This window comes from Zootoca vivipara, chromosome Z2 (genome assembly GCF_965207765.1).
Source record: "Zootoca vivipara chromosome Z2, rZooViv2.hap1.1, whole genome shotgun sequence".
NCBI classification, from domain to species: Eukaryota; Metazoa; Chordata; class Lepidosauria; order Squamata; family Lacertidae; genus Zootoca; species Zootoca vivipara.
In genome coordinates, this window is record NC_142585.1 from 28,130,330 (window position 1) to 28,247,082 (window position 116,753).

Consider the following 116,753-nt stretch of genomic DNA (forward strand, 5'->3'; position numbering starts at 1 on the left):
TGTCACGTTGTCTATATTTCTCTTTCTCTCTCCCCCCTCACCCCCAACAATCAGCTCTTTAAAGGTCTCACTCAGCTCTAAATTACCTCTCAACAGCCAGCTTATCGCCAGCAACAATGGATCACCAGAATTACAAACCCAGAAATTCAACAATCCTATGTGCTAATTCTGGCCTCACAGGAATCTGGGCAACATGACCCAGGACTAAACTTCCGCCATACAATGTGATATAAACAGTGGCGGAGCTTCATGCTCCGCCACCAGGGACAGAGAGCAGGCGCGCTGCCCCCAGGGATATGGCGTGCATTCTGGGGGCGGGGTGCGCTGTGCGCAGGGGTGGGGCATGCGTTTTGGGACGGGGCGCACCGTGCGCAGGGGCAGGACACGCATTTTGGGGGTGGGGCGGACAGCCAAGATGGCGCCCCTGGGATCGTGCTGCCCAGGGTGCCCCGCCCCCACCCGCCCCTATCTTCCTATGCCCCTGGATATAAATTTTGCAAATGCACATGCCACATCTTCTCAAAGTGGTCATTGTCTGCCTATTTGTATAGGATAGACTTCCCCAAGCATTGAGGATGACTGGAGTTATCATCCAAAACATTTGAAGGAGAGGTTTGGCGTAGGTCAGCTTCAGAAATGGGTCAACTCCTAGTTGCAGTATTTGATGAGACTTCCCTATCCAGAGGAAGACCCCAGCATGTGATCCAGCATGAACCAGGACTGGATGGAGATAAATCACCAAGAGTGAACACCAGAAACCAGGCTCAAGAATTTGCTTCAACTGGACACATTCCCAGCTTGGGACACTCTTCCATCATCACAGGAGACTAAAGAACATGGACTACAAGGAGACTGAACCAATGTGTAGACTTGTTTGGAAACATGAAGCATGCCCTATCAGATTCCTACCTGACAGGGGGAACCATGTCCAGTCAGGATGAGAACCTCATTAATAAATCAGGATGAGTGAGTCAACCAAGCTGACTACATAAACCAGGGAATGGGGAACCCAAGGCCCTCTGTATGTCATTGGACTACAGCTCCCATCATCCCTGACTGGCTGGAGAGAAACTGTAGTCTAACAACATGAAGTGGACTGCAGCTTCCTCAACCCTAACGTAAACCCTCACTTACTGCTTGGAGACTTCTGGTGCCACGGCCTCCATAGATCTACTCAATAGATTTATTCTAGGCTACACACTGAAGCCACAGGAAGGCATATTCATTTATTTCAATTTTTTTTACACCACTTGTAAATACAAAAACCTCAAAGTGGTTTACAAAAAAGGCACAGTAGTAAGATGAATTAGCAACAATAATGTAAGACTTTCCAACAGTTAAAATGGCAATAAACTAAAAACAGCTTAACACTTGTACAGTACCAACTTTCTTAACACCTGTGTAAGCTTGCCTAAACAAAAAATGTTCTTAGGAGGTGCTGAAAAGTGTACTGTACAGTGAAAGTCCTGTCTTATATCAATGAGGCCTTGCTGAAGCTAAGCAGGTCTGGATCTGTTCTATGCCTCGATGGGTGACTGCTTGGGAACCATATGAGTGCTAGATTGGGTTCCATGGCATGGAAGAATGGTGGGAAAGAAATGTAAGGATATAGTATAATATACTGTGTGTGTGTGTGTGTGTAAACACCTTCTGGATAACCTTTCCCTTTCTGGATAACCTTTCCCTTTCTAGGCCTTTCTGGATAACCTTTCCCTTTCTAGGCCTTCTGACTGCTGATGTTGTAAGACACCTTCCTCACTTGATCTATTTTGTGCACTTGGCTGGACTGTTCCCCTAAGAGGGACCATGGAGGGCCTTTTAGCCTGTGTGATTTTCACTCTTAGCTGTACCAAATCCAGTCTCTGCTTAGCAAAAAACTGCCAGTTGTTTCTGACTGTGCCAGACTGTGATGCCTAAATGTGTCGGAATGAGAGATGTGTCAGAAAGAGAGAGCCTCACTTGAGGAGGCAGATGGTTAAAGTGACATATTTCTGCAAGAGTTGCTTAATATAAACATGTTCTTGGTAATCCTTTGAATCTATTCCAGTGAGTTTGGACTGAAAACTGCACACTGCTGCTCAGGGGTGGGGAGATTCACATCTAGTAACTAATTAGCTGATATTATTTCTCTTCTGCATTCTTAAAATATTTAGTACACAGTGCTGATTAATATACACCCCAGTGTATCAGATGCAAATATAGGAATTGCAGCCTTGCAGTGTTTCTTAACCATTCTAATATGCTCAAGAGAGAGCTGTACCATACAATCTAAATTAAATTCACACACAATAAAAGGAAAATAGCTGTGTTGACCTATAATTTTTTCCCAAAATCCATGTTAAGGCAATACTTTTATTTGATCAACCCAAATGCTATAAAAAATAGCACACAAGATTTTGAGTTCTGCAGAACTCTGCCTCTTTTGTTTACCATCTAGCTCTAGTAATATGGATTTTGAAATCCACACAGATTCCCACTGCATCATTTTCTTACATGTGAAACTGTGAGCAAAGTATCTTCCCAAATCTTTGGTAGGAACCTGCAAGCAGTTCAAATTAAACAACTTAGCAGGCTATCCATGTGGGACATTATTGCAGTCAAACCAACAAATCATGTTTTGCCATATGGGCACATGAAGGGGCTGAAGCTCACAGAGCTTTCCTATAAAACTTGCTAGAGAGAACTCTGAAATCATTCTTCTGCCTTGGCAGGAGGCTGTAACACTACATACTTCCTTCCAGCTTGGGCACCCCTTTCTTTTTCTTAATCATGCTTCCAAGCTGACCACCTGAACATGTCTGAAGTCTGCAGCTCAGACACTATTTTTGAACTTACATTTTGTACTTTTGAAACTTTGTTGTTGTTTAGTCGTTTAGTTGTGTCCAACTCTTCGTGACCCCATGGACCATAGCACGTCAGGCACCCCTGTCTTCCACTGCCTCCCACAGTTTGGTCAAACTCATGTTGGTAGCTTCGAGAAAGTTTTGTAACTTAGTAGTTATAAACTTGCTTTTATTTTGCTACTGTAACTCCTTCTTTAAGACCTAGATCATGCAAGTAAATAGTACCTTTATTTTTTCACAAAACAATGTGTGTGATTGATGTTCTTAAGAGGGGGGAAAGGGGTGATACCAGGGGAAATCCTGACTGCTTCAGAGCACCTTGGATTGTTTTTTCTAGAATGTTGAGTCAACCTTGTCTTAGCTTCTGAGTTTAAGCTGCAAAGGATGGTACCGGTACTCTGCTGATCTTACTCACATGAGCTAGGAAGGATAATAACTAAACAATATTTGTCGTAATTAAAAAAATCCATAATGCTTCCTCAAAGGCAGCATTTTCATACATGCTTTGTTATTTAAATGCATCTATCTATTTTTCTTTCTTTCTTTCTTTCTTTCTTTCTTTCTTTCTTTCATCTATCATCTATCATCTATCTATCTATCATCTATCTATCGTCTCACACAATGTACAAGTGATACTTCCAGATAAGAAGCAGAATAAAGCTGCCAATGGCTACTAGCCATAAGAGCTACGTACTACCACCTCCAGTGTCAGAGACAGGATGCCGCTAAATGCCAGTTGTTGGGAATCACAAGTGCTATGCTCATGTCCTGTTTGCAGGCTTCCCAGAGGCATCTGGTTGGCCACTGTGAGAGCTGAACTAGATGGGCCTTTGATTTAGGGGTCTCAAGTGGCTTAACTTGAAAGAATGTGCATTAACAATAGCTTCGAGGCCCTGGGGCACTGCAGCCCTGGAGAACATCTTGAACTTCCTATTGGGTTGGCCCAACTTTGTGTTCCCCACTTAAAAAGAATAACAATCCTAGTCATCTCAAATACAAGGGCGTACCCACCATGCGGCAAGTTAGGGCAGCTGCCCTACTCTAGAAGCAGGGCTGGTGGGCAGAGGCGGAGCACAGCCCGGCGGAGCGCGAGTTCGCCATTCCCGCCGCGCCGCGCCGCACCCTCCCTCCAGCTCCCCGGCGCGCCCTCAGGCAAGGCCAAGCGCGGCGGGGAACCAGGGAGCGCGGCGCGGTGGGCGGGAATGCCGAACGCGCGCTCCGCTGGGCTGGGCTCCGCCTCCGCCCACCAGCCCTGCTGCTAGGGAGGGGCACAGCCCGGAGCGCGAGTTCGCCATTCCCGCCCACTTTGTGGCCCCTCCCCTTGCGTGCCTTGGCCCCTCCCCTTGCCCCCCCCCTAGTTTTGATCCTGGGTACGCCCATGCTCAAATATCTGAAGGGCTGTCACATGAAAGATGGAGCAAGCTTGCTTTCTCCTGTTCTGAAGGGTAGAATCCGAACCAATGGATTCAAGTTACAATAAAGGAGATTCCTTCCTAAACATCAGGAAGAACTTTCTGAGGGTAAGAGCTGTTTGACAGTGGAACAGTCTCCCTCGGAAGGTGCTGGACTCTCCTTCCTTGGAGGTTTTTAAGCAAAGGTTGGGTGGACAACTGTCATGGATGCTTTAGTTGAGATTCCAGCATTGCAGGGGGTTGGACTAAATGACCATTAGGATCTCCTCCAGCTCTATAATTCTATTACTGTACATCTGAAGGCAGCCCTGTTTAAGGAGGCTTTTAATCGCTAATCAATTATTTTATTCTTCTGTTGGAAGCCACCTAGAGTGGCTGGGGAAACCCAGCCAGATGGAGTATAAATAAGAAATTATTATTATTATTATTATTATTATTATTATTATTATTATGTGTTAGCAAAATCAACAAAGTGTATTGTGGAACTTTAAAGACTAGCATGTTTACCATGGCATAAATGTTTGTGGGCTACAGCCCACTCAATCAGATGAATAGTGTTATCTTGAGTTGCAGATACATATATACATAATTTGTGGAGGGTGGGGTGAAGTCGTAGCTCAGTGGTGGAGTATCTGCCTTGCAAACAGGACACCCCAGGTCCAATCTTCATGGGGATCTCCAGGCAGGGTTGGCATCAGGGCCAGCTCTGGATGTTTTACCAATCAAGGCAAAAATAATAATAATATGGTGCCCTCCTCATCCACTCCCACATTTGCTGGCAAGCAGCATGATCCTGTGGGACCTGGATCTGCTGCCCCTTCCAGCTGTCCCCGGCCTGCTGCCAAAGGTAATTGCCTCACTGAGCTTCATGGTTGGGAGAGACCCCTGCCTGAAATCCTAGAAAGCCACTGTCAGTCATTGTAGGCAATATTGAACTAGGTGTGTGTGATAACCAGCCTCATATAACCAACATGCTTAATTAGGTCCGTATAGTGAAACCTATGGTTTTCCCAGTAGTGATGTATGGAAGTGAGAGCTGGACCATAAAGAAGGCTGATCGCCGAAGAATTGATGCTTTTGAATTTTGGTGCTGGAGGAGACTCTTGAGAGTCCTATGGACTGCAAGAAGATCAAACCTATCCATTCTGAAGGAAATCAGCCCCGAGTGCTCACTGGAAGGACAGATTCTGAAGCTGAGGCTCCAATACTTTGGACACCTCATGAGAAGAGAAGACTCCCTGGAAATGACCCTGATGTTGGGAAAGATGAAGGGCACAAGGAGAAGGGGACGACAGAGGATGAGATGGCTGGACAGTGTTCTTGAAGGTACAAACATGAGTTTGACCAAACTGCGGGAGGCAGTGGAAGACAGGAGTGCCTGGTGCGCTATGGTCCATGGGGTCACAAAGAGTCGGACACGACTAAACGATTAAACAACAACAACAATCCATGAAGGGGTCCATACTGTAAAGTAAGCTGTCCTGCCAGGCTTAGCTCACCATGGGAGGGACTACCATGTAATCAAATCTTTCTTCAACTCCAGTCTACCTGAGAAGTTTAACATGTGAGGAGGTCTGAGCTGGTCTGAGGAGGTCTGAGAAGAGTTTGTAAGTAAACCAGTTTTATCTTACTAAACATGTGACCTTTCTTTTCCTGTGCTGGAGGAAGAGGGGACTATTTTGGAACTCACTCAGAAAGACATACAGTATATTAAACGTTTAACAGCCTATATTTCCATGCTTTACTTTGCTGCATATTTTGGTGGGGTTTTTTTTTGGGGGGGGGGTTCCTCTCACCAAAGAGTACTTCCCCCAAACCTGGCTCTTGGCATACAGGGAATTATTCTTTTGTACCATTCTTTGCCTTGCCACAAATATAGTGGATCAGTGGTCTGACTTAGTAAAAGGCAGTTTCCTATGTTCCTGTCTCTCTGTGTGTGTGAGCGAGCGCATGCACACATGTGCACATGCATGCAAAGAGTGAAGTGAAAGTGAAATGAGATGCAAACAAGTACAGACATATTTGCATAGTTAGCTGTGGTAATAATAATAATAATAATTTATTTATGCCACGCCCATCTGGCTGGGCTTCCCCTGCCACTCTGGGTGGCTTCCAACAAACATACATAGCAAGCAGTTGTGCCAGTAACACAAACATCCTGGCATGGTAAGCCAATTAACACATGCAGCGTGATTTTAAAAATCCACAATGTTTGTTCAATTACCTAATTATCTGTACTTTTCTACATCTCATTTTCCTCTGACCTTAGTGTTTATAATGCCCCCAGCATGTATTTGTTTATATACTTGCAACTCAGTATAACACTTCATGCATCGGAGGTCCTTGTGCCATAACACATATTCTAGTCTTTAAATTGCCACAAGACTGTTGCTATTGTTTAAGCAGTGCTTAACGCCCTTGGGTTGCTCTTCTCATCCCCATCAGTATCAAAAGGGTCCCTGCAGCTCGATCTAATTACACAACATCCATCCAGGTGCAGTTGAGCCCAGAAGTCACCACCAGCTCGCATCCATCCTCCAGTAAAAATAATGATGATGATGATGATGATGATGATGATGATGATGATGATGATGATGATGATACAACATTCTTTTTCATGCTCATATTGTGTCGTTCTGTATTTCATACCGGAGAGATCTTGCAGGCTTCTCTTCCCGCAAAGCGAAGATGTGAAGCACCTGACCTTGGGAAAAGGAGGCGGGTCTCGGCAGCCTTATGAATGAAATTCCAGAGGACGTGTGTGTATGCGCGCGCACGCGCGAGTGTGTTTATCTCCTCGTCTGTGCGCGTATCTTAGAGAAAAGGAGGGGAGAGGCTGAGCTAGTGTGAGAGAGCGCCTCGTTGTTATTCTGATCACAGGCTCCTCTGATTCACAGACTTGGAGCCGATCGTGAATATAAGAGAAGACTTTTGACGTCAGAGTAGAGATATATCAGCAGACCCAAAGGGGGAAAGAATATTAAGAGCAATTCGGTTGGCAGAGACCTGCCAGCGTTATTAGCCATGTTAACCAGAGAGGGAAGCCTTAACTCCGAGGACTGAGAAGGATTTAGCAGGGAGGACAACTGACCAAAGAATTGGAAACCAAGGTACAGTACCAACAACAACTGGGGAGGTGGGGAACTGCATGCCTGTTTCTTCTGAATGTCTGGGGTCTGCCTGATTCCTTCCCCACCCGCACATTATTCCACCCCGCAGTGGTCTTGGAAAGCGGGAGGCGGAGGGTGTTCGCGTTGCATGGAACGAGGAAACTAGCCCAACGGCTTGGCTGCTGTTTTCTAAATGTTCTTTGGTGGGCTCTGCTAAGTTGCATTTTGCATTATGGGAGCAGCCACGAGAATCAAAAGCAACGGCGGCAGCAGCATAGACCAAACGCCCAAAGGGTGACCTTTGAATGGCTCTCGGGTTCTTTGTTCACAGCGCTGAAACCAGACACTAGAGAGAAATGTGCGCGGTGGTTGTGGAAGGAAGGGGTGATGGGTGGGAATACGTTGGAGTCTCACAGATTGGGAAGGTTGCGCGCGGGTAACTGTGATTGTGTCTGTGCGCGCGCGCTTGGTTTTTTTTTTTTTTCCTTTTTCGCAGCAGCTGAGCTTCTGCGGTTGTTCGCAGGCGGCTTGTGTCATTCCCCAAAAAAGGAGGGATCGGGGCGGGAACTGCAAATTAAACTGGCTTCGCTTCGGTGCGGCAATCTTACTGTTTTAACCGTAACTGGATGTGTTATGGACGAAATTTGAGTGAGAAGGTGCTTTGGATTCATGCAAATAGATATCAGGAGAGGACTAGACTACAAATTTTATCTGTCTCTATATATAGCTAATTAGAGAGCGAGAATTCTTTCCTATCCGAGTCAAAACGTATTATCATTATCATTATCATTATCATTATTATTATTATTACTACCAGCTCTGGGAAAGACTAAGCCAAGAAATTCTAGCCCCGCTATATAACGCTATGTAAGTCTTCTCCTGTGCCCCATTTTCCTTCCTTCCCCACCGCGTAGCCGCACCACCCAACATACAACTGATGATGCAAGCGCTTCTGCATCCTAACAGTGTGAAGGGTGTGTGTGTGTGTGTGTGTGTGTGTGTGTGTGTGGAGGGGGGTAGGAAACATTTTGGATGCACAACATGGCACTCTGTTTTTGCTCATTTTGGTGAGGGGCATGAGCAGCGGGGGAATGGAGTCTGGAGATAATTTACAGTAAATTAAAAATACCAACTACCCCGAAAATCAGCAGTCCTCCTCCTATGAAGGATTCTTCACCTGGGGTTTTGGGAGAGGAAGTAACCAGGCAGGTTACACTCAGCTAAGTCTGCGCGCACAGACATACGCCCAGAATACTGGCCACTGCTTGTAGGGAAGCGACTGGTTTTTGCTTTTCCAAAGGTGCCCTTTTCAAAGCTGCTGTTGTGTTCCCGCGAGTGCCTCTGGCGTCTGGCTCCGGAGTTTTTAGGGTAACAGCTTTTAATACAGGCTGAGGAGCGCGTCGTCTTCCGTGCCTCCACCTTCGCGGCTCGGGAGCCGATGTGTACTTCCTGAGGCAGAGAAGGGCCTTAACCAGGGAGCACCCACGCTGATTATAAGATGCCTTCTCAGCCGCAGGGTCAAAGGCTGATGGTTCCTTTCTTTGGCAAAGAGATGGGGAGGCTGGTTTGGTGTCAAATCCAGGTGGAATTGACATTCCCTACCCCGCCTCCCCATCCCCAGAAATGGGACTGGGATATATTGGGTCATTAGGAACAAAAGCATCTGCTTTGCACTGGGTCAGACCATTGGCGGTGGATCTCCAGCGTTTCCGGCCTTTCCTAGCCCTTCCTGGAGATGAGGGAGATTGAACCTGGAACTTCTGCGTGCAAAGCAGATGCTCTATCACTGAGCTAAGTCACTTCCCCATGCATACGGAGCTGCCTTTACGTAGAGTCAGGTGGTCCATCTAGCTTGGTATCGCCCATACTGTCTGGAAACATCTCTGCGGGATTCCGGAAAGGGTTATCTCCCAGCTATACCTGGAGATGCTAGGGATTGAAGCTGGGCCATTCTCCAGGCAATTCAAGGTGCTCTGTCGCATAGCATCCTTTCCGTTCGGTTTGAATGCAGCCTAGTCACTGAAACCCAAACCAGAGCTCTGTGGATGCAAACACTTCTAATTGCCCTTCCCTCCTCCCTTCCACGTGCGGACCTGGGGGTGGGCAGGTGGCCATCATACTCGGCACACGCACCCCAAACCCTGCCAGCTCGTCCTTGACCTTCTCCCAGGGACCGCCCGCCCCCCCCCTGCTCCCTCCCGCCCTGCCTTCTCCTCTTTAACTGTCTCCCGTTGCCTTTTTCTTCCACTCTCCAGTGATGCTCCGTCACCCTACAGCAGCTGCAGCAGCAATGGAAGAGCACTTGCTGCTGCAGCAGCAACGTCTGCAACAGCAGCAGCAGCAACTCTTAGTGCTCCTCAATGCCTCCTCCCGGCCCTTCGCCAGCCTCTGGCCGCCGTCTGGCACCTCTGCCGCCGCGGGGAGCCCTTTGGATCTGTCTCCGGCGTCAGGAGCGGGAGAGGAGGCGAGCGGAGCCGCGGGCAGCGGAGAACCCACAGTCGCCGGGGATGTGGCCGCGGCGGTCAACCCGTGGGACATCGCGCTGTGCGCCACGGGCACGGCGATGGCCTGCGAGAATGCCTTGGTGCTGGCGGTGCTCTTCTACACGCCCAGTCTGCGCGCACCCACGTTCCTGCTCATCGGCAGCCTGGCCCTAGCGGACCTGCTGGCCGGCCTGGGGCTCATCGTCAACTTCAGCGTGCAGTACCTGCTGTCCTCGCCAAGCGAGACTGCCCTGCTGAGCGCCGCCGGCCTGCTGCTGGCTGCCTTCTCCGCCTCGGTGTGCAGCCTGGTAGCTATCACCGTCGATCGGTACCTGTCGCTCTACAACGCGCTGACTTACCACTCGGAGCGTACGCTGACCTTCACGGCCGCTATGCTGCTGCTTGTCTGGCTGCTCTGCCTGGGCGTCGGACTCCTGCCCCTGCTAGGCTGGAACTGCCTGCGGGAACCCGGCACCTGCAGTGTCCTCCGACCCGTTACCAAGGATAACGCCGCGGTGCTGGCCGTCGCTTTCCTGCTCCTCTTCGCGCTGATGCTGCAGCTCTACCTGCAGATCTGCAAGATTGCCTTCCGGCACGCCCAGCAGATCGCCGTCCAGCATCAGTTCATCGCTACCGCTCAGGCCACCTCCACCCGCAAGGGGCTCTCCACGCTCTCGGTCATCTTGGGCACCTTCGCCCTCTGCTGGATCCCGTTCGCCATCTATTCCCTGGTGGCGGACTCCAGCTACCCGGCAGTCTACACATATTCTTTGGCCCTGCCGGCAGCGTGCAACTCGCTCATCAACCCCATCATTTATGCCTTCAGAAATCCGGACATCCAGAAATCCCTCTGGGTGGCCTGCTGCGGGTGCATCACCTCCGGCTTCTCCTCTCGGCCCAGGACATCCAGCGACGTATGACAAGGGTCTATGGTTGCCTTTATGGTTTTGGAATCTCTCTCTCTCTCTCACTTTCTCTCTCACTCTTACTCTTTCTCCTCCTTTCCCCTTCCTCGCCTTTGTATGATCCCCCAGCACCAGCAGCTGCAGCAGGGGGGGGGGAGAGAAAACATAACGGGGGAGGCGAGGAACCCCTACCCAACCTTCTTAGGAAAAGAAAGCAGGGTGTCAGTGTCAAGGCTCTCCAGATGGTTATTTTCTTATGCCTGGTTTTATTTGGATAAACCATACACAAGTAAGATGTGCCTGACACGCTCCCCCCTCCCTCTCCCCGCAAGCGACCGGGCGATATTTTAATTTTATTGTTTCTTTGTGTTTAGGGAGGGAGGCGTGGCGAAAGACTCGGACATTTGCCAAAATCTGTGGCCAATGTGGAATTCATCCAAGCGTAAACTGCAAGATAATGTTTCGAAACACAACAAATCTTGTTCTGCTTTCTTGATTCACTTTTTTGCCTCTAAAATTTCTTCTCCTTTGATTGAAAGCAGGATTCTCAGGAAAGGCGTTTGCGGGGAGCAGGCGAGGATATCTTCTGCTTTTCTTTTCTTTTTTTAAAAAAAGTTGCCTGATTTTATTCTGCGGGTACAAGTTTTTTAAAAAATGGGTCATGTGAATTCAGCCTTTGAGTTTCTTGTAGTTAGTCGTGGAAACTGGAGCGTAAGAGGAGGTTTTGCCTCGACTCCGAGGTCTAGGGCAGCTCAGGGCTCTTCTCTGAACGAAGCACACATTTTCGAAACAGGGCGTGAGGGTAAGCGCGGGAGCAGGAAGTCAGACGCAAACAGTTAAATGTTTGCTTCCCTTTATTAATGTCAAATATAAAATAGCAAAAGCGGGAGGGGAAGAGCCAAACCAAAATGATAAACAGATAGTTTGCAGGAATATTTCCAGAGAAAAACGTGGGCTGCTCCGTTTGGAGTTTCCATTTTTATCCTAATCAAGTTTTGATCCTCTATGCAATATCAACAGTCGTTTAAAAACAAAGAAACCGAGACATCGTGGGACGAGTGGAATCTGCCAGATTCCTTCTCATCCCAAAGACGTGTCAGCACCATCAGGACTGGACAGCTCCGCGGAAGTCGCAACCAAACAATTAAACGCTACTCGTGTAGAGAGAGACTTATTTAAAAAGCACACGGGCTTCTGTTTTGAAAAAAAAAAGACAGCGTGTAGTGTGGATTTATTAGCCCCGGGCAAAGGAGATGGACCGGTTGAGTCAGATAAAAGTAACTGCCATTCCTCGTCATTGCCTCCCCACCTTCCCTCCAGCCCTCATAAAGATTGCACAACTCAACAACTCATGAGTTGACTGAGAAGGTTGAATGGCTGTTCCATTATTCTACTGTGGAGCTAGTACTCTAAGGGGAATGAACACACTTTAAATTCGTGTATCACCTGTAATACACCGTGTAATACCGTGTAATAGTTATAGAGTAACTATTTATTTCCTCCAAATTTATTTATTTATTTGGACTTAAAAGTGACCCGAGATAATTGGGGCTACATAGACTGACCTAAAATGGAAAGGAAAGAGCAGATATGGGAGAATAGGGTTGATATGATTAGGAAGCCCAGTTAGTTAACTTTAAGTTTTAAGGAAGATGAGAGGTACTACTCTGCAAAAATACCAACCCTATTTAGTAGGAGGGAAGAAGATGAGAGACTGGGGCCTTCAGCTTCACCAGTCTTATTGTTCTGCATACCTGAAGCTACTAAAGTAACATGTTTGAATAGGCACTCTTTGCTAAACTCATTTTCCTCTATGTATGATGTCATTTGTGATGTAAAATCAGGCAGGGGGACATGAAGTGACATTTATAATGGGTTGTAGCGTGACCAAGAAAGGGAATGCAGTTCGGTCATTTAAGAAAGAGGATTAAAAGTCCCGTGGAAGAATCAATTAGATTAAGCCAGAAAACAACTGTGGTGATAGAGACTGCAATGCACCCAATGGCTTGCATGACTTACTTGTGACAAATGCAATCCTGCACCATTAAAGTTAAAAGGAACTTTGCTATTGATGACAATAGGACCAGGATTGTTCCTAAGTGTGTTGCTCTTCTGTGTATGTTTGTGTGTGTGTGTGTGTGTTTAGGTCAGCCAGCAATTTGAGGCTTAGATGTAGTAGAAAAGATATAGCCACAGAACATTATTTTCTTCTATTTTCTGCTATGCTGTATCTTCACCTTATGCATGCACACAAGTGCAAAAATGCAGATGTGTCTCTTATGTTTGAATAATTCCTTTTGTAGCATCCACAAGCAAATTCCCCAATGATACTTATGTCAAAATTTTGATGCCTTTAACAGACTAGGTTTCAGCTGCATATATGCAGATTTCTTTTGCTTTCCCAGATGTTTTTCTTGCACCCAAATTCTGTGCAGACCTGCAACATTGCACCCCTGTGATGTATGCATTGGTCAGACACATGCAAAAACAAAACCCAACCTAAGCTGAGTCAAGAAGATATTGCATCACTGTGGGAATCTCTGTTTACTTTTTCATGTTTATTTGTTTTGTTCATAAAACTTATCCCAAAAATTACTTTGTGCAAACCAAGAGATTTGCTGGGTTACAACCTAGAAACAGCTCAGTCTGTGCACTGGTGTTTCCTTACTAGTCCACACAAAAATTGCTAAGGGAAACCTACGCAGATGTGGTTTGCGTTAGTAGGCATCCCTTTGTGAATGTAGTTACCCACCCCCAAAAGAAAGATGCACAATTTTCAGATGGTTTTAAAAACAAGGTTACATTTATTACATTTATTAATTCCTGTTTGATTAGCAACTCCTGAACATAAATGCACAAATTATTTCCACCACACCATTCCCTCCACCCCAACACCTTTATCTCCCTGCAGGAATGTTGCTTTACACACTTCATTCTTCGTTTTCTAAGTTGTATAAAAATAAAACTGTTGTGAAACTTGTGCATCTACCTACTTGGAGGTATTAGAAAGAAAAACACATTTGACTTGAATGACTGTTGTAGAAGAGCTTAGTTGTGTACGCACACTGGAAATAGGTGTGATGTGGAAATTGGGTGCTGTTGTATACATATTTCCCCTTATGGTATAGGTGGGAACTTCAGGCCTGGCCCTCAAATCTCTCCCTAGGTTACACTTCTCACTAGCCCTGCTGCACACCCTGAATGTTTTTCTCTGGCTGGAATGTGTCCTAGAATCATAGAACTGTAGAGTTGGAAGGGACACCAAACGTCATCTAATCCAACCCCATGAAGTCCAAGAATCTTAGCTAAAGAATCCCTGGCAGGTGGCCATCCAATCTTTATTTTAAAAACCTCCAATGAAGGAGAGTCCACCACTTGCCAAGGTAAGCTGTTCCACTGTCAAATAAATTCATACCGTCAGAATGTTTAGTTAAGACTCTCCTTTATTGTAATTTGTATTATTGAACTCTGATCATGCCTCTTGCTTGTCTTGACAGGATAGAGAGGGGTGTCTGAGTCTCTGTGTAGAAACAAGCAGAATGTAGAAAGGTAAAATTTGCATTTGTTCCTCCACTCACTCTTGCCTCAGGTCCCTCCAACAACCAGCATGGTCTCACTGTTTCCCTGGGGGCCACTGAAAAGACAAAACAGTGTGGGGAAGCCATTCTTTGGCGCAAGAAGTGCTACTTGTTGAATGGAATGTCCACATGTTTACCCTCCAAAGAGATATAAATGTACAGAAACCATTCCATTTGGTGAAACCAAGTCCCTGCAATGCACTTTATGGATGAGTGGGAAAAACAAGAAACCAATGCTATTATTGCACTGTATCTCTACGGTATATAATACTGATACATTCATCTGTTAAGAGTAATTTATTTTTATTACTGTACATAAAATGTTGAAGTGATTTGTCAAAACGATACTTAAAATTATTTTTAAAAAGATTAAAGAGAGATGTTGACTTCTGGGGCATTGTCTCTGATATGTGCCAATATACTTGTGTCTTTTGCTTTTTTAGATTTGTCTTAATAAATGTCAGTAATGATCTTGTGCTTAGAGCTGTTTCCTATATTATAAGGCTGCATAGTGTGTGACCCACAGCATCCAGTGTGGTCTATCAGTCATATAGAGTTACCTGCCAGGTGATTGGCAACCTACACCACTTCTGCAGGTCCATGCAGGCAAAAAACAGGAAGTTTATTCTGCTCCCAGTAGGATATGTTCAGTTTTATGAGACACAAACTCTGTAGACCACAGAGTTTCCAGCCTGAGATGGAAATGTGACAGACTGAACTTGGGGCCTTTCATTTGCAATCATATGCTCAACTATTGGTGAATTACAACCCTTCTGCCATCTCTTCCAGGGAGAGCCCTATCTGTAGAGACAGCCCACTCTATGTTGAAGGCAGACAGCAGATTTTAACACACACATACGGGTCAAATGCAGTGCCTTATTTTCTCCAGAGGAGAGAAATGACAGTCATTCTCTTGTATGGATTAGGTAGGTAGCCTTCAGCCCCTGCCGATCCCAGGGCATTTTTGGTGGGCAGAATATTTTTCATGGCCCCAGGGCTTTTTAGTCATTTTAGGCCATGGGCTTTGTGACAAGTGAGACTCAAACCCTAGGCCCCAGGGCTTGGCCACAACAGAGCACATGGCAAAAAGACAGGACACAGGAACAGCAGTAATTTATGAATTTAAAGTCAGTAGCATTTGATGTGGGGTGGGAGCAGAAGGGTGGTAATCCCAGACCAATGATAGATTAGCAATTTCACTTATGAATGAAAAACTGTCAGGTGCATGACATCTGGGCCCACTGATTTGTTAGTTTTCAATCTGTTGATTTGCCAATGAGCCCTATAGGTTAAGAACACAAGAGCAGCTTGCTGGATCATGCCAATGGCCCATCTAGCTTTGTAGGTATAAGGATGTGGCAAGTCTCCAATTTTGTCAGAAGTGCCACAATTTGCATAGTGGGTTGACTTGCAGGCCAGTGGAGTTCCTCACAATATGAGCTGGGGTGCAATCTGTCAAAAACTTAAAAAATAATTAAGCCCTACTGATTCCAATGGGAGCATAAAAGTACTTCCTTACTCCCTTATGTTGAAATCAAGTGACTCTGTCAAAGTACTGGATCCTGGTCTGATTTTTGTGAATCTGGAATCTGCGCTTTTCTACTCATCTCAGATTTGATGTCCATTATTTCAATGGGACCACGAAAGTGTTTAAGGCCAAACTAGACATGACATTAAATGCACCTTTGCATTTTAACTGGCAGATTTAGATAAATGTAAATTGCATCAGCTTGTGTGTGTGTGTGTGTGTGTGTGTGTGTGTGTGTGTGTGAGTGGGAGAATTCAAAGGGTAGTAATATACCAGTGATTAATTGTTAGTAAGTTATCAGAGCTCTCTCATACATGAGCTCACAAAATCATCCCCGTACCAGGCTCCCTCCAGATGTTAGAATTACCACCAGTCCTGGCCAGAACTGTGTTGGCTGGATTTGATGGAAGCCACAGCCCAAAATGTATGGAGGCCACCAGGTCAAGGAAGGCTGGGCAAGGTTTTGCCCACTGTTTAAAACTAATGGAAATATCAAAAGGGGGAGCAGAGAGAAGAAAAACCAGTGGCCACACAGACAGAAATTGTCTTAAAAGCTTTATTTATTTCTATTACTAACATGCATAAAGTGTCAACAGCTTCAGATTATGTTGTACAACATTTCTTGAAAAAATAAAAAGTCCCATGAAGCATTACTAGCAGTTCCCCCCACCCATCCCACAGTATCTTGCACAGATTGTGTTTCCCCACCCCCTCTACAGGCAGGAAAATAATAAAGTTCCATTTTGCAACCATAAACTTTGGTCCTGATTTTGTCAGCACTGACACAAGCAGAACCCACAACATCGGGAACCCTTGCTTTACAAACAGCAAACTGTACGGCAGATAGATACTAGTAGCAAACATATACTGATCTACTGACTAAATGCACATGTTTAGAACACCCCATTAGACTGTGAAAAGCTTCTCATTAGTGCTGCTGCTTTGCCAGCTCTATAATAATGCACATGAATCAAATTATCAATACCTTGAAGCATGTACAAACTTCATGTTTCTCCTGAACAGAAATCAAACGTACACGTGTGTGTGTGTGTGTGTGTGTGTGTGTGTGTTTATAAACACTCATTTCCAAAAAGAAAAAAGAAATAGTATAAAGTATTATATGAGCAGAAGAGAGAGCAACAAAACTCTGAAGATCACTTGCATTGCTTGGTGGGTGTCCCTTCAGCAACCCAAGTGGAGGATAGGCCTCAACAGCAATTAGCCATGAAAGCTAGAGTGAACTTCCATTTCTAGAGGCAGTATACCTCTGGATACCAGCTGCTAGGAACAAAAGATAGGGGAAGGTTGTTGCCTATGACCACCACCCTGAGGCATCGCCAGATGGTGTGGCTGTACTGGCTAGGATGCACAGCAGAGATAACCAAAATGGCACCCTTCAGATGTTGTGGTCTACAACTACCATCATCCCTGACCAGCAGGGCTGATGGAGTCCACAGCAACTGAAGAGAACCATGTTGGTTACACACTTGATATAGAGTGTTCACATTCAGAGTGTATTACCCAGAGATCTTCTCTACTCACCTATGTTGGTGTGTTAGCATCACAACAGAAGCTTAAGAAAGCTCAGGGGGAAATGGGAGGCAAGCATGGCACTCTAAGAGCATGCAGTGAAGGAGAACAATGACTTAAGGCTTGGTGGGACTTTGAGATCTTGCTTCCTCTGAAAGCATGGCCAATCCTGCTGGGATTCAGCAATTGCACAGCTGAGCCCATAGTGCCAGTCATGCTGTTGCCATGTTTCTCAAGGCACTGATGCACTGTCAGATCCTTCTCAAGAGGAACTTAAAAACTATTTGCTGTCAGGGGCAAAGTGACACAGGTCATCCATTTCTTTCCAAAGGGCTGAAAAATATTGGCTTCCATTAGCACATACATACATACATACATACATACATACATACATACATACATACATATTGGCAGGTAGAATTGTGTGCATGGCAAGTCCCTACCATTTTAATTCCTCCAGCCCCCATTCCCAGGAACCAGAGGGATTCTGGACATCAATACACTGGCCTGAATTGCCTACACTTCTCTCTTCCAGGCAGTGGCTCAGGGAGCAAGGAACTGGCACATGGCATTAATGGCTCATGTCCTACAACAAAGCAAGGAGACAGCATCTCCCGAAAGAAGGCAACTGCCAGTAAGACTGCTCACTGAACACAATAGCTGGAAGACAGTGAATTTGGTAGCATCCCTACTTAGAGCAGAGCTGGTTGGAGCAACATCTCTCATTCCCATGAAGTCCAAAACCCAGTCTCCTATTATAGGGATACTGAGATACACCCGTTCTCCGTGACTGTAACCAACTGCATTTAAACCAAGCTGCCACGTGGACTTAAATATTTGCTTTCCTTTTAGGAACTGTGTTATAATCATGAAACTTCATCATGGGGCTGAGGGTGGAGAAGGTTTAGGGGCAGGGGTGAAGTGGGGTGGGGTGGGGAACCTGTGGTTCTCCAGATGTTGCTTGGCTACATCTTCCACCATCCCTGTTCATAGTGGCTGGGGCTGATGGGAGTTGTAGCCCAACAGCATCCAGTGGGTCATCGGCTCTTTCCAAGCCTGCTCTTGGGAATGAGAAACCTAACTACCTCTGCCCCCTCCTCAAGTCTTCCACTTGGTCTCAACTGCATCATTTTACAATTGCAAAATAAAACTCAGATACAACCTCCCCCTTTTAAGCAGTTTCTCTCACCATGTACCACCATTTCTGCCTCGAATTTAGTCCAGAAGTATTGATCATTTATTCACAGTGACAGGATAAAAAAGAAGGCGCACTCTTCCATTGCCTCCCAAAACAGACAAATGCCAACAAAAAGAAAGAAAAAGCGAGAGGGGGGAAACAGCAGTAAACAGTAAATCAGAGGACAACACCTTCTAAAGTGCAGTGCAGGTTCTGAAATCTTTGCTTCAAACTGCAAATTTCTCTAAGGACAGAGCCCTTCTCTTGCCCTTTGGGGGCTAAATTCACATGACTGGGCCAACCGGTAGCAGCTAGGCCAGCACAAGCTTATCACACACACCGACAGGGTCAGCTCTGTATTGGCTGTTGAACAGCATTTTCACACATTCAGGTCAGGCTGTATTGAATATTCTCCAATTTCAGTGTTTGTTTCGAAATAGCAGATTGGGTGTTATGATGAGCTGTACTGGTTAGTGCAAAAAAAAAGGGTTAACTTGCATTGCTGAACATTTTGCATTGCTTCGGCCCCAGTTCTCCCAGCTGCTTCCGACCCAGCAACTGCTGCTACTCGGAGGTCTCCTTATTTACTTACTTACAGGCCAAAGGAATCTTAACCTCAGTGGGATAGAAGGAATGCAGTGGAGCAGCAGAGAGAAAACAACATCCTAAGCCCTGATGCCCACAAGAGCCAGATCAGGAAGCAAGGGCAGCTTTTTTTTAACTTGCTTTCTTACTTTTTATTTGACAGATTTATATCCTAACTTTCTGCTATTTAGGTATGCAAGGCAGCTTAGAATTTTCTTTGAGTTTCACTTGTCTACACTCTCAGCGCAGGTGAGCTTCTCTGTGTAGATCTCCCCACCCATCTACTTAGCTTATGCTGATGTTTTAATTATTAGCACACATATAATAGCTGGGTTTACAAGAAAGCTTAAGCACTTAATGTACAATTAAAAAATGTAACAGTCATATAGCCCACTACGGTATAGCGAAAGAACAGTAAATGAACAGCCAATCAATCCCCTCCCTCAGCTACCCTCCAAAAAACCCCAACAACAATCAGAGCACCCTAAGGCTCTCTGAAAGATGAGTGCCTTAGTCAACTATCTAAACATCAGGAACAAGGAAGCAGAACAGAGTTCCCCAGGACATCCCACAATCTTGGTGCCAGAAGTAAAAAGCCCCTCTCCTGTGTCACCAAACACCAAATGATGGAATAATGAGGGCAAGAATTCTACCTCTGAAGGAGATCTTAAGGTATGGGTGCGTGCTGACTGGCCGAGGGAATTGCACGATTTTTTTCACATCTGCGCATGACATCGTGTCAGATGTAGCAGTATGACATCATCCTTGGGATCTTGACTGCCATCAGGCCAGCTTTCTGGGGGAGAACTGTGACAGAGGAACTCCTGGCCCTCCTGGCCTGGACACTGTCACCAGCTCTGCTTCTGGATATGATGGGGGGTGGGGAGTAGCAGGGGTGGGGAGAGAGTGTTTCAGAGATAGTGAAGCTTGATTAAGGGCAAGATAGCCAGAACTGACACTAACAAACCCAGACAATGGAAAGAGGATTTCCAGGCAATTAAAATCTGCGCAAACCAAACTACATAGCTGCCTCATAAGAACTGTAACTCCATGAACTTGTTCTTGAGCTCGAGTTCATCTTTTCTCGCGTTATCATGTCTTTTCAGACTTTGAGGGTCCATATTAATACTGTTTTGGTAATTGTGCCTAAGAGCCTTCTAAACTAATTGAGTAGGGTATGCATGCATGGAATGGAATGGACAAAGCGCTGACTGAATCACACATCACCATAATGTTAAATGCCAAATGATGGTGACTATGGCAAAAGCAAGGGACAAAATAGTACCATTGAAATCAGCCTAACATCCTACATACACAAACGTACACACAGAATACGTTACTGCAACAAACACAATACATTACTGCAACAATTCCTATATAGTGCAAAAGCCAGAAGGTGCTTTTTAGATATGAAAACAAGCAGAAAATGAAAGGAAGCCATTCTGAACCACCCTATGGCCATAAAACAGCCTGCCCATGGAGTCCCATCTGTAAGCAGCATTGCCCAGGAAGATACCATTACCTTCCCCATTGGGAAGCCACTTTATGCTTCCAAAAGCATCAGATTACATGCCATGACAGTTCACAGAAGAGTTTGCCAAGTCTGCCTCTACAATCTTCACATTTCAACTGTCAGTTCCTTTACGACTTTATAGGAAGTTTCATGTTATGTATGTCACACCACCTGCCCTGCCTACTCTAGCCCTCAGCTGCGGTGCAGGATACTATATTGTAAACACCAGTGTTGAAGCAAGATTCAACTGTGAATTCACTCAGCTTCTGAACAGGGAGTTGTGGAATAGGGAGGGGGGAGAGAGAGAGGCGCGCGCGCGCGCACACACACACACACACACACACGATCAGGTATCAAAATGTCTGGGGGGGGGTTGTAATTCAAACAGGGTTATATGCAATCCCAAAGTGAACTTTCAAATCAGTTTCACAATGTGAGGATGAAGACAAGAAGTATCTCTTGTTTGATGATGCCTGAATCTAAATAATAGTTCTTCCTACCCACCCACCTTATTTCTTTATTTCTTTAGTTATTTAATGCCTGTATAATCAGTGAGCACCTCAATCACACAGAGCTGTGTGATGGGGATGGCAGCTGCCACTCCTCTCATCCTCAGGGGCATGCAACAGAACTCCAGGGAGGGGCCAGATGAATATTAATTACTGCCATCATGAAGCTAACAGCAAAGTTACATCCTAGAAATTCCCATTCCTGATTATGAATAGGCCAGCCTATTCAGACAGGTAAGAATGTTGACACGTGTTTTAATTTGGTTTTTAGCATGTTGCTGATTTAATTATTAATTTAATTATTTCTGAATGTTTAAATAATTGTTTTAAACTAACAGTGCCATTGTTTTTATTATTCTTGAAAACCACTTTGTGGCTTGCTGTTGTTGTTTTTTTTAAAAAAAGCAAAACAACCAAGTGATGTATAAATTTTGTGAAATAAATAAATTTTTAACTTAACGAGGGACTGCCAATTGAGATGCAGCAGTTTAAATATTAAATGGGCATTATTATCTTCTTTAGGGATTTTTGAATACTGGGGGTTGCATAACCCTGCCTGGCTTAACTTTTGGCAGAGGCACCCAAACAGAATGAGAAGGAAGCCTTTTTTTACATATTGTATTCGTCAGCAGCTGCTCTAAACTGTGAAGTTTAATTCAGTAGTACCATTCCCAGTATAGTTTGCTAAATATAATGCTGCATCAATTGATGCCTAACTCAAAAAGAGACAAATAAGAGCTACACATAAATCCTGCCACAAGAAGCTTGAATTCTGTGATAGCCAGATGCCATCAATTGGTTATTTTTTCCCTCTTACCACAAAGACTTGAGTGGGGGGCAAATTACAGTCTAAAATTTCAGTATGCAACTTAACCATTGCTTCCAACCTTGCAGAGATGGATGCCTGGTCCTGTTGGGTGACAAAGGTGGAGTGAGAAAGGCTATTTAGTTTTACTTGCTTTTGTCCTCTCTATGAAGAAGTGCACAGAATCTCATGTTAGTAGCTGGAAGCTCATAAGCCAGAAGAAACATCAGTGCAGGCTGGTCCGTTAGGATGAATGGGGCCGAGCACCACCAACCTCAGTGTGCTTCCAGACTGCATCCCTGCTTACTTACGGCTTAGCAGGGAGGAAGGTGGGGACAGAAAGAGAATTAGTCATCTGGGCCTGACATGAGCTCTATCTCCACCTACTGTTGGCCTCCCTGCCTTCCATCCTACCAGTCTCGATGGGCATTGGCCACCGCTGAAATACAAGGTAAGAGGCAAGCAGAGTACATTGGTGGCAAAGGTGTTTACTTTGTCTCTCAGTGTCATCATGGCCCAGAACCTGGACTTAGAAAAAAGAATGTCAAGGGAGTTCTGCACTTGCAAGGAATCAACTGTTCAGTTTGGCAGCTTGATCCCAGAAGCTGCAGTTAGTGCAGAATACTACAGCAAGATTGTTGACAGGAGCGAGACCTTGCTAACAGAGCACCTGTGCTCAGAAACCTGCTCTGGTTGCCAATTTGCTAACGGGGCCTAGTTTAAGATGTTACTATTAGTATATAGAGCCCTGAGCAACATGGGACCAGTTTACCTGCAATATCGTTTTATATGCAAATTTAGTCCCAGTACTTTTAATATGGATTTTCCTGGACCAAGCTCAACCTTATGCTGAGAGAGAAATCTGTCCTCTCTACCTCCTGCCACCCTCAGATGTTATAATGAATGGGGGAACAAAATATTCCATGCAACCTTTCCTGTTCTTGTCTCATGTATGAACAAGTCAAGCCTTTAAATCCAGCCTTTGAATTCTGATTCAAAACTCTGCCTATCTGATCAATCTTTAAGAGGAAGCTGTTCAACACCTCTGCCCAAATCAGAGCCCCTAGGACCTAGCAACTACGTTAACTAATCAACACAAAATAAAAGCTTAACGAATACATCTCTTCACTATGTAGATATATTCTTCTTTGAAAATAAATGCTAACATATATTCTTCTAGAATAATATAGGTGAGAGGGAGAAGAAATGAACCTAACCCTTTTAATAGATGCTTCATATCAAAGCCACTATACTAATACAGTACAACGATAACCAATCACGCGGAATGCTTAGCTTATATGATGTTGTTACATAAGGTATCATCCCTAAAATGCACCCAGTTGTTCACTAGACACATAATGCACAGGGCTAACCTTAGAACACTGTAGTGGTAACTTCCCAACCCCACTGCCCCAGCCATTCTACGGAAATTGTTTTCTATTATGACCTATTTATCTCTAAAACAGCTAAACAATCCCAAGCAGCTTACAAAAACAACCAACACCATACCTGACTGGCCCACCACCTTATTTCCCCTGCATTTCCTATCCTGATGTCACAGAGGAGGGTCTGCAATTCTACCTGCCACCATCTCCATGGTGATTGCTCCACTACTCTTTGGCAAGGGTGAGAAGAGAGGCCTCAACCTCCTCTGCAGCTGAGATTTGGGGAGGGGAGAGCCCTTTGTGTGCAACCCCAAGCTGAAGGGGAAGTATTGAGATGGATGTTTGAGCAATGCTTGGAACAGAAGTTACAAGCACCAGAGCCAAGACAAGATTTCCCTCTGGTTTACGAATGGAAAGATGGAGGCACTTGGCAGTGATTCTCAACCAAGAAAAACTGACTTTGGAAAGGTGGATAAATTATGCAAAACAAGCTATTTTACCATTTTGACCTTTCATTTTTGTTTGTTTCTGTTTACCATGCCAAGGGCCAAACAGTGATGCCACACACAAACAGCACTTTGTCACAACTTTGGAGCAGTGTTTAAGAAGGAACTGGTCATAAATCAGCTTGGCCCCAATTCAACTGAAGTTACTCCTCATGTGCAGTGCTTTCTAATTTAAGTTTACCCTGAAGTAAGTCTCGCTATAATCAGTGGGTCTAGCTTTCAGAAAAGTGCAGATAGAATTGCAGCTCAAGCCCCAAGCACTAAACCATTAAAAAAGCATAACAATAAATACAGTTGGGGTGTTATTTTTTTAAAAAGGAACTGTTAAAACAATGAAATCACTGGTTGTATTCAGGGGGATGGTTGCCTAAACAGGTGTTTTAGTGGATCAGAGTTCACTTTGTTACATGCATGATATGACCACTTACATGTTCTTATCCCTTAGTACAGATAGAATAAAGTGGTTGCTGTCTAACACAGTGCACTTACTAGGTTTTGCAATGCCTTATATTTTGAAAAACTGCCTATATCATTAATACCACAATGACTCTGAATACCAGTTACTGCGAATCACAGGAGGGTAGAGTGCTATTGCCCTCAAGTCCTGCTTTTGGGCTTCCCATAAGCATCTGATTGTATCAGGATGCTGTATTAGATGGTCTGATCCAGCAGGCTCTTCTTATGTTCTTATAATGACTTATACTCAATCAATTGGCTCTGGTATTCATTGGTATTCACTCTTCACAGTGAAATACACCTACTGCTGTGTTTTAACTCTACTTTGTAACCAGCAACAACAACATGTTTTGGTTCTCTCTGTACCTTCAAAAGTGAATTACCATGCATGTGATGAAGTGACCTTAGACCCATGAAAGCTGCCATCATGATAATTTAAAGTGCCACAAAACTCTGTTGCTTTTGCTACAACAGACTAACACGGCTACTTCTCTGGAACTTGCCTCTAAAATGTTAAGCCATAGAGGAAACTTTACAAGCATGTAAAAGCACATTCCCCTAACCCATGACACCACTCTACACAGAAAGAAGGCTTCCCAACCATACCCAGGAACATAGAAAGTGCATCTGCTTAAATAAGCCTTAAAACTTTGTCTCTTGTGTTTGACTGCTCCCTCAATCTGCATGTTATCTCTGGGACCATATCTTAAGCTGTAATAGACCACACTGACAACCGAACCAGGAGTGAGTTGTGGTTGTTGTTTGTTTTAGCTTTTCTAGGACTTTCAAAGCCTCAAATGCCATTTCTCACACCTGGGGAAAAAATTGGTCAACTGCTGGTCCACCACCACCAAATGCTTTTTTCAAAAGACAAAAGTCACTAATGCACACTTGCCCACAAAGAGGCCACCTTAAAAAAATTTCAACAGTGCAACATGGCATGAAAGCAAAGCTCACTGAACATGAGCACCTGGCAGCAGCTGGAATTTACCCGCAGGGGCACCTGGTCACACACACATACACCTGACTGTGGAAAGGTGGCAAAAAGAACTTGGGGGGATCCTCTCCAAGGCAGCACTCTGCCCCTTCTCAATCTGACCATTCATTCTCGTCCAGCTCCGAGTCATCATCTGATTCACTGTACTCGACGGCGATTCTGCGGGAGAGGATTGTCGCCACGTCGTTGCCCACTGGCTCTTTCTTTGCCTCTTGCTCCCATTGCTCTTGTACCTTCCGGAGTTGAATCCCTGCATTTGCAAAGGAAGAAATACTTTGGAGGACTGGCTTCTGGGCAGATGTGTTGCTGGGACCTGACTTGACACTGAGACTCCAAGCCATGAAAGACAATCCCTGTTCCCTTCCCAAGTCCCAACTGGGGTCCCAACAGCTACACTGAGCTTAGAAACAGATCTGTAGAGCTGGAAGGCACCCAAAGGGTCAGTAAATCCAACACCCTGCAATGCAGGAATCGTTCACCTTGAGAAGCCCAGCACAGCAGCAGGGGCGATCCCCATCAACCTCTAGTTCTAAATTTGGAGCTGGGGCTTGTTTTGCTGTTAGGAAGCCTGAGTGGCCATTATCCACCCATTTTTCCTTGCTGAAGGCAGAGGAAAATCTGGGGCTTGTCTTGGCACTTGGTGCCAAAGGGCCTGATTGCCTAGACACCCATCTCTAGCTTCCATTTCCAGCTTGGAGCTACAGAGGTTGGAGTGAGATTTCCCTTGTAGTTGCACTGAACCTTCCACAGCTCAGCACAAACAATGGGCATTGCTTCCTCCCCAACTGTAGAGTGAAGTGGAGCTTCACTTCTCCTCCTCGCCATGGAAAGGTGGGGGTAGATGGAATTGTGGGACAGTGAACAATTTGCACAGGCCTGACCAAAACAAATCTCCAACCCTTCTCAATCACTTTATTTGATACTAATTAATTCTGCATTTGTTAAGGGGTAGCCAACCTTTGGGGGCTACTGGGCACCTTTGGAATTCTGAAAGTGTGGTGTGGGCACCAGCTACAAAAATGGCCACAATAGAGCATGGCATAAAAGAAAATGACTACCACAACTAAAACAGCAGAAAAAGAGGCATGACCACAAAATGGAGTGGCTTTGGATGCCTCACTGCTCCCATTAAGGGGATAAAATACATCTACCGTGTTTCTCATATTTTAAGGCATCCCTAAAAAATAAGGCATGGCAGGATTTTCCAGACCTGGCGAAATATAAGGCATACCCCGAAAATAAGACATGCTGGTATGGTATGGAAGGGCACACCGCGCCAAGTCCCGACCCAGCGGGACCCAGCAAGGGCAGCAGTGCGCGCTTTGCCGAGCCCCGACTGAGCGGGAGCTGGCAAAGGCAGCAGCCCGCCGCCGGCTTGGAGCTCGAGCCGGCAAAGGCAGCAGCCGCGCTTTGCCGAGCTCCACCGAATCGGGTGAGAATTGCGTTCGTACCCCTGCCTTGCAGCCTCCGACCCTTCACCCAGGGCGTTCACACGTGCATCCCCACCCCCGACCCGCGTCCTCGTCTACCGGTACCTGAAAGCTGCGCACGCGGCATTCCAGCACAAAGCCGCCAGCCAGCGTCGGAAGAGGAGAAGGAGGTGCCGCCGAGAAACCCAGAAAGGGGAGGCGCAGCGGGAAGGAGGAGGAGACCGGCAGGGAGGGATCCGGAAAGTTGCGAGCGACTTCCTGCTCCCCCCCCCCAACGGAGCGAAAACCAGCAAAGGCAGCAGCCCGCCGCCGGCTTGGAGCTCGGCAAAGCGCCGCTGCTGCCTTTGCCGGCTCGAGCTCCAAGCCGGCGGCGGGCTGCTGCCTTTGCCAGCTCCCGCTCAGTCGGGGCTCAGCAAAAAATAAGACACCCCCGAAAATAAGCCATAGGCTTATTTTCTTGAGTAAAAAAAAATATAAGACATGACTTACAATATGAGAAACACGGTACATCAGTCATCACCATGCTCACTCACAAAGACAAGCACTCTATAAGTATCCTGTTTAAGGAGAATGAGAGGTCAAGCCAATGCAAACAGGAACTGAGGTGGAAGAGCAGCCAGCCTCTCACAAATGGTGGATTTGGATGAGATATTTACTGAGACCTTTTGTGGGCACCATGGAACATACTATTGGAAGTACTGATGCCTGTACATGCTGTTTGGATAAGCATTGTTTAATGGCTTCCAATCACTTTATTTTTACCCTTTAGAATTTCAAAAGCAAGCAAATAAATAAATAAATAACAACATGGACTCTTTGCGGGAGGGAATATTGTTATACAGAAAAAGCTCACCTCTACGAATTGCAGCAAGCAGGTCGCTCCTGGCATCACTCATTGGTATCAGCGGGAACTGAGGCTTCCGTGGTTCAACCATCATGGCTGGGGGAGAGGCCAAGTGAGCTGGTGAGGTGGTAATCGTTGGGGGTCCAGGGGGAGGGGGCGGAGGTGCAACGGGGGGCCCCATTGGGCCAGTCTGAGGGGGAGAAGCAGAGTAGGGGCAAGGTGGGGCTGGTGGAGGGGAAGGTGCGTAAGAGGAGTGAGCAGCAGTGGCAGCTGCATTGGGCGCCATGGTGGGAGGGGCAGAGATAGGGCTGTCAAAGGCAGTTTGAGCGGAGGGTATCACCGGGGGAGGAGGAGGGGGAGCAGGTGGCACAAAGTACTCGGCCATTGGCACTTGCTGTGGGCTGAAACGAGAAAGGAAAAGAGACAATTTGAAACACACTCTGGTCCAATCAAACATGGCACACATCTACAAGATACAGGTAGGTAGCCGTGTTGGTCTGATCTGAAGAAGTGTGCATGCACACGAAAGCTCATACATATTACAAACTTAGTTGGTCTCTAAAGTGCTACTGGAAGGATTTTTTTTTGAAAGATCTACAAGTTAAATTTAATATATAAGTCGGCATCAGACAAATGCTAGATACGTGGATCGAATAAAGCGAATTACAGACACATCTTTTGGAACTGCTCTCAGATACATTTTGAAAATCTGTTTCAAAAGGCTAATGTTTCTAATATTGTTCACTGTTAGAACTGAAAATATTTCTACTTGGTTATCTGGAGGGTGTTATCTTTGGAAATGATTGGAAAATAGTGATCCACCTTATAGCTGCTAAGATTATGATAGCTAAAAATGGTGGGGGAGGTTATATCTCTTAATATATGTTAAGGGTTGGGGGGGGGGAAACCACCCTGGTCTACAGTAACAGTTGATTGAGTTAACTAATTATAAAATAATACATATACATTAACCTAATAGGTTTTGGAAGAATTTGTGTTTTTTGTAATGTTTAGGAACAGCTAGTTTACTGATACTGTTCAACCTTATGCTGCTGTAATTCTATGATTATTTCTTTATGTATATTTTGGTTTACTTTATTGCATCTATAATAAAATGGAAACAAAAACAAATGAGCAGCTCAAGTCACAGAATTAGGCTATTTTAAGTTTAGCCCTTCTTAACTGCTGCACAACTTTGGAGCTAGAGCTATGGTTAAAGGCAACTCCTCCCTCCAAGTAAGTGAGCTAGAGCAGATACAGTCCCACATACGTGGGAATTTTCAGAGTACTCAGACATGGCAGGCATCCAGATACAGAATGGCAACCAGTACTAGTGCAAGAAAGTCCAGTTGCTAATGAACTCTTGTGGTGAGCTTGCCCAACTCATGACCCACCAAGATGTGCAAAAACATTTTGTTTTCCTAGGCAAGCAGTTAAGCAGTAAAGACTGAGGGATCACAGTAAACTAGACTAAAACCTCTAATTTTTGGATAAGGGGTAAAAAGGAAGTGGTACTGTATGTTATGTATGCTGCCCGGAAGTGGCTTTCCAGGGTTTCAGGCTTTCTCTTCCAGTCCCCTCTGAAAATGCCAGGGAATGAACCAGGGACCTTCTGCATGCTAAGCAGATGCTGTGCCACTAAGCTATGGCCATTTCCCAATTAATGTAAGAATTAGGTTGCATAAAACCATTTCATGTTGGTTATCATTAACCACTATACCTTCTAACGGGAGGTATAAATAAAAAAATAATGACACACACACCAGAAAATTCCTGCTGAATCAGTCCAAAGGCCCATTTAGTCCACCATATTGATCTCACAGATTGCCTGCGGGTAGCCAGCAAGCAGGATCTGCGTGCAACAGCACTCCCCCCCACCTGTGATTCCTCACAAGTAGCATTCAGATGAGCTTCCCAGATGTACTCACTACTCTGTGTGCACAAATCTCATGTTCAAATTGCATACATGTTTAATACTAACTGTATCTGTTTGGACAAACTAACTGTATACTAACTGTATACTAACTGTATCTGTTTGCATGGTGAAAAACTGACTGGCGAGTTCAATAAAATCCCTTTCCAGACAAAAATCTCATAGGAAAAGTACGGTAACTGCTCTCTTGCTGTCTGCTGTCCATAGTCCTGAAAAAGGAAGAGCTCTGAAAAAGTGAGACCTCCTCCACACTTTCCAGGCACAGACTGCACTTTAAAACTCCATATCTGAGCACTCTCCGCTCCCCCCTCCCAGAGATTTCCCTGCAAAACCCCACTCTTTACCAGTGAATCAGAGCAAATAGCAATCCATGGTAAACCTGAATTGTTGTGCTTCAGCTTTAAAGAACAGGTTTTTGCAGGGGAAAGTCCTGAGAGGAAAATGACACTTGGGCATGGAGCTTTGAGGCAAGGACCTGTTGCTGTAAAGTGCAGGGCAAAAGGTAAGTATGGATAAGCCCTTTGTCTAGAAGTGCTATTTCACATTTTACAGATCCTCCAACTATAGGTGTCAGCCTATTGCATTTCTATATTTTCTATGCAGCCCCCTTGGTCTTTTTTCAAGCCTGGCTTTTGAAGCCCTTAGCCATTGATCCTACAAGGACTTGCAGATGGTTTAATTTTTCCACTGGGAATGCCTCTTCTTCCAAAGGAGGGAAAAAGATAAGTAAATTGGCATGTAAATTCTTGCAAATTAACAATGAGGGAGTAAATTCTGCCCATGGGCCTCCATGCAAAAGGGGGTCAAGAGCAGCATGGGAATGGCAGAATTTGGGTCTTAAGCTCAGTTTTCAGCATTCATTTACTGAGTAATGACAAAGGCTAGGAACAACTGGGACAGAACTTAATCAAGGGGAAAGGAGCTAGGTGAGTAAAGGATGCAGGGAAATGATTGGGGATTCTTGCTGAGCCTAACGGAGTGAAGTCAGCCTGCCCTTGTGGCCACCAGAGAAGGCTAGCAGCATTCAGTGCTGTTTCAGATGCCAGCACTTTCCCAGGTTGGGCGACATGGATGCTGGCTGGCGTTTACATGAAGGGATGAACAGTGATGAATATACAATCAAGTTCTCTCTTGGGAGTCCTGGCAGGATTTAGATTGTCGCTCACATTACTGTACCAATGAGCAGCCTCTGTGCAACCATATTATTGCCAGCTGGTTTTATAGAATGCAAGCCTGCCCTACTATGGGGAAAACTCATATGACCTTCCAACAAATGTAGAAAAAGAGGAATATTTATATTTTCCTCATATTTCTCAGGATTTACAAATACAGCTCTATTCCTTGTAATCAGCTGATCTCTGGACCAGCTGTTTTCCAATGTGGAAACCAAAGGGTGGAAACTTGAGCTTGGTCATACCAAAATAGGAATAATAATAATAATAAATCAATGGCAAAGAAAGGGGTTGGGGTGAAGTTTCCCAGCTCCTTGCATATCCATGGATCTGACTGCATTCTGCTTCTTAACACCTTTCCTACACAAGTTTCCTACACTATCAATACCCTGGTAGCTTTAGACAGTGCCAAACTCTCTTTCTGAAAGCAGAAAGCCACACCTAACGGGGGAAGGAAAGCAGGCAGGAATCCATACCCATAATCCTTGACTATCTGAGGCCTCGGTCCATTTAGCATAGTCTCTGACGGCTGCGGTACATGGGGCTGTTGGACCCGGTTGAGACTGTTCTGCCGGCTTCCTGCTGCTGAGGGCCTGTAGACATGTTCCTGGGCCTGGTTAGCCACCAGGATGACCTCTTTGTTGTCTGCTGACAGGTGTGAGGCTGGAGCTAATATCTGCTGGGCAGGATGGTTAGGGCTGGCCGGGTATGAATGATCAGCTGCATCTGACGCATAAGATCTGTCACACACAAAAACACCAAAAGGTTGTACTCCTGAATGGGGTGGGTGGATGGAAGGAACCAAACTGAAGGGAAGATTAAGATGACATCTATCAGCTGCTGGGATCAAGGCATGGTGTGTGTGTGTGTGTGTGTGTGTGTGTGTGTGTGTGCGCGCGCACACACACACACACACATTTACACGCACACGCACACACACTTAAAGGAACACGCACATGCAGCAAGGATGGAGCAGGCATGGATTAGGAAGTTAGCACCACAGTTTAAGAGATTAGCCTTCTATAGGGGTTTAAGTACTCCTAACTTGTGCTCCAAACAGCACACTGACTTCTCATCTCAGCATCATGTAAATGCAGCAGCAAAGCCCATGCAAAGATTCAGCAGCCCCAGAGCAACAAACATTGTAGTTTTTTTTAATTTGGGGCGGGAGGAGAGTTTGTCAAAAGGCCTAATTTCCCTGAACCTCCAACTAGTAAGATCAGAACCCTTGCTGTTGTGAGCAATAAAAGCATCCAGAAAAATAATAATAATAAGTCAAACAATAATCAAGCCCAAAAAACAGCAAAAGAAATAAAAAAGATCGAGCAAAGCGTGTAATACATAAAACCTGCCTATTATCTGGGGACAGTGATCCTTCCGATGAGGCCATGTGATATGGGGATGGTGAGAACCTGTTATCGGGCCGGAATTCCTTATCGTATGCCATCATGTTCCATTCCAGCCGCCGGTTGCGAGCCTTTCGCACTTTCTTCACTTCCCTGGTGGAGTCCTCAACCAGCCGCTGCTCCTACAGAGAAACAGAGTAAAGTATCTGCTGTGTCAACCACCTTTCTGCTACCGATGTGAATTGTAAGGCTTGGCTGGCCTCCACAATGGAAGAGAATCCACAAGGGGTTAAAATACCTTCAGGCTGCAGAGTCTGAGGGTTTCTTTTGTAATGTGCGTGTGTGCGCGCATTTGAGTTTCCCATATGTAAATAATTCCTTACAAGAAAAAAAAAACACAAACCAGCACAACAAAAGGTGAGAATGCTTTCAGCTCAACACAGTTGTTATTTACAGAGAGCTGTGCTTTGTTTTTTCATAATGTAAGTGATTCAAAAATGAATTCATGCGTCTATATTCTGAGGTTGTCTAGGTTATTCTATAACAGTGGGGTCACTGCCCCCTTGATTCTGTACACTCATCCCTAGTGCCCCCTACCCTACCCCACATAAAGCATTATTCAGAATAGCTGCTTGCACCATCCACTAAGAAAGAATAAAATTCAAAGCAGTAACAATGAATTAAAACTATTTGGTTTTACCTGATGCAGTGACACTCACTTTTCAAACACTTCCTGGGCCACCCCCTGGAAATCCCCCACAGGGTGTAGTACTGCCCACTTTGGAAACCTCAGTTCTACAACCTCATGATGACTCTACAGCAGGGTTTTGATGGACCTTGCCCCAGGTCCATGTTTCCACATTTGCCAAGGTAATTGGCCAACGTAAGGGCAAAAACAGCAAACAGCATGACTTTTATACCTTTGCATTTTAAACACGTAAAAGTGAGAGCTTTTTACACCCACCCACAACTTTCCAGCTTCCAGGTATTATCACAGTTAAAGGACACATTCTGACCATGCAGAAGCACTTGAAGAGGGTGAAGAACAAGGTTGGCGGCATCGGGTGTTCAGGGCCACCTCTTCCTACCAGCCCCCACCTGCACACTGTTTGCAATCAACAATTTATTTAGCATTTAATCTCTGGTGGGGTGTGAGAATTATCTCCTCTTTCAATCATCTCTAGAGAGGCAGATTATCTGCTTAGGTGCTCTATAGAGAGACTACCTGAATCCCAACTCCTATATATTCCCCCTTCACAAAAATGTACCTTCTGCCTGCGTTTCTCTTTCCTCTTGTCCTCTGTTGCCTGCAGCATCTTCTCTTTCCACAAGTTGAAGAAATATGAAGGGTCCGTGTAAAACTTCAAACCGTCTTTCTTGTCATCTCTAGAATGAACAAGTGGGGCGGGGGGGGGGGGTTGAGGGAGAGAGAGAGAGAACTATTTTAATTTTTATTTCATAAAATTTATATACCACTTGATTGTAAAAAAACAAAACAAAACCCACAACCCTCAAAGAGAATAAATCATCAGTAAGGAAAACATTCACAGGTAGAATAGAAGAGGGAAACTTGTGGCTTTCCCACTGTTATTGTTACAGGTTAGGGGGGTCAGTCTGAATGACACCCAGGAGTCCCTTCCAAACCTATGATCCTTTGTAGATGAGGCTAGCATCTATAAGGAGAAATCTGCTGAAACAGTCAAGGCTGCTCAGCTAAGAATCCGTAATCCACATCTTAAAGAGTGGCTCTGTTGCCATAAAGACAAACTAGTGAGCCTTTTCTCATCTCATCTCCCAAGATAACACAGTGGTTGGGGAACAACAGGCTGTGTGTGTGTGTGTGTGTGTGTGTGTGTGTGTGTGTGTGTGTGTGTGTTGGCTCATACTGGAAGCTGCAGCACAGAGGTATTGCTTGCTCCATACTGGACTCAAATCTTAGCTTGTGACTTCCCTGGAAGCCCTATGGGGAAGAAAGATCTTCGGGGGTGTTAATGCTATGAGCCCCTCCATCCTATGCTCTGGCTGTATATATGTGCAAATAAAACAACATAATCTAAATACACCACAGTCTCCATTGACTCTCATTGCAAGGAAATTAAACCTAAGGTAAGTGTTGGAACCCCTGCAACATTAATGAATAGCTCTCATTAGCCCCAACAAGCACTGCAAATGATCAGTAGATAAAAAAAAAAAGCACCACAACTCCTCTGTTTATATTATCATTCTATTTCTAGGGTTTCCAAATCTTGTGAAATTTGCATCATTAGATTGGAGTAAGCAGCATTCACTTCAGCTGCTGACTAGCACAGGAAGGCTCTCAAGAAAATTGAGTGTGGCAGCTACTCTCAATTCAAAGTGGCCTCAGAGATCACCCCAAGCTTTTTGCTGACCAGCCAGAGGTATGTGTGTGTTTGTGTACATTAAAATAAACAAATAAATGCATTTAGGAATTGGGGGGAGGAGTGCCCCTCCTTGGTCCTTGCCCTTACAGGACACCTATGCCCTTTGCTATAAAAGGAACACATAAATTGCATAAGCTAACCATTATGGGACAATTTCTTTAAAACTCATTAGACTCCCCAAATGGGCACAGACTTAGTAACAGCGGCTCTTTTGCCAAATGCCCTACCTGTAAGGAGTAAGGATGTTGAGTGGCGGGGGCTTATCGCACCGCTGGTACATCTCCATCACAGGGTTTGGGATGGAATTGCGAGACACCACCTGTTGGTTCTGAATGGTGGAGCTCTTGAAGGCTTTCCGCATGTTGATATCCTGCAGCGAGACTGGAAATCCAAGGCAGAAATGTGAAAAGGATGAAACTCAACACTGTGCACCCGCAATCCCAACACACAATGTGGGTTTTGTTTCCTACAAGTCACGCACTGGTTCTTTGATGCGATGATTCCCATGCTTACCCTACCATCTCAAGGCAGGTAACACTTTACACTATACTGCAATTCTTTATAACCAATATTTTAAATATTGTAATATGGGGGGGGGGGAGCAAGATTAAAGATCCTAAGCAGAATCCCATCACCTACCGAAACCTAAAACTCCTGCCTGCCAGATTATAATCTCCCTCATCTCTCAAGAGCTAGGTTTGACATATAACACAAACACTTTAAAAAATAAAAATAAAAATGCTGTAATTCACTATGACAAATATTTTTTGTAATATAAATACAGAGGGAAAAACAGTTTAAATACAGAAAAAGCAAGTTAAATATTTAATACAATTAAAAGTAATTAACAATGGGTAATCAATATAACCAGTTAATGAACTAACAATCCTATGCAATTTACTCAAAAGGAAGTCTCACTGAGTTCAGTCAGAGACTTACTTCCAGGTAAGTGTGCATACAACTGAGGCTTAATTATCATAACCCTAAGATTTAGACAGCTGTTATATCACATTTGCTTACTTACAAGCGGCATCCAGAGTGGAACCATGAAAACTGCATTGACAATCTCTGCTTTGAGAATTATTGCAGATTTTAAAATGCGCAATAAGTATGGACATACTTTCTACAAAGACCCTGTTACTTCAGGGGTGGGGATCCTTGTGGCCCTCCAGGTGTAGCTGGACTTTCTCCTCTGACCATTGGCCACATTGCCTGGGGCAACGGGAATTGGGAGTCCAAAAACACCTGGAGGGCCAGAGGTTCCCCACCCCTGATTTACCTCACAGGATAAATGAGCCCGATGCGATAAACAAAAAGCTCAGCACCCTCTTGCTGGCTCGGAGAGCAGACCAGGGCAGGGGCTGGAATGGTGCAAACCAGCCCACGCCGTCTTCTGTAGGTCTGCTCCCAAGGCGGAAAGTGCGGCAGTGCTTGCTTTTATAGCAAAGCAGGACCTTGGCCAACACCCACACACACCCCCCAGCTGTATCCACTCAGCCAAAGTACCGCTGTAAGATGTACCTGCCCTGGGACCTTGGGTAAAAGGGCAGGTGATAAATTGCTATAGCAACAACAACACCCCCTATGATATTCTATGCCTTCTGCATCACCTACGCTTTCCATGAAGCAGCAGTTATCCAGCTCCACTACTGAGGGGTGGTGGAACACAAGCAATTACTTCATCAGATTTCTGAAAAAGATTAAGGTTGCTAGGAAAGCAGGGGGTCAGTATGATTTGTGGGGGGATGGCAATTTTCTGATTAACGGAAATGGCAGATGGGAAGATTAGACAGCTGTTCATGTGGCTAAACTGAAGGTTCCTGGTTTCAATTTTTTTAACAAGATTGATTAAAAAAAAAAAACCTGACAAGAACTTTCCAGGTCTATCATCAAAGTACAAGGAAGGAGCAGACCTACAGAGGAAGAAGCAGGGAGAGGATGGATTGCATTGCACGATCCTTGCCTCTGCCTGATCTTCTCTCCCAGCCAGCAAGAGTGTGCCGATGTTTTCTGCCTGCCTCATTCTGCTTGTCCTGTGAGATATCTGCTAGTAGGTAATAGAGTGTTGTGCTGATTATGGGTTGGGGCATTGGAGTCTGATTGATCAACCAGGGACAGATTGAAGGCGGGAGTTGTGTGTGTCAGGCAGCTAGCATAGAAAAGGACCGTGTTAAAGCAAATACTAGAACTATTATCTGATTGTTGAAGAAGTGAAACAGCATTATACTCAAGAAATGCTGGGAAACCCAGCCAGATGGGTGGGTACAAATAAATTATTATTATTATTATTATTATTATTATTATTATTATTATTATTCTAACACCTGCCTTTATTGGTGTATCTGAGATCACACCCCTTACACTCTTCTGAAAAGGTTAAGTGTGGGTGGCAAATATGGATCTAAAACAGGGAGCAGAGAGGCTGTGTCCCTCCTTATGTTGTTGGACTATGGCTCCCATCATCCCTCCAGCCAGCATGGCCAGGTATCAGGGAGGATGGGAGATGGAATCCAACCACATCTGGTGGATTACATGTTAGCCACATCAAATCTGGGCTGTACCATTTCAGACTTCAAGTGAGGGCTCCAACAGTGGAATATTCCTGCATACATATATTCCTGCTCACATACATATAGCCCACTGTATCCTCCTAGAGAGGCTATCTGAGTTGTGGGTGGGCAGCATTGCTTTGCAGTGGTTCCATTCCTACTTGGGGGGTCGTTTTCAGTGGGTGATGCTTGGGGACTGTTTTTGGGTTTGTTTTTAGCACCATGGGGCCTTCAATATGGTGTCCCTCAGGGCTCAATTCAATGGCCCATGTTGTTTAATATCTATATGGAACCACTGAATGGAATCATCTGGAGTTTTGGCATGCACTGTTGGCAGTATGCTAATGACAGACAACTCTATTTCTCCTTTACATCTGCAGGTGAGGCAGTGGATGTGCAGGACCACTGTCTTTCCTCGGTAATGGACTGGATGAGAGGCAACAAACTGAAGCTCAATCCAGGTAAGACTGAAGCACTGTTAGTGAGTGGTTCCCTAGAACAGTTAGGTGGGAGATTACCTGCTCTTGAGAGGGTTACAGTCCCTCTTATGCAGCAGGTACATGGCTTGGAGGTGCTCCTGGATCCATTCTGTCGCTTAAGGCCCAGGTGGCCTCAGTGGTGTGGAATACCTTATGTCAGATTTGGCTGGTGGCCCAGCTGCTCCCCTATCTGGACAGGGATAGCCTGATTTCTGTGGTCTCCTCTCTGGTAACCTCTAGGTTGGATTGCTGCACTGTGATGTACGTGGGGCTGCCTCTGATGACAGTTCAGAAACTTCAGCTGGTGCAAAATGCAGTGGCCAGATTGCTCACCAGAACATGATGGTTTGAGCATATATCACCAATCCTGGCACAACTGCACTGGCTGCCAATTAGTTTCCAGGCCCAATTCAAAGTGCTGGTGTTGACCTATAACACAGCTCAGGAGCTCAATACTATAAGGCTCACCTCTCCCCAAACAAATCGACCCGACCCTGTGCTAGTCATCTAAGGCCCTTCTCTATATCCCCCATTCGAGAGAAGTTCAGAGGGTGGCAATAAGAGAACGGGTCCTTTCTGTAGTGGCTCCCTGATTGTGGAAAGCTCTCCCCAGAGAGACTTGCCTGATGTCATCATTATATGTCTTTAGGTGCCAGGCAAAAACATCCCTCTTTACCCAGGCCTATGGCTATTAAATAATCTATGGCAGGCATTCCCAAACTTCGGCCCTCCAGATGTTTTGGACTACAATTCCCATCTTCCCCGACCACTGGTCCTGTTAGCTAGGGATCATGGGAGTTGTAGGCCAAAACATCTGGAGGGCCGCAGTTTGGGGATGCCTGATCTATGGCTTGTGAAAGTGTGAGGGCTAGGACTGCTATTACGATGACTATTTTATTCTTAGGCTGTCTGTCAGTATGCTTTTTATTAAGTTTTTGATTATGTTTTTATCATTTATGTTCTATAATGTGTTTTTAATGTTGTACACTGCCCTGGGATCTTTTGACAAAGGGCAGTATATAAATGGAATTAATAATGATCAATTGCACATTTATTCAAAATCCAGTTAAAAGTATTTCAATTAATTCAACAAAACTGAACTTGATCTATTGATACCAGCTTTTCAAAACCTGATAGTCACGTACAGTTCCAGCGGCCCTCACACAGGTTACCCCCCCCCAAAGTACTGCCTACTTTGAGAGCCACTGAATTCTAGTATCAGAGAAGAAGGGTAGGGTATAACTCTGCTCTCACCAACCAACCATGGTATTTGGGGGGGCATGGGGGTTGTGTAGGGACCCAGGTGGCACTGTGGGTTAAATCACTGAGCCTAGGGCTTGCTGATCAGAAGGTCGGTGGTTCGAATCCCTGTGACGGGGTGAGCTCCCGTTGCTTGGTCCCAGCTCCTGCCAACCTAGCAGTTCGAAAGCACGTCAAACTGCAAGTAGATAAATAGGTACCACTCCAGCGGGAAGGTAAACAGCGTTTCCATGTGCTGCTCTGGTTTGCCAGAAGCAGATTTGTCATGCTGGCCACATGACCTGGAAGCTGTACGTCGGCTCCCTCGGCCAATAATGCGAGATGAGCGCGCAACCCCAGAGTCAGTCACGACTGGACCTAATGGTCAGGGGTCCCTTTACCTTTACCTTTATGGGGTTTGTGTACCTTAGGAGCATTCACTGATGGGAGTCACCACCTGCAGCTTGAAGTAGCACAACCCAAAATTCAGTGAGAAAAACACCAAAGGTTAAGGTTGTTTTGAGGAAAGTTTTCCAGCTGCTGATGGAAAAACAAGTGGGCTTGTCCTGTCCTTCAGAGCTTGTATTTCACTCCCCCAGTGGATTAGCAGAGAAAACTAAGTGCTAAAGCTAATCCTGCAAGAGCAAGAATTCCCCCTCACCACCTGTTGAGAACACAAAGAGGTTAAAAAAAAAATCATGGCCAGCGGAAATGAACAAAACTAAACGGTAAGGGCCACCACCTGATCTGTAGGTGGTCAGGTGGTCTGATTTGGTTCAGTGACAAAAGTTTTTGGGTGGGGGGACACTGCCCCAAACCCTAGAAATTATTAAATGGTAGGATTTTGATTATTTGGAGTATTGAAGTGAAGATTGGAAGCCAGTGGAAAAGTACAGGCTAAGCTTCCTTCCAAGTCAGGGCCTCACCTGACATTAGCATGACAAAAAGTGTTGATGGCCCATCAAAGAGGAATCCTTGGCCCTAGGCAGACAGAGGTTGCCACATGATGGGGTATGTGTGTGAGGTGACAGGAAAATAGTCTTTTTAGCAAAGTGTGCTAGGAAGAAGGGAGAAAAAAGAGAGCTATTTCTTGGGCAGGCAGGCTGAAGGCTGGCTGGAAGAGATGCCTTGGACTCCAGTGCTGCACTGATGTCGGGGACAAATCCCTCTTGAAATGACCATGCTGCAAGATCTGGAATCCCTCCATGCAGACTGAGGGTGTAAGTGTGTGTATAATTCACATTTCTTAAAGTTATGACAGTCTCAACTGCGTCTTGTGGGGGTGGCACCCAAGTTACTTTTGTAACAATAATGTATTTCTCCCACATGCCTTGCTTCTATTATCCATGTCCTGCTAATTTCTATGTTTGTTCACTGTGCAGTGATAACTAGAGTTACAAATGCCTCAGGTTACAAACTCCGCTAACCTGAAAGAGTTACCTCGAGTTGAGAACTTTGCCCCAGGATGAGAATGGAAATCGTTTGCCGGTGGCGTAGCGACAGCAAGAGGCCCCATTAGTGAAAGCACGCTTCTAGTTAAGAACAGTTTCAGGTAAAGAACGGACCTCCGGAACAAATTAAGTTCGTAACTAGAGGTACCACTGTAGTGTGTTAAATATAGGGCTGCCTCTGAAACTGCAGTTAGTGCAAACTTCTGTTGCAAGACTGCTAACTAGGACTGTGCACAAAGAAAATATATTGATAGTGCTGAGATATCTGCACTGGCTCTCAGTCCATCTCTGGGACACGGGTGGTGCTGTGGTCTATTCACTGAGCCTCTTGGGCTTGGTGATCGGAAGGTCGGCGATTCAAATCCCCGTGATGCGGTGAGCTCACGTTGCTCTGTCCCAGCTCCTGCCAACCTAGCAGTTCGAAAGCACGCCAGTGCAAGTAGATAAATAGGTACTGCTGCGGTGGGAAGGCAAACGGCATTTCCGTGCGCTCTGGCACTCGTCCCGGTCCTCTGTGCACCAGTAGCGGTTTAGTCATGCTGGCCACATTACCCGGAAAACTGTTTTCGGACAAATGCCTTGGCTCCCTTGGCCTGAAGGCTGCAGCTGCGGAGGAGGAAAGTGCAGCCCAAAAGCTGTTGTATCCTCTTCTGCAGCTGCCACCGCCAGGTTTGAGGCAGAATATTTTTTTCTTATTTTCCACCTTAAAAAAAAAAGATGGGTCTTATGGTCTTATGGACTGAGAAATACAGCTTAGCTTCTCAACAAATAAGCAATTATCTTCAGAGACTGAAAATTCAGAGTGAAACCATAGGCCTGTTCTTTTCATCATGAGATAATTGAAGGACTGACATTTCCCAAGGTCCAGGTTTGTGACTTTGTTAACCCAAACTGCTTGCATTCAACAGGACCATATATTGTGCTTTAGATAAAAGGTGCCCACTGCAAAATAAAGGAGGGAAAGGGGGAGTGCTAGAATCCATAAATCAAGGATGGATAACCTGAGATTGAAGGCCTAAATCAGGCACCCCCAAACTGCGGCCCTCCAGATGTTTTGGCCTACAACTCCCATGATCCCTTGCTAGCAGAACCAGTGGTCGGGGAAGATGGGAATTGTCGTACAAAACATCTGGAGGGCCAAAGTTTGGGTATGCCTGGCCTAAATGTTGCCTTTTGCCTAAATTGAAATCTGTGACAAAGGGGTTAGTTTAATCTCTGGTTTGCTAGTAAAACTGAATTACTGTGTCATGAAATTATGCATGTCTAAAATGTGTGCCACCAATATGAAAAGTTTGGAAAGCTCTGGGATAGGGGTTTGCTAGGCAGGACAAACCAGTTTAATTTCCTTAGGGAAATGAAGAGATCCTAGAAAAAGGCTACAGGCATTTTACAGTCAGGGTAAAACAGATATCCATTCTAGGAGGAATTAGGTTTATTAAAAAAAACAGTGTTAGAGAGGAAAGTTAAAAGAAAATTATAAGTAACATTCTTAATTACATCTTTAAAAGAAGTTTTTACTGAAACAAAGTACTGTGCCTTTACTAGTGAAACCACTAAGCTTTATCCCACAGAGTGCTTGTTACTAAAATCAAATTTTGCTTCCACCATGCCTCATCTTTAATATATTCCCAGCGCAAGAAATAAGGGGCCACAGGATCCCTACAATTATAGTAAATGCTACCATATACATAGAATCTCTGAATTAATAGTTGTTTTTGACAGAGTCTCTAAGTTTAAATCACCCAGACCCAGTCATGTTACCTTGCTACCATTTTTACTGGTGGAGTTTGCCACACCACCCACGTTTGGCTCTAACCCTATCCACCTTGGCATGCAAGCCCTGACAAATTACTCTCCCAAATTACTCTCCAACCATAAATCATCCTCTTCATAATGTATGGGTCAAAACCCCCTAATATTCTAGGAAAACAGATTGTTTCCTAGAATTTCCTTTTCCTGGGAGTGTTTTGCCTGTTCTACGGCAGGGTTTTGTTCTACTGAGTCACAAAGGGAAGCTTGAAAATGGCAACACTTCATTAGTGCTTAAGGAAGCAAACATCTAAATGCAATTCTGTCCTCCTTGACCAGATAAACAAAACCAAAGGTTAATGTGACCCAAGTGGCTGCTACTGATGCTGCTTACCTTCTTCCACAGTGGAGTCCAGTTGGGTGACCTTGATCACCAGAAGATCCACTCGCTCCTGCAGGGAATTCATCCGCATGTAGAAACTATTGGCTTCATTAAAAAGCTCCCCAAATATGTCTTCAGCATGTCTGCCTGAAAGACCATGAAACAAAAGAGGTGACCTGTTCCAGGCAAAATAGATTGAGGTGCCTTTCAGGTAGTCAGAGGAAAGGGGAGCAAATTTGTTTATGAACTAGAGGGCAGAAGTAATAGCAACAAAACAAGTGCAGGAGTTTTTTCCGCAACACGGCATACTGTTCTTTTTATTTCCTGGAAATGCTTTTATTCTATTTTCCAGTTTAACAGCACAAGAAGCCCCCATACAATAAACACAACCCCTTTCCCATCATGAGAATATGGTACAGAGGATAGTCTGCCATAACTGGACACGTGTTGCCAGAGGCTGTGTGTCAGAATCAGCTTCTAATACATACATTATAAAGGAATACCGTATTTCTACAAAATCATTTTCCATTGCATATCAGCAAATAGTTCAGAGATGGTAGCACAGCCTTCTCCAACCTGGAGTCTTCCAAAAGTTTGGCTGCAACTCCCATCAGCCCCAGCCAACTGATGGTAGTCCAAAACATGTGGAGGGCACCAGGTTGGCAAAGTGTGCGGCAACATATAGTAATTATTTCGAATAACCATTAATAGATTTATTCTCCAAAATACATTTGACTAATCCTCTTTCTACAGCTGTCTATGTTGGTGGGCACTATCGTATCTTCTGACTGCAAATTCTAAAAATATTAAAGATAAAGGGACCCCTGACCATTAGGTCCAGTCGTGACCAACTCTGGGGTTGTGGCACTCATCTCACATTATTGGCCAAGGGAGCCGGCATACAGCTTCCAGGTCATGTGGCCAGCATGACAAAGGCGCTTCTGGAGAACCAGAGCAGCACACAGAAAAGCCGTTAATGCATGATAGACTGTTGCTCTTCCTGTTCAGTTCTTGTTTGCAGTGGCTCAGCTTTTTCTACATTGAATATGCTGCATTAGAAGTGCTCACATTTCATTACAGTGGTACCTCTGGTTGCAGACACGATCCATTCCGGGGTGCCGTTTGCACCCCGAAAAGTCCGCAACCAGAGCGGTGCTTCTGCGCATGTGCGAACCACACAAAATGCTTCTGTGTGTGCAGCAAAACCCAGAAGTAAACATTTCCAGGTTTGCCACGTTCTTAACCTGAAAAACCGCAACATGAAGCATTCACAAGAAGAGGTATGACTGTAGATACAAAGATTGGACACCCATCCTCTAATCCAGTGTTTCCCAACCTTGTGCCTCCAGATGTTTTGGGACTACAACTCCCATCATCCCTAGCTAGCAAGACCAGTGGTCAGGAATGATGGGAATTGTAGTCTGAAAACAGCTGGAGGCACAAGGTTGGGAAACACTGCTCTAATCTGTTATGAACAAACAAGAGTGCAAAAGAGATCCTTCTTGTTAGCAAGCGCAACAGTGGCTCCTGCATGTGCCCTTTCTTCCATGGAGTGGGGTGAGGCGGCTGAAGCAGGGCGTGTCCACACCATTTAATGGTCCTGCCCAGTGCTTTTTTTTCTAAAAAAAGTTTAGGGGTACTCTCATTTTCCTACTCATATTGAAATACTGCCCCTCAATGAGCCCAAATTTAGATTCACAAAATGTTTAGGGGTGTGCGTCTCCCCAGAAAAAAAACACTGGTCCTGTCTTTTTTCTTTTCTTTTAGATGTAGCAACCATTTTGTATCATGCCACAGACCCTACAGCAGCCATTTTGTGATTGGGCCAGTGGCACTCACCCAGAATTCTAAATGTGCCCACAAGCCCCAAAAGGTTGCTACATGCCATGCATAACATTAATAATCCTCAGTTATGCTTCTTTTGCATATCTTTTGAAAATAAACTACCCCCCAACAATATATTATAACTTTCACTTGCTCCAGCCCCCTTTTCTGTACCTTCTACAGCTTGACAAAATCTAATGCAAGAGAAATCTGAAATGAGAGACCAAATGCATTCTTCGACTGGAATTACAGATTACGTTAAACAAGGGTTTGCAAAAGGAAACAGCAATGGTAAGTTTCATTCCCCCATAACATCTTGGATCACTTATGAAAAGACCTTGGAAAAGACCCTGATGTTGGGAAAGATTGAGGGCACTAGGAGAAGGGGACGACAGAGGACGAGATGGTTGGACAGTGTTCTCGAAGCTACGAACATGAGTTTGACCAAACTGCGGGAGGCAGTGCAAGTCAGGAGTGCCTGGCGTGCTATGGTCCATGGGGTCACAAAGAGTCGGACACGACTAAACGACTAAACAACAAGTTTCATTCCCCCATAACATCTTGGATCACTTATAGTGCTTTGACCAGGCCAGTGCAGATAGGGTTGCCAGACTCAATAGAGCAATGGTCCTCAACCTTGGGCCTCCAGATGTTTTTGGCCTACAACTCCCATGATCCCTAGATAGTAGGACCAGTGGTCAGGGATGATGGGAATTGTAGTCTCAAAACATCTGGAGGCCCAAGGTTGAGGACCACTGCAATAGAGCACAGGACTTCTGTGCCTTTAATTGCCCTGCTCTCTTTTGAGTCTGGAAACCTTAAAGAGAAACCAGCAGACCTTTTGTTTAATTTCCAAGCAAAGGGTCAGAGCTTGTCTGAGGCCCAGGGTGGGAGGTTTGTCCATAAGACGGACCACTGCAGTGCAACCGCCTCATCTGATCTGATGCTACACACTAATTTGCATCAACACAGGTCCAGATTTTACTATTGAAGTCTTGCAGTGCAGATGGACAGGCATGGCCGTTTCGCCCATCAAGTCCCAGGTCGGCTGGGAAGGATGGGGCATTTTTGGCATGACAGTGTAAGTCTGGCAGGCCCCTCTGGCCAACGTAGCCCTCCAAGGCCTGGATCAAGTGTACCCAGCTCCCCTTTCCTCTGCATTGGCCTGGCCTTGACATTATGGAATCCTGTATTTCTGTTCCTAACGTCACCGGCTGTTATCGCTTGCTGTTTTTCAGCCTTGGATTCTGAATATGCACCTGGATATTTTATCTCTTTTGTTTGCTTCCTGTGTTTGGTGCATCCCCCCACCTTTTTTTCAAGGCTGCAATTATTATATTGAGGGGATTTTTTCAGCCGGAACTCACTGGAGCTCAGTTCCGGCAGTTCTCAGGTGGGCGCCATTGCCATTATAAGAGAACAAGGGAGGCATTCATAGTGAATTCCAGCACCTGTTTTTCTAGAAAAAAATAGCAATGATTATAGTACAGTACATGAAGCTCATTTGTGCAGGGGTTGTGTTCTGGGTCATTGCATTTGCCAGCAGTCACACATAAGCCTGTCCCACCCCAGTTCTAGGACTGAGAGCCATGCATGTGTTGGCAGTCGCACGTCAATAGGACGCGTGCAAAATGGTCGCCACCTGTACAAACTTTGTGCTGCAATGGGGGCAAGGAAAGCAACACACTGGCATGTCTCTCCATATGCATGCATTTACAAACATGTGACAAAACCACTCTTATTCCCCTTGGTGGTGTCTTCTCAGAGCTTGTGATTTTATAGCGCTGCATTGCGAAGGGTGTATAATTGTATTATTTTATATATATATTTCCTTGATAAATGTGGGATAACTAGCCTCATATAACCAACATTCTTAAGTCTAATTAATGCATGAAGGGGTTCAGACCATAGAAAAAGCTGTCCTGCAAGGCTCAGGCAGGGGTCCCCAAACTAAGGCCCAGGGGCCGAATGCGGCCCAATCGCCTTTTCAATCCGGCCCGCGGACGGTCTGGGAATCAGCATGTTTTTACATGAGTAGAATGTGTCCTTTTATTTAAAATGCACCTCTGGGTTATTTGTGGGGCATAGGAATTCGTTCAATTTTCCCCCAAAAAATATAGTCTGGCCCCCCACAAGGTCTGAGGGACAGTGGACCGGCCCCGTACTGAAAAAGTTTGGTGACCCCTAGCCGCTCAGGTTTTCTTTATCTTTTTTTGCAGCGAGAAGCTGGGATTTGGGAAAGAAGTATGAGGACTCTTGATAGGGTCCTAGAGTAAGGTTACCATATCTTTTTCAGTGAATCTAGTGACACTTTTCAACTTCCTACTAAATAGATGGATTTTGTCAGGGGACTGATTTGTAAATCCGGGGACTGTCCCTGGGAAGCAGGGACGTCTGATAACCTTATCCTAGAGTTCTTCCTCCTCCTTCCCAAAGCCTAGTTAGTGCTTTCCCAGCTCTGGGAAGGAGGTGGCAGGGCTCTAGGACACTGCCAGATCCTCACACCTCCTTCCCAAAGCCCAGTGCATTCCTAAACCTCAGCCACTTGGGAAAAGCAGCATGAGGGCTAGGTAGAAGGGTGTCAGATTTTGGCCTTGCTTCCTCATGTGAAAAGGAAGTGTGCAGTCCACAGATTCCATGTCAAAGTACTATTGTAGCCCTCTTGTATGAAGGTTGGACTACATAATCAAGACTTTATTCCCCTCCAGTCTACTTGAGAAGCTCAAGGTGTGAAGAGGCTACACTCTAACAAGCTTCTATTGATTTCCTATACCAATAATTTAGCAACATTCACCACTTTGCAACTAAGCCAAGTTTTACTGCCTGTGCAACTTTTCTGACTAATGCATGGAAAAATGAACCTCTGAAATGACCTCTGAAAAGTTTGTAAGTACAAATTTTAACTTACCTAATGTTCGGTCTTCTCCTATGCTAGGGGAAGAAGGAAGTCTTGGAACTCACAAGGGCATATTTTAAAGGTATGCAGCTTAAAATTTGACATTACTTTGCTGCATATTTTGTGACTTTAAATCTCTGCTGGGGTTCTCTCACCAAAGAGAACTTCCCCAAACCTGAATCTAGGCATCCAATAAATTTTCCTTTATATATATATATATATATATATATATATATATATATATATATATATTCTACCTTCCCTCCCTTGCCATTAACAATACAGTACTGAAAAGGTGTTGGGAACCTAACAATTAGTGCAACTCTTTTTGTTGATTTTATTGTTTACAAAGGCCTACCTACATCAGAGTTATGTGACTTGTGCAAGGCTTGCCAACCTTTTTAGGCCTCTAGGCACATCTGTATTTCTGAGTAAGTGCTATGAGCTCTGGGTACAAGTTGGACAGAGTAAAATTAATCTGGGTTTTGAAAAGCATTTAGATAATTGCTGGAGATGGGGCTCAGCTAAAGCAAATTTTATACATATCTTTTGGAACTGCCACCAGGTAATATAATAATAATAATAATAATAATAATAATAATAATAATAATAATTCTATGTGATTTCCAAATATCAGATACATTAGGATGCCGTATACCTTTAGAACATGAAGTACCTGGCAATTTGGAAAGTATATTGGAGATTATCTTGGAAAATGATCTAGAAGTAGTAACTAATCCTAAAAAATTCCTACAGAATTTGAATGGATTGAAAACATCTGATTCCTTGCAACTTTGATCAAGTTACAGGTAGGTAGCTATGTTGGTCTGACGTAGTCGAAACAAAGATATCTGAAGAAGTGTGCATGCACACGGAAGCTCATACCAAAATAAAAAACTTAGTTGATCTTTAAGGTGCTGCTGGAAGGATTTTTTTTATTTTGTTTCAACTTTGATCAAGTTCACCTACTTTATGTGCAAATTTTGTGTAAAATAGCTCAGTAAGTTTTTGGGGAAATGGGTGGTTTAAAAAATATTTTGGAATAATAAGTTTAATGATAATGTTCCATCATATGCTGTCTTTTATTTATTTCAATGTTTTTAGTTTCCATTATTTTATTTATTTTTATTTTACTTGCATGTCATTAGGTAGAATTCTTGTCTTTGTATTAATCCCTTAGTAAAGAATTTATAATTTAAAAAGAGAGAGAAAGAAAGAAAGAAAGAAAGAAAGAAAGAAAGAAAGAAAAGCACATAGAGCTATAAAAGGAAATGGGAAATAGATTCACTCTTCCAACTTCCTTCAGCTCTGTGGAGCTACCTAGCCTAGGCCTGGCAGGACAGTTTACTCTATGGTCTGAACCCCTTCATGCATTAATTACACTATTAAAAGTTGGTTATATGAGACTGGTTACCCCACTTTTCCAAAGGGGCAGAGGTAACCACCCTCACCACCATGGCTGCAAGTGGAGCAGCCTAGAGGCTTTGAGGGCACCAGGGGAAGACCTCAAGGCATAGCTGTCAACTTCCGGATTGGAAAATAAGGGATCAGCAGCCTCACCCAGCGGCGCAGCACTGGAAATCGGTTCTGCACATGTCCAGACATGCGCAGAAGTTACTTCCGGTGCTGGCTCTGCCCATGTCCACATGTCTGGTCACTGGAAATAGCTTCTGCGCATGTCTGGACATGCGCAGAAGGAATTTCTAGTGCCCAGACATGGGCAAAGCTGCACTGGAAATTGGTTCTGTGCATGCCCGGGCATGGGCAGAGGCGATTTCCAGCAGCACTCGGCAAGTGAGTGAGCAGCCAGCCGCTGAGAGAGGCATTTTACCGGGCGGCAGCTGGCTGCTCGCTCGGGGGGGGGGGGTGCCGAGTGGAGCCTTCGTGGCCAGCAGGGAAGTAGAGGAGCTGCTTCCTTTGAAATCCAGGAAAATTACGGGATATCTAACAATCCAGGATAGCAGTGGGAAACGGATTGAAATAAGGGAGTTTTCAGCAAAAAACGGGAGGGTTGACAGTTATGCCTCAAGGGCACCATTACAATATAAAAGTAATTGTTCGCATGACTGCCACATTGGTGATGCTTGCTTTTGCAAGTCCTTTTTTGTCTACTAACATTTACTCAAGCCTTTAGAGAACCATGTGAATCAGCATACAACATACTGAGAAACAAAATCAAATAGCCAAAAATATGACTAGAAAAAGTGACAAATCCAGTGTAAATACCCTCTGAGCCAACTCCACCATCACAAACTGCTACATGCAGTCTCACTTTGATTTAGTTTTGCTTCAGATCCTTTTGATGGGCCAAACAGAGGGTTTTTCAGAGAGAGATGTCTCTCCAGCAAATTACAATGCTAGTCTTGTTCCCCGAAGAGAGCAACACAGGGGTATGCTTTGTCAGTCACATGTGCTCGCCTGAGGAAGAGACTCCAAAATAACACACAGTATTGAAAAAAGAATAAAAGAAGCTGCAAAACAGGAGGTAATCGTCACCCTTTGTGGATCTACTCTGGCTAGCAGTTTGGGGAGGCATTATGTAGGCCTGTTATTGGATGCTCACTCAAGGCATAAGAAAATGGTCTTCCTTGTAGTTTACAAGCCTTGTGGAGTAGCCATGCTTTTTTTTATTCAGACTTGCACTAGGTCAAAACAATCAACAGTTTTGCACAAACATTTTCAGCACTGCCAGAAAATCTCTCTTACTTTATTAAAATTTTATTTTCAGTACACCTTGTGAAAAGGTTAGGAACAGAAGAAGAGCTGGCTGTTAAATCAGTCCAAAGGCCTACCTAGGCCACATTCACACCATACATTAAAGAACTATGATACCACTTTACATTAATGGCTTCCTCCAAAGAATCCTGGGAGCTGTAGTTTGTTGAGGATGCTGAGAATTGTTGTTGTTGTTGTTTAGTCGTTTAGTCGTGTCCGACTCTTCGTGACCCCATGGACCATAGCACGCCAGGCACTCCTGTCTTCCACTGCCTCCCGCAGTTTGGTCAGACTCATGTTCGTAGCTTCGAGAACACTGTCCAACCATCTCGTCCTCTGTCGCCCCCTTCTCCTAGTGCCATCAATTGTTCCCAACATCAGGGTCTTTCCCCAGGATTCTTCTCTTCTCATGAGGTGACCAAAGTATTGGAGCCTCAGCTTCAGGATCCGTCCTTCCAGTGAGCACTCAGGGCTGATTTCCTTCAGAATGGATAGGTTTGATCTTCTTGCAGTCCATGGGACTCTCAAGAGTCTCCTCTAGCACCATAATTCAAAAGCATCAATTCTTCGATGATCAGCCTTCTTTATGGTCCAGCTCTCACTTCCATACATCACTACTGGGAAAACCATAGCTTTAACTATACGGACCTTTGTAGGCAAGGTGATGTCTCTGCTTTTTAAGATGCTGTCTAGGTTTGTCATTGCTTTTCTCCCAAGAAGCAGGCGTCTTTTAATTTCGTGACTGCTGTCACCATCTGCAGTGATCAAGGAGCCCAAGAAAGTAAAATCTCTCACTGCCTCCATTTCTTCCCCTTCTATTTGCCAGGAGGTGATGGGACCAGTGGCCATGATCTTGGTTTTTTTGATGTTGAGCTTCAGACCATATTTTGCGCTCTCCTCTTTCACCCTCATTAAAAGGTTCTTTAATTCCTCCTCGCTTTCTGCCATCAAGGTTGTGTCATCTGCATATCTGAGGTTGTTGATATTTCTTCCGGCAATCTTAATTCCGGCTTGGGATTCATCTAGTCCAGCCTTTCGCATGATGAATTCTGCATATAAGTTAAATAAGCAGGGAGACAATATACAACCTTGTCGTACTCCTTTCCCAATTTTGAACCAATCAGTTGTTCCATATCCAGTTCTAACTGTAGCTTCTTGTCCCACATAGAGATTTCTCAGGAGACAGATGAGGTGATCAGGCACTCCCATTTCTTTAAGAACTTGCCATAGTTTGCTGTGGTCGACACAGTCAAAGGCTTTTGCATAGTCAATGAAGCAGAAGTAGACGTTTTTCTGGAACTCTCTAGCTTTCTCCATAATCCAGCGCTGAGAATTGTTAGGAGGCCCCTATTCCAATCATAAACCTACAATTCTCAGAGTTCCCAAGGTGGATTGTTAAACCACTCTGCAAATTATAGTTCTGAGGGAATAAAGACCTCCTAGACAGCCTCAGCACCCTTTACAGCTCTCAGAATTATTTTGGAGAAGCCATGACTGTTTAAAGTAGTATCAAAGTGTTTTAAATACATATATGGTGTGCATGTGGCCTTACTCTAGCATTGTCTCTTCCACAGTGGCCAAAGATATGTCTTTTGGGTAGCCCACAAGTTGACCTCCTCACCTGAGGACATGGACATGATGTTGCTGCAGTTTGGCTCACAACATGCTCTATCAACCATTGCTCATCATGGCTTGCTCATGCTTGCTATGTATGTATGTGTGTATATATACAGTATGTGGCTAATGCATCTTTGCAAAAGGAGTTGATACCCAATGTATTGAAGAAAGTGGCAGTGTGGCAGCTCCTAAAAAGCCCTTTCCAGATTGTGAGGGACTTGACAACTATGGCCTTGGAGGTAAGATGCATGAGAAAGATGCATGAGAGGGTGGTGGTGGATGGCTTTTGCTGGGAGAGGAATGGGAGAGTGAAAGTAAGCCTGTTGCTCTTGGCCTTAGCAACTTTAGATTCCTTTGCCATTGTATCCTCCTGGACCACACCATGAGTTGGAGTTGGTGGCACAGTCTTGCAGCGGTTCCACTGCTACTTATGGGATTTAGCTCAGAGAATTGTGTTGGGGAATTGTTTGTCCAAACCACTGAGCCTCTTGGGCTCTGAATCCGCACAACAGGGTGAGCTCCTGTTGCTCTTTCCCAGCTTCTTCCAACCTAGCAGTTCGAAAGCATGCCAGAGCAAGTAGATAAATAGTTACTGCTGCAGCAGGAAGGTAAACGGTGTTTTTATGCGCTCTGGCTTCTGTCATGGTGTTCTGATGCATCAGAAGCGGTTTAGTCATGCTGGCCACATGACCTGGAAAGCTGTCTGTGGACAAATGCTGGCTCCCTTGGCCTGAAAGCGAGATGAGCGCCGCAACCCCATATTCGCCTTTGACTGGACTTAACCTTCCAAGGGTCCCTTACCTTTTACCTTTATCCATTGCTGCTTATGGGATTGAGCTCAGAGAATTGTCTTGGGGAATTGTGTGTCTACTCCCTGGCAGTGGTGCTGTGGCATGCTGCAAATGGCTATTTTGTCCCGTTCCCACACTGCACACCCAAACCAGTGCTGTTTAATATCTACATGAAGCCGCTAAGAACAATCACTAGAGGATTTAGGACATGGGCTACATTCACACTATATATTTGAAGCACTATGAAATCACTTTGAACTGTCATGGTTTCTCACCAATAATTCTCGGAGCTATAGTTTTTTAGGAACCACGCCCTCCCCCCAATATTCCCCTCCCACAGCCTGTGGAACTGATTGTAAAACTACTCTGGCACTTGTAGCTCTGGGAAGAGAATATAGAGTCTCCTAACAACTCCCAGCACCCTACAACCCCTAAGATTATTTGAGGAAAAGCCATGACTGTTTAAAGTGGTATCATGGTGTTTTAAATGTATGGTGTGAATGTGGTCATGATGCCATCAGTATACAGTACTGTGAAACAGAGTTCTATTTCACTGTTACATCTGAATCAGGAGACACTGTGACTGTTTTGAACCAGTGGAGGGTGAACAGACTGAATCCTGATAAGATGGAGATTGTGGGTGAGTGGTTCCCAGGTCTGGATGTTGGGAAGTTTATCAATTCTGGTAAGCAGGTATGTGTTTTGGGGTGATGCCGTTCCTCTTCCTTCTCACTGTTACCACCTGCTTGCTTTCCAGGCAGAAAACAGGTGAGCAATCAAATCGACAGCTGTCTGGGCCACAGCAAGAAGTAGGAAAACAAGCTAGCAAGTTGCCATAGTGAATAGAAGGAGCAGCTTCAGGGGCTCCTACTAGTGGTCCTCTTTTTATGGTCAAGCAGTTGCCTTGATCATGTGGACCTTTGACACTAGCCCTGCCTCTCTCACTGTTATTTCTCATGATTGGTAATTAAGCTAGTGTGTCCTAGTGGTTAGGGTGTTGGACAAGGGTCTGGGAGTTCAAATCCACAGCTCAACCATGAAGATCACTGGGTGACTGTGGGCCACTAGTTGCCTTTCAGACTAACCTACCTTACAGAGGTGTTGTAAGGATAAAATGGGGAGAGGGAGGACCATATACATCGTCTTGAACTCCTTGGAGGAAAGGTGGGATAGAAATTTAATGATGTATAAAATAATTTAGAGGCATATACTGTACTGCCTCTGAGGCTGAAGTTTCTACGCGGCCTTTGTGCCTAGCAGCCATTGGCAGGCTAATCTTCCATGAATCTGTCTAGCCCCCTTTTAAAAGTCCATGTTTACTTATTGATGTGCATTGCCTTTCCTTGCTATCAATTTCAGCTAACTTCACTTGCCCTCAGCACTTGCCCATAGTCAGATTGACTGCCCTACATTGTGCCTGTCACCCCATCCACTGTGTGACACCCAAGTGAACACCAAATAATTCATGTGTGGTTTTTCTTGTGCCTCTTTTTATTTTTGTTTTAGACTAAGTTCACAGTTTTATGTTTTTAGTTATGTTCTTATATTTCTATGGATAAGAACAATTTTTAAAAGATGACGTGTAAAAGAACAACAACAACAAAACCTACCAGCAGAGGCAGCTAAAAACAGAGAAAGCTAAAAACAGAGGAGAGAGGTCACCTGTTGAAAAGCCTAAAATGCCTGAGCAAGCAGGTAGATCATTTGGCACTGAAATTATAACAGTGCTGGTGCCTGTCAGGCAGGGGTGAGAACATGTGATTCCATTGTTAAAACATCTACACTGGCTGCCCATCTACTACTGAGCCAAGTTCAAGGTCCTTGCATTAACTGACAAAGCCCAGAACAACTTGGGTCCTGACTCAGGGAGCGCCTGAACCCTTTTGCCTCAGCTCTGTCACTGAGATCATCTGCATTGGTGTCCTTGGTCATTCCCCAGGTTGGTGAGGCTCATCTGACAACAGCAAGAAACTAAGCCTTGAGTGTCTTTGGCCCAGTCCTGTCGAATACTCAGCCACTGGAGATTCACCAGGCACCTCCTGTGCCAACCTTTAAATGCCTGCTGAAAGCTCTTCTATTCCGTCAGGCTTATGCAGGCAATAAAACGAATAAAGCTTTTTCATCCCAATGACCACATTCCCCTATGTGCAAGCTTCTGGAGGTCACAGAGGCGAAGGTGGGCAGAGAAAGAGGTGAGAGGCTACATTCTCAGATACTTCTAAGCATCCATGCATGCACGTGCACGCACACACACCCTCCATCCAGACAAGCAAGAAGCATCATTATCACAGTTCAAGAAGACACAAAAAAGCAGATCTGGTGAGAGGTGCAGCCTCAGAAATATACATGGCCTGGGCAGAGTCCCAGGGGCCAGTAAGACAGCTGGAGGGTGAAACAAGATTATCCACCCCTCCTATCATTCCAGAAACAGGATGCTACCACAGAGATGGTTCTATTCAGCACCACTGAACGAGCCTGTCCTGGCAGTTCCACTCACAGAAGAATATACCAAGTCGGAACATTGGTCCATCTAGCTCGGTATTGTCAACACTAACTGGCAGCATCTCTCCAGGGTGATAACTGTTCAGCTGGCATAAACCCAATATAAGTTTGTCATGCGGATACATCAACAAATTTTTAAAATGGGAAAACTATAATGTACATAACCTGTCCTAGGGATGCAGAACTGGACTGCAACTCCCATGATCCCTGATCAGTGGCCATGCTGGCTGGGGCTGATGGGACTGGAGTCCAACAACATCTAGAGGGCTGCAATTTTCTCATTCCCAAGTTAAAGTAATATGCGCGTTTTATTTCTGTCCCACTGTTGTCTTCGGCAAAAATATTTTTGCAGAACCCCAAGATCCACTAACCAGATTGGTGCAAAAGACTCAAAATTAAAGGATTATCACACCAGCGTTTGTAATGAGTATCGGAACAAAATGAGGCTCACAGTCCTTCCATGCAAAACACCACTCCTGATACCTCAATCTTCTTTCATTTCAGCAATTTTATTTAGGGCAGGAAGGGAGTCATTTTGTTATTAAATCAACTGAGAGTCAGAAATCCTTGACAATCTACTGCAAATCATCCCTACAGTGCAGGCAATGATTTCTCCCTCTTATTGCTTTCAGAATTCATATCTGGCTGCAGCCTCAAGCATGATGCAGGACACACAATTTTTTAGTTAAAAGAATGCTTGCTTGGAGCTCACCATTAGTTAAAAGGTATTCAGAATGACACTTTGTATAAAATAAGGAAGCTTATGCTTATTAAAGGAAGCCTATTTTTTATAGGAAAGAGTTCTGTAGACCTAACTAGTTGGGGAAACAAAGAAGTCATGCTTGCCCCTTTGTTCTCAGGGGGTAGATCCAAGATGGCCTCGTGCCTCGAGATCCAGAGTAAGTGTGCTGAGGAGGATGAAACTGTAAACAGAATGCAACCTAAGACATATCAGTCTAAACCTCAAAGGATAGAGAGAAGCCAGCATAGAGGTTAAAGATACAGGGATAGTCTGGGAAACTGGAGTCCCCTTAAACCCCATGCAAACCCTTTTCTGCCAGCTGAACGGCATTCAAACTTATCTAAGATGCAAAACTCATCAGCAACTTACTGAGGCTCCCCAGCTGCTTAATGATGGCGGCTAAAGTGCTGTTGGTCACACATTCCAGCTCACTGGTAACCCCACCTGGAAGGGCTCCACGGCAGAGGTGACGAGGTTCTATGTTTCTCTTCACCAACGGCATCTTGGAAGGGAATCAGCAGGGCTTCGCCCTGGATAAAGGGTAGAAGAGATTACAGAGACCAGTTCAGATTTCTTGTAAGAATTTTTGTGTCAAAGGACATTACACTTCACAAAGTTTTCATAAGCAAAACAACAACAACCAGGGTCTCTCCCAGAGGAGGTGACATCCTGAAACTGGTGTTGAGGAGAACAGAAGGAAAGAAAGCCGAGGCAAAGCAAACAAGGGACAAGAACAGAGAAGCACAGGAAGCTGGCTTACACCAAATTCCATGATTCCATGACTGAATAAAGTTTGCACTCTTGGGGGCCTTAGATAGCAACTTGCCCCTCTCCAATGATAACCCACAGTAAAAACTTGTAAAATATACAAATGAAGAGGGAGTTTTATTTTATCTATATTATTTATTAAATTTCCACACCATCCTTCACCCGAAGATCACAGGGTAGTTTACAATATAAAAACACAAAAGGTTATAGCATAATAACAAACAAAAACAATACCCCCAAAAGCACTAACATCAGCATTCCACTCTCTGTGACAACATTTATTTAGCCACAAACAGTACAGTATGAGGGGGATTTTTTTGGGGGGGGGGGACTGCCTGGATGATGTTCCAAAAACTGCCACAAAGTTTCCTGCACGCCTTGTATGCAGGAATCCACTTCTGCTTTCTTCCTAGGCGCATTTCTGCGTCGCCACAGAAGAAATACTTATATTACTGAGGAAGACGTAAGCTGAGCATAAGCATCACATTCTGTGTATACACACAAAATAATGAATATATGTTATTAATTTAGAAAGCAGGTGGGTATAACTTACCTAACAGAACCACCTGGGATATTCAGAACATACAGTTATGGGGAAAGGTGAATGACTTGAGCTCTTCAGAGTTGCCATGGCACACATTTATTGAGGTGGCAGAATTTAGCTTTTCTTGGCTAGGAACTCAAGAGTGCCTGGATTCAGAATTCTGTTTTATTTTTAGCACACACCACCCTATTAGACTAGACTCACAACAAGAATTCAATGTGTGCTGTTCCCATTTGAGTGGACACAGCTGCATTTTGCTGGATTTGCCTTGATATGCTCATTGTGGCTTTCCCTAGGTACAAAGGAATTGATGCACACTTTTCATTTTGTGAACCATGCTTCAAAAGCTTAGTACATTTGGTGTGCATTCCTTCATCCGGAATGTGTGCTGAATCCCAAAATCTTTGCCACTTTTTTGCTCATTTTGAAGTGAACTATTGTACATCACTGAACAAGAACCCAGCTGCTTAAACGGATGATGAGTGGCATATAAATTGCACTGTCAATTCTGCAATAGCCTGTGGGCAATGAATGCACTGCATTAGCCGCTATCATCATTACACACATTGGCAAGGAATCTGAGGAGCTGCTGAAGAATCAAGTGACATTTAATTTCCTGATGGGCTCAATACACACTAGGGACCCTTGTGTTAAACAAGTTTTAATGAACTTATTTCCCAGGCCTCCCCCTGCCTTTATTTTTTTTACCCATAATTCCGTTCCATTTCTCTTTTAATCTTTAAAACAAAACAAAACAAAACAAAACAAAAACCCCTCAAAATACTGTTAAACACTATACTCAGGGGTTCCAGGCACTTACCCAGATTCTGTTTCCTTGCAATGAAGGTCAGCAGAGACTCTTTAGATTATATGGTGGTTTTTTTTATTTACACCTATATACAACCTGACCATAGGATGGAAGGGCTCACAGCATTAACACCCCCAACAGATCCTGCTTCTCTGTTAGTTAAAGCTTTGGGTCCAGCACAGAGCAAGCAGGTCCCTGTGTTTCCAGCCTGTTTCCAGCTGAGCTCACTTGCACTACTTTGGCTATTGCTCTCCTACCTAGCAGGTAGGTGAGTGGGGTGGAGGGAAAGTCCACCCGTTAGCCTGGAGGGCACCATCACCCAGTTGTAGCTCTTGCAACCTAGTTCATCATTTTGAGATGCTGATGAGGACCCTTAAGTGGCCTGCAAAGGCCACTGTCTTACAAAGAAAATTTAGTAGTCCAGCAACCCCCCTCTTTTAAATTCTAAACCCCACGGGATACATGACCCCAATAATTGGAAGTGACTCAGGACATGATGCAGGCTGACATTCCAAATCCACAATACCGGTACCTATTAAAATGTGTGTTCTCTCCCCAAATATGTATGTAAATCTGTATTCCCCCCCCCAAATAAAATAAAATAAAATAAAATAAAAAGGAATGTTGGAAGCTGCCTTAGCTTCCAAGTCAGAGCACTAGTCCATCTAGCTCAGTATTCTATACACTGGCTGTCAGTGGCTCCACATGCTCACAGGCAGGAGTCATTCCTATTAGCCCAATATGGCAGATGGGCTAACCTCAACCCATCCAATCAAAGTAAGGCCAGGAACGCCTCCATCCAACAGGAAATCTCCTGTTGCTGTGGCTGCTATGGTGGTGGGCAGGCCCTATCCTGCAAAGCCACCCACTGCTTAAGGTAAGTGGTATTTCCAGGCCTGCCTGAGAATTGAACCTGAGACCTTCTACATGCAAAGTAAATGCTTGACTATGGAGCTATGGCACAATGCATCTGTCAGGAACTTAAAAAGTTGTCTTGTTCTGTGTTAGACCAGTGGTCCATCCAGCTCAGTACTGCCTACACCAGCGCTTTCCAAACTTTTCAAGTTGGTGACACACTTTTTAGACATGCATCATTTCACGACACAGTAATTCAGTTTTACTAGCAAACCAGAGCTTAAACTAACCCCCTTCCAGCTCCGGGAGGAGTGTGGGGAGTGTTTTTGTGTGACGCACCTACACGCTGCAGCTGACACACTAACACAGTGGCACCCTGGGGTGCCTTGAATGATGGTCAAGGGCGCCACAAGCAACACTGGCCTCTGTCCCTCTTTCCTTCCCTCCCTTCCTGTGATGCCCTCTCTCGTGAGCCTCTGTCTCCCAAAGGCTTGCACAGCTGTTTGTTGCAGCAACCCTGGCTACAAGCTCCCCAAGCAAATTATGCCACTGGTGCTGGCTAGGGGGTGAATCCCAGGTCCGTGGGGCAATGTGAGGAGGCACTTCTCTTTGGGGCAAGGGAGGCAGCTCAGAAATCAGGGACAGCAGGTGCAGCTGCCCAGAGGGCTCCCAAGAAGAGGAGAGGAAGATGAGGGAACACTCCACAAGGGAGGGTGTTTGAAAAGGGGTGAGGGGCTGCCACCTCTGCAGGCAAGGGAGCCCCACAGGGTGCCGCAGAAAAAAATGTAGTTGGTCAAGGGAGCTGTGGACTCAAAAAGGTTGAGGACCTCTGCACTAACTCTGGCCTACACTGATTAGCAGTGGCTCTTCAGAGTTTCAGGCAGGCGTCTTTCGTCATTCTACTTTGAGATGATGGCAACTGAGTGATCAGGGGCTATATACCAAATCATACCTAAGCTTTCTTATTAGAGATCAAGCATGTCTAATTACTGGAGGACAAACTTTTCTAGATCTCTTATCAAGCCTATTTCCATGACCTGCACCCATTCCTGCACCCATTTATTTTCAATTTCTGATGGGATGCTGCTCAGACAGTATGGAAGGGATAGGGAGGGTAAGGGAGAGCCCGAGAAAGCATTTCACAAGCTACTTGAATTAGTGGCATGATTAAGGGACCTGGAACAGAAGAGCTACTGACTCCACCTACCAATTAAATGCCAGCATTCTGTTATGAAATGAACTTGCAAACACTGGTCTAGAAAAGAATGAATGCAAGGAAGGAATTTGGTTGAGCAAAACGATGGGCAAGAGGAAAAGGCAGCACTGGGTCTTCATACCCAGTGAACTTGGAAGAGTACAAGTGCTTTGGGACAAGGCCACTGGGGAAGAACGGAGTTGTTGCAGCAGTTCCTCTTCAGTGCGCCACCTCCCCATTAACCATCTCAAGCAATAATATTGAAAGATCATCACGGCTGAAGGCAGAGCTAACCAGGTCCCATTCATCCACTTGCTCATAATTTAACAGCTTTGCCAAAAAAATATGGTGGGGGTCTCCCACTGTAAATTAGGGCAATTTAGAACTGGGTTGGGGAAATTTCACATAGTTTTGCAATTCTAGTCCAGTCTATTTATCTTCCCATCACTTGAACTTTCTTTTAATGTAAATTGATATTTATTTATTTTATTTTTTGTTATGAAAACATTTTTAAAACACAATAGTACATATATTTCTTATACATCCTACATTGTGAAGTTTTGTCAATGTATTTTTAAAACTTTTTTTTAAAAAAAGGATTATTTTTTTAATAATAATTTTTATTAGTTTTCAAATACAATCCAATAATAGCCTCATTATAGCAATACCAATTTATAATACAATTATTAACACCAATCATTCAAATAAATTATATAATTTAGATAAAGTTGCCCCCTGCATGCTCGATTTGATGGCTTGATTATTTGCTTTATTTCTGCATTCCAAAATCATATTAATTTCCATTACATTCCAGTCATAATAATAATCCTTTATACAACAACTGCAATAATAATAACTTCTATTTGTGTTGACACTTTAGTGATTTACAAAACTACAAGTGAGGAACTCAAACTATATCCTTGTTCTTCCTACCTGTAACTTGTTCTTCCTGTGAGTGGCAATTATTCTGACCGTGGTGTTTCTTCCTGTCCTTGTAAGATGTTATGTCTTTCTTTCTCCTTGTTGTTGATGTTATCCATCATGCTTTGGGCGGCGCTATCCCATTGTTGTTCTAGAAATTTCTCCATCGCTCTGTCCCGCTTTGATATTTTGCAACTTTAACAACAGCTGCAAAGGTCACTCTGTCCCAATAAATAACCGATTTTCACCATTTTCCCTCTCAGCCTGGGAAGAAGAGCTGTCTGTCGAACTGCAGATGACTCAATAAAGAATCTTCTCAGTTCCTTGGCAGTTCACAGACTCCTTTCATTCTTCCTTCCAACTGGAGATATATGAGCAATTATACTTCCAATTAAATTAAATCCTCTTAGTGTTATTCAGTTCACTCCATAAATAATAAAGGGTGGGAAGAGTCAGCTCTAAGTTTCAATTGTATACCTTTTCCAAAATAGAGCTACCCTCCCCTTTTTCTTTTTTTACACACACAGTTCTGTTTGATGTTATATTCCATATTTATAATCCAATTTCTTCCATCCTTGCTTGTACAAATATAATTTGAACATTCAGATGAGGGTTGCTGAATCATAAATGTAGAGAAGAAAACTTTAAATAAAGGAACTGTAGGCTCCCCCCACTATTTTTTGCACCGAATGAAGTCTTATCTCAAGTTCAAACCTTAAAGTCCTTGCAGTTGGTTTTGTTTCGCAGTTTGTGATCTCATCTCTTCTAGCATGTGTCTATACTTTAGTGCAATTAAACTCTAATTACCAGGAGAACCTCTGCTTCTTAATGGCAGTGTTGGAGGGTTTTTGGCAGGCAAAGTGCTTTTGCACTCAGCACCTCCCTGCCCCCCACATTCCATGCCAGAGCAAGAACCAGGTACCAAGATGAACTGCAAGTGAAGCCCGTTCTCCCTATCCCTGGGGGAAACTTGCAAGGATAATTACCCTCAATCATCCTTGTTTTTCCTACACCAACGATCTCCCACTGTCATGGGGGCTACCTCCATTAAGGCAGAGCAGAACTGGAAGCCAAATATAAGTATTATTCTAAGAATCATCACATGTACATTCTAGGGGGGGGGGAGTAGCCCATACCTAGCAAAACCAACAAAATTTCCCTAGAGGGTGCTCCAAAGACATATTTTGAAAAGCTATCAGTATATAAAGCCCTTAACATCTTGGGGTCAGTTTACCTACCATATGAGATTGCCTGACCCTATATATGCCCAATCAACTGCTTTGATTGCTGGAACTGGCACTGTTATGGGTGCCACAAAATACCTGTTACACATTTGTAAGAAATTGCTTTCTTAGTGTTGCAGCACCTACACTTTGGAACTTCCTGCCTACTGACAACTGGCAAGGCACCTTTACTGTACTCTTTTAGGTACCTGCCCAAGACATTCTTGTTTCGACAAGCCTACCTAGCTGTTTAGAAAGTTGATGCAAGTTTTTATGTTATAGAATCTATTGTTACATTTAACTCTTTGAAAGGCTTAAATTATTGTTAATTTTTCTTATTGATATTTTTTGTTTCATCTTTTTTGTTAACTGCTTTGAGGGTGGTTGTTTGTTTTTTACAATCAAGTGAAGTATCAATTTTATGAAATAAATTAAATAAATAAATATTCCTGTACATACAGTACAATGTATAACTGTATACAGCTGTAAACCTAACCCTCCATCCCTCCCCTCCTCCCTCCCTTCCTTCCTTTTTGCAGCTCTCCTCATGCAGAGTATTTTTTTATACTCTGGGATGATAGGTAAAAGTAAATGTAAAGGGACCCTGACCATTAGGTCCAGTCGTGACCGACTCTGGGGTTGCGGTGCTCATCTCGCTTTATTGGCCGAGGGAGCCAGCGTACAGCTTCCAGCATGTGGCCAGCATGACAAAGCCGCTTCTGGTGAACCAGAGCAGCACACGGAAACGCCGTTTACCTTCCCGCTGTAGCGGTTCCTATTTATCTACTTGCACTTTGACGTGCTTTCAAATTGCTAGGCTGGCAGGAGTTGGGACCAAGCAACGGGAGCTCACCCCATCATGGGGATTCGAACCACTGACCTTCTGATTGGCAAGCCCTAGGCTCAGTGGTTTAACCCACAGCGCCACCTGCGTCCGTCAATCGGATGACAGAGAAACAGTTAAGAAGCAAAGAGTCAGTATGACAGGATGAAATGAACATGACTACAGCTAGGACACATTGTGATTATTAAGGTTTCATTAGCCTCTGCATCACCTAAAACCACTAAATATTTTAACAACTGAATCACTGTTAAATCTTTTAATAAGAGAAGGGCTACCAATTTTCTTCTACTCTCTGCTTTACCAAGGACCTGCGAGTGCTGGGTAGTAGTAGGAACAGAATCAGAGTAACTGCTGAATTTATATTCTTTCAAGGGAGAACAGTTCCTGGCTCTTGGTCTCAATATACTTTACTGCCACAGTCATCAGCATGGTGGCTTCCAGATGCTCTGAACTACATCCCCCATCAGTCCCAGCCAGCACAGCCAATGGTGAGGGATTATGGGAGTTGTAGGCTAAAATATCTGGCAGGCACCAGGTTGGTGAATGCTGCCTTACTGAAACAAAAGATATTTGCACCCCAGGCAGAGTCTCTTCTATCTTGTTCCAAACTGCAGATTAACCAGAGTTTACACCATTCTCCATGTCTTTCTCCCCGCAGAGATCTATTTTGGGGAGTGTGACTGGTTTGCTTGCACTGGGCACTGAGCCCCGAGGATGCCACAAGGGATGCAGCAACAATGATGAACACAGGCCTGTCCTAGCCATAGAGGCTAGTGGCGTGGAGAACCATGGCGCCGGGTGCTGGAGGTCGCTGGAAGGGCGCCAAGTGAGCGCAGGGTTCCGGCGATCTGGCCAGGACTGCGCTCCTTCTCCGAGAACTCCGCGCTGCGCCTCCTTCTCGTTTCCCCAGCGCTGGGTTCTGCTCAGTCAAGCTTCGCCACCAGCGCACGCACAGCGCCCAAACAGCTCTTGCTGGTCCCGCGGTGCGTGCACTGGTGGTGAAGCTTGACTGAGCGGAACCCAGCGCTGGGGAAACAAGAAGGAGGCACAGCGCGGAGTCCTCAGAGGTGGCCTTCCGCTGCTGCCGCGGTCCGCTTGGCACTCCTGGGCCCTTGGAGAGGTGCTGGAGGGGGGCGCTGGAGGGACCTAGCGCCAGGGCGCTGAGTGGGCTTAAGACGGCCCTGGATGAACACAGTCTCTCATCCTAACCTCCATCACAGGGTTATTGTTTGTTTGTTTGTTTGTGTGTGTATCCATTATTTTAAAAAGGTAAGGTAAAGGACCCCTGGATTGTTAAGTCCAGTCAAAGATGACTATGGGGTTGCGGCGCTCATCTTGCTTCAGGCCAAGGGAGCCAGTGTTTGTCCACAGACAGCTTTCCAGGTCATGTGGCTAGCATGACTAAACTGCTCGCCCCATTGCGGGGATTCGAACTGCTGACCTTCTGATTGGCAAACCCAGGAGGCTCAGTGATTTAGATCACAGCACCACCCACACCCACATTTACCTTTATGCAACAACCAATACAAAAAGAAAATTAAACAAACAAAAATCCAGCTTACCCCACTCCCCACTCTAGGATAAATCAATCTATTTAAGTTTGCCAAAGTCTAGTCTGTGGTTTCAGTGGTTGCTATTCCACACAGTTATCAGTAAATTACTTTATAAAAGGATACCATATTTCCACACAACCTTCTATTTCATTTGTATTATTCAATGCTTGTCATCTCTTTGTTATTTTTTCTGATACTGTACAGCAATAAACCATGCATTCTGTTTCCAGCAAGCAATACACAGATGTTCCATCCAATCCTTTCCAATTCTATGCCAGGCATGCTGCTACTAAAATAAAAGCAATTAGTTCTTTATAACAAAGGTAAAAAGTGCCCTTCTTTAAAAATGGTTAACAATCCCAAACTTAAAAAGGGTTTAATATGCTCACACGTCCACCACATGTGATATGTTGTACCTCTACTATTGCACCCTCTTCAGCCCAATGGTGAGATTGTTTTATTAATATAGCTATAGTGTAATGGTGTCAAATGCCATCGGTGTGATAATTTAAATGTATTTTCTCGTATATGAGTTGATACTGATATTAGTGGTTTTTTAGCCCACAAATTATTCCAATCTACCTCGGCAATCTCTATCTCTAAATCAAATTCCCATTGCTGTTTCACAGAATTACATCCTCCAATTGTTAACTCATTTATTATTTAATAGAGTATGGATTTTTTTTTTAAAAAAAATATTCATTTGCATGTAAAATCAAATGCATGCAAATGATGTTAAAGGTCATGTGGCTTGCGTTTTAACTTCAGAATTGGATATAAAATACACTATTTGATTAGCATAAAGCCAATTTACACTCTGCATTCCAAATTATCTCATTATTTGTTCAGGTGATATAGGTGAACCATTTTCAAATAAATCAGTTGGCCTATAAAGATTTCTCTCTCAGTTTCTGAATAACATGCTATTTTCCTGTCATATAAAAAGTAGATGCAGTACAGAAGGTGACAATGGCGAGATTGAAGGAGCTAATTTAGGTGTCTACATGTTCCCTACTGTACTTTCAGATCTGCCTGTGCAAGTGGATTTACTATGGAATCAAAACTGTTTTTCTTATGTATTAAATATTGTAAACTTGGTGCTCTATATATCTCTTTCAAAAACCGTTTGCAGCCATGTTTTATCATTTGTGTTAACACATTATTCCAATCCATTTTGAATATGAGTAGCATCATCATTACTTTGTAAATAAAGTAAAGCAACACACACATCCTCTGAGACTGCTGGTAAGGTAAAGGGACCCCTGACCATTAGGTCCAGTCGTGACCGACTCTGGGGTTGCGGTGCTCATCTCGCATTATTGGCCGAGGGAGCCGGCGTATAGTTTCCAGGTCATGTGGCCAGCATGACAAAGCCGCTTCTAGCGAAACAGAGCAGTACATGGAAACGCCATTTACCTTCCGACTGCAGTGGTACCTATTTATCTACTTGCACTTTGATGTGCTTTTGAACTGCTAGGTTGGCAGGAGCAGGGACCGAGCAACGGGAGCTCATCGCATCATGGGGATTTGAACCGCCGACCTTCTGATTGGCAAGCCCTAGGCTCAGTGGTTTAACCCACAGAGACTGCTGGTAAATCACAGCTAATCATAATCTGGGTCTTTTACCCTGGTGTACAAAGTTTACTATCTTTTGCCATTTTTACAATATCTAAATCAAAATAAGGGACTCAGGTGGCGCTGTGGGTTAAACCACAGAGCCTAGGGCTTGCCGATCAGAAGGTTGGCAGTTCGAATCCCTGCAACGGGGTGAGCTCCCGTTGCTCGGTCCCTGCTCCTGCCCACCTAGCAGTTCGAAAGCACATCAAAGTGCAAGTAGATAAATAGGGACCGCTCCGGCGGGAAGGTAAACGGCGTTTCTGTGTGCTGCTCTGGTTCGCCAGAAGCAGCTTTGTCATGCTGGCCACATGACCCGGAAGCTGTCTGCGGACAAACGCCGGCTCCCTCGGCCTATAGAGCGAGATGAGCGCCGCAACCCCAGAGTCGGACACGACTGGACCTGATGGTCAGGGGCCCCTTTACCTTTAAATCAAAATACAAATGGCTATAGTCTGAAACAAAAACAAAAACTTTGGTAGAACCATCATTTTCACCAACAACACTCTACCCATCCATGATAATGTCAGCCTGGACCAGTTTTTGAAACCTGTCTTAATATTTCTTATTAATGTCAGAAAATTAGCTGTATAAAGTTTCTTCCAGATTTTTGTTATATTAGTTCCAAGATATTTAATTTATTGTGGGCAGATCTTAAAACCTATCTTCTCTCTTTATTCATCTTGTAAATCAGTTGGCACATTCAAACACAACAATTCTTTTATTGTCAGTCCGGTCACTCTCCCAATCACTTTTATTTCCCCAGTGGCCTGTCAATGACACCTCTGGATCACGAGACAATCAGGCTATATAATCAGCAAATAAATTGAGCGGATAGGATTGACCATTACATCTAATGTCATTGATTTTATTACTATTTTGAAGAGTGTTTGATGTGGTTCTATAGCTAACATGAAAAGTAGCAGTGATAGAGGGCAGCTTTGCTTAGAACCTCTCTGTACATCTGATGTGGAAGAGTCCTGTCCATTAGCCCTTACAACTGCCTTGCTATTGGTATATAAATGTTAAAATGCTAACATAAAACCATCATCAAAGTTAACTTGAAGAGTAGATACAAATAGCTTCAACATATTTTATCAAAGGTTTCATGAACATCTAATGAAGCAATCACACGTGGATTCCTTGACAGTTTCCAATAATATACTGTGTTTGACATCTTATGTTTGGGGTCTGATATACGTCTACGCTTAACAAAACCTGCTTGATTTGTATGCATTATACTAGGTAATATATTTGCCAATCTGTAAGCTAAAATACCAGTAAAGATTTTAGTATACTGCCCATTGTGTGAAATGATTCTGGAGCCTCTGAATCTTTACCAGGTTTCAGTATTACCACTATTCCAGACTCTTTCTGGTATTTCGGGATCATTGCCTCTGTTACACAATTGTAAGGATTAGATTTGGGAGAGGGAGAACTGTGCATGCCACCTTTAGCTCCTTAGAGGAAAGGTGGAATATAAATGTAATTATTAATAATAATAGAGGATGGGAATGGGATGCCAGTGTGTCATCTATGGCATGCCTATGCATTGTCTAGACCAGCCTTCCCCCATCTTGAGCCCCCCATATGCTTTGTAGTACTGCTCCTATCAGGTCCAGCAAACACAGGGATGGTGACACCTGTGTTTGCTATAAACCCAGCCTCCGGAAATCGCAGCCTGAAGAGTTAAAACCATGAAAGTTCAAAACTCTGAAAAGGAAAAATGAGCAGATTCTGAAAGACACACTAAACATGCAGTTTTACTACACAAAATGGTGTTTTAGGGGAATGCAGAACAAGTAAACATTCCACAGGGACTGAACATTCTCACTGTAAGTTGTATAAATAAGGCAGCCAGGAAAATTAAGCATCTTCAGAAGCAATTAAGTAATTCAGTCCCACAATTAATTAAATATGGTAAATGCATGAAATAACTGATGGGTTTACTTAATCATGTGTGCAAGGCATTTTGTCATTAAACTTGGATGGCTTTAGTAGAGGACTGGACAAATTAATGGCCAGTAAGACTGTCAACGGCTACTAGCCATGATGGCTATGCTCTAGCTTATGAATACCAGCAGATGGACATAAGACATATGAAGGAACCTTCCAGATCAGATCAAAGGACCATCTAGGTTGTGTCCATGCTAGGGCATTCATGCATATGTGGGCCACTGTTTCTGTGTATTTGTAGTGGAGGCTAGATCATTTGGGCAAATGGGGCACTGTCCCCAACCTCAGTTTGCCTTCACCCAGCCTCCACCTGCCTGCCTTCTTACTTGCAAACTGTCCAAGGAGTGGCACTGGCTGTCATTCTCCTACCCTTTTGTCTTGCCCTTGCAGAAATCAGTAGGAGATTGGGAGACAAAGCTGCAGCTAGTTGGCTCTACCTTTCTTTGGCTGTAGCTCCACCTACTGTTGGGCTCTGTGCCTTTCACCTTGCCAGTCCCAATTTTCACCAGCCACCACTGTGCATTTGTGCACGTCTGGCTACACATGAACACTTTCAGTCATATGCATGGGTGTTTCCCAGTGTTTCCTATACACAGTCATGGGTAGTGCTTGGTGTTATATATTTGCAATGTTAGTTAGTATGTTAGTATATTTGCAATGTTGTAATGTTAGTTAGTACTTCCTCCCCATCACTACCTTCATAAATGCCAAAAACTGGAGATCAGTTGTAGGCATGTGGGATCTTCTGCATGCAATGCACTATAACTGACCTAGGTCCCCTTCCTTGATAAATCTCACAAACATGACCTAGAGCAGAAGCCCTTCCTTCCAAATAGTATATGCTGACTTGTTTGGTATCCCTGCATCCAACCACTCCCACGAGCCCTCCATTGTGCCTATAGTTCAGAGGAGGTGGCTATGCATAAGGCATCCAACGGATCCTTATGCAGGAGAGAAACCAAGTTGGAAAGACAATGAGTAGAGCAGAACATACAGAATTATGTCAAGACAAATGGTATTTTGATGAGCAGTCATCTTGTTCAAGACTTTGGCTACTGCATGAGAGAAAGGGGAGGAAGAGAGAGAGAGATTCCATTCAGTACATTCCATCATGAGAGTGCAATGAAACAGCTTAGCTAAATTATACTCTCATCTTTTAGCCTAGAGACTGGCAGAGCCTAGGACAGGCATAGGCAACCCTGGCTCTCCAGATGTTTTAGAACTACAACTCCCATGATCCCTAGCTAACAGGGCCGGTGGTCAGGGATTATGGGAGTTGTAGTTCCAAAACTTCTGGAGAGCCAAGGTTGCCTATGCCTGGCCTAGGAAAAGCAGCTGAGCAAGGCTATGGAACTACTGTGGCTCACACAGAAGCAAAAATGTTTATGAAAATAGTAAATGTCCTGTGGGTGCATTGTTAGAGATCATTCATAGAGCACATGCTTTGCTTCAACAGCTCCACTTAAAATGAACTTGGGGACATTATATCACATAAGAAGTTTCTGGAGAATCAGGAGAATGACCCATGTGGTCTAATATCTTGTTCACACAGTGGCCATCCAGATGCCTGTAGGAAACCTGTAAACAGGAGCCACTCACAAGAGCCATCTCTTGTTCTGTGGTTTCCAGCAACTGGTATTCAAAAGCATTATTGCCTCCAACTGTGGAGGCAGAGCAAAGACATCATTGCTAGTAACCATCAGTAGCCCTCTCCTCCATAAATCTGTTTAACCCTCTTTTAAGGCCATCCAAGCAAGTGGTCATCACTGTCCCCTGTGGGAGCTACTGCCATAGTTTAACTCTGTGCTGTGTGAAGTAGTCCTTTGTTTTACAAATAGTACTAATCAAGAAAGACCATTGGCCTGAGTTGTCATAAGTTAATGTTGGCTGGTCTTTTTAGTATGTGCATCGTAAGTTGAGCCTGAAAGGATACATGCCTCAGCTCTGGGCATGCACACACACAAACATTCTTGATGCCTTGGCATGAATTTGCCTCTGATTTACTGAGATGGGGATAGTGCAGTAGTGCACAGGAAGGCCGTAGGAGTGGCCACAGTCCATGGCAGAGCCTGCCCTTGTTTGTCCCCTGCTTCTGTCTAGGACAGGAATGACAAGCCCGTGGTCTATCATAGGAACATGGGAAACTGCCTTATACTCAGACTATTGTATATATTCAAGTTACATATATGTTCACCTTGCATATTTCTACTGTTTCTAATAACCTAACCTACAGCCTGCATAGACCTGCTTCACTTCAGTGATGAAACAAAGTTGGGAAATGCATGCATGCGAATAAAAAGAAATACATATTTTTTCTGAGGAGAAAGCTGCAGCAGCATTTTACTTTCCACTTGTGTGGCAATAATTTTAAACTGGCTGAAAGCTAAAATGGCTATTGGAATGGCTCTAATTTATTGCCGGCTGTCATGGCAGTTGAGAATCTGGATGGTACAAAAGACTGAGAAATTCCAGTGCCTCTTTCGTCTTGCACAAAGAGCCCACTCAAGGAGCACACACTTGTAGATTTTAAGTGACTGATGCACTTGACTGTGCAACCAGCTTCTGAACACTGGAAGATTCTTAGTAAGCAGACATTCATTTTTATAGGATTAGACAAATTCATGGTGCATCAAGACTATCAGCCACAATGGCTATGCTGTACCTCCACTGTCGGAAGCAGTATGCCTCTGAATACCAGCATCTGTTCTGTTGCCTGTTCACAGTCTCCTTTCCTTTATTCAGCTGGCCTCTGGAACATCCAAAGGTTCAGGCCATTGACATGATTGCTCCTGAGCGCTCTCTCCCACTTCATAGAGCCCATTTGGCCCCCTGGTATACTCCAGAGATTAGGGTGAGGAAACAAGCTGGGAACACAATCGAACACTAGTCAAGCCTACCTAGTGGCAGTGAAGCAGCGAAGAAGGCATACTTTGCTGCCGCCATTGCATCCTTATTGTGCTGTCTGCAGAGCTTCTCCAGGTAGTGTTGGGCCTCTTACAGTCTTACAAAACTTCAAGACATGTTTGGGGATGGATTGGTAAAAAGCATACAGAAAAATCTAAGAATAAATGAGGCATTATCCCTATGTTTCAATATATAAAAATGAAACAAATTTATTAATAGAAATTTGGGGACTATTAAAGAGACCATTGATTTTGTGGCACTGATATCAGGTAATAATAGATCGTAAAGAATTTGGAGCCAAATAGATTTCTTAATTGTTTATTTATTTAACAAAAATTACCCTGTTTTCCCCGAAAATAAGACATACCCATAAAATAAGCCATAGCAGGATTTCTAAGCATTTCCGCAATATAAGCCATACCAAAAAAATAAGACATGGAGAGCCCTTCCCACTGGAATAAGACACCCCCCGAAAATAAGCCATAGTGTGTCTTCTTGAGAAATAAATAAATATAAGACAATGTCTTATTTTCGGGAAAACATGGTATATGCTGCTTGATTGTAGTGAAGTCTCTAAGTGGTTTACAAGAAATATTAAAGGGTGTTCCATCATGAGTAGGAGTCCATAGCTCACTCTCTCTAAACACTTGTTATGTAGGCCAGGTCAGTCTCTGCAGTTCTCCCATAAAGGCAGAGCCTCCCCACTTAATGCGGAGGGGGAGATGTCTCTTGTCTAGTAGCATATGGTCACTTCCTCCAGTGGCATTTTTCTGTTTCCAAAAATGCATCCGTCAAACCTCTTTGGAATCTCAGCTCTGTCAGATCCACTGACCTCCCCAAGCTGTTTCTGTTCTGGGAGATGAATCTGTTTGCTCAGTCCAACTCAATGCACATGTTAAATCTGAGGGGTGGGGGAGAGAGAGAAAGAGCGAGAGCGAGAGCAAGCATGCCTGGCACTGGCATCAGAGCATGCTCCTTTCTGAGATACGCTTTCCCCAACACAATACAATGATTCTGAAGAAGTGTGCATGCACATGAAAGCCAGAACAAAATTAGTTGGTCTCTAAGGTGCTACTGGACAATTTTTAATTTTATTTATTTATTTCACAACACAACGAGCTCCTGCCATTTCCATGGGCTGTTAAATGCCTAGAACAGGCATCCCCAAACTGCGGCCCTCCAGATGTTTTGGCCTACAACTCCCATGATCCCTAGCTAGCAGGACCAGTGGTCAGGAAAGAAGGGAATTGTAGTCCCAAACATCTGGAGGGCTGAAGTTTGGGGATGCCTGGCCTAGAATGACTCCAACCAAGACCTGCATGCTTTTAAAATTGAAGTTAAAATTCTGCAGCAGATATGCATAACCTCTGGCCCTCTGGGAATTGCTGAACCACAACTCCCATCAGCCCCAGCAAGCATGCCCAATGGCCAGGGATAATGGAAGCAGCATTTTGAGACCAAAGGTTCCCCATACTTTTTCTTTTAGTGATGCCATTTCAACTCACATTCTATTTCTTTATTTTGTAACTCCCCCCTCCCTCATCCAGCTCTTAAATCTCTCCCTACCGCATGTTTTGAATTAATCCCTGTTCTCATAATTCTTGACCATTGGCCATGCTGGCTGGGAATGTGTCATCCAAAACACCTGGACACCAGGTTGGGGATGGTTTGTGTAAACTTTAAGTGCCAAGCAAGACTTCTCAGGAGGATTTAAAGAAAGAGGAAGACTTGATTCCTTTACAGTTTAATATATTTCCTCATCAGCAGATCCCATTTTTTATTGAGTCCCCAACAGATACTCCTGGGCATTGCAAAATAATATGGTGGAGGGTGCTAGCATAGCTTTTCAGGTTCCAATATGGCTCCATACCCAGGCAGTCTATTGGCTCCTCCGGAGAAGGGATGGTTAAATTTGTCAGTTTTAATTTCTCTCTAGTTGCCATTTTCCCAGACATAAGTTCAGCTTTCCACAATTCCACATCAGTTTGTGGTTGTTGTTTTTAAGTCCTTGTGAAAATTAATCTGCATTTTAGGGCGAATGTATGCTAATATAGATCGTGAAGCTGAGGCTCCAATACTTTGGCCACCTCATGAGAAGAGAAGAATCCTTGGAAAAGACCCTGATGTTGGGAAAGATTGAGGGCACTAGGAGAAGGGGACGACAGAGGACGAGATGGTTGGACAGTGTTCTCGAAGCTACGAACATGAGTTTGACCAAACTGCGGGAGGCAGTGGAAGACAGGAGTGCCTGGCGTGCTATGGTCCATGGGGTCACGACTAAACGACTAAACAACAACAACAATGCTAATATACACATTTTTACAAAATAATTTCACCATGCAATTTTCTCTAAATGGTTCAAAATTTACCCTTGTACAGTATATGCATTTGTACACATAACTTGGCTAAATAACTGTATTGCAAGAGTCAGAGAAGTGTGAATTTGGTGCAAATTTTAATCTGTTTTTAAGTCTATTGTTAATTTGACATTCTGAAAGTTTTAAACTATTGTTGTTAATTTTTCTTATTGCTAATATTAGTGCTTTATCTTTTCTGTAAAAAAACTTTGAGGAGGTTGTTTTACAATCAAGCAGTGTATAATGTTGCAATTGTAAAGCGAGATGAGTGCCGCAACCCCAGAGTCGTCTGCAGCTGGACTTAACTGTCAGGGGTCCTTTACCTTTTTTAAGGCGACCACATGCATTTAGTTCACCATCTCTCTCCTTCTTTAAGACATATGCAGCCTAGCACTTGTAAGAAAAAACCCCCGGGGCCTAACTTGAGTACAGAAGAGTGTTTGGTATCTGGTGGGCGGGGCTTGTGTGTTTTGCTCCGGAATCAGCCCCTCCCTTCAGTCTGTGTTCCGTTAAGAATGTCAGTTAAGAGGGACCAACTGCCTCCTCTTCTTGCTTCTTGCCTCAGACTTGCCTCATGTTGTATTTAACCTCTCTCATCGTGCTATTTTGTTACAGTTTCCTTTAATGTTAAAGCTTAGTTTACATTTACGTGAGCCACTTATTTTCCTCAAAGAAAAAGAAACTCTGCTGAGGAAAGGCGTGGAATATCCTAAACTTGGGTGAGTGAGGGGATATTTCCAGTCTGACAGAAGGATTGATTTTGTTAATCATCCCCCACCTCCACAACAATTGGCTTATGGGCCCAGTCTGGAAGAGAGGAAATAATAATATGGCCACGTATATAAAAGCTATGAAAGCCCTAGAGCATAGGTCAGCAACGTCCAGCCCATGGGCCGGATGTGGCCCACGAAGGCCGTGTATCTGGCCCACGAACCACCCATGAACCAAACTGCCCGCTCGGCGAGTCCCCCGTGCACTGCGCTAAACTGGCGCGGCGCAGGGAGTCACCAAGCGGTGCCGGAAATGGCGTCTGCTTCTGTGCAGACACCAGAAATCGCATCTGCGCATGCCCAGATGCCGAAAATCGCTTCTGCGCAAGGGCGATTTATGGTGTCTGTGCAGCTGCAGAAGCGATTTCTGGCGCTGCGGACATGCGCAGAAGCTATTTTCGGCGTCCCAGACAAGGGTGGTGCGGCGCCGGAAATAGCTTCTGTGCATGTCCGGCCCACAGATGATAGTCCGTGGGAATGCTCCAGCCACACCTGGAAAACATTGCCAACGCCTGCCCTAGAGCCTGCTGTGTCTGTTCTCACTTCAAGTAACTATCTTTTATGGACATTTCAAAACAATTGAAAAATTTGCATCAGCAGAAGAGGCAGAAAAAGTAAAGTGGGAAAAGCAGGACAGAAAGGCAAGGACAGAAATTTCAATTTATGTGAGTGACAGTGACTTAAACCATATAAGAAATGTTAAGACTGCCAAAGAGTTGTGGCAAGGTCTGAAAGAGTTGTGTGAGAGAAACACTCTGAATCAGAGACCGTTTTTATCAAGAACGCTGTTTAATTTAAAATAGAAAGCAAATGGATATTTAGAAAAGCATCTAAGTCAAGTGACAAAGTTGATGAATCATTTAGATATTATAGGCAAGAAATCTGAAGAAGGGGACAAAGTGATTTTAATTCTGTGAAGTTTGCCTGAAAGTTGCAGTTTTTTATACACGCACGAGACTAAAGATAAACTTGATAGGAAATATGTTGTATCAAGACTTAAAGAGGAGACTGCTAGGAGAGCTGAAAAAGCAGCAGAGTGTGAAACGTAAGTATTTGCTGTACAAAAGTCTGATACGTATATATTTAAAAATAAGGCTGCTTTTCAAGGTGCAGACAAAAGAGACAAATCTAGATGCTTTTTGTGTGGTAAAATAGGACATTTTGCAAAGAATTGTACAAAATGACATGTCACAGAAAGCAAACTAAAAATGTGTTTGCAGTTCATCAGAACTATCTAGCAATCTCAAGTTATAGGAGAATTGATACTATTAACAGTAACTCTTCTGGCTGGTTAATTGATTTGGGAGCTTCATTGCACATGACATGTGATGCTATTTTTTTCAGAGAGTTAAATGAAAACTCATCAGAGACAGTTACAGTTGCAAATGGCCACAAAATTTCTGTGCAAGGAAAAGGAGCAGGTTCACTCAAATGTGTTCAGGCAGAAAAACAGTTTGCAATGAAGTGAGAGGTGTAGTTTACTTGCCAGAATTAACAGGCAGTTGGCTAAGTGTGTCAACCCTGACCAAATATAGTTTTAATGTAAATTTTAATCACAACAGATTTGTAATTACCAAACATGGAGTTTTATACACACATGGTTTTGAAAATAATGGAGTCTTTCTGCTAGATACAGGTCAAGAAGAATATGGTCAAGAAGAATTCAAGTGCAACCTGTATCCATCTATGGCAATAAGGCTTGGGCATAGAGACTTCAGGATTATTGCAGACCTGCCAAAGAAAGGTTTGGTGAGAGGAATGGAATATTGGGGTAAGGAAGCGATGATAGCAACATATTTGCAGAACAGACTGCCAACAAAAGCTACAAATAAAACAGCATTTGAACTTTGATTTGGAAGAGTACCAAACATCAGTCACATTAGAGTATTTGGATCTAAAGTTTTTGCATATGTGCCAGCACAAAGACATACCAAACGTATCACCAAGACTGAGTTAGGAATATTTTTTTGGCTTTGAGAAGGGATGCAAAAGTTACAGAATTCCTAATCTAAAGGCAAGAGAAGTGAAAGCATAGTGTATTTCAGAGGAGAGCAATCTTGTTCCTAATCTGTATATGTTCCTAACCTGAACAATTTTAAAGAGAAACGGAGAAGAGAAGATAATTGATGAGCCAGAAGAAATAAGCAAGTGTTTTGTAAGATATTTCAAAAAAATGTATATCAAGGCAGATATAGAAGAAGAACAGGACATAGTACAAGCTTGGAAGACAGAAGTAATACCAACGAAAGAAGAATGGCAAGGGAAATTTACGGAATATGCAGAACTGGCAAAATTAACAGATAAATTACATGAAAAGGATAACAAAGACTTTAAAAGAGAATGGGAACCATTTACAGCATATATGAAAAAGTGACATAAAGAGTTGGACTCACTGGCAGGGTTTGAATAAACAAACACAATTGTATATAACAAAAAGTAAGATTATATGGTATGTATGGGAAAAAATTGGGAAACAACACGTAGGGTGAGAAATATGGAAATAAAACAACATGGGAATATGAGAGAAGTCCAGGGGAGGAAGGGGGGAAATATGGAAAATTGTTAGAGAAATGTTGTTAGAGGACGTATACATGGAAAAACCAATTAAAAAAATTATAAAAAATAGAAGAACAGGACATAATAAAATATCTCTAGGGAAAGGAAATCCCAAAGGTGGTAAAAGACAAAATTGAACAATTAAATTCACCTATACAGTATCTATGATGGATATGCACCAAGCTACCTCAAAGGCCAATATTGGAAAATCCCCCGTACAAGATGGTCTGCCAGTAATACATTATAAAACACTAGAAGAGGCATTAGCCTTACCTCTGAAGATACTTATGAACAAGATCTTGGAAGATGGAAGAATACCAGCGACTTGGCAAGCAGCTAATATAGTGTTGATACCTAAGCAAGGAACAACTCGAGAATCTGTTAACAACTATAACCAATCTCATTGCTTAATAATGATCATAAACTTTATGCAGGAATTCTGGCCAATAGATTTTTTTAAAAAAGTACTCAAAGATATTATTAATGAAGATCAGGTCAAATTCTTGCCAGATAGACAAATGAAAAATAATATGAGAATGTTGAATAATGTAATTGAATATCTAGACTTAAACCGAGGAAAGAAAGCAGCCTTTATGCTAGTGGATGCAAAGAAGGTGTTCGACAATGTTTCCTGGAAGCTCATGAGGAAAATTGTTGAATTAATGACAATGGGAGACCATTTTACTAGAGGAATAAGGGCAATCTATGAAAAACAGAAAGCCAATCTGATAATTAATAGTGAAATGACAGAGTTTTTCCAAATAGAAAAAGGGACCAGGCAGAGTTGTCCACTTCCCCCCTTACTGTTTATTATAGTCCTAGAAATACTTACACTGGATATAAGAAAAGACCAAGGAATTCAAGGAATAACATTGGGGGGGGGTCCTTTAAACGGAAAGCTTCGTGGATGATTTAATATTAATGGTGGAACAGCCAGAAGAAAGTATTCCAAAAATCTTAGAAAAAATGACGGAATTTGGTAAGGTCTCAGGGTTCAAACTTAACAAATCTAAAACAAAATTAAGGGTCAAAAAATATGCTGGACTCTGAGAAAGAGGAATTACCGTAAAAGAAAAAACAAGCTTATTAATTGTTAAGAAAGCCAAAGACATAGGAATTGACATCAATATGAAAAACATCAATCTGTTTGAAGACAACTATAAAAGAATTTGGAAAGAAATTTTAAAAGATATGGATATTTGGTCCAGGCTACAATTGAAACTTCCTGCCAACCAATCAGTTCGAAAGCACGTCAAAGTGTAAGTAGATAAATAGGTAACGCTCTAGCTGCCAGAAGCAGCAGGGCCGGCTCTAGGTAGACCCCCGGTGGCGCAGTGTACTAGGGCAGCATTTCTCAACCACTGTTCCGCGGCACATTAGTGTGCCGCGAGACGCTGGCTGGTGTGCCGCGACGTGCGGCGACGAGAAGGGCGATTTGCATTGTCACGTGCCTGGCGGCCGCCAATACACAACGCTTACCGGCAGGAAAACAATATTTCTCCTCCTCTTTCCCAAAGCTCAGTGCAAACGAGCCTGGCGGCCACCAATGCACAGCACTGACCCGCCGGAAAGCAATATTTGGCAAGTGTTTCTTACAGTCATAATTATAATATAGGGCGGCACAGAGTTAAATTTTTTAACTTTTTTAATGGTGGTGTGCCTCGTGATTTTTTTCATGGAACAAGTGTGCCATGGCCCAAAAAAGGTTGAGAAACACTGTAGTAGGGTGCCGGGCCGGTAGGCAGGGCGCCGCACGGCTTTGCCACGCGGAAACCATGCTGCGCCCTGCGAGGACGGGGGCGCCGGAGCAATCTCCGCCCCTCAGCACCAGGGCGGCTGACCTACTCGAGACTGCCCTGAGAAGCAGCTTAGTCATGCTGGCCACATGACCCGGAAAAACTGTCTGTGGACAAATTCAACTCCCTCGGCCAGTAAAGCGAGATGAGGCCTAATTTGATCAGTAGAATGTTTGGTATGTGGTGGGCGGGGCTTGTGTGTTTTGCTCTGGAATCAGCCCCTCCCTTCAATCTGTATTCCATTAAGAATGTCAGTTAAGAGCAGGGGTCGGCAACCTGTGGCCCATGGGCCGGATCCATCCCACAAAGACTGTTTTACCGGCCCATGAGCTGCCCCTGAACCGAGCCGCCTGCTCGGCAAGTTCCCGCCTTGCTACGCTAAACCGGCGCAGTGTGACATGGGGACTCACAGAGCGGTGCCGCAAATCACATCTGCACACACACAGATACCAGAAATCACTTCTGTGCATGCCCAGATGCCAAAAATTGTGCCTGCGCAGAAGTGATTTTCAGTGTCTTGGCATGCACAGAAGCGATTTCCAGCATCGCACTGCGCCGGTCTGGCCCACGGACGATCTCCACAGGAGTGATCCAGCTCATGGCCGGTAAGGGACCAACTGCCTCTTCTTGCTTCTTGCCTCAGACTTGCCTCAAGTGGTTGTACTGTATTAAGTTTCTCTCATTATGTTATTTTTACAGTTTTCTTTACAGTATTATTAAAGCTTAGTTTAGATTTACATGAGCCCCTTATTTTTCTCAAAGAAAGAAACTCTGCTGAAGAATGGTGGAATATCCTAAACTTGGGTGAGTGAGTGGATATTCCCAGTTAGCCAGGAGGATTGATTTTGTTAATCATCCCCACCTCCACAACAGGACCAGCATCACCAACAAACACATTTTAAGTCTGCTTCTTTTCAAGGGGAGTACCAAGCACACAAACTGAGGTCTTCCCTGCTCCTCTTTCACCAAAATCAACAGAGTACATTGTTTTGGATGAGCCACCAGGGATGTCAGAAACCTCCTCAAACCTCCCCATAGGCAAGCTGACCCCATCAAGCTTGCCTTTGGGGTGGGGCAAGCTGATGGGGTCATTTAAGATCAGATTTATACTTGCATTTGGGGTGCTGAGAAGCCACAGCAATGGGAAAATGCACTGAGACGGCAAAGGGATTACATTATTCCTGCATGAGTGCAGTGATGAGCTAATGGAAGCAGCACATTCAGAATGATTACATCTGGCTGAACGCCAAGGGGCAGAGGCAGGCAGGGAAAGTCCCCTTGCATGAGTAAATGGCTAGTAATTTAAGGCTGGCTCTGTATTGTTGCACCTCTTTGAGAGGGGCAGCTTATCAGGCAAGATCTACAATAAATAATGCAATAACAACAATATAAAAGAGGAAAGGAGAAGAGTGCAAAATGATAGAAGCTCCTAAAATTATGAATTGTTTAGAGCAGCCTTCACCAACCTGATGGCCCCTGGTTATCTGGACTGCCACTCCCACCAGTTCTAGCCAGCACTGTCATGGTAGCCAAGACTCATGGGAGTTGTAGTTCAAAACAGCTGGAAGGCACAAGTTTGGTGAGGCCTACTTTAAAGCACAGGTAAGCCATCTGCAGCGCTTGTCTTCATTTTGTGCAACTCCTGAAGTTGCCTCAATTCTCCATCCTTCCTTCTGATTTCTTATGTAAACTTATTATGTAAAAGTGCATAGATTCTTTATACAGCATACATCATTTCACCTCACTAGATGAGGGCATAGGTGGCAAATACCCAACCCTTACAGATAGCTCCCCTTTTTAGGCTCACAGCCCAGCACCCCAATTCTGCAGATAAGGATAACATCAAAGCAAACCAATTGACATATATCGAAACAAATGAGCTCATTGCTGCAACCAATACCAGTTAATTGTTGGTTTATCTTGAATATTTATTTATTTATTTATACCCCACCCATCTGACTAGGTTTCCCCAGCCACTCTGGACAGCTCCCAACAGAATATTAAAAACATGATAAAGCATCAAACATTAAAACCATTAAAAACTTCCCTAAACAGGGCTGCCTTCAGATGTCTTCCAGAAGTCAGATAGTTGTTTATTTCCTTGACATCTGATGGGAGGGTGTTCCACAGGGCAGGTGCCACTACCAAGAAGGCCCTCTGTCTGGTTCCCTGAAATTCACTTCTCGCAGTGAGGGAACTGCCAGAAGGCCCTCGGAGCTGGACCTCAGCGTCTAGGCTGAATGATGGGAGTGGAGATGCTCATTCAGGTATACTGGGCCAAGGTCATTTAGGGCTTTATAGGTCATCACCAGCACTTTGAATTGTGGTGTTAGCAAAGCTTCCAGAACAGCTCACCTTTGGTTCAACATAGAAAGACATGAGCACAACAGCAATTCTCCCCACTTGTGATTCCCAGCAACTGGCATATTATCTCCAACATTGGAAGGAGAACATAGCCATCATTGCTGGTAGCCATTGACAGCCTTGTCCTCATGCATTTGTCTAATCCTCTTTCAAAGCCATCCAAGTTGGTGGCCTTCACTACCACCTTGTTCCATAGTTTAACAAGATTTAAGGCATTCAGTGTCACAAGGTATTATGGCCACCAGCTTAAGTTTGTATGACATCCAGGATCAGAGACAATATACAGGGAAGGGCTATGATTGTGGGGCATCTGGCTGACCACAGCTGGAAATAGAATGCTGGACTTGAAGGACACTGTATGCACCAGCAAAGCAATACTCCATCTTCTGGTATTTGTAAATGTGGAGGGTTGTCCCGATCAGTAGGTTTGATTAAGATAGCTCCTTCTGATCATAAATTTGGGGCACCAAATCTTAAACCCACCTGTGAGCACAACCAGGAGCACAAAGTGAGGTTCTGGGGACACACTTGTACACCATCAACTAAAATAATGTCAAATTAGCAATGCTTGCCTACTTGGGGCCTTAGTAAAGACAGCAGACCAGAAAGGGAAACAGTCGGCAGCCTGATAGTAGAAAGACACATCAAGCCCTTTAAAGACTGGCCACAAACTTATTTTTGTGCCTCAGCTGCAGAGCAGGATTAGACCAGCTGAGCAGCAGGGACTTGAACAAATTCAGCAGCAGGACCCTTAAAAGGCCCACGATTATCCTTAACTCAGCTTGGTGCTGCTTTCCAGGGGATGAAAGAGGCCAGAAAATTGGCTGCCAGCCCCAGGGTCTAGAAATCACTACTTGTGGCACTGGCTCCATCCCCATAATCTCATGAAACAACTATGCTATTATGCACAGTATGTTCACTGTAGCCCTGCTCAACAGAAGCTCAACCCAACATGCAGGATGGGAGGGGCTGCCATTGGTCGAATTCCTGCAGGGGGATCACAGAGTCCTCTACCCAACACACACCCCACCCACAGGGGCAGCCTTTCTGAGTGCCCAGGTTTTCTGACAGCCCTGTGACATCCTCAAAAAGGCTTTTCTTTAAGTGGAGGCAGCAGAGATGCTGCCTTCCCTGCTCCTGACAACAATTCCTTGGGGGTTTTTTTGTTTAAAAGAGAAAAATGACAAACTAAGCATCCCACTCCTCTTCCCCATTACAAACCTGAAGCTCTAAAGAATAGTAGTGGGGAGTCAAAAAGTTGCTGGTGTCAAGACGTTGACACAACCATCTATTACAAAATGCAACAGGTACAGTTTGTCCTGTAGGGACTTTGTTCATGTGCTCTATGAATAGCCACCAGCCCATCACAAAAGTCTTTCTCTCTTTTTGCCCTCTAGGCATGGAAAAAAATTGTGTCAGATTTTGATAAAGTGCTATCTCCCAAATCGTGTTATACCATGTTTGTACGATTAAAAATATTTGTTTCTTTCTAGTTTCTGGCCTTCATTGTTCTTGCTGTTCTTAATAAGTGACCAATTACGTGTTTATTCAACAATCCTTTGTTGTCTCCATTGAGTATACCTAACAATGCTACATTTTTCAAAAAGTGGAACTGTTACAGAAATCAGTGCAACGAGATCTTTTCTAAAAGATAAAAGGAAGAATGAGTGCACTGAATTCAGGTGCTCAGTAATCACACATAAAAAAACAGTCTTCCTACACTTCCATTAAAATCACGGGAAGACACAGATTCACAGAATTGTAGAGTTGGAAGGGTCCCCAAGGTGAATTTAGTCCAACCCCTTGCAATGCAGGACCCACAGCTAAATAATCCCTGACAGAATGTCCACCACATTCTGAGGCAGCCCATTCCACTGTTGACTACCGGTATTGGAAAGTTTTTCCTAGAGTTTACAGTTGTACCTTGGTTTAAGAACTGCTTAGTTTATGAACAACTTGGATTAAGAACGCTACAAACCCGGAAGTAGGTGTTTTGGTTTGTGAACTTTGCCTTGGAAACAGAACATCTTCCGCTTCCTGTTGAGTGTAAATTGAGTTCCCTGCTGCTATGGGAAAGCACGCCTTGGTTTAAGAATCGACTTCCGGAATGGATAAAGTTTGTAAACCAAGGTTGCCACTGTATTTGGAATCTCCTTTTTTGTCATTTGAATTCATTGGTTTTGGGTCCACCCCTCTGGACCAGCAGAGAACAAGCTTATTCTATCTTCTATATGACAGCCCTTCAGATATGTGAAGATGGCTATCATATCTCCTCTCAGTCTTTTCTTCTCCAGGATAAATATGCCCAGCTCCAACTCATGAGCTAATTTCTCCTATGGGGTTTTTGGAGATTAGGAAGCACAGCAGCTGGAGAGGCTGCAAAGAGCTGGAGAAATGTGTGACAGGAAGACATACACACTGCCCACCCGCTCACAGTGATAAAACTCCATCTTGTGCCCTTTAAAAGCATAAAGAAACTATAACGCAGCTTGAAAAAGAGGCAGAGAAATTGAATCCCCTTTCACAGATGGAAAAAACTTTTTTAAAATCTGGGTTTCTCAAAATTTTGGCACAGTAAGAGCTGATATACTGCTTCACCTTTCCATCAGCTGTTTGGTTTACCTGAAAATAGTCTCTTCGTCTCTTTCCATACAGGTGAATGGAGCAGGAGTAACCATTCATTTGTATTGATTAGGGAGAATGATCTTCAATGGGAGAAAACTTGAGTCCTGGGAGGAGGGCAATGCTCCTGTCCTGCTCCAGACCCTTTGTGAGGACAAAACCACAGTTTGCAAACTACATGTGACAGTTACATGGAAGATCCTTGCCTGGTGCTTACTGCATCTTTGCTTATACTTTGAGTTTGCAATCCTATATACCTGGGAGTAAGTTCTGTTGGACTTAATTGGGGCTCATGTCTGTGTAGCCATGTATGGGAGTGACACTGCAAACAGGAGGTTAGGGTTAGAGAACGAGGTTGGGAAAGAGGTACTCAGCAATTTCCACAAGCTCATGTTCAGGGTCTAAGTACCCACCCTTCACCTACCACCACCACCCTGCCGTGCAATTTAATATAAAACAAATATCCCATCTTAAAAAAAATTTAAAACCTATTTTGGGGCTTTTCAAATTGCAGTTAGATCCTCAAAGGGGAAAAATACAGGGGCATTTCCCCCTATAGGATTAACTGCTATACAGTGGAACCTCTGTTTACGAACACCTCGGTTTATGAATTTTCGGTTTACAAATGCCGCGGACCCATCTGGAACGGATTAATTCACTTTCCATTACTTTCAATGGGAAAGTTCGCTTCAGTTTATGAATGCTTCAGTTTATGAACAGACTTCCGGAACCAATTACACCCATGCTTCGGGTTAAGTACGCTTCAGGTTGAGTACTCCACGGACCCGTCTGGAACAGATTAATCCACTTTCCACTACTTTCAATGGGAAAGTTCGCTTCAGTTTATGAACGCTTCAGTATATGAACAGACTTCCGGAATCAATTGTGTTCATAAACCAAGGTATAACTGTACATTTAAAGCTCTCTTACATCAAAGAATCCTGAGAACTGTATTTTGTTGAAGGGAACTATGAGAAGGTCTCTATCATCCTCACTGAGGTATGATTCCCAAAGTGGTTTAACAGTCAGTCCTGTTTCCCATGGACAAGGGTGCAGGCCCCCCCCCCCCGCCAATCTTTTTTTGAAGGGCTGGGCCCCCTCAATGTTCAGAGGGCTCCGTGTGCAATGTCCTGACATCATGCAATGTAATGTGTGTGACATTCTAACGTCAGGACATCACAGTGCACCCTCTCAGTCCTTTGGAGAAGGTGGCACCTCTGCCCAGTAAACTTGGAATCATAGCTCTGTGAGGGGAATAGGGATCTCCTTACAACTCTCAGCACCATAAACAAACTACACTTCCCATGCTTCTTTGGGGAAAGGAATGATTATTTAAAGTGGTACAGTACTGCTTTAAATATATCGCACAGATTAGGCCTTAAATTGAAAAAAAGAAGAAAAAGGCGGGAGAAGCAGTATCCTGTTTTCCACAGAAGGCAGTGATGACCACTAACCTCAATGGCTTTAAAAGAGGATTAGAAAAATTCATGAAGGATAAGGCTATTAGTGGCTATTAGACTTGATGACTATGCTCTGTCTCCACAGTTGGAGGCAATAATGCTTCTGAATACCAGTTGCTACAAACCACAGGAGAGGAGAGGGCCCAAATCCTGCTTGTGGGTTTCCCATAGGCATCTGGATGGCCACCATGAGAACAGGTTGCTGGAGTAGATGGGCCATTGGCCCAGTAAGCTCTTCTTATGCTTTTCGCAGCTGCACCACCTCAGTCAAATCTAGAGCTCCCTGTGACTGCATTAAAATACAGACAAAAATATTGTGATATCTGTCATGGATCCTACATGTCAAATTTAAGTCAGGTACAAGGGCAGGGGAGGGGGGATTGCTTTCATCTAAAGCCAGCAAAAGAAGGGAGAACTTGTGACTTCCATTAAAAGTTTTTATCATATCGCTTTTGCTCACTGTATGTTAACGCAGACTATCATTCCACTCACAAGTACAAAAAATTCAAGAAAATGTAAAAGACTCGGGAAAGGGAAGCCAAACTAATTTTCACCTGGAGCAGCAAACCAGCCCATGATGGGTTGCAGTGGTGTAGCATAGGGGGAGCCAGTGGGGGCATGGCCCTGGGTGCACCACTTTGAGGGGACACAACCAGGTGCCCCCACACAGGTGCCAGCTTCCACAATGATCCCCATCCTGCCCTGCTGAAGGTGGAAGAGCAGCTCAGGCCTCAGGCCCATGGTGAGTGGGTGTGAATAGAGGGATGTAGACAAGCGGCCACCCTAGCCCAGCCCGGCAGTCTATTCCACAAGCGTCAGGGGGAGGATTCACCTGCCAAGGGCTGCATTGGCTAGCCAGGCTTCCCCCTGCATGGGCAGGTTATGCAACGCAGCCCCACTTGGCTCTGTTGGGGGGGGCACTGTGTCATCATCAGCGGTTTGCCCGCCCCTGGTGCTAGTAACCCGTGCTACGCCACTGCTGGCTTGCAGGTGCAGAGATGGGCAACAGCCTCAGTATACATTAACACCTGAGACAGGCCTCAGGCTGACTAGGAGACTGTGTACATGTGCTAACCTCTCCAATAGGCTGCCCAAGCTAAGTCTTCCCAGCTTCTCAAGATACAGTATACAATATATTTAAATCACCAAGGGGACAGAGAATGCCAGGGTAGGAAGGAGCAATAATTTATAGGAGTGAAGACATCCAGTCCAGGTACTGGAATTTGAGGTCAGTTGCTTTCAAATTGCTAAATCAGTTGGTGAATTCCCAGGCAACTCATACACAGAGTCATGTGTCTAATATTCTCATCCCGCCTTGTTATGAACCTCAATGTTATCAGCCATTATTATTATTATTATTATTATTATTATTATTATTATTATTATTATTATTTCTCACTCAATGGCATACCCACTCAAACCACAGCATCTGACAGTCAGCAAGAAGCAAATCCAAGTCACAGAACTGCAGTCACAAGAATGCCCCTGAGTGCTCAAGCCCAGCTGCATGGCAAGCTCACAGCCACTGGCTAATCGGCTTCTAAAACCTGAGATGCCAAGACTCAAGGCGGTCAAAAGCTGTAATCTCTGACCTGGAAATTCCATTTGCTCATCCAAGAGATGCATGGAATGCTGACCTTGGTTACGCAGCTGCAGTGAGGCAATGCACTCTGCACATGCTTCAAGGTACTCTCTCATGACTCCACATGTCCTGCAAGCAGAGCGTTCTTGGGCTCCCATGCAAAGCAGTTTCTAGTCCTCGAGGCCTCCCTCCCAACACTCTCACGTGCCCTTCTGTTGTGGAAATTGCCCAAAGCGAATGCAGTAAGCCAACATCGGTGGTTTTCCAAAGTACTACCCACCCAATATATGCTGAAGCAGGGGCCATATAATGATGTGCAAAAAGCGTTGTCCTTCTCCAGAGAGCTCCCTGAGCTACCCTGTCTTTATGGATCCCTAGATGTAAAGGTCCCGCCCCGCCCCCATATCCTTCGCTCTCCACTTTGGAACATCTACCCCCACCCCAGCTCGCTCTAGTTAAGTCTGACAGCGGAATCTGTCCCTCTCTCCCCACGCCCCGCTCTCTCGCTCTCTCTGCCCGCCCCCCTTCTCTGCTAATAATGGCACGCATGCCCTCCTGCCCACATTCTAGCAACCGGGAATGTGCCAAGCGCCGCAACATGCAGCAGGCAGCAGCCAGCCACCCACTCGCCTTGCCCTGCCACTTCCCTCGCGCAATGCAATGGAGCCCCCTCCAGCCTCCCCACCACCACGCGCCCCCTCCTCTTTCCCGGAAAAAAGAGTGAGGGGGGGAGTACTTACTGCTAGCCCACAAATCTAGGGTGCCCAAAGGCTCTCGCTCGCTCTCACTCTCGCTGTCTCCCTCCTCGCCTGCCAAGCCCTAGATCCGGGGGTGGGGAGGGAGCCAAAAAGGATAGCATCAGCCAGCCAACCCGCCCTTCCAGCGCATCGCCATGCAAAGTCAGAGCCCTTCACATTTTGCATCACCCTGCAGCGAAACGGAGGGAGGAGGGAGAAAGGGGGGGGGAGAGAGTTCTTTTCAAAAATGCAAAGCAAGAAATCGCATTTCCACATGGTCACCTGCTGGGATGCTGGAGGCGACGGTGATGGGCTCAGCGCCTGGAGCAGCCGCTGCCGCTGCCGCTCCTGTGTCCGCCTGTCATGCTACTTGAGGAGGCTGCAGAGCCGAGGATGCACCCGCAGCTTCTGCTCTGACTATCGCATCGGCTCCTACTGCCTCTCTCGGTGCGTGCAGAAGAGCGCACGCGCGGCGGAGGCTCGGTGCGCGAGCGCTTCCCTGCGAGCTTTGGGCTCCGCAGTACGAGCACAGCGCATGCGCCTCCATCACCACCACCACCACCACAACCAGCAGCGGCTTCTCTAGCTATGGGGAGAAGAAGACAACCCCTCCCCCCCCAACACCCATCGCATCCATCCGTGGGGAGGCTGTCATCAATGCTGGAGTTGGCAAAGCATTTGCTCTGCACGCAGAAAGCGCCAGGCTCAGTCCCCACCTGCCCAGGTATGGCGGGGAATGAAACCCTGGAAAGAAGCTGCCAATCGGTGCTGGCAATACTAGCTACCGGTAGATCAGTTACTGTACTCCCAAAGTGGGTGGTATTGCCCTCTGGGGTGGAACTACCTAGGTGTGGTACTGAAAGGCAAGGGGGGGGGGTGCTGGAGTTGTAAATGACTATCAAGTTGCCTGAGTGCCAGCTTGAAAAAAGGGGGCAGATAAGCCCTACCCCGCATAGTCAATCACATGATGAGACACACACACAGCATTTGAATGGCAATGCTCATCCACTAGATGCCTGCTGTGACTAGAGGCCAGTGCAAGAGAGACATGTTTTGTTGCAGCTGGGGTGGATGAAGGCATCCAGTTGTGCTGCTGCAGATGCAATATGGCAGGGGTGTCAAACTCAAATTCATCGGGGGCCGCATCAGCAGTTTGGTCACCCTCAAAGGGCCGGTTGTATCTGTAGGACTATGTGTCCACTCTTTATTATCATAAATTATTGTCACTGCATTCAATTATTACTGTTTTTTGTAATAACGTAAGTAATAACTAGCTCTGAAAGCAGAAACATAGTCAGAATAATGGCAAGTAGATATTGAAATGTACAATTATTGTACAATTTATTGAAAAATGATTTTTGGTAACTGCACTGGGTGGTGGAGGCTCGCTAGGGTTTCATGCAGGAGCTTTGCAGAGCTACTGGTACCTGGAGATGCTGGGGTCCTTCTTCATGCAGGACAGATGTTCTGCCAGTGAGCCACCACCCTTCACCAAAGGGACTGGCTGAGGTTGACTCACTGGAGCTGCTCTCCTGGTTCCAGGGTTTAAGGGCCAGAAGTATAAAGCAGCATCCTATGTTTCTGAGGAGAGGGAGAGGGGAGGGGGGAGGGGAGGGAGGAAGGAAGGAAGGAAGAAAAGAGGGAGTGGGAGGGAGAGAGGAAGGAAGGAAGGAAGGAAAGAGGGGAGAGAAAGAAGAGTAGGAAATAAGGAACGGAATAAAGAAGGAAAGAAAAAGAAAGAGGGAGAGAAGACAGAGATAAAGAAGGAAGGAAGGAGAGGGAAAGAAAGAATAAGAATGAGGGAGAGGAAGAAAGATGGGAAGGACGGAAGGGAGAAAGGAAGGAAGTAAGGAAGAAAGAAAGAAAGAAAAGAGGGAGCAGGAGGGAAAGAGGAAGGAAAGGAAGGAAAGAGGGGAGAGAAAGAAGAGTAGGAAATAAGGAAGGGAATAAAGAAGGAAAGAAAAAGAAAGAGGGAGAGAAGACAGAGATAAAGAAGGAAGGAAGGAGAGGGAAAGAAAGAATAAGAACGAGAGAGAGGAAGAAAGAAAGGGAAGGGGGGGTCGCCGCCTTGATTCAGCGCCAGAAAAGAGCGCGAAGGGACCCAGGGGCAAAAAGCATTTCCCGTGCAGCGTGAGGCAGCGGGTGTCCGTTTTAGGAGAAGTGCGTAAAGCCTCAGAGTTGCACGTTCGTGAGGCTGAGCCGCTGCTGAGCTCACGTTCAGGAGGCAAGAGGAGGAGGAGGCAGCGGCTTGCCGGGTCGGTGCCCGGCAGCACCGTGTGGAGAGTCCCGAGCCTCTGGGACGCAGCAGTGCTCTGTAGCACTTTGAATCCTCCTCCTCCTCCATGTGGCGCTGCTGGGTGCTTTGTCTGTGCTTCAGCAGCAGCAGCCGTATCCAGGCGCCGAGCCATGGCTCGGGACTCTCCATGCGGTGCTGCCGGGCGCTGACCCGGCAAGCTGCCTCCTCCTTCTCCTGCTGTGGCTCGGGGTGCTCCACGCAGTGCTGCTCCGGCCGCCTTTCTAACCCCCCCCAGGCCCCAGCTGTTTGTCGGCGCTTTGTCAGCGCGGCGCTTCAGCAGCAAGGTCCCGCTGCTGGGTCCCGCTGGCTGGGGCGCTCGGCGGGCCACATGACGAGGTCTGGCGGGCCGGATTTGGCCCCCGGGCCTTGTGTTTGACACCCGTGCAATATGGTATTTATTCTCTCAGCACTCCTCCCAGCAGTCATTCCTCCTCTGATCACTGCTGTGGATGCACAACCTGACTGTCTGTCTCCAGGCACTGCGGTTGTCTGCAAGGGATTCCCACACGGTAGGGTTGATGTTGCCAACCTTCACGCCACATTTGCAGACATATTTGTAACGTAGAGTTGGTCTGCCAATGGGCCTGGGGTCTGAAGCCAGTTCCCCATAGAGCAAGTCTTTGGGGATCCTGCCATCTTCCTGATCAAGCCAGTGTAGACGTTGCTGTGTGAACATGCTGGGAATGTGGGCTTGAGGGAACACATCTTTGTTTGAGACTCTGTCTTGAGATGTGATGCCCATAATCTTTATAACACAGTGCATGGGGAAGATGCTGAGGCAGGTCGGTGTAAGTTGCCCCTGGCTCACTTCCATAAAGCAGTGTGCTCAACATGGAAGACTTCATCTTGGTTTTGGTCATTAGCATCACATTCTCCCTTACCCTTTTGGAAAGGCAAGCCATTGCTTGTCCGGCTCAGAATCAACTGATCAAGTTCTTGGATCAAGTTAATCATAAAAAGTTTTAATTGGACTTTGAACAAATGTGCAATTAATTGTTACTGTTTTGAATTTTATTGTGTTATTATTTTCCTTAGCAGATTGTCCAAACCACTATTGCTAAAAGGCAAGGGGGTGGCAGGAGGTGTAAATAACTATCAGACTTCAAAAAGCTGGTATCACTGGATCAGGTTCATCAAATCTTATTAAATTAAACAGTTTAAATTGGATAGTTAATAAATGTGCATATTGACTGTATTATTATCTTCTTTGTGGATGGTCCAAACTGCTCTTCTGAATAATGCTTTTTATAGGGTAGGGTAGGGGGTAGGGATGCAGGTGACGCTGTGGGTTAAACCACAGGCTTGCAGATCAGAAGGTCACTGGTTCGAATCCCCACAATGGGGTGAGCTCTTGTTGCTCAGTCCCTGCTGCCGCCAACCTACCAGCAGTTCAAAAGCATGAAATGCAAGTAGATAAATAGGTACCGCTCCGGCGGGAAGGTAAACAGCGTTTCCGTGCACTGCTCTGGTTCGCCAGAAGCGGTTTTGTCATGCTGGCCGCATGACCCGGAAGCTGTACGCCGGCTCCCTTGGCCAATAAAGCGAGATGAGCATCGTAACCCCAGAGTCGTCCGCTATTGGACCTAATGGTCAGGGGTCCCTTTACCTTAGGGGGCATTGGGGATGAGTTTATGGAACCAAGGGGGTGATGGTCTGAAAAAGTTGAGGAACTAATGGATTAGAGAGGTCCTCTTGCAGAGATGTCATCTTATTAGGAGGTCCTTTCTGCATAACATTGAAACCAGGCTTTTCCGTGTGGTGGCATCTACTCTTTAGAATCTCTCCCCTTAAATTTTAGACAGATGCCATCTCCACTGTCTTTTTAGCACCAACTGAAGAGCTTCCTCTTTTAATAAGGCTTTTAAAGCAGAGATCTTTCCCTTTCCCTTTTAAAGCAGAGATCGTTTGCATATGCATTGGAATTGTTTCTTAGATTTGGGAGGAAGGGCAGGGTGTAAATTTAATGAATAAACAAAAACGTAGCCTTATGCCAGACCTTTTAGACTACAACTCCCATCCATCCCAGCCTGCTCAATTTATGGGAGTCATAATCCAAAAAAGGTTGGAAAAAGCTGTTCTAGTGTTCTAATGTTATGGGTGAGATGGGGGCTTCCTGTCTATCCACTTTCTCCATGATGCACATGAATTTTACAAACCTCATAGGAAGCTGCCTTACACCAAGTCAGATGTTTGGTCCCTCTAGGCAACTATTTGTAAACAATCAATCTTTTAGCGTGGTAGGTCCCACACTTTGGAACTCCCTGCCTATTTATATCAGACAGGCACCTTCACTGTACTCTTTTTGGCACATACTAAAGCATTTTTGTTTAGGCAAGCCTACCCAGATATGGAGGACTTGACCTGACATGTGTAACAGAGACCTGGTTGGATGAAGCAGATGGGCCTGTTCTTGCTGCTGCTTGTCCACCAGGTTTCTCTTATGCACAGCAACCCAGGCCTTGTGGACAGGGAGGGGGGGTTGCAGTGATTTTTAGGAAGTAATTAGTTTGCACCAGGCGTCCTATTGGGAAGACCCAGTTCTCTGAATGCATGTTCTGGAAGTTGGGCAATAGGGGCAGTACAGGATTCCTTTTGGAGTACCGACCTCCCCGCTGCACCAAGGATTCCCTGCCCGAGCTGCTTCAGGTTGTGGTGGATATTCTCCTAGAGACACCTAGTTTGGTTGTCCTAGGGGATTTTAACATCCATGCCGACACAGCCTTACAAGGGGCCGCTCAGGACTTCATGGAAAGCATGGCCTCCATGGGACTGTCCCTGAATAAGTCTGGCCCAACTCAAAGCCACAGACATGCCTTGGACCTGGTGTTTACCTCTAAGGATGTTGGTGATCTAACACTAAGCAAAAGCGAAACTAAAGAAGTGCCATGGTCAGATCACTACCTGGTGCAACGGGACTTCTCCGCAACCCTTCCCCTCTGCAGGGGGTGGGACCGATTTGGATGGTCCGCCCTCACCACCTAATGGATCCAAATGGTTTCCAGAGAGTGGTCGGGATGCTTTATTCCATGTTGATGGCCTTTCAGCCGATTCCCTGGTGGCCCGCTGGAATGTGGAGTTAACCAGGGCTATTGACTATTTGGCTCCGAAGCGCCCTCTCCGATTGCATGGAGCCTGGACAGCCCCGTGGTTCTCCACGGATCTGAGGGCAATGAAACAATCGCTGAGATGGCTAGAGCGCCGGTGGCAGATAACTCATTCTGAAGCTGACTGGACACGGGTTAGAGCTCAATGTCAAGCCTACCAAGTGGCGGTAGCGACGGCGAAAACAGCAGCAGGAGACTCTTTCAGGTGGTTCGCAATTTAGCGGAACCACCTGCTCCACTGGGGCCCAGCACAGGCCACATGATCTCCTGCAATGATTTTGCAAAGTTTTTTGCAGATAAAGTCGCTCAGATTCAGGAAGAGGTAGACTCCACCGTGGGAGCAGGGCCAGGGCGGGGGAGTGCTAGAGTCCTGTCTAGTCAAGTTGTGTGGGATCAATTTCAATCTGTTACCTCCGAGGATGTGGACAGGCTGCTTGGACGAGTGAAACCAACCACCTGTCTCCTTGATCCTTGCCCATCCTGGCTTATAAAAGCTAGCCGGGAAGGGCTGGGTGATGGGCTTCGCGGGTTGGTGAATGCTTCTCTCTGTGAGGGAGCCTTCCCAGACCCACTGAAAGATGCGGTTATTAAATCACTTCTTTAAAAAACCATCTTTAGATGCGGCCAATATGGCCAACTATTGCCCAGTCTCAAATCTTCCATTCCTGGGCAAGGTGATCGAGTGAGTGGTTGCTGAACAACTCCAGGCACGCCTGGAAGAAGCGGACCATTTGGATCCCTTCCAGTCGGGATTCAGGCCTCATCATGGGACTGAAACTGCCTTGGTCGCACTGGTCGATGATCTCCGGCGGGCTAGAGACAAAGGTGAGAGCTGTTTCCTAGTCCTGCTGGATCTCTCAGCGGCTTTTGACACCATCAACCATAACATCCTTCTGGACCACCTAGAGGAGTTGGGAGCTGGGGCACTGTCATACAGTGGTTCCGCTCCTTCCTCCTGGGCCGTGTTCAGAAAGTGGTGGTGGGGGGTGAGTGTTCAGACCCCTGGGCTCTCACTTGTGGGGTACCTCAGGGTTCTGTCCTCTCCCCCATGCTTTTTAACATCTACATGCAGCTGTTGGGAGAGATCATCAGGGGGTTTGGGGTGGGTGTTCATCAGTATGCAGATGATACCCAGCTCTACCTCTCTTTCAAATCAGAACCAGTGAAGGCAGTGAAGGTCCTATGTGAGTGCTTGGAGGCGGTTGGAGGATGGATGGCAGCTAACAGATTGAGGTTGAATCCCGACAAGACAGAAGTACTGTTTGTGGGGGACAGAAGGGCCGGCAGGTGTGGAGGACTCCCTGGTCCTGAATGGGGTAACTGTGCCCCTGAAGGACCAGGTGCACAGCCTGGGAGTCATTTTGGACTCACAGCTGTCCATGGAGGTGCAGGTCAATTCTATGTCCAGGGCAGCTGTTTATCAGCTCCATCTGGTACGCAGGCTGAGACCCTACCTGCCCGCGGACTGTCTCGCCAGAGTGGTGCATGCTCTAGTTATCTCTCGCTTGGACTACTGCAATGCGCTCTACATGGGGCTACCTTTGAAGTTGACCCGGAAACTACAACTAACCCAGAATGCGGCAGCTAGACTGGTGACTGGGAGCAGCCGCCGAGACCACATAACACCGGTCCTGAAAGACCTACATTGGCTCCCAATATGTTTCTGAGCACAATTCAAAGGGTTGGTGCTGACCTTTAAAGCCCTAAACGGCCTCGGTCCAGTATACCTGAAGGAGCATCTCCTCCCCCATCGTTCTGCCCGGACACTGAGTTCCAGCGCCGAGGGCCTTCTGGCGGTTCCCTCGCTACGAGAAGCCAAATTACAGGGAACCAGGCAGAGGGCCTTCTCGGTAGTGGCACCCATCCTGTGGAATGCCCTCCCACCAGAGGTCAAAGAGAATAACAATTACCAGACCTTTAGAAAGCATCTCTAGGCAGCCCTGTTTAGGGAAGCTTTTAATGTTTGATGAATTTCTGTATTTTAATATTCTGTTGGAAGCCGCCCAGAGTGGCTGGGGGAACCCGGCCAGATGGGTGGGGTATAAATTATTATTATTATTATTATTATTATTATTATTATTATTATTATTATGTTGCAATGTGTTTTAACGTGTGTTTTTAGCCTGTTGGTTTAATTACTTTTGGGATGTTTCAAATAGCAGTTTTAAGCTGTTTTAGGGTTAATTTTATTGCTTTGTTCTTTTTGCAAACTGCTTTGAGGTGTTTTTCTTCTTCTTATAATCAAGTGATATATATAAAATTTTGCAGAAAATTTTGCATTTATTCCTCTCCATCCCCCTGCAGTTCCCATGTGCCCCTAAACTCTGCTCTGAAAGGTCCCAAACCCCTCTGGAGCAGATTTTGAGGGTTCATGGGGTGGGAACTGCATAGAGGAGAGGAAGGTCAAGTCCTGTTGTGCAAGTGGGAGCCTTTTCTGTTTGTGCAACAGCAGCATTAAATACGACCCATAGTTGTTGTAAAATACTAGTTGGAATGTAGAGATTTCAAGAAGAGGTGGAACCCAACATTGCTGGCCTTAGCCATGATGGTTGTGCTCTGCCTCTGTGGCTGGAGGCAGCAATGTTTCTGAATATGTACCTGTTGCTGGAAACTGCAGGGTACTCCTTCTATTGGCTCCTGCTTGCGGATTTCCCACAGGCTTCTGGTTGGCCACTGAGAGAACAGGATGCTGCATTAGATGGGTCACTGGCCTGATCCAGCAGGCTCTTCTTATGTTCTTTTGGCAGAGAGAGTGGGGAGGCCCTGCAGTCTTCTGTTGGAAAGGCTCCTGTGGATGGAAGCTGACAGGGCAATCTGATGGAGCTGGTGTTTGCCTCAGTCCTACAACTTGAAAACCGTTTATGTAAAAACCAGCCATCTTTGCCATCCCACACACTCTCCAGAAACCTCACTTTCATCTTCCTGTTTCCTTTATTTTTAACATCGAGAACATTTGTATGTTTGAAGAGAAGAAAATATTCAGCATTATCAACGGGGCAGGGGAAGAAGCAACAAATGTGTTGGCTTACACTTGCTATAAATTCCTAGAACAGACAGGGGGATATTTTTATTCATCAATCCACTTTTTTCAAATTCAAAGTGTTGGTGTTGACCTTTAAAGCCCTAAACGGCCTCGGCCCAGTATACCTGAAGGAGCGTCTCCACCCCCATTGTTCTGCCCGGACACTGAGGGCCTTCTGGCGGTTCCCTCACTGCGAGAAGCAAAGCTACAGGGAACCAGGCAGAGGGCCTTCTTGCTAGTGGCACCCGCCCTGTGGAACGCCCTCCCATCAGATGTCAAAGAGATAAATAACTACCTGACATTTAGAAGACATCTGAAGGCAGCCTGTTCAGGGAAGTTTTTAATGTGTGACATTTTAATGTATTTTAAATTTTTGTTGGAAGCCGCCCAGAGTGGCTGGGGAAACCCAGCCAGATGGGCGGGGTACAAATAATAAATCATCACCATCATCATCACCATCATCATCATCATCATCATCATCATTTTCCTTATCTGGAGCAAGTGAGGCTCCCTCCTGCCAAACAGACAGTTAAGAGGGCTAATGCTCCAAAGGGGTCCAACAGGTGGGTTCAAATTTCCAAACTGTGTGGCTGTCAGGACCCAGTGAGCATCAAGCCAAGCAGCACGGTCCAACCAAGACAGCAGCCAGTCAGTTTCAGTGGTGGTTGGAGTCCACTGGAAAAGGTAGGGCAAAAGGCGGAGAACCCAACAGTAGGCGGAGCCACAGCCAATAATAGGTGGGGCCAACAAATTCTAGTTTTGCCCCCATCCTCCTCCCTGATGAGTTCTACACACCTACACACCCACACACCGGACTGCCTGTAAGAAGTGCAGATGGGGGCTACCTGGAAACAGACTGAGGTTGGAGGAGCAATGGCCCTTAAGTCCTAATGGACCAGACTCTCCTAATGGACCAGCCTTACAGAGCAGGCAGAAAAGAATCTAGTTCAATGCTTCCCATGGCGGACACTTTCCCCAATACTCTGTGGAAGTGGTATTACTTAGGTTGGTGCAAAGAGGCAAAGGGGAGCAGGGCATGCTGGAGGTATAAATAAAAGTCCGTCAGTTTGTTGAATTAATTAAATTGTTTTGATTGGATTTTGAATAACTGTGAAGTTAATTGTTACTATTTTGATTTTTTTTGGTGTCATTCTCTTCCTTAGTGGGTCATGGAAACTGCTACCGGTATTTTGAATAATATTTTTTATAGGGCAGGGCAAGGGAGGGGGCTCTGGGGGTGAATTTATGGAACCAAGGGAGGCAGTGGCCCCCAGATGGTGATGGTGCAGTGTAATATATTTTATTCCCTTGTTAATATAAATAAGGGATGGGGAATTTTTTCCCAGCCTGAGAGCCGTGTTCCTTTTGGGGGGCCACATCCCAACAGTGTGCAGGACCAGAAGCAAAAATGGGCAGATAAATTAATGAACATTTTGCCTTTGTATAGTAAGCTTGTTTCTACATGAACTCACATATACGTCTGTATCCTGTACCCAGGTAAGCAAGAGGCCATATCAGAGTTCAAGGATACATTCCACCTCAGCAAAACCAGCCTGAAGTTCCCCATCCCTGATTTAAATACTTGCAGGCTGCATTTCTGGACAAATTGTGTGTGCCCAAGGCAGCAAACAAAACACAAATATAAAAACACAATGCACTCTTATGATCAAGCATTACAATACAAAACAAAAATCCATTAATATATAATTCACCCAGTAAAAAAAAAAAGACCCAAATTCCAGAGCCATATCAGTAAAAGAGCAACAGGATCAATAAAACTCATCAAGTAAAAGCCATTTAGCACAGCTGGGATTCCAAAACCTTTTCAAGTCATGCAGCTGCAGGGACCAAGAGCACATCCCTTGGGAGAGAGTCCTGTAAGCTCACTTGAGTTGGTGACTTTGGGTTGCTGGCAGACAGTCTTTTCTCTTAACCTACCTCACAGGGTTGTTGTGAGGATAAAATGAGCTGGAGGAGAAAACTGCATACACTGCCTTTAGTGCCTTGGAGGAATGGTAAACATATCAACAAATAAAGGTAAACATATCAACAAATAAATACATATGAATGTGTGACACATACATATACCTCAGAAGTCTTAAGAATGAAAGTTCAGCAGAGGAGGAAATTTGTCCATCCACCCATTTATTTATCTGTTTACAAGGCATGTTTCTCACCAGCTCTCATCTCCCATCTGCAAAAAATATCAGAAGCCAGCCTCATGTAAAAGCCCAAAGCCCTTTCTGTGCTCTTGAAAAATTTATCCAGGACAACCTTGCACTGCAGGCCTTTCCATTCCCAAAACTAGGACCAACCTTTACATTATTTATTGGCCTGAGGAAGTGCTATTGCAAAACATGCTGTCACCAAGCACTCAGTGCGCTCTCTGCCTTACTAGACTGAAGCAACTCTTCAGTCGCCACTCAGATCATCGCAGTAAAGTGGGTCACCCTCAGAGAAGCAGCTGAGATGAGAAAATACCCATGCACCACCCTCCTTAAGAAAAGGAACCTTAGCAACGTGGACAGTTCTGTGATATTTAAGAGCTTGCCTTTGAGATAGACCTGAACCCTCCAAAATAGAGAGATGCTTAGGAAAACACTGTGATGACTTCCTGCCCAGGACAGCTTCAGGACACTCACTGTTTTGCCTGCAATATCATAGTGGGCAGGGACTGACTTTGGGAATATGAGCGAGGACAAAATTTGGCATCCCCTCCAATATAAGTTAATGATAACCAATAAATATAAGTTGTTGTTGTTGTTGTTGTTATTATTATTATTATTAGCCCCCTTGGCTCAGCATCCTGTGCAGGGGAACTGCCTGTACTGCCCTAAATCTGGTGTTGGGTGGGGGGATTCAGCCGCCACCACTGGAGGGGTGATCCAGTAGCATGCTGCACCATGATCGCTGACCAGAGTGAGACCCTAATAATAATAATAATAATAATAATAATATATTATTTATACCCCACCCATCTGGCCGGGTTCCCCCTGCCACTCTGGGCGGCTTCCAACAAAACACTAAAATACAGAAATCCATCAAACATTAAAAGCTTCCCTAAACCCTACCAGCATACAACACCTCTGCTCAGATATCTGCACTGTGCTGTTGTGGCTAGACTGCAGGACTAGGACTGGGAGACCAGGGTTTAAATCCTCACTCAGTCATGAATCTCCCTGGGTATCCTTGGGCCAATCATTGCCTCTCAGCTCCACCTTGCAGGCAGCGGTGTCGCTAGCCTTCTGGCTGCCCGGGGCGGCGAACCCGAAGGCACCCTGCCGGGGGACAGGGCATCTATCGTGTGCATACAGAGCAGGTTGCCGTTGCCAGGGGAGGCGGTGCTCCAGCGCCTGGATCCGAGGATCCTGATGCTAGAGCGCCAGCGCCGGCAACATGCTCCGTAGCTCGCTGGTGCCGCTTGCCCCTCCGCCTGAGTAGGAAGAAACACAAAGCACACTATGGATCAGCTTGCCATGCCCTTAGTTTGGGGACCCCTCTTATAAAGTAATGCCATATAATAATCAAAAGAAATGTCTGGAGGTCCTAGTGCTTGTCAAAATTTCATATGATATGTGATTTTATCCACTATAGCTATATCCCTCGCCGCTCCGCGCACTTTGTGCTTCTTCCTGCTCAGGCAGAGGCGGAGCAGTGAGGGGTGTCACCAGGAAGAAGCGAGGGGCGAGGCCAGAAACATTGGGGCCTCCGCGATGGCGGCCACGCCGCCAACACGGTAGTTGCAGCCCGCCCCCCTATCTCGCTTTATTGGCCGAGGGAGCCAGCGTATAGCTTCTGGGTCATGTGGCCAGCATGACTAAGCCGCTTCTGGCAAACCAGAGCAGCGCACAGAAACGCCGTTTACCTTCCCGCTGGAGCGGTACCTATTTATCTACTTGCACTTGACGTGCTTTTATACTGCTAGGTGGGCAGGAGCTGGGACCAAGCAATGGGAGCTCACCCCGTCGTGGGGATTCGAACCGGTGAGCTTCCGATCAGCAAGCCCAAGTCTCAGTGGTTTAACCCACAGTGCCACCCGTGCTTTCTGCCTTACCAGTCCCCAAGGGCACCAGCCACTGCTGACCACCACGCTGGCCAATTGGAGACACTGGCCACAGGTCTGAGTGAGTCAGGGAATACGAATGGGACATGACTGGATTCCAAGGCCCATCATCTTGGAGGTCCACAGTTTCCCCGCCTGGCCTGGCCATGAAGAAAGACCAAAAGTAATCACCGCAGAACTCAAATACACCAAGAAACTTCTTTTCCTATGGGTGGAGTATTCTCCCCACCCCCATTTTTATTTTAAAAAAGCCAAAGGCTTTTACAATGGACGACAGAGAATAAAAGGAAAACTTTCATCTAAAATCATACAATGTAATCTGTAGCAGTTTACAACATAAAAAGAAATTTAAAACATTAAAATTTAAGATTGGAGTGCATTCTTAACCAGTCAGGCAATTCGATTCCGTCTGTCACCTGGGGCTTGAATCAAGATCACAGTTTTTAGTTTTTTATCACACGGCATGTGTTAATGAGCTTCCCAGTGCCACAGTGTTGGTGTTCTCACCTATGCTGCCTTATTAATTGGTCAATGTAACTGTTTTACTTTCAGATAATTGTCACCTTCTGTTCTTTATGCATTTCATTTCCCTCTGGTGATTTCATTGTCCCACACCTCACCATGTGTGTACAGTACATGCTTTCCAAATCGGTATCATGCTTCATGTATCTGAGGAGAATAGATTGTGGTTCCCAATTAGCTTACAGCATATTGAATTTGTTAGTCTTCACCTTGCAACAAGAATCTTCTTTATTTTTGCTATAGCAAACTGACACAGCTGCAAATCTCTTATTCCAACCCCAGCTCTATGTGGGGTTGCCTTTGAAGTACATTTCTGAGCCACATTTCAAAGTGTTAGTACTAACTTTTAAAGCCCTAAAAGGCCTCGGCTCAATACGTATACCTGAAGGAGCATCTCCACCCACATTGTTCAGCCTGGACACTGATCAAATCCCAGCCTTGCAAAGTGGCTTGGGGCTGGTGTTGCTCCAGCAGTGAGGGTGATGAGGGCTCGGCTGGCGCGCTGCAGGCTCCTTTCACCCTCCGAGCCCTGTGCCCTGCCTCCTATGGCATATGGCATGCACGTGTGTCCCCTGGATGCCATTAAAGCATCTTCTGTTGCTGAGTGGTATGTACACTCACTGGCAGTGCTCTCCAAGGATTCTTGCCAGCCCTACGCAGAGATGCCAGAGATTGAACCAGGGACCTGCCAGATACCAAGCATGTGGTCTACCACTGATCTATGGAGCTTACTCCCAGGCTGCAAATCTATGCACGCTTACCTTTAAGCACTGCATCTGTTTACAAGTCTTGGACCTCTTCCAATAATACAGGTTGAAGTTCCTTTGAGTGAACAAGCTTTCTATGTACACTGCAGTGCTAGGATTATTTTTAATGTTTAGGGTTTTTTAATATAAAAAATTAAAATATAAACATAAATAATTTAACTTTTAACATTTAAATCTATATAAGAAGATTAGTTGCTTCACAGAAAAAGATTCACCTCAGAAGTGTTACAACTACAGTTCCATGTGTCACAACAAGTGAAACAAAGAATTTGATTCTGGCCAGATGATGTTCTGATCAAGTAAGTGAGTTCTTTCTCTCCCCCCCCCAAAAAAAACCCCATTTCTAGGTGATGTGATTTTCTTAAATCAGCAATGTCTAAACTCTAGGCCAGAGCACACTTGTATGCAGCAGGAGAACTGTCAGCAATAAATTCTCCCATGAACCCAAAGTCTTTGCTTACTTAAAGTCCACCTTTTCTCCATGGTCCTCACAGTAGCACACATGGCTCAGCCTTCCCTAACCTGGTGTCCCCCAGACAGTTTGGACTGGGAGTCCCATCAGCAATGGCCAGTGCAGCCATTTTGGTTCAAAACATCTGGAGGGCACCAGGTTGAAGAAGTATGCCCTAGTTTATCATTATGTGGCGTAGGGTGGAGTATGAGAGGTAGACAGAAGAAGATTGGCTGGCCCAGTGCCATCCAGTGCCCTTCATGGCTAAGTGGAGATTTCATCCAGGGTCTGCATGACTTTAGTCTGTTTTCACCACATTGGCCCACCTATGCAGTCAGTGCAGATACTGATTCCCAGGGTTTTGGATTATGGGTTGGGATCTGTGGAATGCTCTGCTGCAATGATCAGAAGTTTCTGTATACACACTGTACCTTTAAAGCACACTTGAAACCTATTCTTTCAAAGGATTCTCGACACTGTTGAGAGTTGCCGGGAATTGAAACTCCAAGAGGAGTAAACTACAGTGCTCAGATTTTTTTTTTTTTTGAGGAAAATAATGTGTTTCATGTTATGATGCAGGAAGGTGGTAGCAATCCTTCCATGTGCCACTAGGTGTCAGGGCTACAGCATAATAAGAAAACGGAGCTGGAAATGTAATTTTTCCCTACTGAAAAACTGACAGTGGTTTGATTCTGATTCCACATTGGGCTGCATAGATGCATTAAAATAACTCCTGTGTCCCCATCTGAGAACCCCATCTGCTGCACTGTGTGTGGCAAAATGTCAGAGCTCGTGGTATCAACTTTACCCTACACTTGTGCTGCAAGAATAGTGGGGTTCCTCCCATGGGTGGAGGAAGGGGGGCGGTGGGGGAGGACCGACCCGGGTGTCTTTGGTGAGGGGGGTGACATTTGGCAGTCGTGGGCAGGTGGCACACCGAATGCCCGCCATCGGCGGCTCCCTCCACCCCTGACTGTGTGTCGCTCTGTGCACCCAAGCAGCTATCTTGCACCTGGGAGGGCACCCTCCGTGCCCTGCCCTCCTCGGGAGAGTGCCCACCCTGGGCAGCGCAGGTATATGCTCCGCCACTGATTCCTCCTAGTCTCCCCTCCACTTTTCCTCCTGTTTCCCACTTCTCTAGCAATTCGTGAAAACTCCTACCAGCTTTCTGAGCATGATTAATTTTTGTCCCCTAAGTCTTCTCCTATGTGTCGCTGTTACCCTTATTGGATTCTCAGGGCAGCAGTTATATTACAATTCCCGAAGTAGCTTAACACTTTATCCCTTTTTACAGGGAACTCTGAGAACTGTAGCACTGTGAGTAAAATAGGGGTCTCCTGACAACTCTTGGCACCTTCAAGAAACTTTTTATCTTTATTTCTATATCTATCTATCATCTATCATCTATCTATCCATCTATCTATATCTATCATCTCCAAGGAGCTCTAAGTGGTGTATACAGTTCTCCCCCCCTTTTTTATCCTCACAACAAGCCTGTGAGGTAGGTTAGGCAGAAGTATAGTGACTGGTCCAAGGTCACTGACTTATATTGTTATGAAGATTGCACACCACCCCCAATCTCTGCCAAGCATTAGCAAGATTCCAGGGGGTTCCAGGTGCTCACAGAATTGTGTTTCCATTGGGAAAACCGAGCCACCATATTAAGAAACCTGGTTTATTGACACATATTTACACCTGGATTCGGCAATGGAGAGGTTGCGGAACATTGCACCCCAAGAATGTCTCTCATTGCCCTCCTCATATATTCAGCAAGCTTAGGCCCAGAGCAGCAATCAGTCATGGGTCCCATTCTCTTGGTGCAGCCTCCTCCAGCCAGCGCCAAGGGGGTCCCACCTGCTTCCTCCTTCTTGTTCCCAGGACACCTTTAGATTTCAAAAAAGACCCTTCTTTCCTGTGACACCCCCCCCCCCACTTTGGCAATGTGCTAATTCTCTAGTCTCTGTCCACTCCTCAAAGCAATGCTGGGAAGGACAGTTATTTTGCATTCCCAATGGCCCTTACTAGATCACTCCTTGGTTCCCCATTGTGCCCTAATAGATCTGCACTTACCTATTCCTGAGAAATTCCCAGGAATTTCTTGTCGAACACAGTTCAACATTCCAAGTATTATCTGCATGCTACTGTTTATTTATGTCCGCCATTCACTAACAGACTCTGGTACCCTAGAACTATGACATTTTCTTCCATCCCTACCCAAAACTCAGGCTGTCATTTCAGTACCAGACCAGGGCTCGCCCTGGCTGCCTCCCTACAAGATTGTGGGCGGTGCTTGTGCCTTTGTGGCTTGTTTTTAAATCAATAAATGGAATTGCCAGAGTACCAGAAGAGGCATTTCATAACGTAATAAAACCCCAGTAGTGCCACACTAGAAGGGGCTGCCTTCAAGGGCTGATAAAAAATTACACAATAACCCACTGTCTTTGTGGGGATTTTAAATTTATTTTTAAATCTGGTATTTGGCTTGGGCCTGGGGAGGGACGTTTATAGTCTGGGGCTAGAAGGCCATAGAACCATGGAATTGTAGAGTTGGAAGGGACCCAAAGGGTCACTGGGTCCAACCCCTTGCAATGGATCAGGTCTAGTGGTGAGAGCCAAAGGGTGGAAACAAGGGGATTTGTTATTGTTCTGGTCAGCAACTCTAAGTACTGGTAGCTAGGCATTGCAGGCTCAACTCAATGGAAAACAGCCCAAAATATTACACTGGATGCTTGGTACAGCTCACTCTGGAATATAGCTATAGTGCATAAAATCACATATCATATGAAATTTTGACAAGGACTAGGACCTCCAGACATTTCTTTTTATTATTATTTGGCATTCCTTTATTCAGTCATACCTCGGTTTAAGTACACCTTGGTTTGAGTATTTTCAGTTTAAGTATTTCCGCGGACCTGTCTGCAACAGATTAATCCACTTTCCATTACTTTCAATGGGAAGTTCACTTCAGGTTAAGTTCGCTTCAGGTTAAGTACGGACTTCCAGAACCAATTACACTCATACCTCGGGTTAAGTATGCTTCAGGTTGAGTACTCTGCAGACCTGTCTGGAACAGATTAATCCACTTTCCATTACTTTCAATGGGAAAGTTCGCTTCAGGTTAAGTACGCTTCAGTTTACGTACTCCACGGACTGTCTGGAAAGGATTAATCCACTTTCCATTACTTTCAATGGGAAAGTTTGCTTCAGGTTAAGTACGCTTCAGGTTAAGTACAGACTTCCAGAACCTATTGCGTTTGTAAACCAAGGTACCACTGTAAAAGGGTCCCCAAACTAAGGCCCAGGGGCCGAATGCGGCCCAATCGCCTTCTAAATCCGGCCTGCAGACGGTCCAGGAATCAGCATGTTTTTACATGAGTAGAATGTGTCCTTTTATTTAAAATGATTCTCTGGGTTATTTGTGGGGCATAGGAATTCGTTCATTCCCCCCCCCCAAAAAAATATATAGTCTGGCCCCCCACAAGGTCTGAGGGACAGTGGACTGGCCCCCTGCTGAAAAAATTTGCTGACCCCTGCTTTATGACATATAGAGTGGAACCATCATTTTCAAGGCAACCCTCTTCACAATCTTGGCAAATCTGGAACTATGCTTGATGATCTAATAGCGCTGATTGTCTTTAATTTGGCTTTGTTGTTTTAACTCATGTGTAACTACTCATGCTGCCTATTTTATAGATTTGTTTTTCATCTTTTAATTTTTTTCTGTTTTTATAATTGTTCTCTGTTTTATATACATTATAAAATGAAATAATAATAAAAAATACCACAAAAGAGGGATCTCTTTTTTTATGACTCCCAATTACTGCAGTGCAGAAATGTCACATCTCCTTTTCATTCTCCTTTGCCTTTTTGTAATCAACAGAGTCTTCTTTGCTTGTCTTTGTCCAGCCAGCCAGAACAACTGAATCCTCAAAGGGGGAAAGCATTTTTCAACGACACAAAGGAAAATATGCAACCACATTCAAGCATATAAATTTCTCTGCTGGAAGCCATTTGCAAACACAATCTATTTCCAAATGCTGACAACTTCATACCAATATGACCAAACCTCTCAATTTGTATTATTTCAAGAAAGCAGATGTGTGTGGCTGGGAACAAGTTCCAGGAACAATCAGCAGAAATCAGTGCTATGTTAAAGATGAATTAACTTTTTTCTTTTAAAAAAATATTTTAGAATTTGTATTCCTTTAACTACGGTTTGCCATGATATTCAGCTTCCTATGATGTTTGTATGATGATCATGACATTTTGATTTGTTTTGCCCACTTGACTCTGCAAAATTAGATGTATTTCCAAACCAAACAAACTTTGCAGCTGACGTTACCTTTGACGAAAGCAGATGCAATGAACATAAGAGGAAGAATACCTTTCTCCAGAGGTGAAGCACAAAATATTTGCATTGTGACACAATAGCCTTTGAGAGACATCAGTGCATTGTTCCAAAGTCAGAGTTACGCAAGGCAAGTTACAGGAATGAAGCAGGTATTGGCAACCTGTATCTTTGGACCAAAGATCCAAATATATTTCCTTTGTCACCTCACTCCACAAATCCCTGTAATTGAAAAGTCAACAAGGTTATGAGTTTGGGGTTAGCCTTGCTGACACTGGCTTGTTCTATCACAATAACTTTGCTTTGAAGCAGTGGCATAGCATGGGGGGCACAGGGGCAGTAGCCCTGGCCGCAAAATTGTTAGGGGGTGCAAAATTTCAATACCTAGTGCTGCCTCAATACAGCTGTGTGCTTCTGGAACTGGGCTCTGTTGAAAATGGCTTCTCAATGTGAACTAGGAAGTGACCTCTCCAGACAAAGGAGTGTCTCTTCTTTTCTTATCTCTGCAGCTGCAATCTCCAGCGTGATGTGGATGCCATTGGGCGGTTCAATGTGCATGTGTACTCCATCCATTTCTGTCCCTCCCACCCACCCATCCATGTGGCCCCAGGCACTGGCAACCCACGCTACACCACTGCTTTGAAGTGCTACCTAAAGGGAATCCAGGACTTGACAGAAGAACTTAATCTCAGTGACTATGAGGTTTGTTTATTTGTTTGTTTTACTAAATAGGCAATCAAATTGAAAGTCTGAGTGCTGAGCTCCACAGGTGATGTATGCTTTGCACTGGATGAGATGGTGGCAGAACTGCAATCAAACCTCCCCATTTAAAATGGATTAATTAAAAGCAACCTTGGCAGGGGTGAATGAGCTGCTGCTCCCCACTCTACAACTGCCAATGGTTGTTATGAGGATAAAACGAGGAAGGGTAGAACCCTAGAACATAATGTTATAATAAATTGATTCAGCAAACAAACAAGCAAGCAAGCATGGAACAGCTCCCAAAGGTAGTGTCAGTTCTCACAAACAGCACTTCTATGTGAGAGTATTGCCAATAAATGCTGTGAGGGTGGGAACCAGCCCAGGCTCTTGGAAAGACAAACAAGACAGAGCTAGTGTGAGGTGGTAGTTTTGTCTCTCATGACCTCTTCTTTCAATCTGGGCAGTTCTGGCCAGTAGAAGGCAAATAGATGACACTAACAGCCCACATGCTAGGAAGCACACTGAGGCAGGTGAGCTTCTGTTTTGGAACTGGCTATGGGTTAGTACCGTGACTCCCAACCTGTTTCAGGCCAATGCCCCCCTGGTTCCATAAGCTCATCCCCAGTGCCCCCTACCCTGCCCTATAAAAAGGTAAAGGTGCCCCTGACCATCAGGTCCAGTCGTGTCCGACTCTGGCGTTGCGGCGCTCATCTCGCTCTATAGGCCGAGGGAGCCGGCGTTTGTCCGCAGACAGCTTCTGGGTCATGTGGCCAGCATGACAAAGCTGCTTCTGGCGAACCAGAGCAGCACACGGAAACGCCGTTTACCTTCCCACCGGAGCGAATCAGAGTAGTGCAGCAGTTCCTTCCTCAAGCTGGCAGATAGCTGGAAAATTCAGGACAGGTAAAAGGAAGTTACATAGTTAAATTATGTAACTACTTTCCACAGGGGCAGTGATGACCACCAACTTAACATAAGAACGTAAGAACAACACATCTAATCCAGCATCCTGTTCTCACAGTGGCCAGCCAAGATGCCTGTGACCTGAGTGGGACCTGAGCACAAGAGACTGTGCGTTCCTGTGGTTTCCAACAACTGGCATCTGGAAGCATTTCTGCCTCCAACTGTGGAACTCGAGCATAGCCATCATGGCTGGTAGCCATTGGTAGTCCTCTCCTCCATGAATTTGTCCCCCCCCCCCAGCTATCTAGGTTGGTGGTCATCATTGCCTTCTGTGGCAACGTGTATGGCAGTCTAACAATGTGCTGCATGAAGTACTCTTTTCTCTGTTCTGAAGCTTCCAACCTTCAGTTTCATTGGATGTCCACAAGATCTAGTGATATGAGAAAGGGTGGTGGCCCTTTTCTGAAACTTTTCCAAGTCTACAATATATATTTTGAGGTGAGTCAACCAGAACCATAGACAATACTCAAAATATGCTTGCACTATAGATTTGTTTAACAACGTTATGATGTTGGTCATTTTATTTTCAATTCCTTTCCTAACAATGCCTAAGCATGGAGTTTGCCTTTTTCACGGCCACTGCACACTGGGTTTACATCTTCATCAAGCTATTGACTATGACCCCAAGGTCTTGCTTCTGCTCCATCACCTCCAGTTCAGACCCCATGAGGGTGTACATAAAATTATTATTATTTTTGCATTAACATGCATCACTTTACACTTGTTTACAGTGGCAGCCCTGTTTAGGGAAGCTTTTAATGTTTAATAGATTATTGTATTTTAATATTCTTTTGTAAGCCGCCCAGAGTGGCTGGGGAAACCCAGCCAGACGGGCAGGGTATAAATTATTATTATTATTATTATTAGCCTTTTTACTGCCCATTCACCCAGTTTGGAGAGGTCATTCTGGAGCTCTTCGCAATCTCTTTTCATTTAACAACCCCGAACAATTCAGTGTCATCAGCAAACCTGGCCACTTCACTGCTCACTTCTGACTCTAGATCATATATGAATAAGCTTAAAAGCACCGGTCCCAATATGAATCCACTATCTACATCAGGGTTGTCCCTGATCAATCCTGGACGATTGCATGGTCCTGATAGATCGGGCCCCAACACCCCCCAAAGGTCAACAACATTGGGTCTTCCCCCTCAAAAAAGCTCAACAACTCTGAGCAATGTTCCCCCCAAAAACCTCAACTACCTTGATCAATACAATGGGTAGATCACTGCCAGTTTTTATTTAGTGGGAGTAGATCACAGTCTCTTGGAAGTTGGACATGCTTGACATATACCTATTTGCTTGTTGAGACTCTGGAAGAATTCCAATAGGTTTGTGAGACAGGCCTTTCCCTTGAAGAAGCCATACTGACTCTACTTTAGTAGTCTTATTTTTCTGTGTGCTTGGTTATATTATCTTTAACAATACTTTTCAGCAGGTTTCCGGGAACAGACATTAAGCTATCCAGCCTGTAATTTCCTGGATCTCTCCTAGATCCCTTTTTAAAAAGTTACAGATAGGTAGCTGTGTTGGTCTGATGTAGTCGAAACAAAAAAAAAAATTCTTTCCAGTAGCACCTTAGAGACCAACTAAGTTTGTCATAGGTATGAGCTTTCGTGTGCATGCACACTTCTTCAGATACACATGAAAAGTATGCACATGAAAGCTCATACCTACGACAAACTTAGTTGGTCTCTAAGGTGCTACTGGAAGGATTTTTTTATCCCTTTTAAAAAATTGGTGTTACATTGGTTACTTACTTTCTTTCTTTTTAAAATAATTTTTATTAGTTTTATATAACAACACAAAAAGACAAAACATTAAAAAAAACATTTCTGCCCACCTCCCCCCTCCCCCCACAAGTCCCCTTCTGCCACAAGTGGATCCTGCGGGTGTTGAGAGTCGAAGGTAGTCCATTTTAAAGCTGGGTTTGTCCCCACCCCCCACCCCTGCCACCAGGAGGCCCCGAGACATAAGGAGAGATTGGGATAGGGAACCCCCCAACCATTTATATCTTTCAGCATAATAGACAGACAAACAAACAAATAAAAAATTTCAAATTCTTAATTTGTTAGACATTATATTTATGACTTCCTCAGATCCCTTCTTCCTGATTTTCATGATTCTTAAATATAATTATGGCGGGTTTCTTATTCTTATTTCCAATTCTAATTCTTAAAACTCAACATTATTTTCCTCCTTCTTCGTGCCACCTCCCCACAGGTCCCCTCCTGCCACAAGGGGCACCCATGAGGTGCAACCATCCAAGGGAGGTCTAATTTGTAATTGGGTTTCCTTCCACCCCCCCAAGCCCCCCTGCCACCAGAGGCTTCAGGTCAATAGGGAGGAAGATATGTGGCTATCCACCCAACTACCTGTCTAAACATAACTTTGCTACTCCACAAATCTAAAATTTCTTCCCCCAGACCTTCCTCTACCCCCCCACAAGAAATGTCAATTATTACATATTATTAAAATCTCTAACCAAACATCTTAACATTATTCTCTTAAACACCCTCTTCTTCCCCCTGGAGTCTTCCCCCCATTTGGTACAGCATATCCTTCATCCAGCCAAGATTTCAGAACTGTTTTTCAGCCAACCTAATTACCAATTTACCACTTTTTTCATCCCACACCAAGTCTTTCCCAAATCAAACTTCCAGTCTCTGTCCTCCCCTCCCTCTGCTTTTCCCACCCCTCAATCTCGCTTCTCTCTTTTCCATTTGCCTCAGTCTCCCCATTTTTAAAGATCATTATCCATTGGGGGTGATGCTTCTCCACAAGGATTGCTTTCTCACTTAAATTCCAAGAACTGCTCGTGTTGGTACTCTTATCTTCATCTTCTTCTTTTTCCACCTTTTGTTGAGCATCATCCTCTTCTTGATTTTTGAGATCCCTTTCCTTTTCAGAAATATCATCTTGGTCCTGATCATAATCCACTGTACTCGTTAACGGTGAACTAAGTTGTTCCTGTCCCTTTAAGAGATCTCTCATTTGTCCCAGAATTTCCAGGTAGTTTAATACAGTCTGCCGGAAGGCTGCTGAGTAGGTTGTTGACATTCTTTCTTAACCACAAGCAGAATGGAGATTAGAAGACAGTAGACACTGGAAATTTCCTTCCTTGAGAACGGTTACCTCCATCTTGGCTAACCTTTTTTCAAAGTCTTTAACATCTTCCAATATCAAATAGTGTCCTTAACGAAAATTTCTCCTTCTTTCCCTTTTTGACAGCTGTCAAATTTATTTCTTAATAGCCTTGCTGCGCCTCGTAGGGTGCCGGCTCCAGGGTCAAGAAAGGGTTATAAAAGGCTTTCTTTCTTTGGAGTTATAGAAGCAGTCCTTCTCCCTCTCGGCTTAGGGATATTTTCGCGCCTCTAAAGTCCAAAGTCCACAGTAGGAAGAGATCGACTTCCGTTTTTTTTTTAATCTCTTCCTAAAATTCCAATTAAATTCCGATAATTCCAATTAGAGTTTTCACTTACTTTGTCCAGATCTTTTGTTTCTTTGGAAGAATCTGCCACTTGCTGGTAGAAGACTCGGGGCTTCACTACTCGGAGGTGACGGTGGTGCCCAAAATGGCTCCTGCGACTCCACTCCGCTGGCTCTCGGCCGGCTCTACTGAACCTCCCGGGCAGCGGAGGAATCGCCAAATTTCGGAGCTCAGCTGGGCTGCTAAGCCCCCGGGACGCTCTTCCCGGGGTTCTTGTGGGGAATCCGCACGCCCCGCGGATTCCCCCCCCCCTCCGCGATGCCAGAGACCTCGGACCTCGAGGTCTCTGCGTCTTCTTTCCAGCGCGGCAGACCGGAAGTCTACATTGGTTACTTTCTAGTCCTCAGGTATGGAGGCTGATCTGAGGGACATGGTACATACTTTCGTTAGAATAGCAGCAATTTCACATTTGAGTTCATTGAGAGCTCTCGGGTAGATGGCATCTGGACCTGACGGTTTGTCAGTTTTTATTTTGTCTGTTAGGCCTAGAACGTCATCTCTTGTCACTGCTACCTGTCTTACTTCTTCAGACTCAACTCCTGCAAATGTTAGTTCAGATAGCTTTTTAAAGAGGATTGGACAAATTCATGAAGGGTATAAGCCTATAAATGGCTACTAGCCATGATAGCTAAGCTCTGCCTCCATGGCTGGAGGCAACAATACTTCTGAATTCCAGTTGCTGGAAACCACAAGAGGGCAGGGTGCTCTTGTGCCCAGGACATACTTGCCAGTTTCATCTGGTTGACCACTGTGAGAACAGGAAGCTGGCCTAGATGGGCCACTAGCCTAATCCAGCAGGCTCTTCTTGTGTTCTTGTGTGTTTTTAGCTTTTTGTATTTTATCTGTATTGTTTTAATCTGTGTAAGCCATCTTGAGTCCTGGTGTGGGGATAAGATGGGATATAAATAAATATTACTATTACTACTACTATTACTACTACTACTACTATTTGCATTCCTGTTGAGATACAACAGGCACTCACTGTCTGCACTTCTTTGAAACATTTGAAGACATTTTTGTTCCTACAGTGAGGGCTAGCCCACCCATGAGAGCAGGTAAGGTGACTGCTTTAGACAAAAGGATGCATAGGGGCCTCCAAGGACAATGTTACCTATTGCTGCTGCTCCCCCGCCCCCTGCTGCCCTTGTTCCTGAGGTAGGTCTTCACTCACCATTTCATCCCTGGTGGGTGGGGAGGCCCTGTTCTGTGGTTTGCTTCAGGTGCCAACATGTCTTTGACTAGCCCTGCCAACAGGCTTCCCCAGCTGGATAAATGGGTCTTTACCACAAGTGTCCACATGTTAGGTTCCTAGTTTTGCTTTGTGTGTGCTTAAAGAGTTTTTAATTTTGGGGTGGGTAAATCAGATGGTAGTTAGAAGGCAATTAATAGAATGATTGTATGATAGAATTAATAGAATGATTGTAAAAAAACAACAATAGGGGAAAGTGGGGCACGTTGAGCCATGGGACACATTGTTCCTTTCCATTTTATAACCGTACTTTAGCTTTTATACAAAGTTTGTGGCAACAGTACAACAACAACAGTGATACTACATACTGTCATTGTGTTTGGGTTTGGGTTTTCAAAGAAGTTTAAACAAAAATCCAGATTTGTTAAATTAGGTAAGCTTTAGTAAAAAAAAATTATATGTATTGTCAACCATGTAATTCTAAAAGTTGTAAAGGTAGCTGAAATATCTTTTCATTTATGTGATCATAGTTAATATAGCTGTAGTATGTATATTTGTCATGGCTGCCAGCCTGTTTTGCTTAAAATAGATTTATGTCTTAAGTGGTGATGTGGGGCACATTGATCCAATCGGAAATGGGGTACATTGAGCATGGATCAATGTACCCCATGGAAAATATCACTCATAGTTTATTAGTTTTTGTGTTATATTATGTTAGTTTACAATTCTTCAAATGTGTAAATTAATAAATGTGTATGTCTGGTGGATTACTTGCAACAAGCTTCACGACTTCATTATGGACTTTCAAAAAATGCAGCAAGACAATTGGCATATCAGTTTGGGAGTAAGAATAAAATTCAAATGCCACCAACTTGGGAGAAAAATGAAAAGGCTGGCTTAGATTGGGCAGAAGGATTTATGAAATGTCATTCTGCTTTACTGTCACTTCACATTCCACAGGCAACAAGTTTGTCAAGAGCAGGCATCCCCAAACTGTGGCCCTCCAGATGTTTTGGCCTACAACTCCCATGATCCCTAGCTAACAGGACCAGTGGTCAGGGATGATGGGGATTGTAGTCCAAAACATCTGGAGGGCCGAAGTCTGGGGATGCCCGGTCAAGAGCAACAAGCTTCAACCGTTTTAACGTAAATGAGTTCTTTGATGAACTCCACTTCATTCTAGACAGAAGTAATTTCTCAGCAGGTGATATATACAATGAAGATTAAACTGGTGTAACCACGGTGCAGAAACCATCAAAAATCATTGCTGTGAAAGGTGCAAAGCAAGTTGGCTGAATGACACCAGCAGAACAGGGAACTCTTTTGACAATGTGTGCATGTATAAATGCATTGGGAAACAGCATTCCTCCACTTTTCATATTTCCAAGGGTGCATTTCAAAGATTATATGATAAAAAATGGTCCAAAAGACTGCATTGGTACTGCACATCCCAGTGGATGGATGACAGCTGATAATTTTATTCAATGGATGAACCATTTCATCAAATACTCTAGAAGTTCCAAAGATCACCCAGTGCTTCTGATTCTAGATAACCATGACAGCCACATCTCTATTGAAGTTTTGGATCTCGCCAAGGCAAATGGAGTGACAAGTTGAAGTGATGCTGACTCTTAAGAACTTTGAGATATTTTTGAAACTCTTTTGGAAGTTTATACTGTGTAGTAAAAATGCCTTCTCTGCTCCTAAATTTGAATGGCTCAATTCAATTGTGGGGCACATTGATCCATTTTTGGGGGGGAAACTTAAATGTGATTTTTTGTCATTTTATTCCATCAAATGTGAAACATTAATCCTTTGATTTTGTTTAGAATAGTACCTAATAAATGTTAAATTCAAAAGTTTTCTTTTATGTGCATTATTTTGAGGTGTGTAGAGCTTAAAGTAAAAAATGGCTCAACGTGCCCCACTTTCCCCTTTAACCCTCCTGCATTGCTCAGATGAAAATAGGGACATTTCTCACTCTCCCTGCAACTGACCCTCCACCCCCCCCCATTTTTTGTCCCTCCACCTGGCAGAGCATTTCCTATCAGAAAACGGGGTGGGGGGGTGGGGGAGAGCCGCCACTACTGCAGCAAAGGGACACAGCACACTTAATCCTGATGTTATTGTCTGATAGATTTGCAAAAAGAAAAACACACACCAATAAATAAATTTTAAAGGGGAAAGATTAGACACAAATGTACAAAGCATAAAAAAAACCCAAGACATTTTGCACTCCGCTCCTCCCTTTCTTCCCACTTGGGGGCCTCTGCCCTCTGCCTGCACATCATGCAGGGCTGGGCCTGGGCAGTGGCAGCCTCTCTTCTGCCTTGCCCATTCTCCAGCAGCTGCTATGAGCTGCCCAAGGGAAGAGGTCAGCATGGGTGGCCACAGAAAGGCAACAGAATGCTCTCTTGCAGCTGCAGCAGCCTCCGCCACCATCCCTCAGAACAAGCGACGGGTCATTCTCTGAACTCAGCAGCAGCAGCACCGGCAGAGGAAATAGGGACATTCCAGCATCAAATCAAAAGCCAGGGCGGCTTTTGTAATTCTGGGACTGTCCCTGGAAAATCAGGACACATAGAGGGTATGCAATAATAATCCATTCCCACTATATAAAGCTTTCAGATTTTTACGTAGGGCTGCCTTTGAATAATGCTGAAAAGTACCATGTAGTGGCCACCAAAATATAGCTACGAGAATTTTAACCAGAGCAGGTCAGCTGGTGCATATACTGTAATGTCAGTGCATGATTATTCACTGGCTCTCCAGCCCAATTCAATGTTGTTTGGTACCTTAAATCCAGATGAGGAATCCTTTTTCAGCCAGGGGGGGGGGGCAGATTTTCTGGTGGAAGACCTCTGAGGGAGCACGTACCAGTGATGGGTGTGGCCAGAGGCAAAAGTGGCCATAGCAACAGATGTGACACTTAAGCTGGGGCCACAAGTTGCATTCTAGCAATGCAAAAGTCAGAGGATTCTACACATACACGCAGACACTCTATAGCAGGCACCCCCAAACTTCGGCCCTCCAGATGTTTTGGACTACAATTCCCATCTTCCCCGACCACTGGTCCTGTTAGCTAGGGATCATGGGAGTTGTAGGCCAAAACATCTGGAGGGCCGCAGTTTGGGGATGCCTGCTCTATAGATATCTCTCGCCATCCAGACAAGCAAGAGGCATTATCACAGTGCAGTGATGCCAAGCAAAAGCACTCAGGGGTGTGTGTATGGGGAAAGGACTAACAAAGGACACAGCTTGGATAAGGTCCTGAGGGCCAGGTAGATGTTTGTCATCCTGCCCACCAGCTCAGGGTTTGAATGGAGGGCTTTGCTCCATGTCCTGTTGATGGCAGAGGCCCTCAGGCTGTGAACCCTCTGCTTTAGGAGGTACGCCCATCTTCCTGGGGCATTTAAATGCTGGGTAAAAATTGGTATTTTTCCCATTGCATTTTTTGAGGTAGATGTTTGTATTTCAGTTTGTAAACATAACCTGTGAATCCTGTGTTGGGGAAAGCGGTGGGCAAAGGGGAAAGAGTTAAGTACTTCCACTACCCCTCCACTTCAAATACCTTCCTCTCCACAATATTTTGCATTTAATATTAGACCCCACCCCTAGCTTTTTATTACACATGCCTGTGCTTGCATGCAATGCTTTCTTCAACCCTGGGACAATGGTTCTTTGGCCAGACTGTGCAACCTTTGTATTTGCTAAATAAATGATAGGTTCATCTAGCTAGCGCTACAAACGTGTGTAATCACAAAGCTCTGGAGGTGGAGCAATAGAATAGCTTGCAGCTTTGGGTGTGGGATGGGTTCCCTTTCTTGGTAGTGTTTGTGTTGGTTTAATTCCAGGCAGAGTATTTCAGGAAAACAGCATGGATGTCAGATTTCCAAGTCAGATGAACGTAAGAGAAAGAAAGAAAGAAAGAAAGAAAGAAAGAAAGAAAGAAAGAAAGAAAGAAAGAAAGAAAGAAAGAAAGTTCTTCTGGATTAAACACATGTCAAGGCCTTTCATGTCCAGCATTTTCCTTTCCATGGTGGCCAACCAGATGTCGGGGGGGGGGGGGACACCCACAAGTCAGACCCTAGGGTAACAGATTTCCCAGCAACTGGAACTCAGAGATCTACCTGGAAGTAGCATACAGTCACCAACGTTGGTAGTCATTGATAAACTTATCCTGCATGAATAATCCCGTTTTATCTCATGTCTTGTGGGAGGGCATTCCAGTTTAACTATGCGCTGCATGAAGATATCCTTCATTTTCTCTGTACTGAATCTTCCTTCATTTCCATTCAGAGAGAGAGAAATGTCTATCCATTTCCCACATACAATGCAAAACTGGCAGGATGAGGCAGGGAACCCAGCAGAGCCAATGATGGGTGGAGCCAACTAATTCCAGTCCACCTCCCCACCCACCTCTGCTTTCTTCTAGAAGAGACAATATTAAGAGGGGGATGCTGACAGTGTCTCCCCTACCTCAACCAGACTGGTTTTAAGAAGGCAGGCAGGTGGGGAGTGACTGAATGCAGACTGAGGTTTACTTATAATTTATTCCATAAAATTTGCACACTGCTTGTTTGTCAAAAAGAGAGAGAAAAGCAACATCCCTTACAGAGGTTTACAAAAAAACCAACAACAATAAAATAATCAGTAATAAAACATAACAATAATTAAAGACTTTTGAAAAGTTAAAACAATAGACTAAAAGCAGATTCAACCCATCTCTAACACCTGGGCAGGCTTGCCTAAGCAATGTTTTTAGCAGGTGCAGAAAAGAGCACAGCGAAGGCACCTGCCTGATGTCAACAGGCAGGGAGTTCCAAAGTGCAGGTGCTGCCACACTAAAAGATTCGAGTTCTTACCAAAGCAGAATGGGTATTATGTGGCATCTGTAATAGTTCCAGTTCCACTGATCAAAGCAGTCAAGTGGGCATATATGGGGTTGGCGGAGCAGCTTTTCATTTGCCTGGATGGATTCAATCTCTACTGAATCCTCTGCCATGTTTCCCTTATTCATTT

General features: G+C 44.7%; 2 protein-coding genes across 5 annotated transcripts; one reads left to right on the plus strand and one right to left on the minus strand.

The window, feature by feature from the left end:
- Positions 1-6,923: 6,923 nt before the first annotated feature.
- LOC118084307 (G protein-coupled receptor 12-like) lies at positions 6,924-14,812 on the plus strand. Of its 2 annotated transcripts, XM_088664670.1 has the most exons (3): positions 6,924-7,365; positions 9,621-10,762; positions 11,128-14,812. In XM_088664670.1, exons 2-3 carry the CDS (start codon positions 9,623-9,625, stop codon positions 11,197-11,199), a joined length of 1,212 nt encoding a protein of 403 aa, XP_088520796.1. In that variant the 5' UTR covers positions 6,924-7,365; positions 9,621-9,622; the 3' UTR covers positions 11,200-14,812. The 2 variants fall into 2 exon arrangements, with proteins under 2 accessions (XP_088520796.1, XP_034969591.3); XM_035113700.3 differs by having other exon boundaries at positions 6,934-7,365; positions 9,621-14,812.
- Positions 14,813-16,401: 1,589 nt separating this feature from the next.
- LOC118084534 (actin-binding protein WASF3-like) lies at positions 16,402-87,258 on the minus strand. Of its 3 annotated transcripts, none has more exons than XM_035114150.3 (9): positions 87,097-87,258; positions 55,755-55,915; positions 42,311-42,445; positions 34,677-34,830; positions 33,316-33,433; positions 32,054-32,229; positions 31,178-31,441; positions 27,606-27,997; positions 16,402-25,572 (listed from the first exon to the last, which is right to left on the minus strand). In XM_035114150.3, the coding sequence occupies exons 2-9, from the start codon at positions 55,885-55,887 to the stop codon at positions 25,415-25,417; spliced, it is 1,530 nt and encodes a 509-aa protein (XP_034970041.3). In that variant the 5' UTR covers positions 55,888-55,915; positions 87,097-87,258; the 3' UTR covers positions 16,402-25,414. The 3 variants fall into 3 exon arrangements, with proteins under 3 accessions (XP_034970041.3, XP_088520795.1, XP_060126574.2); XM_088664669.1 differs by having other exon boundaries at positions 32,114-32,229; positions 87,097-87,249; XM_060270591.2 differs by lacking the exon at positions 87,097-87,258 and adding an exon at positions 86,818-86,905.
- Positions 87,259-116,753: the final 29,495 nt, after the last annotated feature.

Excerpts from the sequence above, each read along its gene's own strand:
- LOC118084307 (XM_088664670.1), top strand. The coding sequence starts at position 9,623 with ATGCTCCGTCACCCTACAGCAGCTGCAGCAGCAATGGAAGAGCACTTG. Across the intron at positions 10,763-11,127 it reads GGCCCAGGACATCCAGCGAC|GGAGGGAGGCGTGGCGAAAG; the intron begins GTATGACAAGGG and ends CTTTGTGTTTAG.
- LOC118084534 (XM_035114150.3), bottom strand. The coding sequence starts at position 55,887 with ATGCCGTTGGTGAAGAGAAACATAGAACCTCGTCACCTCTGCCGTGGA. Across the intron at positions 33,434-34,676 it reads AACATCCTTACTCCTTACAG|AGATGACAAGAAAGACGGTT; the intron begins GTAGGGCATTTG and ends TGTTCATTCTAG. Across the intron at positions 32,230-33,315 it reads AAGAGAAACGCAGGCAGAAG|GAGCAGCGGCTGGTTGAGGA; the intron begins GTACATTTTTGT and ends GTTTCTCTGTAG.